The sequence below is a fragment of the Ascaphus truei genome, chromosome 6, assembly GCF_040206685.1.
Source record: "Ascaphus truei isolate aAscTru1 chromosome 6, aAscTru1.hap1, whole genome shotgun sequence".
NCBI lineage: Eukaryota > Metazoa > Chordata > Amphibia > Anura > Ascaphidae > Ascaphus > Ascaphus truei.
This window is the reverse complement of record NC_134488.1, coordinates 68,131,231-68,275,409: the sequence shown is the minus strand read 5'-3', so window position 1 is coordinate 68,275,409 and position 144,179 is coordinate 68,131,231. Positions and strand designations below refer to the sequence as shown.

The following is a 144,179-nucleotide window of genomic DNA, read 5'->3' as shown; positions in this document are numbered from 1 at the left end:
GGCAAGACACTAATGGTATTGACCATAGGAATACAGCAATTGTTGATCAATGACAGAAGAAAACATGTATTGAATAGGTTACCCATGATTGCAAAATGTTTACTTATATGTAACCAGTGAGACCATATGTCACCACTGTCACAATAATTAGCTTAATATGTTAAAGCTGCAGTGGAAACTGGCATTTTAAAAAAATGAAATATCTTTTCTCTCATTAAATATGTGCATTAGTACAATCTGCACACTGACTAGTGGTTATCTACGTTGCAGATCGATCCATTCTCCTGTAATCGATCGCTTGATCAGGCTATTTAATTCATTTTTTGCACAGCATTGTTTGAAATGTAGTCCATCAATATAATGTGACTGGCCAGTTACTAGATACAATTGGTGCAGTATAGAGAGAGAGACCGGGGATCAAGAGCTCGAGCCAATCAGAAGGGGAAGGGTCTGTCACTTTGTTAATGCTTTCTACATTATAAACATTCAAAATGTACGTTGAAAATTATTTACATGGCTTTTTTTTTTAGGTACAAGTATTTTGTCATAGCACATAAATGATTTATTATTCAATACGCACATGTAGGATATTGTTTGAACTGCACCTTTAAGACATCCCGATAGGACTAGCCAGTGACCCTGCTGAACTGAAAACTTCATGTACCCCCTATATAACCCTAACATCAACAAGTGATATTTGAGCCCCTTCAATACGTAAGCGGTGACACAATAAGGTCCAAAAGGTCAATGCTTATATTTATTATAGCTCCTACTTTTCAAGACCACGGACTCACAACTACAAAGCAATATGTGTCAGCTCCAAAGACTCCAGGCTTAAATCATATGTATAAAAAATGCATGATTTTTTTCTACGTCCCGTCTCACCGCTTCTCGGCAGCTTCTCACCACCTTCCAACTTTTTCTGGTGGGAGGATTTTGAGAGGAAATCTCTATTCTAGAGCCGCGATTAGCCTCGGGAAGCTAATCGGGGCTACTGGAAGTGCACGAGTTTGAAAACCTGGCGATAAGTGGCTTATCGCCACTCGTTTGTCGTTTTCTTTTCTCAGCAAAAAAAATTGCCAAAAAGGTCTGTTATCGACGACTTATCGGGGCTTGCAGTACTGAATCGCTGTTGGCCTTTTTGGCGATAAGGCAGCCGCGATAAGTGGCTTATCGCTGCTTAGTGCACAGGGCCCTACAGTATGTTCTATGGAACTTCCTCATATGGACGCTGCTGAAATGACTGGGAATCGTGATAGGCTTGCATTGGGAGAAAGCCGAAATGAAATCTGAGTGTCAGCAATTCAAGCATTATATGTCAAAGGAAGAAGAGCAATTGTTGCCCAGCATTTATATAACATTAAAGCATGACAAACTGGAGTCAACCTTTCCGAACATTGAAATTGCTTTACAAATTTTCCTATCAATGATGGTCAGAAACTGCGAAGACAAAATATCTTTTCCACAGCTGAAACTTATTAAGAATAGGCTGCTGCCTCAAAGAAGACTGAACGCTCTTCCCTTGATGACAAGCAAATCAAATATACTCCATAAAATCAAATTTGATTGTTATTTGTGACTTTGCTAATAAAAACCCAGAAAGAGACATGAAGATAAATAAAAAAATTTGTTTATAGTAATATTTGCAGAATTCCAATAAAAGTTTGGAATGTTGTTTGGTTAAAAACATACTGTATTAGTATTTAAATGTGACCTTTGTGGGTGAAGGTCCCTAATTTACACTTAGGCTGGGGCACCACACATTCTTAGATGGCTCTGTACAAACATTAACACACTAACACAAATACACTGACACACATGGTACACACACACTACTTCACTGATACACACACAATGCACACACCAATACACATACTATACAGACACATTGATACACACAGTACACATACCGATACACCCAGTATACATGTAACGGTGCTTCCCTCACCTGGTGAGGAGGGCTGAGTCGTCCGCCGATGGTAGTGGGGACATAGGACTAGGCTTCTGGGGTTCATACCCCACATATCTCCTTAGCAGTGCAGTGCCTCCATCTACCATAGGCTCCAGGGACTGAAGGTGATCTCCCACGGTAGAACTATTACCTCTCCCACCAGTAAGGTCACACAGCAGGCAGGAGGTACTGTATATGCAAACAGGAACGGTTTATTACTCTTCTGTACAGTACAGGAACAACGGCAGGCTTCTGCCCGATGCAGTCTCCCAGCTATCACTGGATGATGGTCCCTGGACCGTCACTACAGGTCAAGGGCACCCGCAGCCATCCTAGCTCTTCCCCACCTCCCTAGCGGATGCGGAGGTATGATCCACACTCACTCTCCCCCGGAGGGAAGAGGACTGGAGAAGGCTCATTCTCAGCCTTTCCACTGTGTGACCTGCCTTCCTCAGTGGGGGAAGGTACAACCCTTGAATTTGAGGCGGCCAGGAGGAGGGCACCAGATCTGGCTCATGATTGGTCATGCCCAGGCCTGATGTCACCGCCACCCGCTGTCACTCAAATGCAGCTCCTCGGAGGGGGAAAACCCCATAGCAACTATTGGCAACCTGATTAACCAGAGTTTACTGCCAGCCCAAGGGCAGAATAGTAGGCATCAGGTGACCTGGCTACATACACATTACCAGACTGATACACAAACACACTAATACAGTGGCGGACGCCTTTAGCCTCCTGCAGCTTTTTCCCCGCGATTTTTAAAATTATGCGGGCCGTTTTTGGCAGTTTTGGGTGCCTGTGGGCATTTTCATTGTCTAGCGCTAAGCACTTTCATTGTCTAGCGCTATTAGCACTATCTGGTGATTTCGGGCTGCGCGGAAAAGGTCCGTGAGAGACGGAAAACATCCCCGAATTTTTTCGGGGATGTTGGAGATTAAAAGGGGCCGCGACAGTACAGTTTACTGATGCACACAATGGTGCACACAGGCCCACAAATGCTCATAAACTGTATATACTGACACTGAAAGACTGTTCTTTTATTTCATGGGTGCTATGTCCTTGGCAATAAAACTGTAGTGAATCTTCTTTAGGGGACAATCAGATTCAAACAGGCCGGCAACACTTTGCGTGTTATGACAGTGCACTGCGTGTTATTACAGTGCTTTGTGTGATATTATAGTGCTTTGCATGTTATTACAGTGCTTTGCATGTTATTACAGTGCTTTGCGTGATATTATAGTGCTTTGTGTATTATTATAGTGCTATGAGTGTTATTACAGTGCTTTGCGTGCTATAGTTGTGCTTTGAATGTTATTATAGTGCATTGTGTATTATTATTTATTTATTTATTTATAAAATATTTTACCAGGAAGTAATACATTGAGAGTTACCTCTCGTTTTCAAGTATGTCCTGGGCACAGAGTAAAACAAATAATACATGGTTACATGTACAGTTACATAAATGAACAAGGTATACATTATATACAAGACATTGCGTGCACAGTTAAAGAAAATATATATTATGAGCGTATGAAACAGTTACAGACCAGATTACAGTGTGAGACGGCCTTAGATTTGAAAGAACTTAAACTGGTGGTGGATATGAGAGTCTCTGGTAGGTTGTTCCAGTTTTGGGGTGCACGGAAGGAGAAGGAGGAACGTCCAGATACTTTGTTGAGCCTTGGGACCATGAATAGTCTTTTGGAGTCTGATCTCAGGTGATAGGTGCTGCATGTGGTAGGGGTGAGGAGCTTGTTCAGGTAGCTGGGTAGCTTGCCCAGAAAGAATTTGAGGGTGAGACAGGAAAGGTGAACTTTGCGCCTAGACTCTAGTGTTGACCAATCTAGTTATTTGAGCATTTCGCAGTGATGTGTGTTGTAGTTGCATTGGAGAACAAAACGACAAATTGAATTGTAGAGGGTGTCAAGTTTGCTAAGGTGGGTTTGAGGAGCCGAGCCATATACTATGTCTCCATAGTCAATAATTGGCATTAGCATCTGCTGTGCAATACGCTTTCTGACCAGGAGACTTAGGGAGGATTTGTTCCTGTAAAGTACCCCTAGTTTGGCATAGGTCTTGGTTGTCAGGGTATCAATGTGCATCCCGAATGTTAAGTGGGAGTCAAACCATAAGCCCAGGTATTTAAAACTAGTGACAGGTGTTAGGGTGGTGGTAGCGTTGGTTCTAATCAGGAGCTCAGTCACTGGAAGCTTTACAAATTTAGTCTTGGTCCCAAATACCATTGTTACAGTCTTGTCAGTGTTTAAAAACAGTTTGTTTTGGGAAATCCAGTTTTCGAGTCTGAAAAAGTCAGACTGAAGTATGTGATGAAGGTCAGAGAGGCTATGGCTGTGTGCATATAGGATTGTGTCATCTGCATACATGTGTATTGAGGCTTCCTTACAAGCTGTGGGAAGATCATTAATGAACACTGAGAAGAGTAGGGGCCCCAGAACAGAGCCTTGCGGGACACCACAGGTGATATCCAGGGGGTTGGAGTTAGAGCCTGAGATGGACACATGTTGGGATCTTCCTGATAGGTAGGACTGAAACCAGTTTAAAGCATGTTTCCCTATTCCAGAGCTCTGGAGTTTGATAAGCAGGATAACATGATCAACTCTGTCAAAAGCCTTTACAAAATCTAGGAATACTGCACCAGTGAGTTGTCCCCGTTCCATTCCACACTGGATTTCATTGCAAACTTTTAGCAGGGTAGTTACGGTGGAGTGTTTGGGACGAAACCCAGACTGGAATTGGCTAGGGAAATTTGTCTTGGTGTAGAAATTGCTTAATTGGGAGTGGACACATTTTTCCATAACTTTGGATAGAATTGGGAGAAGTGAGATTGGCCTGTAGTTTGAGACAGTGTTTTTGTCCCCACTTTTGAAGATTGGGACAACTCTGGCAGTTTTCCAGGTCTTAGGGATATGGCCTGCAGACAGGATAGAGTTGACTATGGACGCAATTGGTTTGGCAATGGCTGGGGCACCAAGTCGTAGGAACCTAGATTGTAGTAAGTCGGGTCCACATTGGCTGCTTAGTTTTAGTTTGAGGAGCGCTTGTGTAATCTCCTCTTCAGATACTGGGCTAAATTGAAAATTGTGGGCAGTGTTGGGAGGGGGTGGGACTGTAGGGATACTCCCAGGATGAGATTCATGTTTGGGGTTTGTGCTGCGTTTTGCTAATAAGTTAGTGGCACACCCCACAAAGTAATCATTGAATGCATTTGCAATGTCAGTAGGGTTTGTCAGAGTAATATCCCCCTTAGTGATATTACTTGGTTGTTGATGGTTAGGAGGCTGGAATATATTGTTGATAACCTTCCAGAAGTTAGCTGGGTTTGATGTATTCTGGTGGAGATTGTCAGAGTAATATTGTGCTTTTGCATGCCTTGTTTGCCTTGTGCACATGTTCCGCATGCATCTGTAGTGATTGAGATCCTTGGTAGTGCCAGTTACTTTGTAGCTTTTCCACAAGGCATCCCTGAACTGGTAGAGTGCTATAAGGTCAGTTGTAACCCATGGAAGGTGGGCCCCCCGTACCCTTATTTTGCGTAGTGGAGCATGGGTATCGCAGAGTTTTAAGAACTCGGATTGGAAATAGTCGAGCGCAGAATCGGGGTCGGGAATTAAATCGAATCTGTGCCATGGGCAGTTGGTAAGGTCATCCAGAAACTGTTGTGGGTTAAAGTTTTTAAATGTTCTAGTGAGGAGAACTTTAGGGCTTGATTGGGGCGGTTTAATTTTCCTTACACAGTACACTATTGCATGGTCACTGAAAATGTCAGGAAGGATGCCAGAGGATTGGATTCTGCTGGGGTTTGAGGAGAGAATCCAGTCTAGCAAGGAATGGTTATGCGATTTTAGGTTTATCTGTGTGGGTTGGGAAATGAGTTGTGATAGGTTAAGTGACTTGAGTTGTATCTGGATTTTGTGGTTTTTAGGGTCAAGCCAATTGAAGTTGAAATTCCGTAGAACTAGAAGCTCACTCTTCTCATTTAGAGAGGAAATGGAGCCAAGAAATTGGGTGATATCAGTCAAGGATTGTAGAGGGGCTTTAGGGGGGCGGTAGATGCCAGCAAGCAAGATGGGCTTAGAAAAGGGGAGGCAGATTTTGCAAACTAGAGTTTCAAAAGAGGGTGGGCTTGGTGGGCAATTTAACAGTGTAAATTGTAAGGTGTCTGCAATATAAAATAACACCCCTCCTCCTCTCTTTGACCTATCTCTCCTAAAAATGGAGTATCCCTGAATGGCAATATGTGCATCAGGGGTTTTAGGGGATAGCCATGTTTCTGTAACAACGATGGCTTTAGGTTTATGCATAAGGCACCATGCCCTTAGTTCATCCAGTTTGGGCAGCAGGCTCCGGATGTTTATATGGGCAACAAATAGCCCTTTTTGGAATTTAAAGGTGGAATTCTCAGGGGCATGGGACAGAGCTGAAATGGGAGGACCTGGGTTAGGTTCAATATCACCTGCTAAAGAGACTAATAGTATGAGTAGAAATTTGGTTAGTTGTTTGCAAGTTGTAGATTTGTGGTGTTTGCCATTAGAGTGAGCAGTGGTTGGTGTGCTGGTTTTTAGAGTTCTCCACCAATATTCAGTAGGTAGTGCAAGGCTTTTGAGTAGTCCAGGGTGTATGGTGATGTTGGGTGTGGGCCAGGATGGAGGAGTTTGTAGTGGATAGAGGGAGTAACATCTCCATGAGGCCAGGAGAAAGAAAAAAGTTAAAATACATAGCAGGTTCATGATGCCAGAGGTAGGCAGTGCTGCAAGGAGCTGTTGTGAGCAGAGTGAGTGTGAGCAGACTAAACAGCAGGTGTGTGCCTGTTCCTTGTCAAATGTTTAGCTGTATTGCAATGCTAGAGTCAGTTCAGGGTTTCAGTGTATTGTGCAGTCAGTTTTGGGAGAGGCTGCAGTAAATAAATTGTAAAGGGGTGGGGGGTTGAAATAGGCAGGTTAGCAAGCATGGGATCATAGTGTGATCTGAATAGCTTACCGTTTGTTGTCTTGAGTGAAAGAGTTTGCAGAAAACGTGCATGGTGTGTTATTATAGTGCTTTGCGTGTTATTATAGTGCTTTGCGTGTTATTATAGTGCCCTGCATGTTATAATAGTGCATGGCGTGTTATAATAGTGCTTTGCATGTTATTATAGTGCATTGTGTATTATTATAGTGCATTGCATTTTATTATAGTGCAGTGCACGTTTTTATAGTGCATTGTGTGTTATTATAGTGCTCTGCATGTTATTATAGTGCATTGCGTGTTTTTATAGTGCATTGTGTATTATTATAGTGCATTGCATGTTATTATAGTGCACTGCGTGTTTTTATAGTGCATTGCGTGTTTTTATAGTGCTTTGAGTGTTATTATAGTGCTTTGCAATGTGCTGCAGACCCCTTTGGCACAGAAGGGGTTAAGCCTCCTTATAAATATCTAGTAACAATGATACATCTGTCAATAATGCAGATAAACGTGACAACATTCCTTTAATGGCGAATTTGTTAAAAAGAGCAGGTGTTTTTAGGGCAGTATAAAAAACGATTTGGGTTAAATCCCCATGGTAACACATGATAATTAATGAGAATTGCTCACTTAATTACAGGTCCCAGAAATTAGAACAAAACATACCTCCATTACTTTGAATAAAAGACTACCCTTGTTGTAAATGATTTGCTTACTTAATTCCTTTTCAAAGCCTCATTTGACGAAAACGGGCAGCTATTGTTAATTACAATCTGTCTGCTGTGTGTTCTTTAACGCTTTCGCGGGAGCAGAAATGTTCCTCACAAATGTCCTGACTCCTGTGTCAAAAAGACATGGATCAACCAGTCAATTATATTATAACACAGAATATATCTCACTCATTTATATTAACTTCAGGGAATGCCATGTTGTTCCATGAACTTCTTAACACACACACACACACACACACACACACACACACACACACACACACACACACACACACACACACACACACACACACACACACACACACACACACACACACATTTAAGACACATCTCCTTCCTAGGGTTGAACTCTTTGTTCTTACCTGAGGGCTAAATAATGTACTGCTGCCTCAGGCCTCATCCCCACTGCTGGCGGTTGTGCGCGCTCCAGTGTGCGCGGCGGGAACAAGATATGGCCCTCTATGGGACCTGGCCCAGTAGCTACCTGCATGCACCTGTAGAAAGTGCGATGTGCAACAGCATTTTATAAAGACAAGGATTTTTTTCTTTTCTTGTGGCGACGGCGTCACGTGGTTTCCTGTAAACCAATGTTAGCACAGATGTTTTAAAGCCAATCACAGTGAGTTCAATTTCAACCAATGGAAAAGGATGTTATGTCATGGCCGCGCCCCCTCGTCGTGTGTCCCATCGCAGAAAGTCAGTGTCTGGTGAGTCTACTGATCGAACCTTTTACGTGTACATGCGCCGCCAGACACTCCGCCACGCGTGTGCACATGCTCACTGGGGCCGTAGCCTTAATAAGGCAGTTCAAGCAGCTCCCTTGAGGCTGCTAGTGGTTGGACTGAGCTCACACCCTGAGAAGGTTGGAAGCAGAGTGCAGGTGCTGTCCTATGCATAGGTACAGGGCTGGCTGTAAGTATAGAGCTTAGCTCTACAACTTATAGTTAGGAACAAACACGTGTGTTTGTTAGCGCTTCAGAAAATAAGCTTGGTATTTTGGTTTTATTTTATGCCCTTTGACAACAAAACCGATAACAGATCTTTCCATCTCCAGCCTTTCATATTGGAGCAAAGATCCTGCAAAGTGACTGAGTTGTCATGTATATATATACTGTATGTAGCCCTCTTCAGCCCCCCACCCTCCCACCCTTGGGAGATCCACTGCATTGCTACCGTGTGGTGCTGAGGCATACCTGTAGGTTCAGGAGAGCTGAGCTGATCTGCGATGGTGGGAGATCAGGACAGGCTTAGATTCTTCTCTCATAGTCCTTCTCACAGATGCGTAGTGCCTGCAGCAGTAGTGGGCTCCAAGGAGTTCGGAGGTCAGCCACCACTATTGCACTCTTTCTCCCCCTGCCCAAGGACTGATACTCAGACAGGGGTATATTAGAACAGGATCTTTATTGTATGGCATACACTGCAGATCTTCTCACAGCGATGCAAGGTCTCAGAGGCTCCATACCTCTGGATGGTGCATTGCCCCTGGTAGTATAGGGCGTCTGTGGATGAATCAGATGTTCCCTCAGTCCAAAGACTGAGAGTGAGAATGCTCATCCCGCCATGGGTGAGACTGATAGCTCTACTGCTTCCTCTCTCTTCCAGAGCAGGAACAGGACTCACTCTAAATTTGGTAGTCCCCTAATTAGGATAGAAGGGGCAGGCTCAAGGTCTATTCCTATTCCTGATAGGCTTACACAGGCCATGAGTCACCACCTTACTCCTGTCCATCATAAAGGAGCATGGGTGGGGGCACAAACCCATAGAATTAACCCCGTACAGCCTGCCACTAGCAGGACTTACATAACAGGACGGGGAATGAAATGCAGAATGACATACCATACTCCCCTGGGTAAAATTCCCAACGCTCTCACTTGGGGCCAAATTTGTTGCACCATCCGTCAGTCAAGAAACTGCAAAATAAATAACAGGACATATATCAAGATAGTACATCACCATAGTACAACCAGAGACCCAAGTCATCCACTGTTTACAGCGATGAGAATGATTACTTTTCCAACTGGGAAAAGTATGGGGCACTACTTGTAATACCTGGGGTCATGCTTTTTTATAGGCCGTCCCTCAAATCTGTAACCCAAACAGAGTATTCTCTGGGTCCGCCAGTATCATAGCGAATCTCTACCCAATCTTTAAAGATGCAGATCCCAGTAAACCATTCTCTCATGATCTCACATATTTTGACTTCAGTTATGTGCTCTTTATAACTGGTCCGGGAATGTAGATACTCTTTAACGGCTAACCTTAACTACAGTAATCATGCCATTCATCTTCAATTTCCTGCATAATTAGCTCGGGAACATAGGGAAAATTGAACCCATGAAACAACCGGTACCTATTTCGTATGGCTCTATATACTCTGTTTAGCCTCACAATTTTCTAGCCAGCTACTTCCCCAGGTAATACCCAAAACCCAGGGTCATTAGAGTCCGCCTCCTGATATAATATAGAGGGACCCTTCCGTACGCTTACTTCTATATTTATCTCAGTCGGTTGCAACATACCTCTGCCATTTCTTCTGGATCAAATTGGCCCTTTTCCCACCAATGGTCAACTATGGATCCCCCAACCAATACAAATCGTGTACATTTTAGCAAAGGGACATACCCACAGAACATAGGATTCCACCACCTAAGGGGGTCCTGAGATAAAGATTCAGATCCTACTCTGACAGGTCTGGTACATACAGAGGAAAATGCACTGGAGGGAGTAGATACAGTAGCTGGGATGACCCAGATACCCTGGATACTTGATACAGAGACCCTGAGGATCTCCTGATAGAATGATAAGATCCTTTAACCCCAGATCTTTTGACACAACTGGATACAGGGACTTCTCTCTCAGATTCCTCAGAACTCCCACCCACACCCGACCAATTCCCCACATTTGCATCAGGAAGCTTAGTTAACACAAATGGTGTGACAGTAGGATCTATATACCTCACTTTCTGGGAACTACTGGTCGAGGATGGGGTCGTGACAGGGGCAGAATTGGCCTGGGTAAAATCCACAATGTCCTGCACAGGGGTAGCATGGGATAGAACATGGGATGCTAGGGCCGGTGGCGGGGGTACAGCAAAGTCCATGGACTGTCCTTTGGGCCAGGAGGGTGACAAGGACAGGGAGTCAGAGGCCCAGTGACCTTCTCTCAAACAATTAGCCACGTAACATGAAGCACTGATGGGAATCTAAAAAAGGTGTGTGCTGCGCTATTCTAATATTACAATATAATAATAAGTGATCACTTAAACTAATTGCTATAGTGTGTGTCATATGGCTGTCTGATCAGTGATTTCGACCACCCTGGTCAAAAAGTGAACATTGTGAAAAAAACAGTGCTGAATGGTGCCTTAAAGCTGCAGTTCAAGCTCCAGTTTTTTAATTTTTTTTAGTTTTTGTTTTTACTTCAATAGTTTCATGTGGGCAATCTCTACTTACCTAAAGAACTGCATAGCTGCCGGTCAATTCGTTCTCCGTCTATTGATCGGCGAAGTTTGGCGACATCTTTAGATCTGGGGAATGTAAATGGTTGCTATAGGAACAAACATGCTTGTTAAAATAGAATACAAGAAAATTGGTCTTTCAAAGTTGTTTTTTTTTTAAACAGAAAATGCTAAAAGTATTTTTTCTTACTACAGAACTGATTTATTAAAAAAACACACATGCAGGATATTGACTGAACTGTTGCTTTAAACTTAAACTTAGATAAATGCTAAACTAAATAATGTGTATATATAAACAATACCAAAAACAGAATATCACCGTGAATATAATGTATTGTCCGGCTTAATCCATAGCTGCTTGACTTGTTGAACTCAGCATATGTACTGTAAAGAGGAAAGAGAAAACATAACATAGTACAATAACGTTTTGGTAAGAGCAGATTATACCAAATGGTATGAGAACAATTAATTCCTCAGAGGTAGGAAAAAGATGCAGAAAGAAAAGTAAAAAAAGGTACATTTAATAATCTTTAAAAACATGTATAATTAACATAACCAGGTCCACTCCTCACGCCAGCGAAAATTTAAATCCTACTTACAGGAGAACAGTAGGAAATGCGCATTAGATATTGTCTTTCTTGGGGTAGCTGCTTCTCTTTCTCGGCAAACCCTTGGAAGTTCCATCAGCGCTTGTTCCAGACCAGCTGATAATCGCTGTTGACTCTTTGGATGCTGCGATATTACAGTAACTCAACTGTTCTCCCCTCCTACTGACATCGGTCTCGCGAATCAATTGGGTGTGAAATATAACCAGGCTATAATAGCCACTAATTGTTTATTCATCATTTCTTTTTTCTCTATTTTTCTAAAAGGTCTTTTTATTTTCAGTATTGAGCAGTCAGAGGTTTAGGATGAGCAGATTTGTAAGTTAGGCATTAATGGATTATGATAAGTATCACATGTTTCTTTTCCCGGAGTAATTTACGGGACTATTTAAGAGACGGGACGGTTCTATTTTCCATACAGCATACCCCTGAAGAAGCAGAGGTATTCGTGAAACGCGTAGGGTGGAGTCACCACATCCCTATGTCACTGTGAATTAGTGCACACAACTGTGTGTACGCTCTTGGAGGATGTCTTTGCAGGACTTTGCTGCCCATTCAGAACCTTTTTCTCACAGCTAGCCCCAGCAAGAGTGCGTGCGGGTGTGCGGGTTCCCAGGCAAGCAGCTTGGCAGCAAGACCGACGTCAAAAGGAGGGGAGAACAGCTGAGTTAATTTCACGACACCCAAATAGTCAACAACGATTAGAGCGCTTGTCAGACAACATTATTCTTTATATATATTTTGCATGTTAGATATCTCTGTTCAGTCTATTTCATGAGACGTATAATCTTTAGTCATTTATTTACATTAAGATGATCAATATAGCACCAAACAAGTGAATTCAAACAAGTTCATATATGTGATAGGATTGATTATCATGATCACTACAAGCATTATCATGCATATTCACAAAGGCAGCTCTTAAAGATTATTATCTTTCTTTTTACTGGGATTTTTTTCCCATATTTATATTTTTGAACGAATACATATCGTATAGTTATCTATTAGTAGAATAGTTTGATCATGTTTTCTAGTTGTGTTCCAGTACTCCACCAGATGGGTCGCTGTTCCGAAGTCTTGGTTGCTACCCCCTCTTGGGTTTTTTTTCTCCCAGGGGGGACGTTGGTGTCCAGGATCGTACTTTCGGCTTCTGGTGGAGACAGGTATAAATACTTTGTACCATGTATTCAGCAATCACTCTTTGACAAAGCACCAGTTGGCACGAACATGTTAGACCTTGCTTTTTCTTTGCAGTACACAGCTTGGGTGGGCCAATAAGAAGTTTTTAACCAGCATCGTTTTCAAGACCTTATTTTTTGCTACATAGATGTGCATCTTCATCTTCCAGAATCCCAGCTGGATACCTCATATGCAACAGTTATACGCTTCCTCAAAAACAGCAAGCTTGACCCTACTTGTCTCTCCAAGGGCCATTCTATACAGGTTGCCGCCGTGCGCGCGTGCATGTGCGAACACGTGTGCATGTGCCGCATGCTTTTCCCTGATATAGAGCCGGGAGCTGCAGGTACTGTGTATGTGTGTGTATGTGTGTGTATGTGTGTGTATGTGTGTGTGTGTGTGTGTGTGCACATGCACGCGCGCACGGCCGCAACCTGTATAGAACGGCCCTTCGAGAGACAAGTACTGTAGGGTCAAGCTTGCTGTTTTTGAGGAAGCGTATAACTGTTGCATATGAGGTATCCAGCTGGGATTCTGGAAGATGAAGATGCACATCTATGTAGCAAAAAATAAGGTCTTGAAAACGATGCTGGTTAAAAACTTCTTATTGGCCCACCCAAGCTGTGTACTGCGAAGAAAAAGCAAGGTCTAACATGTTCGTGCCAACTGGTGCTTTGTCAAAGAGTGATTGCTGAATACATGGTACAAAGTATTTATACCTGTCTCCACCAGAAGCCGCAAGTAGGATCCTGGACACCAACGTTCCCCCTGGGAGAGAAAAAACTCAGGAGGGGGTGGCACCCAAGACTTCGGAACAGCGACCCATCTGGTGGAGTACTGGAACACAACTAGAAAACATGATCAAACTATTCTACTAATAGATAACTATACGATATTGTGACAGGGTGAATGAACGTCACCAGCCATATACCTGGCAAACCTATGTTTAGGCTTGCAGTGCAGCAGTGACGAGGTTATGTTTCAGTTGAGAAGGGCTGCTTAATTTGTCTGAACCCAGCTGCTTAATTAAGGTGTTTTAAAACCCCCGGCTGTACACACATGCAAGCTAGCTGGTCAGGACACAGGACTGAAATGCTGAAGAGATTACTGCTATAAGGTCTGTTTTATAAAGTACGTGTGATGAACTGTCTGTGTCCTGCATGCTGAAGAGAAGATGCCTTGTTTTCTATGCTGAAGAGAAGCTATTTTGTTTTTGTCTGCTGAAGAGAAGCTATTTTGGTTTTGTATGCTGAAGAGAAGCTATTTTGTTTTGTGTGCTGTATGGTTTTTAAGGCTCAATAAAGAAGCCTTATCAAGAGAACCCTCGTGTGTGGTTTCATGTACCCTGCAACAGATATGTATTCATACAAAAATATAAATATGGGGAAAAAATCCCAGTAAAAAGCAAGATAATAATCTTTAAGAGCTGCCTTTGTGAATATGCATGATAATGCTTGTAGTGATCATGATAATCAATCCTATGACATATATGAGCTTGTTTGAACACACTTGTTTGGTGCTATATTGATCATCTTAACGTAAATAAATGACTAAAGATTATACAAGTCTCATGAAATAGACTGAACAGAGATATCTAACATGCAAAATATATATAATGAATAATGTTGTCTGACAAGCGCTCTAATTGCTGTTGACTCTTTGGGTTGTGTGAGTGAAATAAGTCCTAAATAAGATTTTTTAAAGAAAAAAAAAAGTTTAATAAATATTTTTTTATTTTAATTGTGCAATCATTGACACACACCCACACACACACACTCATCCATACAAATACACATCCACGCATATATGCATACATACATACATACTGTACATTTGAGCGCCGGTAGCGGCGCAAAATCATCTTTTCACCCATCTTCACCGCTGTCTGTCGGCTCCCCGCTCCCTGCCGTGCGCTCGCTCGGCACCATTATAGAAAGGCTGACTAACGTCAGCCAATTAAACATCTGCGCGCGCACACAAAGTAGCGCGCACCTGGCACTATATAACAGCCCTAATTATCGCCTTGTCTCCCTCCGGTCTTTTGACACTAAACTGCCCGTATTAGGCGCAACCGCATACGCGACACTGCAAGCGGCACAAATAAATTAATTTACTTGAACCTGACCAGCCATACTGCGCACGATGTGTGCGGCAGGATTTGGAGGAGATTAATCCATTAGATTTTTTACTTGACGGCCGCGTCACATGTGCCGTTTGAGCCAATGTGAGCAATCCTCAATTGTTCAACCTGGTGATGTAACGGGCAAGCCTCTCCGTCGCGCACGTCAATGGAAGGCACACATTGCTCAGGTGACAGCCGCGCGAACCTACTTCCAGGTCTGTCGCATGCGCGGTCGCGCCTACTATGACCACGGCCTTACCCACACAATTCTCCTCACTTTTAAGGCTATACACTCCTCTGCCCCTCCTTACATCTCAGCCCTAAATTCTCACTATACACCTGTCTTGCATTCTGCTCAAGGTTGTCTTCTGTCTATCCCTTTTGTATCTAAAGCCCTCTCCCACCTAAAACCTTTCTCACCAACTGCCCTACACCTCTGGAATGCCTTTCCCCTCAATATCCAACTAGCACCCACTCTACCCACCTTTAGGGCCTATCTTAAAACATACCTCTTTAATGAAACATATGGGTAGCTGCGTGGCTGATACTATACACCTCATACATTGGTCTTCACCCCTTGCAGACACACTTACCAAAAAACCCTCATACTGTCTCTGTACGTTCTTCCTTCTTACCACTTAGATTGTAAGCTCTGCAGGGCAGGGACTCCTTTTCCTAATGTTACTTTTATGTCTCAAGCGCTTATTCCCATGATGTGTTATGTTATTTTGTTATGTGTATTACTGCTCTAAAGCACTGTATACATTGATGGCGCTATATAAATTAAGATATACATACACAAAAAGTATATGTAAAATTGTGAGTATTTAAAGTGCTAGACTAAAACTACTGCACTAGTGCTAAATGATAATTAAAAGGTCAGTAGCAAAGAGATTCATCCAACTGTCTATAATAAGTAAAATCCTTGGTATGGATTAAGATGGTAATATACTACAATACAAATGTAAAAAATCACAGGAGGCTTTGGGCAAGTTTCCCAGGATCCACCAATTCCAACAACGAAAAGCTAAACGTCAAAAAAAGAAAAGCGCGCGCTCTATAGTGTAAAAACATAAAAAAACTATTTAATACAGACCGAGGATAAAATAGATACTCACAAGGATAGTGTCAATGCGCATGTTGACAATAATTCCCATAGAGTCTCTTGACAAGGTGCACGGATGCATGAAACGCGTCAGAGGTTCTTCTCAAGATCCCTGTTAGCCCATAAATTGGGGTTTGTCCAATAAAGTACTTTTTACACAGCGATCCAGCATCCGTCATCTCTTTTTCCATTTGGAATGCAGCTTTTAGTGCATTTGGTTACGCAGTGCACTGTCCTCATCCTCCCCCTTGGAAGATTGCTCTCTACGATTACTTCGGGCTGGGAGTACGCCTCATCCAGGAATCAGCAACACAAGGTCGTGAGTACTTCATTATTTCATATTAATTACGGACTTTTAAGTTTACATGTTATTGGTCTAGCTCCAGGGGTCAGTTTTGTCAGTGGATCAAGGGGTCTGGACCCCCACTCACGAGGGTATCTTAGACATCCCCAACGCACCAACTTTATAACATTCCCTCACATAGGAGCATTAAAGACCCTATGTTAATTGATGCTCACATTTATTTACTTGGATAAACCATCAAGTGATTTTTATTCCTATATAAACTTATCTTTGAAGACATTCGAACATTTATTGTATCATTATGGATGTATTTACATACTCTAGAGCCCTGATTTAGGAGGTCTGCCTCCATTTTTCCTGTCTCATGATCTAGCAAGCGTATTACTTTGGCAGACAGATTCTTTCAGCTAAATTAAAACAGAAATTTTCAGTACTCATAAAACGTTTCTCTTCTAATTGGATCAGTGTATGCAGGTCCCCTAATGTTTTCAGGGTAAAGCACCACTAGGACTGGGTAACATTAATCAATTACAATGTTACTGATTCTATTCATTCTAGTACAAAGAAGCTTTTCTATTGTGTAATCTTCTATGCTTTATCCCTGTATTGCAGAATCATTCCCATGTATTTCAGACCGTTTTTATGGCAATGCTATATATATATAAATATATAGGTATATATATATATATATATATATATATATATATATATATATATATATATATATATATATAATAGAACAGGGGGGCAAATGGCACTCACATCAGGAAACAATGGTGTGGTGTATGTCCTATAGAAATAAACAAAAGAAGCAATCATCCCTAACAAGAGAGGACAAAGGACAGCACTCAAATATATATGGCAACAAAATAACCTGTATTGAGATGGTACAGCACAAACAAGACCAACGTTTCGGTCCTTGTAGGACCTTCCTCAGGATTGTGCTAGAGAACATTGGCCAGTGGATACCTTATATACCTAAATCACACCTAGTGTCTAACTAATTAGTCCCATGATCTGTCCCGTCGTGTCTGGAATCGCATGACATCCGTCATACTGTAGGATCAGCTGTACAGAAGGGAGCATCAGGCAGTGCGCATGCACTTGCCGCTGGAGGCCACTTCGTGTGCCGGGGGATCGCGTCCTATGATTGCTTTCACTAGGTGTGATTTAGGTATATAAGGTATCCAATGGCCATTGTTCTCTAGCATCATCCTGAGGAAGGTCCTACAAGGACCGAAACGTTGGTCTTGTTTGTGCTGTACCATCTGAATACAGGTTTTTTTGTTGTCATATATATTTGAGTACTGTCCTTTGTTCTCTCTTTTTAGGGATGACTGCTTCTTTTATATATATATATATATATATATATATATATATATATATAGGCCTAAAGTAACATCCCAGTGCCTTTGCTGGTTTCGAGATACTTGCTTTACTTCAGTTCTGCTTTTTATGCTCCTATCCTGTTGCATCTTTGGAGTTGTGGTCAGTACGTCAGACAGAAGGGCTTTATTCTATACTGTCCATAGCAGCCTTTGGCGTTATTGGGGATTTCCATAAAAAACAGACTAAACTGCTACTTCAGACAATATACAGTAGAACGAACAAAAGACAAAATTACCCAATGCTACTGCACATCCAATGTGACAAAATACATAGTTAAATACTTCAATGTTAGTATTCTCATGAGTAAGGGTCATTTAGTTAAACCCTTTGGCCAAAGCGTTATAAGCCTGCAGCCATTTTACAGCATGACTAATATGCATGTCATACATTTCCACAAAAATTCTCTTTGTTTTATCCTTTTATTTTAAGAAATTGTTCTGCATTTATTGTAATTGCATTTTCTTGTAATAATATTTTTCTGTTATCTAAAGCACTATATATATATATATATATATATATATATATATATATATAGTGCAGAATAAATGAGTTCTTCAGTATTAGGTGATACCTTTTTTATTGGACTAACAATTTATGTCATAGGACAAACTTTCGAGAGTTATCCTCTCTTCTTCAGGTCAAGCAATACAATATATAAACAATCTTTAATAAGTGATGCCTTGAGATCTGAATAAACTGTTGCACACTTTGTAGAGAGTATTTACATTTTCAGACACATTTTGCTACAAGAGATTTATGTGTGTTAAGTACATAGTTTGTCTTTAATAAACAGGGACCTGAGACACTGGCAGATATATAGTTACATATTTTTGCATATTTCTTGGGTGGTGGTAGCAGATACATATGATTGCAAATGAGTAAATGGGTTAATATTAACTCATTGAAAGTACCTTACATAGGATAAAGGTGAGTTGGCTAGAGTAGCCATGTATATTAACCCTGGTTGCATTTCTAAGTCACTTGCTCACTTGTGTGCTGTTCGTGACAGATGGTATATTAGGATGGATTGAGGGGAGATATAGTTCATTTGAGGGGCCTTTGTGGAAGGTGATCAGTGGGCCAGCTTGAGAGCTGTGTATTAACCCTTGTCCTGTATGCAGGACACGTGCTCACAGGTATGCCATACATGACAAAAGCAAACTTAATTTCTATCTAAATTACAATAAAAATTAAAAAAGAAACTGAACTTTTAATAGAGATGTGGTAAAAATTATTATTATTTTAGCAACATTCCTAATAATTTCATAATCACGATATTGAGTTTCTTGTACAGTGTATGCGCATGTGTGTATGTACAGTATATATACTGTATCTTTATATTAACTCATCTTATAATTATGCACCTACACCTGTATGTAACCGTAATAGCATATGCATATGTCAGTAATTACAGTGTAATTATACATGATTATTGCAATTCCTTTTTCAGCTCCTGTAACCATATTGCAGACCTTTAATTTGTACAAAAGTTCTCAGATAACAATCTGGAGGCCTTCTCATCAGAATAATGGGGCTGTCAACAAAAGCATTATGATTAATGAGATTTCAGAACAGCACGCTTCTCAAGCATTGATTCACTCTGCTGATTTACAGTGGAGTTTAAATAAGCAAGACCTACAAACAGTGTCCCCATATCCACTGCAGTGGTGCAGAATCATTTTAATGATAGGTGGCTAGTGTGGTAGCAGAAGCATTCACCTCTTAATACTTGCCAGGTTTTTAACAAAGGGTGAGTTTAACCCTTCACTGCCAAAGGTGCCAGCAAGGCATAAAACCAATATCGATAACTCCTCCTATTGCTCCTTATAAATCCTCCTTTATCTCAATATAACTGCGTCTAATAACTCCACCTACTGCTCCATATTACCACATCCTATTGCTCCATATAACGGCTCCCTATAACTCCTCCTACCATTCCACATTGACTGCTCCCTATAGCTCCTCCTACCGCTCATATAACCTCTCCTTATAACTCCTATTTGTCAATATAACTGCTCTGTATAACTCCTCCTATTGCTCCATATAACCGCTCCCTATAACTCCTCCTATTGCTCCATATAACCGCTCCCTATAACTTCTCCTATTGCCCCATACAACTGCTCCCCATAACTCCTCCTATTACTCCCCCTATGGCTCCATATAACCGCTCCCTATAACTTCTCCTATTGCCCCATATAACTGCTCCATATAACTCCTCCTATTACTCTCCCTATGTCTCCATATAACCGCTCCACATAACACCTCCTATTACTCCCTATATCTCCTCCTATTGCCCCATATAACCACTCCCTATAACTCCTATTGCCCCATATAACTGCTCCATATAACTCCTCCTATGACTCCATATTACTCCTCCTATTGCTCCATATAACTAGTCCCTGTAACACCTCCTATTACTCCATATCACCGCTCCCTATAACTCCTACTATTACTACATATAACCCATATATATTCATTCTTTTTTGCATTCAAACACAGTAACACCACTTGTACATGACCACATAGCTTCTATACATCACTTTGCAATGAGTTGCAATACATAAAAATACATTTTAGTTTTTTTTTCATTTACAGAATTTAGTGACTATAATAGGCAAGGTCCAAAGGTAATTGCTGAGGATGCTAGCCCATGAAAAATCTAATTATTTTAGCTACTTCAAATCCCCCTATACCATATGGTTAGTGAAACCAAAGCATTTGTTTAGAAACAAATAATTCAATTTACATAATAGATTTTTTCCCATTACAAGAAATGCTGTTCAACATTACTAATAGCAAATGTGCCCATGCTACAAACTACATGCTATACTGTACATTGGTTGTTTCCGTCCACTAGCAAGCTTAGCGTGACCATGGAAAGCAATTCAGTAACCATGTATTATTTGTCTTAATTCTGTGCCCAGGACATACTTAAAAACGAGAGGTAACTCTCAATGTATTACTTCCTGGTAAAATATTTTATAAATAAATAAATAAAGAATTAGTGAAATACCTCATTAATTCTCTGCATGGGGCTGTTTCCTATATATATATACCAGCATACAGTGCTTTTGTTCTAGAAAAAAAGGTGAGAGAACTCTGACGTGGGGATGGGACCGGGGGACGGAATTATTCTTGGACATGCGCAATAATATATTCATTTATTCCCATTTCAAAATCGTTTTGAATCTATGTTATTATTTTTGTAAATGTAACAGGGTATGTCATTCTGCCTATCTTTCTCCGCCCTGTTATGCAAGTCCTGCTAGCTGCAGGCTGCAGGCTGCAAGGGGTTAACCTTATGGGTTTGTGACCACACCCATGTTCATCTATGATGGACAGGAGTAAAGTGGTGACTCATGGCCTTTGTAAGCCTATCAGGGATAGGTGTAGACCATGAGTCTGTCCTTTCTGTTCCTAATCAGGGGTATACCAAATTTAGAGTCTTTCCTGTTCCTGCTCTGGAGGAGAGAGGAAGCAGTAGAGCAATCAGACTCTCCCATGGAGGGATGAGCATGCTCACCTCCAGCCTGTGGGTTGGAGGAACATCTGATTCAGCCACCGATGCCCTATACTACCAGGGGCAAAGCAGCATCTGAGACTTGCATCACTGTAAGAAGATCTGCAGTGGATGTCCCCAATAAAGATCCTGTTCATATTATATCTCTGTCTGAGTATCAGTCCTTGGGTAGAGGGAGAAAGAGTGCAATAGTGGAGGCTGACCTCCGAACACCCTGCAGCCCACTACTGCTGGAGGCGCTAAGCACCATGTGAAGAGCTCAGAGAAGAACCTAAGCCTGTCCTGATCTCCCACCATCGCAGATCAGACTCAGCTCTCCTTACCCTAACAGGTATTTGCACCACACACTAGGTAGCATAGGCTGTGTATCTCCCACTGGAGGGGAAAGGGGGAATGGGGGGGAACAGTGCTACAGAAATAATAATTATTACATTCTAATTGTTTTATAAAGCATCTAAAAATATTTTTTCTTAGATTATCACAATAATTATATAAAATATACCATGTCGTCTATGAAAAAAAGGTATAGGAACTGCATTCCACCGCGGTCCCCATGAAAAAAAGCCCTGCCAATATACTGTATACACCAGCCGGGCAATCAACCAGCTGTGAGCATATCCCCATACTTCACAACTAACCACTTCTCATGGAACCTCATGTGTGTTTTCCACAACAACAATTCCATCGACATAGGAATTTACCCCTGTTGGCAAAGACCACCACCCCAGCTGTGACAAACCCACACTTTTATTTAATCGCAAACTTATGCCCTCATTGAGAACCCAAAATTCGGTCGGATTGGTGGGATGTTCCCTTCATTTTTCTCCCGTTCAACTACAAAGATTGTTGGGCAACACAGCCCATTGACACCACTTCTACTTTCTCCTCTCAACCAATCGCTATCTCCCATAGAGAATCAAATAATGCAATACTTAACCTTACCATTCCACTTCTCACCTAGCCCAGTCATGCACATTACACGACAGCTCCAGTGTCATCTAGTCTAACCTAATGTACACGGAGAAAAAGTGCCTTGTTAAATCAATGCCAAGAGACAAGGGTTTAAATAAATGCAACCTATTTTTGTTTTAATTTCTTCGTACTTTTTAACATAAAAAGAGTTTCCCCAAAGCCCAATAGATGTCCATACATTTTCTCCCCAATGCCCATGAAGAAATGTTTTACATGTTGGCCAGAATGGTTAGATGCCAAAGTATATCACACTTGTCTTCCTTGACCAGCTACTAGATACATATTTTCCACACACTCTTCATTGAATTATCTCCTAGCCACGGGTAAGATATGTAGCACCGGAGGCCTGAGATTTTTGTAGTCTCAAACTTGGTCTGGTTGAAGGCCTTAAAGTGCTCCCAGTTCATAAAAAATAAAGTAGGGTGGTTGGGGAGAGCTTGTAGGCCAAAGTATTTCAAACGACCGTGTGCATTTCCAATGTTGTTTGAGACAACAAAGCCTCAGGCTGGAGACAACAAATGGTTTAATAATATATACTGTAAATAAAAAAGAAAGAGTAGGAGATTTATGCCCCGGTTTTAAAGCAATTGGGAGCCTGTATTTATAAAGAAAATTTAACCACTTAGCTTCTAGATGAGGCTGCACTGCATTGCTTATTTATGTCAACTTGAAGCAGCAATTTCCACCCTTTTATCTTTTCGATAAGAAAAAGGTATTTCCCCTTGAATGTTTATTTTTAAACTATTTGCCATGGTCATTGACTCTGTATACATTAGTAGGAGATGGCAGTATGCCTGCTTTCCAGTAGACGAGGGGTTAACCCAGCTTATTAAGCAGTCCATAGGTGATTCAAATTAAGCTAGCTCACCTGCTTTAAAAACAGGAAGAGGAAATGCCTCTGGGGCAGCAGTCTCTCTCAGGCACATAGAGAAGACAGAGGAGTGTTGACAGACAGACACAGGCTGCTCAGATTGATCCTGTCTCAAGGGGGAATACAGCTCTCAGGTAAGGAGCCAACTGGTGTTGTTGAACATTGTTGGGCTGCACTAGGTTAGCTAGCCAGCCAGGTAGATAGCCTGCACTTTTGTTTAGTCAGTTCCCCGACCGGGGATAGGTTTTTGTTTACGTTTATTGCACTTAAAGGGACAGAGTACCCATTGTTTTGGTTACACTTTTGGACAAATAAATCCACCAGCATATTATTTCACCAGAAGAGTTGTGTTGTCTCCTCACTAACCACGGTCATCCTGCCACACGTGGTGTCAGAAGTCGGATTTCAAACACCCTGTAAAAAGGGCGGAGCTACAGATTGCGACTGGTGGAACCTGTCCACGCGGTAACTGTCAGTATGGAGGACGTTGTGAAGGCCTTAGTACACAGCACCGCTGTTCAGCAGGAAGCTAACAAACAGGGACTGGAAAGCACGGCTGCACAACGTGTGACAAAAAGGATACTTGCAGCCCAGCTTGACGCTATCGCAGAAACACAGAGGGAACTGATTGAATGCCTAGCCCAGATTAATATGGACTCGACCAGTGTGGCCCAGGCGCGGCCCGTCCAGGCGAACCTGTACCTGCAGAAAATGACGCCTCAAGATGACGTCGAAGGATACCTCCGGTCCTTTGAGCGAATCGCTTCCCGGGAAAGTTGGGCCCGCTCCAAATGGGCTGGGATTATCGCTCCCTTTTTACTGGGGGAGGCCCATATAGCATATTGTGACCTAGACGAAGAAGCTGCAGCAGACTATGACTGTCTGAAAAGCGAAATCCTTACAAGGATTGGAGTGACTCCTGCAGTCTGTGCGCAAAGGTTCCATACGTGGAGATACCAGGAACAGAAGTCACCCGGATCCCAGTTATGGGATTTGATTCACCTAGCGACCAAGTGGCTAAAACCAGAGGTATATAGCCCGGCCCGGATCCTTGAGATGGTGGTGTTGGACTGCTTCATTCGAGCGTTACCCCAGGACCTTCGACAGTGGGTGGGGCAGGGAGATCCCATCACTTGTGATGCCCTGGTAGGCGCAGTGGAGCATTTTCTGGCCACCCGTGAACTGTCACCCTCCCCTTGCACAAACCACAACCCACGGCCCAACACAAACGGTAGAGGCCAGCGCTGGCGCCAGGACCCGCGACCGGTCGCACGATTTGAGCGAGTGGAAGAAAACCTGGATAGGGACAGAAACTCTAAATCTCTGAAAGGGTTTCAAGAACGAAAAGGGCCAATTGTTTGTTTTGAGTGTGGGGAGGCGGGACATATTAAAGCTCACTGCACACAGTTGTCTGAACCAATGGATTGTGCGTATGGCTCTGTGAAGTCAGAATTTTGTGGAGTGGTAGGTATGACCCGCGGGGGAAAACATACCCACAACTTCCTCACCACGGTGATTTTAAATGGTAACCCAATCTCCGCCCTGGTAGACTCAGGGAGTGATATTAACTTGGTATCAGGGAAGTTGGTTAAGCCTCTCCGGTTACACCAGGGTGAGAAGTTGCGGGTATTATGTGTGCATGGGTGTACGCTTCCGTACACCACGACTCAGATAAAAGTGAAAGTCGAGGGGCAAGTCATCCAAACTACGGCAGCAATTGTACCAAAGTTACCCCATTCCCTAGTGTTAGGCTGTAATTTCCCTAGTTTTGACACCCTGATCAGAGGACAACTCACCTTAAACAATCCTACTCCGGATGAGCTTTTTCCGTTTACAGAACCTGAATTAGTCTCCGAGGTGTCTAAAACCCCTAAGTCGAAACGAGAACGTAGTAAGGGGGAAAAAGAGGTCCGCCCCCACCCCAGTTAGCACTGGTTAATACTCATAACGGAGGGAGACCAGAGGGAGAGGAGTTGTCCGAGGTAGGGCCTGTTGACGCTCAGGAGTCAGAGTTACCCGTGGATATAACCGGCCAAACTCCAGATGAGGAGGGTTTTGGAAGTCTAGAACTTTCCCTGATTAACTTTGGTAGGGAGCAGGCTAATGATCCCCAGTTGAAAAATGGGTTTAGCCAGGCGGTAGAAGTTAATGGGATCCCGGTAGAAGGAACAACCAAGGAATCCTATCCCTATTTTTGTATTAAAAATGATTTGTTATACCATGTGAGCCAAGAGGAGAGCCAAGAAATAGAAACATTGCTAGTACCCAGTTCATTAGTAAGGAAGGTCCTAGAGCTAGCACACTCTCACTTATTGGGGGGTCATCTTGGAGTAGAGAAGACACTGCAAAGAATCCTAAAAAGATTTTATTGGCCAGGGATATATAATGCAGTAAATAGATTCTGTACATCTTGTTCCGAGTGTCAGTTGACAGCCCCCCCGGCCAAGTTTGAGGGCCCCTTTGATCCCTATGCCTATTATTGAGATCCCATTTGAGAGGATCGCTATGAATATAGTGGGTCCCTTGGAGAAATCTACCAAGGGTCATCAATACATCCTAGTGATCCTAGACTATGCCACTCGCTATCCAGAGGCGCTGCCTTTACGTAATACTTCCTCCAAAGCCATAGCTAAGGAATTGTTACAGGTATTCTCCCAACTCGGGATACCGAAGGAAATTTTGACAGATCAGGGTACCCCGTTTACATCTAAACTTATGCGAGAGTTATGTGTAGAGCTAAAAACACAGTCTCAAAGAACCTCTGTTTACCATCCGCAAACGGAGGGACTGGTAGAACGATTTAATTAAACTCTGAAGATGATGTTGAGAAAGGTGGTTGCTAATGATGGGAAGAACTGGGACACCTTGTTGCCTTATCTCTTGTTTGCTATCCGAGAAGTACCACAGGCCTCTACAGGGTTTTCCCTATTTGAACTCCTGTATGGGAGACGCCCAAGAGGGATTCTGGATAGCCTCAAAGAAGAGTGGGAGCAACAAGCTGTTCCAGGGAAAAATGTCGTCCAATTTGTGGAAGATTTAAAAGAACGCATTGCTCATATTACTCCCATAGTCAGACAACATTTAGAAGAGGCACAGAGGGCCCAACAGAACCTTTACAACAGACAGGCTACGGTTCGCAGCTTCTGACCAGGGGACCGAGTAATGGTGCTTGTTCCCACGGCCGAAAGCAAGCTGTTATCACATTGGCAAGGGCCATATGAAGTTCTAGAACAGGTCGGCCCGGTGAATTATAAAATTCGACAGCCAGATCGGAGGAAGGTACAGCAAATCTATCACATAAATCTATTAAAATCCTGGAAGGATAGAGAGGTATGTCTGACGGTAGTAGCTAACAAATCCAGGAAAGGGGAGGATCCACTCGTTCGAATATCGGCAGAACTCACTCCTGAACAATACAGAGAAGCTGTAGACTTGGATTAAAGGAACAGGGATGTATTTTCCAGCGTACCAGGGAAAACTAGGGTGATTTCCCATGATATCGTCACCAAGCCGGGAATAGCCATTAAGATAAGACCTTATAGGATCCCAGAAGCCAGAAAAGGGGCTATTCAGTCAGAGGTGAAGAAGATGCTTGAATTAGGGGTAATTGAGGAGTCCCATAGTCAATGGCCCAGCCCTATTGTCTTGGTACCTAAGCCGGATGGGTCAATACGGTTCTGTAATGACTTTAGAAAAGTCAATGAAGTCTCGAAGTTTGATGCCTATCCTATGCCGCGGGTAGACGAGTTAATTGAGAGGTTGGCGAGGGCCCGTTTTCTAACCACTTTAGATCTTACAAAGGGTTATTGGCAAATCCCCATAACAAGTTCAGCAAAAGAGAAAACAGCCTTCTCCACACCTGATGGCCTCTTCCAGTATACCGTCTTACCCTTTGATCTTTATGGGGCACCTGCAACTTTCCAAAGGTTGATGAATAAATTGTTACACCCACACTCGAACTACGCCTCAGCGTACTTAGACGATGTGGTAATTCATAGTCCAGATTAGGACTCACATCTACAAAAGGTTGAGGCAGTGTTGAGAACCTTTCGGGAGGCGGGTCTTACAGCCAACCCAGCTAAATGTTCAGTCGGCCTAGCAGAAGCAAAATATCTCGGCTATGTTGTGGGAAGGGGGACAGTGAAACCTCAGCTCAATAAAGTTGAAGCCATTGAGAATTGGCCCCGTCCCCTTAAAAAAAAAACAGGTTAGGACATTTCTAGGCATTGTAGGTTACTACAGGCGATTTATACCCTATTTTGCAACCCGGGCTGCACAGCTTTCAGATTTAGTAAAAGCAAGGACACCTGATGTTGTAAAATGGAGCAGTGGTGCGGAGACCGCATTTTTAGACCTACGTACAGCGCTCTGTAGTCATCCAGTCTTGGTAGCCCTGGATATTACGAAGGATTTTTTTCTGCAAACGGACGCCTCTGAAGTAGGTCTCGGAGCAGTACTGTCCCAGTTTGTAGGAGAAAAGGAACACCCGGTCCTCTCTCTAAGTTGCAAATTGTGTCCCCGCGAACAAAGATATGCCACAGTAGAAAAAGAGTGTTTGGCCGTAAAGTGGGCAACAGACACGTTGAAGTATTACCTTTTAGGCAGGTCTTTTACGCTCGTTACAGATCATGCACCCCTACAGTGGATGCATAGAAACAAAGAAAAGAACTCGAGAGTTACCGTTGGTTTCTATCGTTGCAACCTTTCAACTTCACAGTCCAACATCTGCCAGGCATACTGCACGGTAATGCTGATGCACTCTCTAGGGTGCACAGTCTCGGTGCATGGGCCGCTCCACTCTGTAACGTTACGCTGGGAAGGGGGATATGTGACAGGGTCATTGACTCTGTATACATTAGTAGGAGATGGCAGTATGCCTGCTTTCCAGTAGACGAGGGGTTAACCCAGCTTATTAAGCAGTCCATAGGTGATTCAAATTAAGCTAGCTCACCTGCTTTAAAACAGGAAGAGGAAATGCCTCTGGGGCAGCAGTCTCTCTCAGGCACAGAGAGAAGACAGAGGAGTGTTGACAGACAGACACAGGCTGCTCAGATTGATCCTGTCCCAAGGGGGAATAAAGCTCCCAGGTAATGAGCCAACTGGTGTTGTTGAACATTGTTGGACTGGACTAGGTTAGCTAGCCAGCCAGGTAGGTAGCCTGCACTTTTGTTTAGTCAGTTCCCCGACCGGGGATAGGTTTTTGTTTACGTTTATTGCACTTAAAGGGACAGAGTTCCCATTGTTTTGGTAACGCTTTTGGACAAATAAATCCACCAGCATATTATTTCACAGAAGAGTCGTGTTGTCTCCTCACTAACCGCGGTCATCCTGCCACAAGAGCTGTTAAGAATTACACCCTATTGAGGGTGAGAATGGGCTTCACACATGCATGAGATTTGCGTGAGACCCCGCAGAGTTTTGACATACAGGGCCAGGATTGTGACACATGAGAGCGAAGTTATGATGGTGGTGGCTTGGTTTAGGGCTCTGCCTCAGGGTCTTCTGTTATATGATTTATCTCATGCTGCGTGAGAAAGCAGAATGAGGTTAATGAGTGAGACTTAAGACAATTGCATAAATCTTGATGGGCTACTGTAATGTCTATGGTTAGCAAAGTGTTAACAGCATGTGTCATAATAATATCATGAGATATTATGGGGCTTATGTACTAAGCTCCGATAAGTCACTTATCGCCACCTTATCACCAAAAAATCCTACTGCTATTCAGTAAGCTGCAATAACTCGGCGATAAGAGAGCTTTTCGGCAAAAAATTTTGCCGGGAAAAAAAAATCGCCACACACGTCACTTATCACCACTTATCGCCAGCTTTTCAAACTCGTGGTATTCTAGTAGCCACGATTAGCTTATCAAGGCTTATCGCTGATCTAGAATTGAGATCTCGTCTCAAAATCGCCTCGCCAGGAAAAGATGGCAAGAGGGTGGTGAGAAGCTGCCGATAAGGCGCGAGATGGGACTTAGAAAAAAAATGCATTTTTCCTTAATTGGATTGATGCCGGGAGTCTCCGGAGCTGATATCCATTAATATCTGCACCGGAGACCATGGGCATCAATCCCATGCAATAAAAATGCATTTACAGTCAACTTCATTACCTTAGCGGCTAACCGCTAAAAAGGATGTGACGTCCCTTTAAGGGATAATGTCACATCCTTTTGAACTAAGGTAACCTATCAAATTTTACAGCAACCATTGGGATTGTTTTTTTCTATTGATTATTAAAATAATTAATTCTTTCTTGTGTTGGCTCCTGCTTTCAAGTGATGTGTTGGATAGTGGTTTTATAATTAATTGATTTATTGGCTACTGGTTGAAATTAATTAATTTTTTAGTTGGTTACTGTTTGTATTTATTTAATTGGTTGACTAGTGTTTTTATTGCTTGAATTGTGTTGTTTAGGTGCTTGTGTTTGATTATTGTTGAATTTTGGCCTTCATACTTTTAGATTAGGGTTACCATTGAGTGTTACAGTGGCTTATCATGCCCATATTATATGGGTAAGATGTATCACTATGCCAAGCAATGAGTACAGGGTGGGTATAGTGGGTCCGGGGTGAGTGGTCAGGCCTCCAGGGTGACTAGTGGGGGAGGGTGGGTTAACCACTTAATTACTATAGCGGTTATCAACCGCTGCGGTGATTAAGGGGTTAGAGGCCATTAGATTGTATTTTTGTATGTATTCTTGCTGGCATCGGAGAACATGGCCCTGCAGTATGCTGACGAGTACGCCTAACTAATAATAATGGGCAAATGAGCTATTATCCATATCTGGATAATGGTTATTATGCCCATTACTGTACTATATGTTAAGGGAAAAATGGATACCTGGCGCTCAAAATGACACTGTGTCCATAGGAAACAAAAAACAGTCTATTAAGATTCCCCCAAAGAGTCCAAATCATGAAGATGATGTTGGAAGATATCCTTCACTGCTGCAACTTCCCAATCTACCTAGAAATGATAAAAAGGCACACCATTGCGCAGTACTCCTGGTCTTAAAAGCTTCCCTTAACACAATAAAGATGCCAATGTAGACAATGCCTACTTACAAGAATAACTCTTTCTGAACACAGTTGAGACAATCTGTGCTCGATTCCCTTCCGCATCCACTGGTACCACGAATCCCCCGAGTACTTCCTCAATCCCTTAAAGCTCCGTGGTTTAAGGATCTCCCATATCACATGGAACCCAGAGAGAGAGAGTGGACAATAGCAAAGATTGCACAAATGTAATTGAAAAACTGCTACAACAAGCCTAAAATACACTTACATGCACTCACATATAGGCATGTGGTTTAAAGCACCATGAAGATGCCGTCCGCAACTTGTATGGGAGGTCCCTTGACTTCTCCGTTTGAGATACGCACTGTCACTGCTTCTCTCCAGCCGGTCTGACACGCCTGTGTTTCCCATTCGTTAGGCTGCGTTCCGGTACACAGCCAGCTAGCGTCACACACTAAGCGCCTCCTGAGTCTCTAGGAGTCCCTTGCCGACGGCAAATCCAAGCTCCTCCCACCCTAACGTGTTTCGTGACGTAAGGACGTCACTTTCTCAAAGGAATGTGGAGCTACTTCCGATCTCACAATTTATACCCCCAAGGAGATTATTAACCCCTTATCTTATCCTTGAGAAAGTCACTCTGAGTAACGAAACGCGTTGGAATGTGGTGACGCCATCAAGCAGCGACGCAGTAGGGACTTGGGGAAGGGAGAAGAGAGGATTGAGAGAGAGAGAAAAGAGGGTGAAGGGAGATAATGGAAGAATTTGGGTAGGAAGGAGAGAGAGAGAATGGAAGGATGTGGGAGGAAGGAGATAGCATGGGGAGAAAGAATGGGGGAGAGATAATGCAGGGAGGAAGAGGGGAGAGAGAATGGAGGGAGGGGGAGAAAGAATGGAAGGAGGAGGGGAGAGAGAGATGAGTAGAGTGCGTGTGAGAGAAAGAGGGAGTGCGAGAAATGGGGAAGAGACAGAGAAAGTGGGGGGGGGGGGCAGTTTGGAATGTAATTTGCTTTATCAATAATTATTTAATGGATCCAGTTTTTTATTTTTTAATTTTAAAATCTGCTCAGCCTATATACTGTAAACGTTTTTAATATGGAAGATTAAAATGAAGCTTTCCCCAGAGACCGGTGCATTCTAAAGGTAACCATTATAACATCAGATACATTAGAGATAGAGATGAATTACATTGTAATTTTTAACACTACAGTATCTTTATTTGTGTATCCCCTTAAAAGAGCAGAACATGCTCAGGGTGCAGGATATTAACATTATATGAGTTAAACTCATATACAGTGCTGCTTTAAAGGCATTTTGATCACTTTCAAGGACATTTTTCTGGGAAACTGCACCTTAAATCGAGATTATAGATACCGATCTCTTCCTAAAATGTGACATTATTTTGCCAGGTACATGCACAGTAAAGAAAGTTAATCTTTCCCCAATTAGTGAGAATTCTGACACTAAGAGGATTAGTCATTATCCTAAGATAGTGCCGATTGGGTCAATCCTCACGGAAACTCCCATTGAAGTCAATAGTGTTTTCTGGGCCTCGTTCGGCACTATCCCAGTTTAATAAATAACCCCTAAGCAAGATATTCAACCGATCCCTTCCACACGCTCCCAGCATCCACCCATTTCTAATGTCCAGGCTTTCCCACTCTCACAATTTTTTTTTCTTTTTGCAGCGTCTCAAAATTCAACAACTTTATAGTAAAGTGCTATTTTTGGGCCTGTAGCCCCCAAAGCGCCCTCATTTCTCTCCTTGGAAGTTGACTTCTCTGTCCCATCAAAAGTCGCACTCCCGGGACTTACTAACTTAGTGGGCAACATCTGTCTTAGTGTCAGGAATCGGCGTTCTCCGCGCTCCCCACACAGAGCACTCTCTTCTCACAGGGAGCCCCTGGACACACAACTCAACCCTACCTTACCGGTTTCCGCGGCTCCCCGCCCCTGCCGCCGTCACGGGATCACTCCCCTCGGCGATTCCTCTGCTCAGCACCGGGCGCCCACGGCCTCCCGCGCACACACCTGCACTCTGCTCTGGCACGGTCCACGCGCGTACACGCGTTACGGAGCGCGCTCATTCTGCACACTCTTCTTCCTTTCCCCCGGACCTCAGGCTCCGCCCCCGCACGGGCATACTCAGGTTACCAACAAGATTCACCTGGCTTGTTATGCCTGCACCAATCTGCAGTGTCTCCCTGTAGCTCTTCCTGTCCCGCCTCCGTTCCTACTACCCCCTCTGGCTCTCGATCTCGGCACTCCTTGGACAACGCTCACTCTGGTAACCCCTTGAACACGGCTTGGACTACAACCTATCTCCGCTCTCCACTCCCTGACCTCGGCAAAGCATTCTTCTCTCTATCTCTACAACTGGTACCGGCAAGTATTGTCTACCTTACTACACCTGGCCTGGCAACACTTTATACCACACTCCAGACACGCTCCCTTTGCTGCGGGTGCGTGTATTACCCCCTTCAGCTCAGGGGACGGGTCTGGTCTGCGGGCAGCACCGGCGTAACACTTAGTCTCTGCAGAAGTCTCTTGGTCGAAGCATTCTCTTCTTATAGATTTAATTAAGTGGGACTAGTCTCCCTCTTATTAACACGTCTTACTTACATTTGCAGCAACACAGTGTTTCTTTCCCACAGTCTCCGGTCAACAAAAGGATTACACTGAAATTCCTTCTCTGATACCTTTCTACAGGTACCTTGTTATTCCCCTCTCTGATACTTCTTCCCTCCCTCCCATCCTCATGTATTCTTCACCTCTGTTCAACACCCCCCCCCTGTCCTTTTTTTTCTGCATTTCTGGATATAAATAGTCTGGTTGCCATAATTCTTATGCATACAGCGTCAGATGTTAATGCCCTCCCATGATTGACAGGTAATCAGTAGACATTTGTACCAAAAAAAACTACACAGAGGATGAATAACTCTGTAATTTTATTTCTCTGTGATCCCGCTGTGTGGGATGCTTGGAAATTAGCAATCAGTAAGGTCAACGCAAAGCTAGTAAAGTGAGCTTCTAAAGAGTTTAACATACCCATCAGTGTGTGTGGATGGGGACAATGCTACTGCAAAAGATTGCTATAGTATAATAATTTCACACACTCATGAAAATTACGCTTGTGTATTATTCTTTCTGCTTGTGTCGAATGCAAGAAGCCGTTAATCAGTTTTTTTTTGTTGCACTTGTATTTGGGCATAGAGGTTTATGTCAACCCAGAAGGATTTTGCAACAGAGGGAAAAGAAAATATATGACAGTCAGAGGTAGAAATTCATACATTTCATTATACCATGTGCTTCAATAACTTTTTCCTTATGCCTCCTATTGCTCCATGTAACCGCTCCCTATAACTCCTCCTATTGCTCCGTATAACCGCTCCCTATAACTCCTCCTATTGCTCCGTATAACCGCTCCCTATAACGCCTCCTATTGCTCCATATAAACGCACCATATAACTCCTCCTATTGCTCCATATAACCTCTCCCTATAACCCCTCCTATTGTTCCATATAACCGCTCCCTACAACTTCTCCTATTGCTTCACATAACCGCTCCCTATAACTCCTCCTATTGCTCTGTATAACCTCTCCCTATATATTATCCTATTGCCCCAATAACCGTTCCATATAACGCATCCTATTGCTCCATATAAGTTAACTTCTCCCTTTGCTTGTATATAGAATCATATATTCCTGGATTTGACTGACATACTATATAATTGGGTTTACATTATCTTTGATTCTATTTTATTATATGCCTCGCCCTGTATTGTGGTTGTTTTTACTTATGCTATAATACTGTATATTTTTATGTCCCTTTTATATTGATATTTAATAAAATGTATATATATTCTAAGACATTTTCACCATCCTTTAGTTCCCACATGATGAAGATTTCTGCCTTTTCCCCAAAATCTCAGTTTGTTTGTTCTTCTATATATTATAGGATAGGCTGTTTTGTTTATTTGTTTGCTGCCTTAAAGCTCTGTATTGTTTGAAGCTATGGGCTGAATAAAATCTATTCCCCCCCCCCCCTTACATGTCTCCCTGGTTATACCTCTGCCCTCATTTCCTACATATGGTGTCACAAGTTGTGATGAGAGGTGGCCTGAGAATTTATAAAGGGCCCTGGACACTGTCTGGGAAAATTTGTTGTACTTTTGTTTGCCTATAGTTCCTGCAACAGCTTGAGCAACAAAACCAAGAACAAAAGAACCAAGTGCAGAAGTGACCAGATTTAAAGAGCTACTGTATGATTGGCGGCAGCAAGAGCAGGACCAGCTGAATGCCAAATATTGCTGCCAGCTAATGCAATTGCAAGAAAAGCATGGTGGATGCCATGAAACTGCTGAAGTTTCAAAGAACGAGACCACAGTATTCCTGATGGGATGGATTCGTCTAAAGCAAAAAGGTGGGAAAAGAAAAGTGGTTCTCAGCTTACCTTGGGAAAGCGCTCTGTGAAGCGTGAAACGTTGGTAGGGCTCTCCATTGCCCTGTTTTTCCATGACCAATAAATAATCTTTTTATGGGATACGCACCCTCCTTTCTACTTTTTTGATACCTACAGTAGTGCTCTTCCAGTTTTTCTCCTTCTCTAGAAGAAAAAAGTAGAACACAGCCAAACAGGAGCAAGGAGAGGATCCAATAATGCGAACAATTATTTGATGGAGTAAGCAAAACTCACACAATAGACACAAAGAAAAAACGGAGAGTGCGCACTAAGTAAAGGCAATATAAATTTATATCATAAAATATTCCACAAATGTGGATAACAACAGTTACAATAATCAAACAATATAAAACAAAATTTAAATTTACAATCTAGCTAAAAGGCTGCTGAGGTATAGCCGGGAGATCCGGAGATTGAAACCAGGAGTGGATGAAAAACTGGTCCGGACCGATGCTCCGTTGGTCGTGTTCTCCAGCATTCACCGGTTCACCTCTCAGCTCGTGGATGCTCCGCAGCAGCCCCTCGTGACCTCAGGTAACAGGCAAAGAATATAAAGTATTACAATTCATTCATTGTCTCACCAATTTCGTCATAGATGTAATTGATAGCCCATGTAAATTGCATTATATTGGGAAGACTATTAGACCCTTAAAAATACGAATTGGGGAGCATATTAATGGGATTAAGAATGCAAAACGTTTGCTTGACAATGGAAAAAAAAATTCATAATATAGCCCAACATTTTTTGGACCATCATGGAGGTAGACATGAAGATCTACGCTTCGGGGGGATGCAACAACAAAGATAGAAAACGCACAGTGAATAAGTATAATATATATTGAAAAACGTCTGGTAGGGGACCACATGATATTACAACAGTATAGAGTTCAAGTGACAAGGCTTACAATGTAACATAAAACAAGATGGTGAGGACAGGGAGAAACGGATGCTGCTGGAGTAGATGCTGGGTCCGGACCACTCTCTCTGTCAGCTGTGCCCGAAGTCTCTCTTTGGCGGTATGATCCTCCACCAATAGCGTTCAACAACCCCACGTGACCTCTATGCATTTCGCACGTCACCTCCTGAGGAAGCATGCAGTGCGAAACGTGTTGAGGTCACGTGGGATTGTTGCATGCTATTGGTGGAAGATCATACCAGGAAAAAGAGACTTTGGGCACAGCAGACAGAGTGGTCCAGGCCGAGCATCTACTCCAGCAGCATCAATTTCTCCCGGTCACGGTCCTCACCATCTTGTTTTATATTACATTATAAGTCTTTTCACTGTACTATATACTGTTGTAATATCTTGTACTTCCCTACTGGACTTTTTTCAATATAAATATTATACTTATTCAATGTGCGTTTTCTGTCTTGGTTTTTGCCTCACACTGTGAGCTCCCTTAGGGTAGCTCACTCCACAGGAGATAATTGGAGTACTCCTATTGAAGGCTGCACGTGAATTCAAGTTGTGTTATTTACATGGGACAGCACCAGCATGGATTTCCTATTCTACTCTATCTATGCTTCAGGGGTCTAGAAGTAATCCCTCGGGATCCAAGAAGAGAGGGTAGAGATTTGAGGCTTCTCAAAAGACAACAATACTGGATATACACATTGCACAGTAAAGCACCTTTAGGCCTCAATGAGCTAATAGAGCTCAATCCTTTTCTCAAGTGACAATTTCATGTATATAATATTTGGTCTGTAACTATGGTCAAACATTGAGGTACCATTACCATTCAGGATAGCATTATTTAGACCCATGGATGTTGTCTCTTGAGTCATTATTTAATTCTATGTCACTTGCAAGTCCCTTGGCTATATATCTGTTATAATATATCATACGGTTTCTGGATAGGGAATTTATGAATTCATTCAATGTTATTCTATCAATTGATAAATTTACCAATAATATGCTACTATTGATTTATTCACCAAGATACTCATTTGTTTATAACTCTAGCCCTAAGTTCCATCATTACGAGTTAATGTATTTATCCATTAGTATATCCAGGACGTTATGGTATGGTATGCTCATCCAAATACTTTAGATTTTTGGGTTATTAATGAATGGTCCGCTGGATGTCCAGTTTCAATATATTTCTATTTGGGTTAGGTATTATTTTTAGCTTAGTAGCATGTACTAAGTATATTCATTATTTATCATTTTTTCATTTGAGCATTATTAAAATAATTATCATGTTTTATCATGTATCAATTTTTTGAGGCACTGTTATGTATGTTGATTCATATTTTATATATATTTCTTGTATGTTCATATCATGTATGTCTAGTGTATTGTTAAATAGTTTATGTATTGTGATTTGATGTTTGCATTTGGAAGGTATCTGTCTATATTTGATCTAAATCAATAGGAAGGGACTAGATAGTATATATATATATGACAGACCCATGATCTATAGACCCACCCCCTGATGAAGTGTATTTGATGCGAAACGCGTAGAGGTTTTAGAGGTCATCACGTTACCACGTTAGACGCTCTGAAGACAGACACCAGGCGTTTCCCTGTGCCCATGAGGATGCTGCAAGGAGCTCTGCAGCGGTTCATCCATGCATATTAGGACTTGGGTCAGGTCCCTCAGTGTTTGGTATTTATACCCTATTTTTCCATCGTTATTGAGGGATTCGCGCCATACCATTCTGTCCGAGATGTGGGATGGGAGTTTTTACATGATGTTGTCTCATCATATGTGATCATGTAAGTTTTGAATTTGTTTATAAAATTTATTTATGAAAATTAAAAGCCTCAGCAGATCTATTAAACACGTGAGCATGATGAAAAATATAAAAACAAGTTAGTTTGTAAAATCATAATCTTCAGTCCTTGATGACCCACTGCTGGATGAAGGCCTCCCCAATGATCTTCCATGTACGCTTACTTGTTTCCTCGACTCATGCATGTCACACCATGTGCAGTGCCTGACACCATCTGATCTTCTTTCTCCTATTGAAATTTGAAAGGTTCCAATACATTGATCCTTGCTGGCCATGGTAGGCATCATTTTGACTTCTTGTAGTTACTATATATTGCCTTTATTTAGATCCTTGTAGCGTTGACACATTTATTGGACTTTGTCAGGTACGCCACACTTGTGAGCATGTGACTTATGTATGTGAAAAGGGTTAATACTTCTAGCTATCCTGCTGACTGATTTACCTCTCCACAGGGCTCTTAAAATGAACAATATTTCTCCAAAAACCTTCACACTACACCTCATTTACACTGCCCCCACCAAGAATAATTTAAGGTCTTACCTCTGGAGTCCTTGGTCCCGTTTAAAAGGGAAACAAATGTAATTACCACAAAAACCCACTGTAACAAAATGTGTCAGAAAATGCGGTTAATCTTTTCTTAAAGGTTCTTGGTTCAATAAGAGTCCAAAGGCAGTAAGTACTACAGTAGTTATAATATATGGAAAGTGGCACAGTTCTTAATTACTGAAAAAAAGAATGTTACTAAGACATACAGTATAATAATGCAGACCATTTCAGAAAATAAGGGGATAAAAAATAGAAAATCTACTGTAAATACGTTACCAAATAACAAAATCAGTTTATTGGCATCAAATACCACTCTACTCATTATGTTCAATTCCAATTTCATGCATACAATTTCCATGCATGGTTTTTATCCTCAAACTTTGCCTCTGTCACAAAGATTAGCTCCGCCTTTTGTGGGTGTGGCTTTAACTCCCAGTTTATGACTAGAGAAGTGCAACATTTTTTGGGAATTTTTTTTTTTTTTTTAACACTGAAAATCTATTTGCGGATTCTGCAATTCGCTGACGGATTTTAACAATTACTGAATCCGCATATTGGATTCTTAAAATCCATCAACGGATTGCGTAAAGCGTGGATGAATTGTTAAAATCCACCAACGGATGGTATCCAATGGTGGTTTTGGATCAATCTGCATGGATTGAAATTGGAACAATCCTTTGCGGATTTTACACAGCAGAACGGATTTTGTATGTCCAATTCAGAAAAATTGGGGAAATAGATTTGGACTGGTTCGCCCATCTCTGAAATTTATGACTGGGAATGGAGAATAGTTTTTTTTAAACTAAAAAATAGCTGAGTATAAAAATAACCCATAACTCTCTTCCCATAATTCCTAGAATAATGTGACCCACATCATTGTATTCGGATGATCAAAATAAACTTTAGACGTGTATTTCGATATGGATAATTTTAATCTTTTAGGGCAACATATGTATTTAACAGATCCATCATAACTAGTGATATACTGGGTACCAGGAAATTACCCGGTACCCGGCCAAATTTAAAGTACCCGTAAAGTACCCGTAACCGTCCCTGGGCGCAGGGACCCAGTGCTGGGTAATTACCGTTCTGCTCTGCTCCCTCGGTCATCCTCTTAGAGATCGGCAGGAGCAGAGCAGCAGAAGACTTACCTGCAGCTGGCAGGTGAGGAGAACCGTGATGGAGAGTGAGGAGGACCACGGCGACATCCTGGTGGTGGTAGAAACAGCAGAATACATCTTTCAGGTGGTGGCAGCAGAGCAAGCTCTCAAATGTTACTGAGTTGAACCAGTTCTGTAAGGAGGAATGGGCCAAAATTCCTCAAAACCAATGTGAGAAACTGACCAGCAGTTACAGGAAACACTTCGTTGAAGCCATTCCTGTTCAAGGGGGTGCCACCAGGTACTGAATCTAAAGGTTCACATACTTTTTCACACATGGATATTGAATGTTGGATCATTTTTGGATAAATAAATGTTGAAAAAGTATTATGTTTTTGTGTCATTTGTTTGATCAGGTTATCTTTATGTATTATTAGGATTTACATTAAGATCTAATAACGTTTTAGGTTTGAAACATGTGAAAATCCTAAGAGGTTTACAAACTTTTTCTCGCCACTGTACATCTTCTTGAACACCAGTTGCCACCTTCCCACCTGGTGAGTTAAGGATATATATGGCTCAGTGAGTAAAAACACTAACTGGCACTGAGTTTGAAGCAGGGGAACCTGGTTCAATTCCCGGTGTCAGCTTCTTGTGACTTTGGGCAAGTCACTTTATCTCCCTGTGCCTCAGGCACCAAAAAATATAGATTGTAAGCTCCACGGGGCAGGGACCTGTGCCTGCAAAATGTCTCTGTAAACTGCAATATAAAACTAGCAGCGCTATACAAGAACATGCTATTATATATATTGCTATGTATTAGATATATATATATCTAATACATAGCAATATATATATATATATTACACAATACCTAGAAGATCATTGAGGAGGTCTTCAACCAGCAGTGAATCAACAAGGGCAGCTTTTGAAAATGATGAATATATATATAACATTGGAACAGCTTCTTCTACTTGTCTTATAGGAATATTGGAAAGATTCAATAATCGATCTATAAAATTGGCATCATATTTTTTCGGGAACAAAGCCCCTACATGGACAATCCTAAAAAAAAGCCTTACACTATTGGCATGAAATATGAGATTATTATTGCTTAATAAACAAACTGAACACTTCTTCTAACCCCTTCACTGCAAATGGGTCTTTGCAACTTATTGCTAACCATAGAGGACGCCTTTACATCTACACAGTCATCTTGGATGTCTAAAAAATCCACATTGACACGAGATTACCATTGCTGGACAGAACGGTCCTGCTGGTGTGCAGAGGCAGAGTGATCAGTCAGTGCTCTGCTCTCTGAAGTCATGCTTTGCAAAGCATTGTGGGGCTGTCACGGGAGACTCCTGTGGCGGGTAGAATCTCGGTGGCCGGAACAGCAGGAAGCGAAGTAGGGGTCACAAGTAGGGGTCCGAGGCAGGCGGCAGGTAGCGAAGTCAGGTAACAAGCAGAGGTCCGAGGCAGGCGGCAGGTAGCGAAGTCAGGTAACAAGCAGAGGTCGGCAACGAGGAGACTGGAACAGGACAGGGGAGCAAGGACAGGTCTGGGGGCAGGGACTGAGAACAGGAACAAACAGGGACAAGCCAGATTACAAGCAAGGGCTTTTACTGTGAACAGACTTCTATAATACAGGTACAGGTACAGAAACAAATCAGGAATCAGAAGCATGTGCATAAGGAGTCTGACATCAAGCAAAGGCAAAAACAACAGACAGGAAGCAAGCTATAAAGGACAGAGACAGGAGCAACAAGAAGACAGACAGACAGAGGAACCCAGAGCCAACAGAAGGCAGCTGCACACCCAGTGGACAAGGAAGCTATGGCTAGGCAGGAGGTCTAGGCGACCCTGACAGGGGCACGACTTCAGAGTGGTAACTGAAAACTGTGCCTCTGGGTGTGCATGCACATTCATGGTCTGTTCTCTCCCGCATTGGTAGCTTTTTTGGAAGCAAAGCTGTAAATCAACTGTTTGCTCTGCAGTGCAGTGGCACCTCACAATGCTTTGCCTTAAACAAAGGGGTCAGAGGCATTCATTAGTAGGAGTCAGGGCCTAAACATATTAAGCCTACCAATGGCAGTGGACCGTAATTCGCTTTGGTGATGCATGTGGCTGTATATTTATATTGATATGCCTCTCTTGGCATCAATGTAACAAAGTACTCTGTACACCATATGAGTGAATAATGATGCAGCAACAGGTAGAATTCACCAAGAAGTTACCTGACACTCTTAATATAATGGTGTTTAATGTTTATCACATACTTGCATTGTTTACTGTCTCTCCCTCCTTTTTCTACATACAGTAAGAATAAAACTATAAGGTGGCATAAAAACCTGCCTGGTTGAAATGTAAGGAATGTGCTTAACGAGCCTCTTAAAGCTCCCCATCTGCTTGGTTTACTTAATTGAAACATTGAAAGGTGACCTTATTAGGCTCTGCACAGTGACTCTAACCTTTTTCTTACCCCGATGCGGTACTGAAGTTATTTTGGGATGTGGAAAAATGTCTGCTCTAAAGGAAATGCACATTTTTGTTCTGCTTAATCATTACATGCATACTGTATACTGTCATGAGCTGTAGGATGAATTGTAAAATATTCACTGCTTTTATTCTTTTGAGTGACTTCATTTCCTTTTCTTTTAGAGGAACTACACCACTGGGACACTGTTAGGACCCAACTAAAGATTGATGACTGACAGCTCTGTCCCCACAATGTTCCTATGCACGCCAAACTCCTCTTGGAATAAACATACTCTTTCAACATTTTTACAGGGGTATTTTTATGCCAAAGAAAAAAATCTAGCTCAACCTCTGGCTAATACTAATTATGTTTGCAGCATTATTTACAGCTCCGGTGTTAATTCCCACAAAGCCCTTAAAATGCACCCATTGGTAGAACTTAGATTGTAAGCTCTTTGTGCAAGATATTCCCTCTCATCCCTTTTGCAGCCTTAAAACCATTTCACTGCCAGAGGGGCATGCAGCAAAAGGGGGCATGCTCACCCCTCCCACACCATTCCCATACATTGAAAAACTCTGATGATCTCTTCTTTGTTTTTGTCCCTAGAAGAGAACCCTGCAGCCCACAAGGGGTTAAGTAGCCAATTGAAGCCCCTTCTCTCCCTGTTATTAGATCAAACCAGATGCTCCAGACACATTCTTTTAGCATTTCTATAGCACCGTATAATTAAACATTAAACCACTGATTAAGTAAAGTGTTGTGCATAAAATTGCCCGGAATTGGACACTTAATTATAATAGGTAGATATAGAAACTGACCTTTTCTGCTGCTCCATCTGTTACATTGTACAGTGTGGAAGGGGGGAGATTTGGGGTTTGGAGGCAACTTTCTTGTAACCGCCTCTCTGCAAGAACAGCCTGCATGGTTATTTTTCAGCCTGGTTTTTAGCTGCAGCTGGAATGTCCCGTCTAATGTCCAATGTAATAATGTCAGCTTTTTGTCAATTCTGTGTACTGTTAACCCTTTAGTTAGCTTCAGGATGACCCAGAGGGTTTTTAAGCCACACGCTTCACTCCTTTCCTCCCCTAATGGATCTCGGTCGACTCCCCCCACCCTGTTGGTGCGCAAACCAATATTTGAATAAACTTGTGGAGAGGGGGAGCCGACCCAGACAACTCCTTGAGGCCCTTCGGCCCGTATGTGGGCGACGGTCCCATTCTGGGGCCTCTGTCCTGTCTTGTTCCCCTTAATGATGTTCCTGATGCAGCATTAGCCCTTGCATGCCAGAGGCCCTTATCATGTTCCGGGTATTATTTATAAAATATTTTACCAGGAAGTAATACATTGAGAGTTACCTCTCGTTTTCAAGTATGTAGCCCCCTTTCCCTGTGTCTAGGCTCACAGGATGCCCGATCCTCCGCTGCAGGGAGCCAGGGGTGTACCTGATTCATCCCAGTGACAGCACCTCCACCTGTGAGGGATCCTGGCAGTGCCGGATAACCCCTTCATAGGACCCAATGCAATAAATACACACGTAGTATATATAACAGTTTACCGAATATGTACCTTGTAACTACAGTACTATTACAGGCCTCGCACGGCCATACTAGCACTGTACTCCACTGTACTTGGGTACAGGGGCACCAGTATCTCAGTGTCCAGCCCACAATTGTCACTCCCACCCCAAGTGTGTGACAGCGCTGCCCACAGTATGTATGGCTGTTGGTGCACTTTGTTGGGATGCGATACCTGCCAGGTGCTCCAGCACCCGGGTACCGCTGGCTGTAGAAGGGATCAGTCAGGTCCCACGTAGTCGTCGTCCGCGATGGCATCCGCCTCTGCGTGGTGTGGACTCCCCCTGGAGTGTCCCACCATGAACATACTGTCTGTATCTCGCGGCGGTGGTCTGGTCCCAGACCACAGGCTGCAAGTACTGAGTGGCGTCTTGCTGTGTCTCTGACACTATACAATTTCAGGGGCAATGTCCTTATCTGACGGGCTTGTCCCTGTAGCACCCACAAGCTAATTGGGTACTTGGGGCCTAAGGGGGACAAACTAGGCCTAGTCTAGGGAAGCACAGCTCCCTGGACACTACCTGCTCTGTTCTGCTCCCCCTTACGACTGAGTGCGCGGTCCCAGCGCGCCAAATTTATCTCTTTGGGAGCAGGGGATATCCACAGCCCTATTGGCTGTTGTGCATCATCTGACTAGCCGCTCCTGTGCACTATGGGGCTTATAGTTCCCCAGCGGAGCTTATGGGTAATGGCCGCCGCTCTCTGGTGCTTTGCACATGCGTACGCATACTCCTAATGACCGCCGCAACCTATAAACGGTGGGCGCATGTGCGAGATGTCATCGCCGCCCCCCCCCCCTCTACGGGTGCCCCGCGGACATCCGGCGACCCGCTCGCCAAAAATCAACCTCCCTAACTGCCCACCACTCTCCCCAGCTGCAGCAGAGGTGAGCCAAAGGGAGCCCAGACGGGGACCTGCCCACATTTATAACATGGGCCTTTGCTGGGTTTTTTTTTTTAAGTGGCAAATTGGTAGACTCTACCTCCATTGCCACAGAGGTGAAGCACCTTCCTCTTCTATTTACAGCGTTCGGCGACCTGGTTGTGTCATACATGCTCCTGTAGTGATCCCAGGATGTGGAAGTGCAGGCGTCCCAGTGGCACTCCGGTGCCGTTGGACCCCCGGCACTTGAAAGATGAATGAGATGGACAGACTTTTCATGTCTTTAGCCTGCTGTCCCTTTCTACATCACTGTCATGCGGTCTCCTTCTCCCATTCAGAGTCCCTTCTCTTGGTCACAGCTTCTGGAGCCTGTGCCCCTTTCCCCTCTTACATTAATAGGTATAGCCCTCACTTCCAGGCATCCTCACCCCATTCCATCACAGGGGTTACATCCTAACGGGCTGCAGACTATAGCAGAGTGTTGCCAACTCATGAAAACAAATGACCACAGAGAGTCTGTAGATGGCAACAGAATCTTATCTAGGGGAACGAGAGCAGGAGAAATCTAAATTCAGTTCGGATCCTGCAGTGGTTATGAACTGACTTTTTCCCTTCATCAACCTCTTGATAAATAGAAGCCCTAGTTTTCAGAGCAGAAAAGTATCCTTCAAAACAAAGCTAGGTGAAGTATTATAGATCACATGCAATATTACCTGTATTTTGAGACATGCTGAAACCCTTTGTTCCATTTAAGCCCACTTGATAAAGTAGCTATGATTCAAAGATGTACGTTTTAGTGCTGGTATAAAAGTGATATTTATAAATAATATTACATAAGTAGAGGACACAGTGCAACTCAATTGCACAAGAACAGTACACTTGACAATGGTCAGTCTAAACTGACCCCTCTCCCAAACCCAGGCATACCAAACAATTCCACTGACACTTTTATATGTGGTTTAATGACCACAGCATTTATCTCTATTTTACATACTATTACCACACCCGATTGCATCCCTTAAAACATGTCCAGTGAATCATTGTTTCCTACTTAGCAAAGCTAAACTGCTAACCCTCTGGCAGCATGTGGGTTAAACCAGATATCTTGATCTGTATCTCCTTAATGTTGCAATTTTTGTTTAAATTACTTTTATTTTCTGTTTGGCAGTATTTTCACACCAGGTGTTCCAAAAGAAAAAGACAAGTGTTAATGTACATTTCAGCTGTCCTGTAATTCTCCAAAACTATATTGTGTAATATCCTGGCATTTAAATAAACTCTCATTAGCTTGTTTATTATTTTTTTTTTAAATGATACTCTAAAAATAACTGTGTCACAACTGCCAGTTAATGTTACAGATTTTGTCATGTGTTTAGGTTTAAGATCTAAAGAGACCATCCCTTTTAGGACAGAAGTGAATTAATGACAGCAGCATGTTTAATAGGTGAAATCGAGCTGATTGACACCTTTTTATTTAAGAAAGCCAAGTTTAAGTATTTTAAATCCTTCTTTTTAATTTTTTATCATTTTAACGCTTCAGGGTTTTACAATCTTTACCTATTATCCTCGGTGATAACAGAGTTTCTCAGTCCTAGACACCACAGGTAATGTGGTCCGTTTTCTTTTGTTCTTTATTTGCCACGCACATATGATGAAGCCATCATTAGTCCAACGGGTAAACATGCAGAAAGCAGCTGATATGCTTGAATCCAGTGTACTGTACCTGACAAAAAGCAATAAGTAATTCTTTTTCACAGGATCGAAATGAGTAAAACGGTTATGTAACCCTCTTTCTCTAGGCCCCAGACTGATATCTGTTGCTGAGGTGGGGGCCCTAGTCCTTTATGTCTATGTGGTATGCCACACGTGGCTTGACCACGGGAAACAAACACAATGCGGGTCTGATATTACAGATTTTATATATACTTTAAGACAGATACTAGAGAATCTTGTGATCCATAACAATGGATAATCATAGTCGTATACAGTAACAGCACATCAACATAACACTGCACTTAAACGCTGCACGGGTGTATCTCAGTGTCAGTGATGATATGGCCACCCAATCCTGGGTGTCTAGGCTTACAGTACGTGATGGTGCCGGGACACCGTTGGAGCTCTAAAATGCAACAAAGTATAGCAGGCCTGTACTTCACAAAATACTTCTGTACCACTTTAACTGCAACTGTTAAGGGTCCCCTGCGACGGTGATCGCTACACCATGCGGCTTCTAGCAATGATCTGCTGAGCCTCTCTGCACGATGCCCTGCTCTCCCTCCAGTCAATGCCCGCTCTCTTTAAGCGGGACACAGACTGGCCCCCGGGTCACCCTCGATCACTCCTGAACTCATTCAGGCTCATGCAGATCTGCTGTAGCAGCTATCACCTTGCCGCTCCTGCCAGGGATTCCTAAAACCTCCTCTGTCAATCCCACCTCTTCAATCTCCAATCTCATTCGCTGTCCATCACGCATCACATTTGCATCACAAGTCCTGCCCCAGAAGAGGCAGTGGAGTGTCAGCTGCCTGCACTTACAAGGGGGTTACAGTTAGTTTACAGGTGATTGTACCACTGTGTTTCAAAGGGAGAGGTTTTTTTGGACCTTCTTCAATGGATTATCCCCATAAATCCCTTCACTTCCAGACAACCTGTATATATATAATTATTTAAAAAAATGTATTACTGTATTTGTACTCTTGAAACTCCTCTTTTGACTCCTGTTTTTAGTATATTACAGTCCTACTCAATATGCTGTGAAGTCATCTTCATATAGTGGAGGAAGAGTTTAGCTCAATTTATATGAAAATTAAATCTTCTCCAGCACAGAACAGCAGTTTTACAGCATATTGAAGAAAATCCTGACATATATAGGGGAAGGTCAGCATTGCCGTGGTACTCAGCTCCCCCTCACCCCCCCTTCTTCTTTCTTCCTTTCTTGTTGCCATAATTCCCCCTGCTTTGTTGGATCTCTATCCCTAATGCCTGGGTGTTGGGGGTGGGGGGGGGGGGAATTCATATGTCTGCGTTCCCCCTACTCCCGGTACATTCAGATTGTTTCTGCTTGTTGGGGTGCAAGCTAGAGAGTGAGTATTTTGTGGATTGGTGCTCCGTTTCCTGTTTCACAACACTTAGCACCTTCCTGAAGAAGTTGGTATGTCAGAGGGTGCAGTTGGAAGGAGTCTTGCACAATCTGGGCATCTGGTTATGCTCTAGATGGTCTGGAGAATTCTTAGAGGTAGCGGTTGAATTTGGGGTTCCATTGACGGCTGCAAAGACAGAAGGGCCGACTACAATGTTACATTTCTTGGGTATAGAATTAGACTCGATGGCAATGGAATATAAACTTCTTCTGGAGAAACTGGATATGTTGAAATCATTCCTGTCTAACTTTATTTCACTAAAGGTGACTCTACGGCAGTTCCAATCTTTGTTGGGTAATCTAGTTTTTGTGGCTCATGTGATGCCGATGGGGGGGTGTTTTCACATAGGCTAACCATGGTTGCGGTGAGGCGACCTCTTCATTTCATGCAGGTGACTGCAGGAGTCTGTATGGATTTGGGGATATGGAAAGATTTCCTGGGTTCCTATAATGTGAAGGGCTTGGATTTCAGATAATAGAAAGCTACATGGTTTCGGTACAATCATTGGATTTAATCCATGCTATTCGGAGGGACCTTGCACAGTTACAGGTTCTATTTAATGAATAGTGGTTGTCCATGCAGATTTTGAGTTTCTGACCTGGGACTGAATTTATTCAATGGGACGCAACAGGAGCGATTGAAGAAGGTGATTAGGAAGATGGAAATCCTAGGCCTAATTTAAGGGTTTAAATAGCCCCAGTTGAGGCAGCAATGTTAGTATATTTTGTGGGACAATAATAAGAAAAAGTAGCATACCAACTGATACTTGAAACTTATGATAAATGTATCAACATAAAAATGTGTCCAATCCTAAAAAGTGACCAGCGTTTGCAATAAATACTATGTAAATAAGTAGCTACATAAATAAAGAGCTACTTAAGAACTCCAGTGATTAAAAGTGATAAAAATAAATGTAAAAACAGATGAATCCAGAACAGAATCCTTCCTGTTGGCACAAAGTTTAGCAATCACTCTTGGTCTGCTGCTCTTCAGAAATGGTGGCTCCACATCATGAGTCTACAATAGTCAAAACAAAAGAGAAAAGTGCATGGCCCCTCAAAGTAGTATATATTAATGTGTGGCATAGAAAACAGGTACAAAAGATTAACAATTAAATAGCCAATGATCCTGCTGTTGCTGCTTGTTAAAAAAACAAGAAAAATAACTCATCTTTAGGAGCTATTAAAAAAAATGTAAAGGTTTAGGATTTGGAAACCAGGCTTCATGCAAATATCAAGTAGGCTTTAAATTACTTTTAGCGGGGCTGCTTAAACCTTTCACGGATTAGATTGTAAGCTTTTTGGAACAGGGTCTCCTTTTCCTAATATTTACATTTATGTCTAACACTTATTACCATTATGTCTTCTATTATTTTGTCACGTGTATTACTGCTGTGAAGCGCTATGTGCATGCATGGCGCTATACAAATAAAGACATACAAAGCAATGCAGGAAGGGCAAAGAAACTTTTGTTACTACACAGATTTGAGCAGGCAGCAAAATATATGAGAGCAGCTAAGAGGCCACATCATCCTGTTATAGTAGCTCTGCTCTCCCTAGCCTGGCCTGCAGTGATTGATGGTGTGGAAGATGCCTGAACAGGCAAAGACAAACAATGATACCCTACAGCTCATTTATCATCTGCCTGTGCGTGTGTCTGTAGTGCTTCATATACTAAAGTCATGGGTGAGAGATGTTCAAGGTGCGTTCATCCATAGGTTAAAGCCGATATAAAGGCAGGATACTGTGCCACCCGCCATATAGCCATAGAGTCCATTTTTTATTAAGTAAATATGCTTCTCTTATCTAATTATGTGTTTTAAGGTTTTTACGGTGCTGTGTCCCTAAGTACTATAAACAAAGATTCTCTGATACTTGTGAATTCATGGCCAATAAGAATCACTTGTGCCAAACCACTTTGTGTCTATCCTAGGCAACTATAAATTCCCTATTTGTATTAGCGCCTGTCACCTCTCCTGGGATGCTGTTCCATGCATCAACTACCCTTTCAGCAGACATGCACTTTCTCATGTTTCCTCAGCGCCAGCCACCCTCCAGCTGAGGAGCGTTTCTCTTTCTCTGCACAATGTTCCCCTCCTGTACCTTATTGATACATTGCCTTGATGTATGTGAAAGTTTCTAGCATATCATGTCTCTCTCCTTCCCTTCAGATTCCTGACTCCTTCTCTTTCAGAAATCTTTCCATTCTCTTACTCTGTCTTTCTCTCCTCCTTCCTTCCTTTCCCTCTCTCACACTACTGTCTCTCTCAATACACATATAAGTATATGTGAAGTATATCTATGTGTATGAAGGTGATAATCAGTAAATAACTGTAGACCCTGTACATTCCCATAGGAACATGATTTAGAAGTTGCCTGTCAGGTCTAGTATCATCCTCTCCTCCTACCTCTATCTTTTACCACTACCAATTCTGCACACACCTCTCTCCCTCTGGCCCACATTCTTCACCCCTTTGTTCTTCAGCCTCCCTCTGTCTGCAGCTCCTTGGCTAAAGCTACTGTAGTTCTTGATGTATTGCTATTCAACCCCAACAAATCAATACGATGCTGGAAGAGTTTCAGTTTGTCAGCTTCCGTTAGCATTCTAAACTAAGAACTGTCAGTGCTTGGGATTAGCGTGGAAATTGTACAGTTCACAGCACTAATCTAAGCAGAGATGTGCAGCTGCAACACTTTGTGTACAGTATAAACATTTTAACACATTGGTGAAACATCACTTTGTTTTCATTGTTAACATAAGCAAACTCTTGCACATTCTTAGATATTTACAAAAACTCGCTGTCTAAACCCAGTGGTTTTCATCCTTTTTTCGGTTAAGCAACCCTCAAATTATATCATGAAACTCTGGGGAACCCCAACCCAGTGCCGTTTTAACGCATGGGCACGCTGGGCAGTTGCCCGGGGGCCCCACGAGCATAGGGGCCCCCTGCTAATCTATGCACAGACCAGAATTTAACACTAATTTTCCGATCACCCGTCTCAACATTCAAATCTCCCGCTAACTGGGTAGAAGGAGACAAATTACGACGTGTAGCGGAGAGTTGGCAGGGCCCAGTGCACGGCTTTGCCCGGGGGCCTATAATGCTGTTCTCTTCCCCTCTTACACTCTCCTCCCTCTCTTCGTTGAAAGCGCGCTGCACAATCAAAATGCCGTGCTTCTATGAGGCTGTCCTTAAAGCGTGCCACAGCGGGCGTGATGCAGAGCGCCACGCTCGCGATGCGCGAGAAAATAAATTAATTTGTTTCTGTCACGCGATGGCCGGGTCACGTGAACGGTTCGTCCAATGAGGGCGAACCAGCTCTGTGACATCACGGCCATGCCCCCTACATGACTCCCCGTCGCGTCTACCCCTAGGCCACAAATCTCTCCTGCTACAGGCGTGTGTGATGCCGCGCGAACCCTCGCGTGCACACTAACCATGGACGCGGCCTTACACTCACCTTTCTCTTCCCCTCTTACACTCCCCCTTTACTCCTCCACCTCTCCCCTTCCCTTTGCTGCACATTCAATCTGCCCCATCCTCTCTCACTCAATGCCCCCTGCTCTCACTTAATAGCACTCCCTCAATCACCCTCCCTCTCACATCCTCCCCATAACTCCCCCACCCCCCCGCCCTTAACAATCTTACCTTGGGGCGAGGAGGCCTCAAGTGCTGCACAGGCAATAACTGGGCCCGACTTCCGGCACCAACCAGCAGGGGGTAGGATTGCAGTGAATCTGGAGCTGCAGCTGGGGAGCCACTGTGCCTGGTACAGTAGTCCCAGCTCTCTTCCCTCTCGGACACGGAAGCCTTTAGGGATGCCCCCGGGGAAAATCACTAGTGTAAATGAACACATCACAACTGCATTTTAATTACTTGACCCCTGCTCTTCAAAATAATAATAATAATATGTTATTCTAGTCTTAAACAAACACTACTTTCTTAATCTCTAGCTTCTGAAGTTACACTTCAATGGGCTCTGGTGAGAGCTTCATTTTAACATACGTTTATTTCAACCTTATCTCACCTGAACTAAGCATCAGATTAAAAATAAAATAAAACCAGCATTGAAAAGGGCAATAGGAGATCTCTTAAAGTAGGTAAAAAAAAAACTAAAATGCAAAATAAATGGTGATCACTGCACACTGCTGCTTCAAGAGGGAAATATTGGCAGATTAAGATCAGCCTTACAAGGGCACACAGGGGAAACAGAATGTAGAGGCACTTTATATAAGGCTTATAATAGGGTTTGTACTCATTATACTGTACATACATACATATGTAGCCCTTTACCCCCCTAAACAAGATGGCTACTGGTGCTGCCTTTACCTGGTGGCTCACAGGGAGCCGGAGCCTCCGCCACGGAGAGCCTGAGGTGCAATAATAACGAGATCAGTGCAGCGCCTCCACCTGAGAGGGATCCCAGCGTAGTAGGAGGAGCCCCTCGCAGGACCAATTAACAATACTAACGCACACAGAGTAAAATAACAATACCTTTACTTGGCAACATAAATCTTAACGGCTCTATAAAGATTACTAATGGTACAACTACCCTTCAGCCCCGCACAGCCGTGACCCATCACCGTGTAGCCCACACCGTGTCCCAAGAGTCCCACTCCCAACCCCCAATGTGTGAGATCGCGTGGCCCACTATGGAAAGTGTAGTAATGCTTGGCGCATTTGCTGAAAAAGGTACCTGCCGGGTGCTCCAGCATCCGGGCGCGCTGACGGGAGGACAGTTGGGGATCCGCCGATCCAGCGATGTCATCAGAGATGAGTCCGCCTCCGCGTGGGGTGGTATCCCACTGGAGTGTCCCACCATGATGATAGTCTCTGTCTCTTTCAGTGGGGTCCGATCCCAGACCACAATTATCAGGGATGGCTTGCTTAGCAGCTGTTTCCCCAACTACTCAATAGCTAATGGGGCAGGGTCCCTACCTTAGGGCCTGTCCCTATAGCAGCCACAAACTACACTTGTAAGTGGGGGCCTAGATGGGGCCTAGATGAGGCCTAGATGGGGCCTAGGGGGAAATCTGGCCTAGTGCAGAGGGTTACAGACCCCTGCACACATACCTCCTCCCCTGTCTGTGTCCCAGCTCCGACTGCCTCCTCTTCCGGAGTGCGCCAAAGGTATCTCTTTCTCAAGCAGGGGATCTGGCCGAGCTATTGGCTCCCTGGTGTCAGGTGGTACTCCAACCCCTAAGCACTATGGGGCTTGTAGTCCCCGCGGAGCCTCTCTTTATGGACTGCCTCATGCGCTGCCTACACTGCACCTGCGTAACCCTGCAATGGCCGCCGCAGCTCTACTGTGCACGCGCGACCCTCGCGATGTGCGTGCACTACCAACATGGCGGTGCCCAGCAGAGGTAGCTGCCAGCGAACCCGTCGCCACCCACAACATCCCCCCACAGCAGCGGAGGTAAACAAAGGGGAAACGGGGAATCGGGGAGCTAGAGGGGGGACCTGGCTACACATACTATCCTACAGATGTAGCAGGTCTTATTACACCTGCTGGTGTGTGCCACTGGGTGCAATAGTGCATAAACCCCATCCCTTTTCTGCACACGGCTAATACTTTACAACGGCGGCTTCTCCCACTGGTACATTGTGTGTGTCCCGCTGCAATGCGCCAGCCGGAACAATACTGGCTGTTACATCTGTACATGCTTACACTCAGATAAATGCATGATACATACAGTTACTGTACACTGACAAAGAACAGGGAGAGCCTCCCTGCCGCAGCTTGGAACATGGTGGAGGCCGCTGCTTTGTGTGTGTGCGGGGCCATTTACCCCCCTCTCCCTCTGTGGGGCCCGCCCTCGCGTCACGTGACGACGCTTACACTTCCTGCACGCTCTCCCCCGGCCTAACTTCCGTAATCACAGTTTAAATGTTGTGGTGGTTAATTTGACTTTAACCAACACAACATTTAAACTGTGATAACGGAAGTTGGGCCGGGGGAGAGCACTGGGCCTGGTGCAGTCACATTGCCGGCACCACCATCAAGCTGGCCCTTCTGCAGCCTCACACACTCACACACTCACACTCACACACACACGGCCATAACAGATTCAGCCAGGCTCCAGAGCAGAGATTTACTTCTCATTTCCAGGACACTTGGCCAGTCAGTGGATTTCCCCTCAAACCCAGTAGGCCAGTCCTAGCCTGGGCAAATTGATACATAGGCTTCATTATAACAACAGAGGAGATGTTAGTCAGGGACAGTCCACTGCAGTTCAACAGCATTCACTTCATTACCAATAGGAAATTGTCTCAACTTTTAACAAGAAAAGCCTTATGTAAGAATACACAGGGCGCAGAGAGAAAAAGCGCCTTTGATAACTGCAATTCTTCTGCACAGGGCTTTTAACAGCTCACTACAAAGTCTCTGACTGTAGGATTTCTGACTATCGCCGGCAGGCTCTTAATCAGATGGAGAAGCTTTTAAGTAGAGGAGCCACAAGAGAAGAAGCAGGGAGTGTGTGCCTGAGCTTCAACACAAAATGACTGCTTTGAAAACGAGCATGCGGCAATATACAGCAGCACTAAGTATCACAACGTACTTCAGCAACAAGCATCTTATCTGTGGGCGTCAACGATCCAAAAAAAGCATGATGCACACCTTGCGTCACAAACAGAGAAAGCAGAACATACTAAAGTATGTATGTAGCATGTCTGACCCCTACAGTGAACAGCAATGCAGCAAGAAATCTCAAATAACAAAACATAAAAACTGTTTTACAAATATAATCTGGCTTTATAAAAGATTTCTATGAAACCGTGTAGTGATGTTATTAATTTGCTAGCATCATTATAGTAGAAATTACAGCCCATGACAAGTAAATGGCTTTAAACCTGTGTTTATGTACTGTGCGTTCTAATTTTGAAATACATACAGTACCTGTCCAGTAATTTCAGCTGCCTGTCACTTAGGCCCACCTATTGATATAGGAAATCCCTATTGTGTGTATAGATTCTCTTGTTGGTTATAACAATGCGTTAGACGGCAAAGGGAGCACTGTACAGAATGAACACTTCAGTCATGGGCTACGGCTTATTGAATATCCGGCTTTATAGTGTTAAATATATATTCTGGGTGAACCCAAATGGTTCATTCGACAGGCGAGGTATTCAAGAATATTCTGAACATGTTAAAAACGTAGAAAGAGCTGTGATCTAGGAATCAGATTGCCATTACTGGAGTCAGTGCTCATTTGCATGTCATTACCCAGAATCCTTTGCTGCAGTGGTATGCTGTGCAATTATAGGGTAAGGCAAGTTTGTGGGCCTGTGCCAGACATGTGAATGTGCTCATACGTGTTTATCACTGCTGTATGAAGTCAGGAAGGAATTGTTTACCCTTCAGATGGCTAATTGGTTTTCTTTTGTTTGTCATTTCTGCATCAATAAAACTGAAAATATAGAATGAACATAGCACAATTTACAATTTAGCAAAGGTTGAACTTGATGGACATATGTCAACCTGACCTACGATATCACCCACAGTATCATGTGTGGTCTGTACTGAAAACTTTTGCGAGACTGAAGTGTGGGGCATTTTCTTGTGCTTTTGGGGTTTTAACCTCCTTGTTGCTGTAAACCGATGTCCCCTCTTTCTCTCTCCCCCCATCCCTTTTCTCTGCTCCATCCCTTTTTTCTCTCTCCTCCATCCCCTCTTTCTCTCTCCCCTTGTCCCCTCTTTCTCCGCCATCCCCTCTTTCCCTCTCCCCACGTCCCCTCTTTCTCTCTCTCCCTGTCCTCTCTTTCTGTCTCCCCCATCCCTTTTCTCTCTCCCCGTCCCTTTTTTCTCTCTCCCGTCCCCTTTCTCCCCCCATCCCCTCTTTCCCCCATCCCCTCTGTCTGCCCCACTTTCCCTCCCGGCCAAACAGACAGACCTGATGTACACGGTACATCATAAGAGCAGCAAAAGGGTTAAATAACATTTATATAAAAAACAATATTGGTGGCAGTAGATGCATGGAACAGCCTCACAGCAGAGGTGGAGCCGGCTAGTTAGTATAGTAATGAAAATCAAAAATGGGACCAGCACCAAGGCAGAGCTATTTTTGTATGGGGAGTTCACAAGAACTGATTTTTTTATTTAGTCATCAACAAGAATCTCAGTATGAAACTTGTTTAAGGAATTGAGCACTATTTTCCTGTCATGTTTCCTCATATACTGGCAGCTGGATTACGTATTTGCAGTTTCGATGTAAATTATATACAGTATTCGTTGCTTAGGGTTCTGCTGCTTATTTAACCTACAAAAACCCCACTGCACAAGGGTATCGTAAATATGGACATTAAGCAGGCTCTGTATTTTGAGCAGGGTTGACTTAGGGTTGACTTAGGACCTTATTCACTAAAGGGTGCTAAGCTTTAGTACGCACTAACTTCCATAATGGGAGTTAAGGCGTGATGCAGCATAGCACCCTTTTATGGATCTGGGCCTGCAGTCCAAAGGGTCCATAATGACATATGTAATTACATTAGTCCAGTTGCAAGCTGAAAGATTACTGTAATTATGGCTGCTGCAGAAACTTGTGCACAGGACACAGATCCCAGCAGTGCAGTTCCCCGGGGTCACTTTGGCCTTCTGTAGGATGACAGCCTCGCAGGCAGGGGCAGGAGAACAAAATGTGTGCATACAGTATGTATTTACGGTTCTATTCTTGCATCCCGCGTCCTGCTGCGTGCCACAGAACAACCGTAACAAAGCTGTCATTTATTTCCCAATCCTCCTTTATCCTGCGTTTATAGGCAGGCTGTCGTGTCTGCACGGTAAAAGCTGGATAATCCATTGGTGGCGTTACCTGTGTAGCACTAGCCTCTTGCATGCAGGATATAACCCCTCGAGTGCCAGAGGCACAATGCGTTGCCTTTACGAACCCCGATTGATGCTTCGCTGCACCTTTTGGAGTTTTTAAAAAGCGCATAGGGTTTACTCTGTGTATGCGCTATACAAGACATTGAGGTAGATGGTTAGATAATTAGTTAGATATTGTAGGTAGAAAGATCCCTCTCACTCTCAAGGGTTAAAGGGATTTAGCAACAGGCACCTCCTTGTACGTGTCCCTTTATTTTCAGCTTCCTTTTCATTGCATCTTTGTTTTGGGAACTGACATGGTTTCCTTTCAGATTAGGTGCCTAACAAAAAGTAGCATTACTATGCCTGATTCTAAACATCTGGTCAATACTTTTGGGGCCTGGTTTTAGAAAGGATTGCAAAAATTGTTATATTTTTGTTATATGTTTTCATGTTTTATGTATAATTGTTTTGTGTATTATTGCGGTTTGGTTGTATTGTATGTATTGCTATGTGTGTGGCAGTTTCCGTGCTTATTGACATGGCACTACGCTGATTGGTTGGCTTCCTACTAATTACCTGGTGTGAGCCTGATTGGCTTGAAGGTATTATCCTTATGGTATTTTAAACCTGACCTTGGGATCTTCTAGACCAAACCCCTGATGAAGCGTCATTTAGGCGCAAAACACGTTGTGGTGTGGTCATCACGCAGCTACACAATATCGTGATGGCGGATACCCGGAAGCTGCCATCCCTCCACCTCCACGAGGACGCCAACTCTAAGCTAAGTTCCTCGCATACAACAACTGCAAGCAGGACTGAATCCCTTTTTTGATCTGGGACTGTTGTGAGGTCCTGGTTTTTCCAGGATCCAACCCTCTGTGGACGTGTTATATCGATGAGTGCATGACTGGATCTATATGATCCCCTTTTAAATGTAAATGATCATTGTTCTTATTTTATTGAATTGGAATTGATTTTATTTTTGTTTTTCCTCTTGCGCCCTTTTAAAAAAAAAATATGTTCCAATTGACCCCACAGATTACGGGAGAATAGGAGCTGCAGAGGGACGACTATTCTTGTTTAGAAGATACAAAGATTCATGGGACAGCGCGCACTGTACTTTCTCTTGCGTTTAACAGTCTCTCTACTGCGAATATTTTATTTTGGGTGTTGAGTTTGAGAAAATGGTGGCTTTTGAAAGCTAGAGACTGACTGCAATCAGGAGCAGAGTGATGAAACCTCTCTATTACAGACACAATGGAGCAGTGTTGCAGAGAAAGACCTCTTTGCTCAGCACTGGCTGCAGCACAGCCTATTTATAGTATGGGATTTTGCTGTCCTTTATGTACAAAGACACTATTATATGGGAAGAACTGCCCCAAGCATAAAAGTGTATCCATTAGGAGAAACAAGTCCTTACCCAAAGAGCTTACAATCTAAGTGGTATGTTAGGAGACCTGCAGAAAAACTAGGAGAAGGTGTAAGTGCCTTGGTTTGTATTGACCAAGAGGGTGAGGAAATGCTCTTGAATAGGGCAGTGAAGTCTGTATTGGAAGCTATTAAAACGCTTAATTAACTTCTCGAGTACCAGAAGGTCGGGTCAGTTTAGTCCTAAATGTCACTGACCCATTAATTCCCTAAACATGTCACTGACATTAAGTCACTTTGGTGCAATTTGAGGCCGACCCTTTCACCCAAGAAACACATCACTGTCATTAGTTCAATTTAGTTCAACATAAGACTGTCTCATTAACCCATTAATCATCCCTGTCATTAGGTCACTTTAGGGCTATGTCCCTTTCACCTATTAAACACTAGGCTACTTTGGTTTTACATAGAACTGACGATTTAAAGAGGCAATCCAAGCTAGTGATTTTTTATTTTTTTTTGCAACCGTTTTTATTTTTTAACACAGAATTGAAGTGGGGAGTTTCGGGAGCTGAACCCCATGAATTTCAGCTCTGGGGACCCCCTGCTTCCCAAGATACTTATCTCCAATGGGCAGCCATTTCGCCCAGCTAGCAGGGTTCATGTCATAGTGGCGTTTCAAATGTCCAGCACCATGCGGGCGAATAGGAAGCCGTGACGTCATCAGGTTTGGCTTCCTATTGGCCGGTTTGCCTGGGGAACTTTAAACTTTACCGAGACACTCACACCCTCTTTGGAGGTCTGTATCTCAGAAAGAAGGGGATCCCCATAGCATAAATTAATGGGGTTAAGCTGCGGAAACCACCCTGCTTCAAACCTACGTTAAAAATAATAATGAGGAAAAAAATGCATGAATTGCTCTTTTAACCCATTAACACAACTATATACAGTGCATTTGGGGGAGATTAATGTATACTTGGCAGTGGGAGTAAATGCGCTTTGCAAAGGAAACATGCTTAAAAACAGGCCAGGTGTAGACCTCCCTGTTCCTAAGACTCTAGGAGGCACTGTATAGTGAAAGCTTTAACAGATACAATTTCTGCACATGGTTATTCCCCTCGCTTCTCTTTCACACATAAAACTAAACTGGACTAAAACTTTGCACAGACTATGCCAGTTTCCCTATGCATTGGCTATCTTCCCTGTGCCAGAACATACTGTGGAGAGATACGGGCTCCGTCTTTTGCCAACGAGACCATCTGGTCATATTCTCGCGCACGTCAACACCTCAGGAAATACCAGTGGCAGCGGTGAGAAAATGATACCTGCGGGTTCCAGACAATCCGTGTGAAACCATCAGGAACGCATCTCGTTTCTCTACAAACAGTGTCACCGCGATCAAATTAGTTTGATGAAGTCAAATGTCAGGGAGGATTGGAAGCCGCGTGCATTAATAAATCATTCTGCACGCGCTGCTCTTCTGTCTGTGCCTAGCCTGCTGATGACCATCATTAGATTATACCTACAGCAGCCATTTCCATGCAGAATTTAAACCTCAGAGCAATGTGTTGCAGACCTCTCTGGCAGAGAAGGGGTTACTAAGAAGAGCCATATTCAACATAGGCTGGTAATGTAACGGCAATGGGTGAGGTTGCCGCCAATGTGAATTTCTGTTCACAGCTGAGCTAGACCTGCCAGAAAGTTTACATACAGTACAGATGCAGTGCCATCTAGGACCAAAATTATCAAGTGGCAGTGTAATGTTTAATGGCTTCATTCTTGGTTATTGATCCCATTCAAAAAGTTCTGACAAGTGTGTATTTTTAAGCATTGTAAATAACCACAGCAAGGCCCATATTTACTAAGCCCGGCTATTCCTTGGAACACTTTCTGGTCATTAAAGACCAGGGCCGCAAAGAGATTTCCACGGGTCCCACGACTAGATTTACATCCATGCCCCCCACCTCTACAGTATTTCCCCCCTCTTCCCATGTATTTCTCTCCCCTCCATCTCACTCTCTCTTCCTCAATCACCCTCACTCACCTAGCATGCATTTCTCTCCCCTGCGTCTCACTCTTACTCCCTTTTTTCCTAACTCTTTCCCTCTCCCCCTTTCTCCTCTCGCTCCCACTTTCCGTCAAGTGCCCTACTCTCACTCAATTTCCACTGCCCAATACATATTAAAAAGCCCCTGTGAGGGGGTTTACAAACCCCTCACTTGCAAACCAGCAGTACTAACAAAGGTTTGTCAGGCATGTTGCATAACTGCTGGAAACTCCCCTTGCTCAAAGGCCAGGCAGCTAATTTAGGGCAGGGGGCTAGCACCTGCAGCCAATCTCAGGAGCTATATAGTCAGGCGTCTGAGAACAAGCAGAGGCTCATTCTGGTCTCAGCCAAGAAGGAGACAGGAGCTCAGGAGGCAAGTGGTTATATTGCTGTATAGAAACCCTTGTATGTATAGCTTTCTGTTAAGAAGTGTGTCCTCAGCTTATTGAGAGGTATTAAGGGACTGGACAATAAAATACTTGACACCGTGCTGGCATAAGGAGTAGGACTAATTATTAAACAGACTAGGTAAAGTTTGTTACATCCCCCCACTCCTGCAATACATATTAAAAAGCCCCCCACTTCCCCAATACATAATAAAAAGCCCTTCCATTTCCCCAATACATATAAAAACAACTCCCTCAATATACATTAAAAAGCCCATCCACTTTCCCAATACATGTTAAAAAGTCCTCCACCAATTCATGTTAAAAAGACCCTCACCCCCAATACATTTTAAAAAGCCTCACCCACCGTCACAATACATTTAAACCCCCTACTCACCCCCAATATATTTTAAAAAGCCCCCTCACTCCCCCAATACATTTAAAAAAAAAAAACTCCCCCAATACATTTTAAAAGCACCCCCATACATTTTAAAAAGCCCCCTCACTCCCCCAATACATTTTAAAAAGCCCCCCACTCCCACAGTAAATTTTAAAAAGACCACCCACCAATACATATTAAAAAGACCCCCAACCCCTAATACATATAAACAAGACCCCAATACATATATTTTGTAAAAGACTTACCTTGTGGATAGTCTGCGTGGGGTCCGTTCGGCCAGCATTGCAAGATGGGCCCGACCTCTGGCCAGGCCCGGCTTCCGGTCCTCTCGCGTCCGGTTCCCGGCTCTCCCCAGCTGCCTGCAGGCTTCTATCCCTCTGTCCCATGCTGAGCTGGTGCGCGCCGGGCCCCCCTACATGACGTAGCGCACCGGATGCTGGACCAAGCCTGTTGCCGGCGCGCTGATATCACAGAGGCCCGTTGGCGTGGGACAGTGATAAAGGCCTGCAGGCCTCTGAGAGAGGCCTGGCCAGAGGTCGAGCCCAACGTGCGCCGCCAGCTGCCCCCAGCCAGCGGCCAAGGACACCTGTACCTTCTGTCCCCCCCTGTCGGCAGCCCTGTTGAAGACACCTAACAGCTCATTGACGTGAATGGGCAATGAGGTGTCCTCCAGCAGAATGGGACATTTGGTCACGATTGTCTCGTTGAGACCAAGTCCCCACCGGAGTTTGGCTGACGATGGACCCTCCGCCGCAGTCGCTCGTGGACACTAAGCCACTGGTCACTTCTACGATAACGTAAGTTTTCTGGTAGAGGGTTAACTTTAGGAGTTGTACTGGTTAGGGTAGGGTGTTAACTTCAGGTTTTTTTGCGGTTAGATTTTAAGGGTTTTATTAGTAACAGGTTTTAGCGTAATGGGTTAGAGTTTTTAGGTTTTAGGGTAAGGGCTAAGGTTAGGGACTAACCAAATGTCGTAGACCATTTTCCAACGTCTGAAGGTGTCTTATGACAGAAGACTACTTGGTACACATGGGCCTCAGTGCCAGAGTAGCTGTGGCTTAATATTTCCATATGAGAACACAGCACGTCTTCTTTGTTACTAGTCTAAGTCCCGTCAATGCCCAGAGTCGGACCCTTTTTCCGTCACTGTCATGTCTCTACCTTCTGTACCCTCTACTCCTTCTCACACTGACTGCCCCTTTCTCCGTCAGTGTCTTTGCTCAATTTGTCCTGAAAGTCAAGAAGAATTGACAGCTGTGTAAGTTATATAATAAGAGATAAACTCAGACAGCAGGCAGAAATGTGCATTACGAGTCTTGTAGCTATATATATGCTACCTGGTAATGTCAGATGTGCATTCTGCATTGCATCTATTGTGAGGGGACAGTCTGTTAGAAAACAGTTTTTCTAAGTGATTACTACAGTCCTCTGACCATAGAGGTCAAATTTCTGAGCAGAGGTCAGAGCCTCATTATACAAATTACTCATCTCCATATGAATATGTTTTCTTTATACTATTAAAGACTCATAAGGGAATCTGACAATATTCTCTGTGAGAGATATATTGTTTACGGAATCAATAGCCATTTGCTGAAATTAAAGCAATGCTAATATCTCATTGCAAAGTGACTTGAATGAAATTGGACAGCATTTGTTGTTTAGTGGTAAGGAATAGTCGAGCTGTAATGTCACTGTCTTTGAAGTGGGTGAACTTGGATCCAATAACATTGTCACTAGTTCACTATCTGTTGCCCTACCAGATTGCAAACTCTGGGAAAGTCAATATGTATAAGGGGGGAAATATTTCACTGGAGCTGCCCTATGAAATCTGCTTTGCCTGGAAATGCTGCAAAACAAGGATTTCAAGCTTCAGCAAGTGTATATTTTACTTATTTGCGCTGTATATTCTTTGTGCATCTTGTCTCCATTCCACTGATCCTCTCCCCGGGTGAAAGGATGAACAGGCAAAGGATTATGTCTTGTTTGAGGCTGGTATTTGTGCCCTCCAGCTGGGGTGACCTTAGCTAATCCAGTACAGTGCTGCACTGCTCCCAACTCAAGAACAGTCGGTGGGCAATGCAGAACCCCCTACCCCATCTGTTTCTTTCCTTAGCCCATCTGGATAAAGTCTTTAAAGACAGGTGTGTGCTATCGGTAGCAGTCTGCTAACCAACCATTAAAGGTGTAGTTTCACTTAGCAAAATATATTGGAGAGGACATTAAAGCACTTAATCATGTAAGTCCTTCTCTGCCATTAAACTGTCTTTAGTAATTGAAGGTATATTCATTTTATTTATATATGTAGGAATGTAAATATGCGTGTAAAAAAATAAATATATATATATATATATATATATGTGTGTAACGGGTATTCCCCCCCCACCCAATCGCATATAGTGTATGTGTGCGGGGAACCTAATGTTACCTGGTGTGGTGCGTTATACCTGTCAGGCTCACAGGAGGCCTGAGCCTCCGCTAGTGAGAGCCTGGGGTGAATCTCTGGAACGTTCTCGTCGGTCAGCGCCTCCACCTATGTAGGATTCTAGAGGAATGTAGAATGGGCTTAGCATAGGAACCCACCCAGAAACCACATACACCAGGGTTATGGCTAAAAGGTTTACTGAACGAGCAAATAACACAATAACATCACATCACATCATATTGTATAGCAACACAACACAGATTATCATACTTTCACAATGCAACATCATCATTATGCACAACGATATATATGCCACCCTCTGCCACTAGCTGGCAGCTATAACCTTGCCCCTAACTGGACTATAACCTCCTTACACAGTATCCCCAAAGTCCTTGTACCCAAAGTCCCAAGAGTCCCACAACCCCACCCACGTGTGGAACAGCGCTGCCCACTAAGATGAAGTGTATAGGTGGTGCACTTGGTGACTTGGATAATACCTGCCCGGTGCTCCTGCTACCGGGTGCGCTGATGACCTTTGCTTGGAATCCCTTGCTTCAGGAGATGATCTAAGATGCCTGCACCTCAACGGTGGGTGGCTCCCGCATGGAGTGATCCACCTTTATAATGCTAACGCAGAGGATGTATTACCTTCACCGCACTTGCCAGGATAGTCACGGTTCCTGGCTGGACCCTCACTTGTCTAGGTTCTACAGGACCCTGTCCCTAGTCTAAGGGGAGTCCCTGTAGTAACCACAAGCTGAGGTGAGTAGGGCCTAGCTGAGGACTAAGGGGAGACTACTGGCCTAGTGCAGGAGACTACTTTCCTCCCTGCACGAACACACCCTCCCCTCTCTGTGTCCCAGCTCCTAACCGACAATCCCTGTCTGCACACAACATTGTTGCAACTTTGCAGCATGAGAAGCTGCCAGCTCTATTGGCTGTCTGGCTGCCTGTGACCAGGGTGAAAGTGAAGTCCCCAGAGGCTGCTGGGAATTGTAGTTCTTGGCACAGCTCTTTCCTATGGGGACCACGTGCGCAATCTTTACTGCGTGTGTCTGAAGCTGTAATGGCCGCCGCTACTCTTAACTGAGCATGCGCAACTTCCAATAGCTCCTGCACACATGTAATGGCCACCTCTATGCTTGCCAACCTCTATGCATTGCACTGCACAGGCGTGAACTCCCGCGCCAACCTCAACATGGCCGCCGTGACTTCTCTGCTTACGCGCAAGCCTCCGCACATGCGCGAACACATTAAACATGGCGGCGTCCTGCCGCAGCTGCCCCCGGGAACGCGCTCACCCCCGCAGCAGCACACACGCAAGGGGGAAAGAAACCTGCAGACAGGGGGACCAGAGGGACCCTGGCAACATACGATATATGTGTATATATATATATATATATATATATATATTGACAAATCACCAAAAAATCTACTCGCCACACAAAAAAATCTACTCGCCACCTAGTACCAAACGTGTGCTGCTTGGGCCAATATTTACTCACCCAGGGGTTAAATCCACTCGCCCGGGGCGAGCAAATGTATAGGTTTGTCGAACACTATATATATATATATATATATATGTGTGTGTATAAAAATATAGTTACCAATGTTATTGTAGCCGCTTATAACGCAGAATATGAGAATTTTTCCATGGGAATTAATGGCAGTGATAACGTAGAATATTCTATAATAAAAGTACTGGTCTCCCGTGACAGTTAACACCTTTACCTCCCGGGATCAATTTCTCTAGGCAGGACAGGGTAGTGGAATAAAATGAGGGTTATTCTGGAAAAACCAGCAGGCACACAAAGTAACACAAAAACAGGGAAAATACACATTCACTGGGGTCTGGGGGGAGACACCAGCCTCAACTAGGTGCAGGGCATCTGCTTCTGGAAGGCTTACCCTGTCCGCTCCACGTCCAGGAACCCCACGGTACGATCTACGGGATAGATACCTGGCTTTCCCCGCTGGCCGGATGTTCGTTCAATTGTAGAACTTGGCCACGTCTGTAGAACTTGTCCTCAGTTTGGCTAGGCTTCTCCACCACCTCAATGCCGAGTGCTTTGCTATTGCGAGCAAAGCACCTTTGAAAAGGCCGCTGCTGCTTCACCGGACCAAGCCTAGGAATAGTCTGGTACTCTTTTCAGGCAGTCCCCTTACATAAACCTTGTGTCCTATGTCTAACATAGAACAGGGACTGGCGGCTAATCAGAGTGCGGATCGTAATGCAACAACCACTCACAAGAGGGAGGCTCGGCTTGTTGCACCCATCAGAAGAGGGGATGTACCAAGAGGCTCAGGTAGCTGGCGACAGGGAAATTTGAAGTGGCCAATGGGAATCATGCCTACGAGCAATGGCTTCCCCCTGCCAGCCCCATACCTCCCACCGGGTAGGCTCCACAGTGTCTGAGAGAAAAAAAGAATCTCCCCCGCGGGGAGCCTTGTCTCTGGACCTGGTTCTCCGCCCTTCCCCGCTCATCCAGATGACCCAACACCACACTACTCCCATCCTCCCCTTTGATTCCCCATCTCTATGCAGGCATCCCGGCTAATCGACTTGCTGCCTCCATAGAGATGAATACACATTTTCAGCATATCACATTTCTACAACTTGGGTTCGGGAACTTGGGTGGTAAAACTTGTCCTTGCAGTCAAGTTTTAAAACCAAGTTCTGAGACCTTACTTGCTGGGCAATATGTCATAGGGGTTCATAACTTTATTAAAATGCATCCGCGTACCCGCAAATCAGGCACGATTCACGGGTAAAACTAGGGGACAACCGGTAACTTTGTCTAGAAACATTTTACACACATTATAACCCTTTTTGACCCCCCCCCCCCGTATCCATGGGTTAAGATTAGGGAGTTTTAGGGTAAGAGCTAAGGTTAGGGACTTTCCTTGGTGGTGAGGCAGCCGCTGGCTGAGCGTCCCTGCAGAGAGATGACATGTAGCTAAACACCGGTGGTCACTTTATCGCAGGAAATGACCACAACCAAATGTCGTAGACCATTTTCCAGGATCTGAAGGTGCATTATGATAGAAAACTACTTAGTACATATGGGCCTCAGTGCCAGAGTTGCTGTGGCTTTATTTTTCCATATGAGAACACAGCACGTCTTCTTTGTTAGTAGTCTAAGCCCGTCAATGCCCAGAGTCAGACCCTTTTTCTGTCACTGTCATGTCTCTACCTTCTGTACCCTTTACTCCCACTTAGAACATTTTAAAAATAATATTACTGAAACTGAAAGACATAATAAAATGTGCCACGAACTTTTAAATTCGGAATCATCATATAGCACCTTTTCTTTTTTTTTGACATGCAGTTTCTTCAGCACGGCGCCTTCCCAGAAGAAGTCAAGACTTAACATAAACTTCTGGATTGAAGCGAGAAAGAGGTGGCCCAACCAAATTCATAAAAAGTATGTTTTGTAGGTGTTCCATATTAAGGGACCTATTCTATAAGCCTTTATAACACACTTATCTAGGCCTTTCCGCCAAAATGCCTACTGCTATTCTGTAAGCCTTGATAAGTGGGCAATAAAGGCATGAATCGCCACATTATTCAGCCGTCAAAAATAAATCACCGGGTGACCGGCGATAAGCCCCTTATCGGCAGATTCTGAAACTCGTGCAATTCTAGTAGCCTCGATTTAGTTTCTCCCCAAATCCTCACGCCAGGAATTTTGGCATGAAGCTGGGGAGAACCTACTGAGAAGGCGGCAAGAGAGGACTTAGAAAAAAAAATGCTTTTTTTCACATCGGATTGATACCCGGGGTCTCTTGAGCTGATACACATTAATATTCCCGGCATGAATCCCATGCAATAAAAATGCATTTACAGGCAACTTCATTACCTCAGCGGCTGACCGCTAAGGCAATGAAGAGGTTAACTACCAGTGCCATGTTTATTGTGGATATTGGGGGTGGGTGAAGGTGGTATTTGGCCCTTGGTGCGTGTTTAGGCCTTGCAGGTGTAGTTAACCCCTTCATTACCTTAGCGGTTAATACCGCTAAATTAATGAAGGGGTTAACCCCTCCCGTTACCACCCGGTAGGCATCCTTGTCAGAATACTCTAGGTATGTCCTCTGTTGCCAGCAAGAATACATGAAAAAATACAATCTAATGGCCCCTAACCCCTTAATAACCCATATAGTAGTTAAGGTTTTAACCCCCGTCCCCCACTACTCACCCGGGCACCCGGTAGGTCTAACCACCCACCCCGAGCCCACTATACCCACCACTACCCATTGATTAGCATAGTGGTACATAATACCCATATAATATGGACATGATAAGCCACTATAGCAGTCAATGGTCACCCTAATAAAAAAGCATGAAGGCCAAAAAAACACAGTAATAAAAGATATACACAAGCATCTAAACACCCCAATTCAAGAAATAAAGCACTAGCCAACTAATCAATAAAATAAATAAAAGCACTAGCCAACTAATCAATTAAAGAAATAAAAGCACTACCCAACAAAACAATTAATTAATTTAAACCAGTAGCCAACAAAATCACTTTAAGGTACTGTACATCCTTTAAATTAATTTAACCTATCACATGGTACATTAAACAATGGGATTGTCTTCAATTCCATTGGCTGTAATACCATGTGATTTAGCCATGTGGTTTTAAGGATGTTACGTACCTCCCTTATAGATGACGTCACATCCTTAAACAAAATTAAAAAGAGGCGGGCACATGAAACAGCGTCCAATCGGATTGGAGCACTACCATCTGACCCTATTAAAGGCCTGTTCCGTCTCATTTTAGCTCAAGAAGTCGTTGTGGCAACTTCCGTTGCTGGATTTACAATGGGGTTCTTTGGATTACAATAAAAGATTAAAGAAAAGAAGAAAAAAATTACAGATGAAGATAGAAGATGGTAAAAGAAAGAACATTTTTTTCCCCCCTGATGCTGTTCTTCAAGGAGGATGGAGATGGATTGCCGGTGATGATGTCGCGGGTCGAGAGCTTCCTGAAATGCTGGGATTCGTAGGGTGAAGACTTCTAAAGGTAAGATAAATATTATAAATATAAATAGGGAGAAGTAGTGGCTCCGTGAGTAAAGACACTGACTGGCACTGAGTGTGAAGCAGGAGAACCTGGTCCAATTCCTGGTGTCGGCTCATTGTGACCTTGGGCAAGTCACTCTATCTCCCTGTGCCTCAGGCACCAAAAATATACATTGTAAGCTCTACGGGGCAGGGACCTGTGTCTGAAAAATGTCTCATGAACATGCTATTATTATTATTATTATTATTATTATTATTATTATTATTAAATGTATGTCATTGTCTTTAATCAGGTTTTTTCATTGTATTTTTTTTTTCTGTTTTTGATTGCCCATTGACTGCTAATGTATTAATCTGTGCCCCTTTAGGGTACAGATAAATACAGTGCAAGCCAATGCATTTTTTGGCAAATGCTTGTTTTCAATTGATTGTTATTTTTTCTATTTCTGTTTACTGTTTTGATTAAATTATTTGGAAATTGGATGGCTTGTTTTTAGCACTGGTTAGCGTTTTAAATTAATTCATTGTTTTGCTAGCTAATGGTTTAAATTAATTAATTGATTTGTTGGCTAGTGGTTTTATTTCATTCATTGATTGGTTCGATAGGTATTTATTTATTTCTATTCTTATGTTTCGGAATAACATAATTGGAATTCTTTTTCTGTTTTAATGATAGATTAATGTAATTGATGTGTAGTTGATGATTTTTAGTTCTTTAATTGTTGGGGTGTTTAGGTGCTTGTGTATTTCTTTTATTCTTGTGTATTATTGGCCTTAATTATTTGTATTAGGTTGACCATTGAGTGCTATTGTGGCTTATCATGGCCATATTATGTGGGTATGAATTGATATACAAAACCCCAGGAAGCTCTTTTAGGGAACCCCTGAGCCCCCACAAAATATATATATATATATATATGTATGTAAGTGTCAAAAAGGAGTGCTATTGAGCGTGGCATATGTATACAACAGACGACAGAGAAGCCCAATGCTACATCCAACATGACAGAAATACACGGTCAAATACTTCTATATAATAAGAAAGATACCCGGGCGCTATCTCTATCCATAGTGGGTCTATAAATGGTTATGAAGAACAAAAAAAAAAGGGGGTATAATACAGCCTTTCAGTAATTCGTGATTGTCTGGTGATGTCCTCGTATGACTCAAAACCCCAACAGGATCTATCCAGGACCCTTAATGATAGTAGAACACAGGGAGAGATGGGGGAGCACAGTGTGAGGGAAGGTAGTTTAAAAGTGTATTTTATTCCGCTGAAAGTCAAATGTGGTGTAGAACACCTCTATTTGGCCTTCAGTCTATGAAGTAAATTTCTAGGGTGTTGAACGTATATAAAATAAATGTATAAGTGAAAGGATAACTCACACGGCCTTGTGTGAGTTCTATCACATCAAGGTTTCTTTAACTGCTTGGTCTTCCTTTGGGATGCAGATCCTTCTTCTTGTCTTCGCTCCTCGCTGTCTTTCAGATGTTCTCCGTTGGATGCGTGGCTCGTTCGAATGTTCTCCGTTGGATGCGTGGCTCGTTCACAATCGTTTTTCTCGTAGAAATGAAAAATGCAGTTAGATATGCACACGTAAAAGCTAGCTGCAATGCAGGGGGAGACTGTGAGATAATCTGTTACTCCACGTTAAATATACTAATGATATCTCACTCACACGGCCTAATGTGAGTGTTTTCCTGTAGCAGTGTCTTGTTGTCCCTTTAGTCAGGGATTGCAGATGGGAACAGGAGATGTAACTTAAGGGTCACCTGATAGTGAAGGGAGGGATTCGGAAAAATATATAAAGTCAAATACTCACACGGGCCAGTGTGAGTACACACTTGTAAATGTTTCTTTTGGGCTTCTGAATCCTGTGGTGGAGACCTTCTGTGTGCTGATGTGGGGGGTAAATATAGAGACTATGGGATAATGATGGTCTATAAGAATTGTACTTTAATGGAGAAAAACACAGTAAAAACAAAAACAATAAAATAACATGGAATGTAAAAACTAAAAGCAAAGAAGCAACTAATTGCTTCTAAAAGAACAGCAAGGGGAGTCAAATAAGTGGTAAGTGGTGAGAAGTCCCTGGTCTCCGCGTCCGGATTTGGGGGATACCACGTCACCTCTGTCTCCTCTGTAATGGCTGCAAACTGTCCTAGATGCAGAGCAATGCGTTTCACCCTATACAGGGCTTCCTCAGGCTCAAAGTGTGCTCAATCGCTGAGTGCTGGCCGTTATATGTGTCCTCCGACCAATCACTCAGTCCTTCTGGTGATTGAAAGTTCATCTTCGCGCGACAGAGCGCCGCCATCGTGATGGATGCGCACGCATCCTGTGGGGAATTCCTTCTGCCTCACTCGTGATGTGTTTAAGTGACGTCCTCGGCTCATATTACCTCAGGTAATTCGCGCATGCGCATTGCGCTGATATCCTAGCTGCAGACTCGTCACTCTGTTCCCCTGGTATTGGAAAATGTGACGGAGCGTCGCCATCTTAGTAGTTGCGCGTGCAACATGTGGTAATGAAGCTGTTTTAATATAAATTTTAATATTAGAGTAGATGAGCAGGGGATCTCCGGAGCAGAACCATGTTGATTTGAGGTCCGGTGACCCCCTGCTTCCCAAGATACAGGCCCCGTTATGGGGTGCCGGTATCTCATATGCATTTAAATTTCCAATATCACGTGACTGTGGGAATAAAATGCATAGGAGATACCGACACCCCATAACGGGGCCTGTATCTCGGGAAGCAGGGGGTCCCCGAACCTCAAATTAACGCGGTTCTGCTGCGGAGACGCCCTGCTCATCTACACTAGTATTCAAATTTATATTAAAATCATGTGATCGCTGGTGAGATATGCGCAGGGAGAGGCGACTCTCTCTTTGCAGCTCTCTATGCAGCTGGAAAAAATCGCCCGGTTAGCCCTTTTGAGAGAGGCGATCATCACGCCGCCGGCTACTCGCCCGGTTTGGGAATTTTGATTTCACGGGTAATCAAGGCTTTCTGAATACCGTGATAGCAACGCTCAAAAAACTGGCGGCGTACCCGGCGATTTCTTTTCTGAAGGCTTATAGAATAGGCCCCTAAGACTTGCACATTGTGGCGGCATTGACAAATTCATTCCACTGAAGCTCCTCTCACACTCTGCAGTGCAAACTGGTATTGAATGAAGTGCTTCAATTATTTTTTTTTAAGATCCTTGCGTATCTTAATTCCTTTACTGTCCTTTAATTCACTGAAACCTGTCTGTGTATGTCGTCCATACAATCCAACATTCTCTGCCAATTCTTTTATTTCATTGTCCCCGTCTGTACAATTCGAATTCTGTGACCCATTTTCAATGCAAAGGTATCGGGATTGCCTGATTAGTGTTTCACATTATTCTTTGCATGCTCATGCCGGTTGTAAATAGCCTGGATTTCATATTGTTAATCAAACTTTTTAAAAATCGATTCCTGTAGACGGTGGGAACTTTACCAACAGGAAGTAAAACATTATTTTCCCAACTGCTTCTTTTGCTTTGATGCAGAACGTGCCTGGTTTTTCGGTCTGACATTCTATAACCATTAACGTTCTATTTGTTTCTGAGTGAGCCTTATGCAAAGTACATTTTCGACTTTGTAATTCCCAAGATAGTTCAGAAAGCTCAAATAAAACATCGTACAACAGACCTACAGCTGCAGCGGCTGTTATTCAAACAAATCACGGCGCCGATTTCGTGTGCTCTTCTGTACTCCACGCAGCATGAACGCGGCAATCGCCCCAGGCACCCGCGCTTATCGCGATTGCTTTGTTGAATTTCATGGATTCTGTTTCTTTGTGTGCAATGAAATGAATGAATTGCAATGTGTACAGTACTGTGCTACTATGTCAATTTCAGGTGTTTAAAAACCAGAACACTAAAAGGCCATTTTCTGCACTCGCCGCAATCGCGTCTTAAGGCGGAAAGGTTGAAAGACATCCCGCGTCATGACATCGGTATTCCGATGTACACAACGCGTGAAGTGTTTGAATAACGGCCGCTGCAGCTATACATTTTCAATGAATGCAGAAGATTCTAAAAAACCTTCTCTAAACCTTAATATTTGGTTCTTTCCGTGCATACTTTAGAAGTATCAAAACTCGCCAGGGGGCAAAATGCGACCGGATTTGTCGAGCAATGTATGTATGTATGTATGTATGTACTGTATGTATGTATGTGTGTGAGGCCTTTATATATACATGGTTAAGGAAACACATCTTTTATTAAAAGGAATGATAGCCTTCATTACAATTTTTTTTTTGTTTCATTACAATTATTTTGTCCCACTCTGCAATTGGTCTGTTTGTGGTGTACCTTTTTAAGTCCTTTTAATGAACAGTAAATTACCTCTTTAATTATACTGTATGTATTGTATATCATTTTATATGTACCCATGTGTACATTACATACTATCAAATGTATCTACTTTATATCATTACAGATGGATAATGTATACATATTTGAAATATTAGATAGTTTGTGTGTATATATAGTATATAATTATATGGTATATAAACACTGCTTATCTATTCATTCTTCCTTACTAAACACTTTGTTGTGCTTTTTCGATTCAGATTTATTTGAAAAGCAATTAATCATATCTTAAACTACAAAACAAGCATTGAAAGGATTAGACCTCATGTTGCATGCCTGAGTCCTTTCAATTTCTTGCAAACTCAATATACATTGGTAAGTAGGACTGGAGGCTTTAAAAGCCAGATCCTTTTATTGCCTCCCTGCCTAGTGAACCAGGAGATGCGATTGCAGCTAATGGTAATTTGAACACGTTTGCTCATAACCAAATTGAAATATGAAAATGCCTGACAAACATACACAACTGATGTATTCAGGATCAGTCAGCTGTAAACCTCAAACAGATAGAAGAAGCGATTTTGCCAGAACGTTTATTGCTTCCCGAGAGCTCTGCATTTCAGACGGTGATTGCACTGTGCTGGCGAGACTCGATACCACTATATTTTTATTTACCAGCCTACCTTTTCGTTTCTGAAACTTGGACAAGAACAGCTTTTGTCCTGTAACATAAACTTTTGTAAGTAGGGGCACTCCGAGCTATGCCTCGTTATATAAAGCTGTCGTCCCTGTTTTTTGTTTTTGTACATACATGTAAGCCCTCATATCCACAGACTGTGTGTGTTATGGTGGGGCCTGAGTCTATCCTCCCTTAGTACAAACGATTTCTTCAAAGTAAAGGTCTCCTCTATGACCGAGATGCAAAGAAGAGCTCTACTCACAAGTTCATAATGAAGTTCTCCATTTAATGTGACAGCCAAGAGCAGTGGAAAGACAATGTTTCAGGTTCCATATGGACCTTTCATCAGGTCCCCCTTAGTACACCATAATCGGATTAACAAGACAAATAAAAACAGATGAGATTTGTGTATATATTAACCAGTGTTTTATGACCCATGAGCAACCATTACCCAAGGGTCCTCACCCTTAAATTCCAACTGTCAACTCAACACTATATGAGGAAACCGGTACTTCCGGTAAAACGCGTTGAGTGGCACCTGATCTATTGGTGTAGGAAGCAGAACGCCACATTACCTACACACCTGCTCAAGACCCTGCCGGGAGATTACATCCGGGAGTGCGGGACGGGAGCGAGCAACATGAGCGTAGCAGAGGAAGGCAGAGAGAAAGCCGATATGCCCTGACGGGCCGTGCTCCTTTGATTACTTTTAATGCGATTGTACATCTGACACCATAAAGGTGACCAGACCCTATGGATTAAACATACCCCAGAGACGGACTACACAAAGACACCGTATTGCCATTATTTTGGCTCATGTTTATAAAGAATGAGGAATATGTGAGTACACACTTCACAGGACTTCAAGATTCACAGATAACAATATTGTGTTTGAACGTATTGCACTATATTGTGTATGTTTTTCTATTTTGCATTCACCTGCGCTCCCCAACTATCCGGACAACTATTCATTTGGGATTGAGAAAAACAATCCATCAAGGGTTTGAGCTGCAAAGTATTTTTTAATTAGTATCACTGAATTTCAATATCACAGTTTTCGCTTTCTAATTTGTAAGTTAAGTCACTATCCTAATTTGGATTTATATTCACCTTAGCAATATCACTGGATATTATTAGATCTAAGCGCCTTCTGGATAACACTTTTATTGCTTCACAAGTATCAGGATCTGCCTTTTCTGTTGACCGGTTCTCCTCACAATCGACTTATCTCCTTTCCTGTCTTTCACTTCTCCCTCCTTGGCTAGCAGTCTCCTACAAGCCTCTTCTTTCACCTCTGTGAGTGTCAGGCTGTCTCTTTTAAGCAACTCGGTGTCACCTGGGCTTTCTCTCTGTGTGCCTCTCAGTGTCACAACCTATCTCTGTGTCTGTCTCAGAATGGAAGTTGGACTCTCTCTGTGTTGCCAGGTAGATTATAGACAGTGTCTCTTATTCCTTATCACACCATGTGATAGGTGTAGCAGATTAGTTCTGTATTGTCCACGTGTGTGTGTATGTATGTATATATGTGTATATATAGCGTGTGTGTGTGTGTGTGTGTGTGTGTGTGTAACAGGGGCTACATGCAATGTATATATTTAACTGAACTGGGTAGGGGGGGGGGGGGAGGTTAACCACGTTCCTCTGACCTCTGGGAATCCCCTGGTTCCTGAGATATGAGTGTTTTTGTGTCACAACATATATGGCCACGAGGTCATCAACAGAACATCTCATCTACCGATGGCGTTGCCACTTTCTATTGACAGCCGGGGTGATTCGGACCACGTGATCATACAGCTAAACCCCGTTATAGCGCGGTCCTCGGGGTCCACCCAAGACCACCGTGTTAGTAACGGGGTCGCGAAAAAACAAAATGGGCGCCGCCCAAATTTTTTTTTTAAATAGCCGCCGTGATCTGGGACTCCGCGCTGCCGAAGGGGGAGAGCTGAGATAACTCTCCCAGAGCCCAGCGTCGCAATGGCAGGCCCCCGGACCCCCCCCCCCCCCCACTCCCAGCAGCACTTACCCTTACCCAGCATCTGCAGCAGTTGATCTGTGCAGAGAAGCTGCGAGGGGGAGGAGAGCTCACGGGATGTCAGCTGTTTCTGAGTTCCCGGCCAGGGATCAGCTCCCTTCAATTCTCCCCCACAGCAGCAGAGATACAGGCAGGGAGAAGGGGGAGGCTCCCTGAGCCCAGTGTCGCACCAAACCACAGCACCCCACAGCAGCACTTACCCAGCATCTGCAACATTTGATCTGTGCAGAGAAGCTGCGAGGGGGAGGAGAGCTTTGCTGGGATGTCAGTTATTTCGGAGTTCCTCGGCCAGGGATCAGCTCCCTTCAATCCTCCCCCACAGCAACAGAGATACATTCAGGGAGAGGGGGGGGGGCTCTCCCTGAGCCCAGCGTCGCAGCGGCAGGCCCAAAACAGTGTGCTGTGCAGTGTGCAGTGAGAGTGTGTGTGCAGTGAGAGTGTGTGTGCAGTGAGAGTGTGTGTGCAGTGAGAGTGTGTGTGCAGTGAGAGTGTGTGTGCAGTGAGAGTGTGTGTGCAGTGTGTGCAGTGTGTGCAGTGTGTGCAGTGTGTGCAGTGTGTGCAGTGTGTGCAGTGTGTGCAGTGTGTGCAGTGTGTGCAGTGTGTGCAGTGTGTGCAGTGTGTGCAGTGTGTGCAGTGTGCAAAAAAAAATTTTTATTTTTTTTTTAAACGGGAGCCACGTGAAACCCGTGTTATAACGGGTCGCGCTATAACGGGGTTTAGCTGTATTGTGTTCACTGGGCAAGGATTCTTGCCTGTTAAACAAAACTAGTTGTTTGTCAGAGGTTGGGGCACCACAGGTAGTCTCAGAGGAACCCCCTCATTTAGCCCCCCCCCCCCAAGAAAAACAAATCATGCATACTTTAAGATTCTTCTTTAAGATTATTTTACGTTTTCCTGGATATCAGACACGGTACCACAATACAGGTACCTCAAGGTTGCCAACAATTCTGGTCCCAGGATGTCTCCCAGCCTAATGGGCTTCTCCTCTTTTTTGTACAGGTGTAGGAAAGGGATTAGGCAAAGCCGGTGACAGGGGAAAGACATTCACAGTGAGAAGAGACATAGAGGACATTGCATAGGTACAGTCACAGCGAGAAAAGGCTTAAGGGACAGTGACAGAAGGACTGTGACATTGAAAAGGTACAGTCTCAGTCTGATGGAACATATGGGTCAGAGGCAGGATGACTGTAATATTTTAACGTTATAGTCACAGCGAGGAGCATATGGGGCAGAGAATATGCAGCGTAGTGGTAAGGTGATTGCAGCTTAGCTCTTCATGAAATTCTAACAGATATTTAGCTCCTGGAATATACAGTACTTTATGTCTGATCTTATATAAAGTTAGTCCCACTCCTGGTACAGATGCAGATCTATATGGAGTAGCTTTGGGAAAGTGTATAGAGTAACCGCTCTGATTGGCATGTCTGGGGGTGCAATGGGATGTACAGCAAGTTTCAAGGCAATCTTGTATCAAAAGCAGTGCACAGTGCTGAAAGTGTAGTTTAGTGGCATGAACACTGACTTTGAAGTGGGTGAATAAGATTCAAATCCTGATATCAGCTTCTTTTGTAACATTGGGCAAATTACTTTATCTCACTGTGCCTCTGGCACAACAACGTGAGCCAATTACCTACCCCTATGATGTATTTGTGCACCCAAAGTTCACCTTTATTATAAGGAAACTCTGATACTGGCTTTAGCCAGCTTTTAATTGCAGAAAAGCATATGCTTCATTCATTTAACCCCTTCTGGGCATTTTCACATATCTCACAAAGTTTAGTCCACAGGACATTAATAAATTACATATATTCCGTGTAGGTACCTGTGACAGGGTGAATGAACGTCACCAGCCATACTGTATACCTGGCAAACCTATGTTTAGGCTTACAGTGCAGCAGTGACAAGGTTAAGTTTCAGTTGAGAAGGGCTGCTTAATTAGTTTGACCCCAGCTGCATAATCAAGGTGTTTTAAAATCCCCAGGCTGTACACACATACAAGCTAGCTGGTCAGGAGACAGGACTGAAATACTGAAGAGATTACTGCTATAAGGTCTGTTTTTCAAAGTACGTGTGATGAACTGTCTATGTCCTGCATGCTGAAGAGAAGCTGCCTTGTTTTCTATGCTGAAGAGAAGCTATTTTGTTTTTGTGTGCTGTATAATTTTAAGGCTCAATAAAGAAGCCTTATCAAGAGAACCCGCGTGTGTGGTTGCATGTACCCTGCAACAGTACCTGTTAAACAGAGTCAACCTTGATGAGGTTGGCCGGCTTGAATCATGTTTTGATCAAAAGATGCAGCCAAAGGACTCCTTTATTACACAGACATGGGTTCTAAATGTAAACATGTCACTAGTGTAATTTCAGACCTGTCTTTGCTTTGGTACATAGGATCCGACAGCCCATTCCTTTCTTTACTGTAACATATCAATACATTGTTAGCATTTTCCATTCATATGGCTGTTTATGTTTCTGCATGAATTCCCACATCCTTTCTGATTAATACAGTCCATTGATCCTATGTCTAATCTGTCGAAGCTCTAATTAGCAAAGTGGGTTACACAATTATTTAATGTAGTGGTGCACATTTACATTTTCAAGACGAGAGAGAGAGAGAGACTCGGAAGGAACAGGTCCCAAATCAGAGTGGGCCCAGGACTGTGGGGTCTGCTTGTCTTTCATGATCTCGTGCATCTGCTCCTTTAACCCATCATTAGGTCACTTTGGCCCTAAGTGGGACTGTTAAACATGTTACTGTCATTACATTACTTTGGTCCTAAGTGGCACTTTAACCCAGGGGTGCGCAAAGTTTTTAACCTGCGACACCCCCCCACCCTTCCATGCCTGCTTACCTCGCCGCCCCCCTCCTCCTCGGCTCCAGTGTCAAATGACGGGGGTCATGTGACGTCACGTTGCCATGGCAACATGACCATGTGACCATGCAGTGTCGTTTGATGTTGGTTACCATGGCGACGCGTCACCGAAGATCAGGTAGAGGACGCTGCAGAGGCCTTGCGGGGTCCCATTGGCATTTAATTTAAATGCCTTGGGGAGAGCTCTGTAGCTGCCGCCTCACACCCCCCCTTGGAAATTCTCCCACCCCCCCACTTTAACCCAGTAAACATGTTACTGTCATTAGGTCACTTTGGTCCTACGTTTGACCAACCCTTTGAGTACTGGCACATTGTGATCATGTAATCACTTCTCGGGATCCTAATATTACTGTTCTCTTCCATTTGTCGTCTGGTGAGATTGCATTTAGTGCTCCACATCATCTCCCCTAGACAATGGGCAAAATAAGCATGGGGCATTCAAGGGGTTAATCCAGGGTTGCGCAAAGTGGAGGGCGTGCCCCCCAGGAGGGGTGGGAGAATTTCCAGGTGGGGCGCGGCGGCTACAGAGGTCCCGCACTCTCCCCCAAGGCATTTAAATTAAATGCCGGGGAACCGCGCAAGGCCTCTGCAGCTTCTCCTATAGAGGCGTCGACATGGTAACCCAACAGCAGATTACGCCACAGGGTCACTTGACGTGACGTCGTGTTGGCATGGCAACATGACGTATCATGACCCCGTGACGTCATTTGACACCGGGGCCGAGCAGAAGGGAGGGTGCGAGTCTGGAGGTGAGCAGACAGGTTGCGCAGGATCCAAACTTTGCACACCCCTGGGTTAATCTACTAAACATGTTACTGTCATTAGCTCACTTTGGTCCTATGTGAGACTGACCCGTTGACCTATTAAACATGAGTCTTACCTGGGACTGACCTTTTCACTCCCGTCCTTTGGATTACCTCTCCGAACATGCAAAATAATTTAATCAAAGGAAACTTGTGCAGAGAGTTGTACCCGATGTTGTGTTGTATCCAGCCTGAAATGCCATAAATATACTCAATAATAAATAATAATCTTGCATGCATTTATGATGTAATTTATTACTGTGGAGATATGAGGGAGGCTGCAGCGTGTAGAGATTTATTACAAACCCTGGGGCTACTGCTTCCTCTGTATTCTGTGTAGGCCACGGAGCAGCTGGTGAAAGGGAAGCAGGGTACGGTTAACCCAGGGGTGGCCAACTCTAGTCCTCGACAGCTACCAACAGGTCATGTTTTCAGGATATCCCTGCATCAGCACAGGTGGCTCAACTGTGCTAGAGCAAGGAGATCCTGAAAACCTGACCTGTTGGTGGCCCTTGAGGATTGAAGTTGGCCACCCCTGGGTTAACCCCTACTGTGCCAAAGGGCAGGAGAAGCAGTATGCCTCAGGCCCCTCTGGCCATGAAGGAGTTAAATCGTAAAAAGGCACACTGTTTTTCACATCCCCTCCTTTCTGGACGAAGCTCCTTTGAAGCTTCTCTCAGTCTCTCCGCACAGGGCCATGTTTCTCCAGCTCCTCTCTGTAATTTCCTATCATTATCCATCATTTCTCTCCTTGAAGTATTTTTTTTCTTTTGACTGTTTTTTTTTTTTCTTTTTATTATTCTTCCTTCTCTTAAGTTAAATTATGTTTTCAAACACTGCACGTTTTCGACTAAATGGGACAGGATCTGACAGCCGAGCTCTCGCCCTCTCAGATGAAAGACATGGTGTTGGCAGAGTGGATGCATTAAGGCCCATATGTATTAAGCAGTCTTCTGCTGCAGGGCACCTTTATGGAGCTGGAAGACACCTTATTGCTCATTGACTTGAATAGGCTGTAAGGTGCCTCCTGTGCCGGAAGGTGTCTTATTGCAGAGAACTGTTTAGTAAATGTGGCCCTAAAAATTTGCTGGCAAATCCCCTCTGCGGTGATATAAAGCAGCGTACTGAGTAAAACTCCATGGTTCTTCTCACTAAGGGTCAACAGAGAGATGCAGGCACACAGACTTAAACAAACACATTTTAATGTGCAAAGAAACCAACATTTCGGCAGAATTATACTGCAGTTGGTTTCTTGGCACAATAACATTTGTTTGTTTAAGTCCATGTGCCTGCATCTCTCTGTTGACCCATTGCTGTTTCTGGGATTCTTGGACTCCCTCTGTGGTACAGAGCACTGGCAGCTAAGTATCTCTCTTTACTACTTTACTGAGTACCTGCATCTCCCGTTGAACCTGTATAAGCTCTTCTCACTAAGGGGCAGATTCATAAAGCACCAATACGGGTTAGCGCAGGTGAACCAGCGTAAACTTTTATGGAAGTCAACAGGAGTTAATGCCAGATCGGGCACTGTCCCATACCAGCACTTGATGAATTTGTGCCTAAGAGCGAGATTTATAAAGGTACTCTAAATCAAATCTCCTATCATGTAATGTTACCTAAAACAGGAACGGACGTTACGTTCTCTGAGTTAACATTGTATCCTCAATCCCAATTCTAAGCCTGATTATAATCATTTGCATAGACTTAGTGCCACGTTACTGTAGCATAAGTCACGTTACCATCCAATAACGTGACATTATCTCAGTCTTGGCATTAGCCCTACATACAATATTTATAAAGGTTACGCTTAACTGCAGCGTCACATCCGTCCAGACACTGCAGAAGTCCTATTCCATTGTCCGGATAGGAGTAACGCCAAGTTTAGGTATTACAAATAATGTAATGTGAAGCCTCTGAACAGACATTCGTCGATATATATGCTTTTATGATAACGTCTCGTTTGCATATCATGCCATTATCACAAACGTCCATTATAATTACTGCCCTGCTCTTTAGGGGAGAAAACATGGCTTGGGCTTTATGGCTCTGAGCCTTTATCCTATGTGGTTGTTTATCTGCATTGTAACATACTGAGATAACTCACTGTATGTGATTGTCAAGTACGGCACACCTGTGAGCACGTGACCTGTGTACGGTTCAAGGGTTAATATACAGTTCTCTAACTGGCCCACTTTTCACCTTCTGCAAAGGTTCCTCAAATTAACTATATTTCCCCTCAATCCGTCCCCATATACCATCTGTCATGTACAGCACACTAGTGAGCACGTGACTTAGATATGCAACCAAGGTTAATACACACGACTACTCTAGCCAACTCCCCATTCTCCTCCGCAAGGTACTATCAATGAGTAAATATTTACCCCTTACTCGATTGCAATCATATCTATCCGCTTTCACGACAGAAGAAATATGCAGATAATATATGTAATTATATATATCTGTCAGGGTCTAAGGTCCTGTTTTATTAATGAAAAACTATGCACTTAACACAAAAAAATCTGCTGCAGCAAAATGTGTCTGAAAATGTAAGTTATTCTCTACAAAGCATGCAACAGTTCATTCAGAGCGCAAAGCATCACTTATAAAAGATTGTTTTAATATATATATAAAAATACAGTGCATTAGATTTTAGAAAAAAATATTTCAAGAACACACAGTTACAATAAATGCAGAAGAGTTTCTTAAAATAAAAGGATAAAACATATGTAAAAATTCCTATACTTGACCATACTGTATGTCATAGGCTATACCCAGAGAAGTCCCTGCCATAGGAAAGATGGGAACTCGTGTGTCTGATCCCAAAACGTGTTACATTCTGATTTTCTATTCAAACATGCCAACCTTTTTGCCCAGATCTTCTGCACTGAGACACACATAAAACCCACCCCTGTCGTAAATCAGCTCGTGCTGACATTTTTATGATTTGAAATAAAACTCCTCTAGAAAGACATTTAAAGTCTGAATAAATATATAACATACCCAACTTAATTTACCTAATACTTAGACAGGCACGAGTCATATCAGTAGATTCAGGTGAGTTTGCTGAATGTAACAATACGTATTTTGACCAGCGTGCTGCTAAATTTCAGTGACAAATGGATGTCTGTCCCTGGTCAACTTCTAAACCTCAAGTGTTTGGCCTCATTGTATTCGTCTCCTTGCATCAATTACAACTATCTAAACATTATTCTTTAGAATAGAGGTTATCATCGGATGTCCTCATTTTAATTAATTCACCCTTTGGTGGAATACTGTCTTAGCCACACACCCTGAACCCTGCAGAACCCTCCAGAGAATGCCTTTGAAAGTAGAATGTTAATTTTAATATCAGGAGAGCCATAATCTTATCCCATCTCTGGCAAAACAAATGCCCTTATCCCTCAATTCTATCAGTCCCATACAACACATATTCAACTTTTAATGGGTCATCAGTGATACTCTCAGTTAAGCCCTCTTTGTAGATCAGCACAGACACAGGAAGGGTCATGACCTGTCATAAACATTATTTCTTGTATGTTTTTAAGTCTAACTGTTACCACATTAACCCCTAAAGCACCATATTGATTAACATGCTTAAAACTCCCCACCATTTTTATTACAGTGATTCAGAAGTATTAAGTGGTACTTCCATGCTAATCCCTTGCCTCTTTATTTAATATACCATAGCATTGCTGAACGTGTAAAATAGTTTACCACAATACTTGCATGCCTGCTGTGTACAGTTCACATTATGGCCATAAAGTCTTTGTCGATTATCCCATTTTACATATACTCAAGCGCTTAGTTGCTGCTCAGGCTTGCAAAGCATCACCTTGCACACTATAAGGGATCTGTCTGAACATCCAGGAAGTGACATCATCTGGTCCGAAGCTACCACTGCCATCCTGCTTCCTGGAAAATCCTGCCCTTACTCCTCTGACAGGAAATCAGCCTCTCTATGGCTCTCATTGCCAGCAGCTGCCTCTGGCCTTAAATAGCAGGCAGTTGCTACTAGTCTGCTCGTGCAAAGTACAGGTTACCTTGTCCTGTCTGAGCTCTCCCTTGCCTTTGTTTTGTCTGCATCCTGTCTTGACCTTGGAACCAAATCTGACTGCCCCTTACCTGCCACCTGCCTTGACCTCGGAACCGGACCTGACTACCCTTTGCCTGCCACCTGCCTAGACCTCGGAACCGGACCTGATTACCCCTGCATCCCAGGCCTCTGATCCCAGGCCAAGGTCGGTGTATTACTCCCTACCTCTGCTCTGCGGGTCCGTATCCTGTTTTGCAGTCAGCAACGTTACACTTACTTGGTTATTCCACACTGGAATGCGCTTCACTTTATCATTGTCTGCCACTGCTAACCCACTCCTACCCAACCCCAAGGACATATCTCCCTCCCTACAACAAACGGGCAATTATCTCTAAGAAAAGCTGGTGTCGGAGTGCATAGAGATACTTAGTATCATAATGCCATGCCCCATGTTTATTATGTCCTGTAAGAACATGTCTAAACAGTATGAGATACATAGTATGTTTTATCTAATATTATCCATTTTATTTGCAGTGTTAACATGGAATTTCAACATTACAGTCTTTAATCACTCTGTAAATACAAGGCGACTGAATCTGGTATACGTGCATTTTCTGGAAAGTCAAGGAACAAAGGGAGGGTGTGTGAAACATTTGGGTGCCTAGAGACGCAGCTACTATGTTATGGGGCGTGGCACTCCAGGGGCCCCATGACTTAGTGAAAATGTGTGAGAATGGGGAGCTCTATGTGAATAAGCAAATGTAAACAATTATTAAAATAGTGTAATAAAGGAACACATGTTTTAAACCATAAAATGGTGTGGTGTTCTCTTTAAAACAATTTCTTCATTAACAGCTAACCGGATTCTTCCTCCAGGATTTCATAGATGGAAAAAGAGAAAATCCAATAGTGTAGATTGTACAGGTATATTTCTATGACATGTAGATCTTCAATGGTCACACTTTCATTTTCAGAAAATTCAAAGGACAATGTACAAAAGTCTTTGGGGTGATCCTCAGCAGGTCCTTGTGTAGTCCTGTGTGCTTTTGTGTCTCTCTCCCTCTCCTTGTGGCTCAGGGGAACGCTGACACACTCACCCAGCGTTCACTTCCTGGTTGTGACATCATGAGGTCTCTCGAGATGTGGGGTTGTAGAGACAGGAACAGTTGTGCGGACCTCCGTTCACCTCCCTCTCCTCTGTGCTGTGGTACTGGCTTAAAACTCTACACGTTTCGCCTTGCGGCTTCGTTAGGAGGTCGCACAGCTGCCACCCCTGAAGAATAGTAGTAGCTACGCCATAATACTACTGCTCGTTTTTGTATCGGAGATTGCATTCAGGATCACAGAGCGCAATCTATCAGGAAGTGGAACGAAAGATGTGGAATCCTCGTCTTCTGTTTCTTCATCAGTGACGGAGCGATCACGGGATCGCGAGCATTGGAGGGGCCGTGGCAAACAAAAGGTTAAGGGTCAAATCAAGACATGCGAATGTATCTAAAATTGGTTTGCATATTTTGTACAGAAAGAGTTAGAGAGATAGAGAGTATTTTTTGTAGAATACCCATTGAGGTATACCTCCCAAAATACTCCTCTGTGCAACAAATGAAGAGATACCTGTAACTACAACTGAGAGAACTGCGAGAAAAAAGCTCATTTAAACAATTTGGATATATATTGCATATCCAAATGAGCTTATTTTGCAGGTCTCTAAATGTTGTATAGATGAGTGGCTTGGGAGGTATTATAAGTCAACTCTAATTAATACGACTCCCATAAGCCCTAAAGTGAACTGCTTGTGAACGCTATCTCAGCTTTTATTATTTTTTTCGGGACTGAAAAGGGAAAATTTGGTTTCATTTGCATCCTATGGTAAAAGCTTAGCACATCTCTAAAACAGGCCCTTATACCATCAAGTTAATGCTAAGAGTTGATTTCATTTGATGTCCTTTTGTATCAACGTCTGACATAGTTTAACATTATCTTTGCTCTTCGTGTGTTAGTGAACGATTTATGGAATGGCACTTAGATGGTTCAAGGGATTGGTTATAAAAGCAGTTAGGTGAGAAGTTATAGGGAGCGATTATAGGAGCAGTTATAGGGAGCGATTATAGGAGCAGTTAGGGAGGAAACATAGGGAGCGGTTACAGGGAGCGGTTATTGGAGCAGTTAAGGAAAGCAATATAGGGAGCGGGTATAGGAGTAAAGGGAGGTGTTATACGGAGCGTTTATAGGAACAGTTAGGGGAGGATTTATAGGGAGCAGTTATAGGAGCAGTTAAGGGAAGAGGTATAGGGAGTGGTTATAGCAGCAGTTAGGGGAATAGTTCTAGGGAGCAGTTAGGGGAGAAGTTATATGGAGTGGTTATAGGAGCAGTTATAGTAGGACCTATAAGAAGCGAATGTAGGAGCAGATACTGTAAGTAAAGAGTTAGAGAAGTTCAAAAACAAAAGATAGGCTTAAAACATAGCATAAAATTCTTTATATTCTGAATAAAACAGGACAACATAAAAAATCGCACTCACAAGCATAAAATATTCACCTGCTATTTGGAGTTTTTAACTCCCACTGAGAGAAGCTGGTCGTCCTTTTTTTGTCTTCCTGTGGATCTCTGTTCACTCTGAGTACCCAGTCCATCAGTTTATGATTTTGCCCCCCCAGTTCCCGCCCCCACCCCCCAGGAGCCTTCTGCGATGTATCACACTGGAGATAGTCCATGGAGCAATGTCCCCGGTGATCTATAGGTTCCAAAAAACAGAATTAGTTCAATGAAGGGGAACCAAGGAACAGAGCTGATGCATGCTCTATCTCTCAGCCTGCAAAGTTTGGTTTATCCTACGCATTTCACCACTGCCTATGACTTTGTCAAGGGATACAGAGAAGGCGTTATAGAAGTGAGCCTCTGGAAGACTAGTTATGTCATGGAACAAGAATCACATCTTTGTTTCACCCCCCTTTCCTTTGCAGCTTCTGCTTGTCAGGTTCTCATTTCCAGCTGCATGTAATTTGCTCTGTACGCACACACAGTGCCTGTGTGTTAGACACAGTGTTGCAATCCCTGTCTCTGCATTATGCCAGTGAGTTGCTACAGCAACCTCAGCCTTTCTATCAGAATGGGCTAGTCTGCTTTCTCCCCCTCTGCCTTGTTCACAGATGGTCTGTGCCCAGGCTATCCTGTTACCCAGAATTCCCTCCTTTTACATTCTACACTTGCTGAGTGAGTACCTTCTGTAATTTTGCTCTACTGGCAAGGCCTCATCCTTTTCACCTGCCCTTACTACAAAGCACCCACAGAGATACATTTCTTTAACACAAACATCTCATCCACAAGTGCCTGTCTATATTGCTGCTTTCTTAAATAAAGTGAAGAAAATATACAGGACTTGTTGGGGTTTGGAAAGAGGGCTGAGTTGAACCTATCTGGGCTATTCATACCACACATGACTCTGGCCTCAGAATAAGTTAACAGTGTTGCATTGTTTTAAACAATAAAAATAAATAAGCAGCCGCTGGTGTTTTCGGTTACAAAAGCTAAATGTTCCTACAGCATAAATCACATTACAGGAACAAAGTTTCATGTCTAAGCCCCACTGCCTAAAACTTTTTATCACAGACACTGAGCTGCATATAGCTGATTACATCAATTACTTTTCTGAACATGATTGTGATCCCGCCGCTGCTTCAGTGGATCAGCAAATAGAAAGTAGTCTCCGAGCAAATGGCATTTTTATAACCTTGGCAAAATGATACTGCTGCTGATGAGAATCAGCCACCTAGAGAGTGAGATATAGGAAATATGATACATAACTAACAAGAAGAAGAATCTGCTAAATTGAAAGCCATAATGTTTGCTGTTAGAACTAAATATTAAGTGGGTATTCACTGCCTATGACACTCCTGAGGATGCCTACTTAGCTTGATACGGATATCGTATTAAGAAAATCTGATTACATTTTTGTCATTGAAACTAGAAAATGAATGTGCTTTATTGGGGGGAAAAATGCATTGCCAAGAGGATGCATACAGAATGGATTTTTTGTGCGACGTCAGTGTGAATGTTTATTACGGGGGGTGGGGGGAATGTGAGACTACCCTTGAATATGGTTTTCTGCTGAATCCATTCTTATAAAATGTACAGATTCCAGGAGGGTTGCAGCTTCCTAATTATGTTGTAGGAATTAGAGTGTGTTAAGATGTCCCTTGCATTACAGGGAGAGCTGGGATATTCCAGCATTGGCAGCCTGTATGCTATAGTATCGGAAACCAGGATTCTGTTGTTTGATTCTGCTCGGAGTACAGTAAGAGGAATGTACAATGAAGACTGGGCATTGAGTACAAGGAAAGTGTGATAGGGGAGCTTTGATAAAGGAAGGAGACAGTGAGGTTGACCATAGAGAGATAGTGACAGGAAAGATACACAATGCTGTAACACTTTATCTGCCAGACATTATACCTTTTGCATCTCCTAGTGCTCACCTGGTTTTGACATGTCCAAATCAAATATCTCGAAAGTCAAGGCTTATTTTTGGATTGACGTTGCGTGTAAAAACACCTCACTGCCTCTTTTCAACATGCTATGAAATTATGTTCCCTAAAATAATGGAGCAGAAATCTTCCCAAGCAAGGGGAAAGGGGTATATCACAGCATGTTACACAAAAAGGCCAAGCATCTCCCTCTTCTAAAGAGTTGGCAACATGATAAAGTACTGTACTTTTCAATATTTGTGTTGCTTTTTTCTCAGGCTGCAAACACATTTCAGTCGCACTGTGAAGATGAAAGAAAGCCGAGCTCCATGGTACTTTAAGTAATCAAGCTGCAGGCGAAAAGGTGGCGTTCAGTACAGCTGACAAACACAGGAAATAAATAACAAGGGTACTAAAAAAAAAAGTTACATTAGGCAAATAAACATCTCAAGAAGAATTACATCTGACATTCAAGGGAAAGCAAACAAACCCTAAGTCAGGGAGCACAAACCTGCGGGAGACTTAAATAACTGGAAGTCGTTAGGAAGTGGTTGAGAGGAGCTATTTAAGGGAGGCTTTTTCTTTCCAACATAAGGTAAAGAACAGCGATTTTGCCTTTTAAACAAGGAAGCACTTAAAGCTCATTTCCAGTAATGAGCGGATTTTAAACTAACAATTATTTTGACTCAAAACGCCTCTTTATTGGGATGCTGGAAGGGTCCGGCTCACAGGGATAAAGTGGCTTTTATGGCTCTGGTAGATTGTTCAAAGCTGCCTATTTTTGTGATTGTCTCGGGGAGCCATTAAAATGATCAATACAGTAAAAAAAAAATGTGGTTACGCGCAGAGTTCAGGCTTACTGCGAGATGTCAGCTATTCAACTTAATTTCCTTGATGTCCCTCCACTGCCCAGGATCAAGGGCCCTTTATTCAGTATGCTGTGATGCGGTCTTCCTCTTGCCAGGGAGATTTTATCCCCAGTGACATGAATGGAGATAGAATGTTCCTCAATAAGGAGAAGAACGCTTCACAACATATTGAGGGGGGGCCACATCTTCTTAGGCCGCGCCTACCTATAGTGACGGCGGTGCGTGACGTCACCGTCGCCGCAAGCAAAAGTTGTATTTCGCTTTGCGGCGGCGTCGCGGACGACCAGGCTCCTGATTGGTTAGGGGCTGTCACATGAGGTGGCAGCCCCTGAAAAATCAAATAATTACGACTACCAAAAATCGCGTCGCTTTGTCGCCGTCGCGCTTACTATAAGCGCACACGGCAGCAACAATGCATTTGTTTTCGGGCGACGTCGCGTCTCCGGCACTATAAGCGCGGCCTTAAGTAGTTTATTTCAGGTTTGAATCAAAACGAGCTAATAGGGGCCTGCATATTAAACAGATGAACAAAGACCTATGGTATATACAGTTAGCCGTTCAATTAATCTATTGTCTTTTTCAATGTGCTTCAAAGCTGTTTTTCCCTTGTTGGGAAGATTAAAGCTCCATTCAATATTTATGGCATCAAAGATACTTTGCAAAGAGCAACAGAAAAACAAACCTCATTGCAGCAGCATTTGTAGTTTGATTTAATACCTCACATTTTCATTAATAACGCATACACAGATTATTTATTAACACGAATTCACATACAGTGGCGAGAAAAAGTTTGTGAACCTCATAGAATTTTCACATTTCACATATTTCAAGCATAAAATATTATTAGATCTTATTCGAAGTCCTAATAATAGATAAAGATAACCTGATCACACGAATGACATAAAAACATGATACGTTTTCAACATTTATTTATCTATAAATGATTCAACATTCAATATCCATGTGTGAAAAAGTATGTGAACCTTTAGATTCAGCCCCTGGTGGTACCCCCAGCAGCAATGACTGTAACTAAGCGTTTCCTGTAACTGCGGGTCACTCTCTCACATCGCTTTTGAGGAATTTTGGCCCATTCCACCTTACAGAACTGCTTCAACTCCGTGACATTTGAGGGCTTCCTTGCATGGACATCTCGCTTCAGGTCCTGCCACAACATTTTGATTGGGGTTTAGGGTCAGACTTTGAGTAGGCCACACTAAAACGCGGACTTTCTTCTTCTGCTTCCATTCTGTTGTAGATCTGCTTGTGTTTGTGACAATGCTCATCTCCGATCAGGAAGCGGAACTGCAGGGCTGAGGTAGGGATGCCAACTAGGGACAGAGTCCTGTTAGAGTATCCGTGGTCGGTAAGCAGGCAAAGGGTCGGGGCAGACGGCAGTGGTGCAGAATACAGTTGACAGGCTAAAGGTCAGGGCAGCCAGAAGGCAGCGAGGTCGGGGTCACGGTCCGGGGTCAGCAATAGGAATTCCAAATGAACAGGGAAGCCACAAGGATAGGCAAGCACAGCAACAAGCTAGCCTCTGGAATGGGGAAGCCACAGGGACGGGCAAGCCACAGCAACAGGCTAGCCTCAGGGATAGGCAAGCCACAGGGACTGGCAAGCCACACGGAAGGCTCAGGAACTAGAGCCCAGGGTGGCCAGGAACACAGTGAAAAGTATACAAGCTCAGGCAGGGACTGGAAGTCCAGTGCTGTCCAGCTTGAAGTCAGCCAGTGGGCTGCTTTTTAAGCCCTTTAATAGGTGCAGCCAAAATAGCATGCTGCCAGTAATCAAAATGTCCACAGCAGCCAAGTAAGGGCGGGTTCCAGCCAAAGCCTGGATTGGAACCCTTACAGTATCCAGCCCTTCAGGAGAGACCTCTGGTCGATCAGAACCTGGCTCACTCAGTGATCTTGGTGACTTTGAATTGTTTCGGAAACATCTTGGACAGGTGGAAGACTTGAGGTAACCCTGTTTATTGAGTACCCTCTCTGGGGCAGAAAGCAGCGGTACTGCTAGTCTTGATACGCAGAATGCATCATAAGACAACTCAGGCACAGATACCTTTTGTCGAGGTCCAGTTAGACATAGCAACTTATCTGTGACAGTTGAGGTGATGAAGTAGCTTTCTGCCGTGGGACTGGCCATCAGCAGGAGACCAGCACCCCCGGGCAGGTGGGCTTGGAAATGCATCAATACAGAAACCAGGAAATCCGTGGGTAGTAAACTTGACTTTGACGTGGGAGCCGTGGAATCTGCCATAGATACGTCAGGCTCTGGAAGAGGAACAATGTGCAGGAAACATCCCCCAGAATCCGCAGAGGAAGCACCAATCGCTGAAGGGCAATCAGAAATAAGTACACCCGCCCCCATAGGGAGAGCAAAGGAAAAAGGAATGGGTACATCAAGTTCTGCAGGGATGTCCAAGAGGGGTGCATTTGTCTTTGAAGGGGACGCCATGAAATCAGGAAAGGACATATCAGGTGCTGCACAGGGATCAGCAAGCAGTAAATCCATCTTAAAAGTGGGGGCCCTCGAATCAGTAAGGACATCAGGTACTGCAGGAAAATCAGTGAGAGGTAAACCTGACCTTGAAGCAGAAGTCTTTGAGTCAGTAAGGGGTACCTCAAACACTGCGGAAGAATCAGAGAGACTTAAACTTGCCTTTGGAGTGAGAGTCCCAGACTCATGAAAGGTTACATAAGGTACTGTAGAGAAACCGGTGAGGGGAAAGCTAGCCTTTGGTGTAGGAATCTTAGAATCAGTAATAAGTACCTCAGACGCTGCTGAAAAATCAGTGATACTTAAACTTGTCCTTGGAATGGGAGTCCCAGAGTCCTCAATGGTTATAACAGGCACTGCAGAGCAGTCAGTGAAATAAATGCTTGTCTCTGAAATGATTGTCTGAGAATCTGCAGTGGTTGCACTAGGTACTGCAATGGGATCAGAGAGATATACGCTTGTCTCGGAAGTGGGTGTCTGAGGATTAGCAGTAGTTACACTATGGATGGATGAAAGTTACAAATGGGTCAGAGAAAGGTACGCTGCTTGTATCTGAAGTGGGTGTCTGAGAATCAACAGTAGGTTGCATGCAGGCCCCCATTTCTGGGCAGTTCTCCAGGAATTTGTAGGTTTGGGAACAAAGGCTAGTGTCCAGGGGGGGGGGGGAGGTTGTGCACAAAGGGCTGTTGCTGGGATTGCACACGGACCAAAAGCGGAGCTGTTTTGTTCACCGCCAAATCGGTGCCAACTCGCCCTCATGGAAATCCAGCTCAGATGATAATGTCTGGCAATGGTGGCTGTAGGCGCTCCTCTGATTGGTCGATCCATATCTTCCACTCGCTTTGACGTCACGATCGACAAACAGCCAGAACTCTAGCCATGCCCCTTGCCTGTGATTAGCTCGTTCACCCTTCCTGTCGCGCTCTGATTGCCAGAGCGTTGTTCTTACACGAATGTATTTATTTTTAAAAATGTTTTACCAGGATGTAATACATTGAGAGTTACCTCTCGTTTTCAAGTATGTCCTGGGCACAGAGTTATAAAAATACATGGTTACATTAAAATAACAGAGGTTATACAGTCAATTCACAGACATTTCATGTACAGATAGAGTTGGATAATCGGGTACAGGGGATAAAGGGCTTGTGATTTTCCGATTGAAATAGAACAACTTTAACATCATCAAACAGCAGCGAATGGCAGCAAATGGCTCACACCCTTTGGCTGCGCCAAAGGCTGTCCGCCTTTGGGGCAACGCAGATGTACACTGAGGTGGTTGATTTTCAATGCAGCTGTGAACAAAAAGCTCTTTGTGTCCGCTTGGCTCATTAACATTCCAGTGGGTGGGATTAATGTTCCACAATGTACAAGCAAATGTTAACCCTTAGCACACAGGTCCTGTGCAGAGGGGAGCAGCTCTTGGAGGGCCCCATCAGGCTGTCCGCCTTTGGAGCAACACAGATGTGCACTGGGGTGGTTGATTTTCAGTGCAGCTGAATTCGATGAATTAAAAGGGGAGCAGTGAAACTACATGTGCAAGGTCACGTCAGAAGTCAGTGGTTAGTCTTGATGAAGCAGAGACTAGCTGACAATACGGGAAGGCAGCAATCAGAAGCATTTTGATCTGCTGAGACAATCAGATTTGCGGGAGACATCTTGGGTAAGCTGGCTATTGTGACGTCAAGTATCTAGTGAGATAGGAGTCCCCTGTTAACCCTTTAGTTTCTGTGTTCAGTGTTTTATAGTGTTTTTCTGTATTTTAACTGTGTATCTATGCTTGTGATGCTCCTTGTGGGCACTTGCAACAATAAACCCCCTGTTTATTTAACTCCGTACTCTGCCTTGTGCTGTGATTCCTGTGAAAGTCATCTGGTCTCCCATGACAGACACAAATATTCTTATCATGAAAGACATGGGGGCCTATGCACTAAGCATTCATAAACAAAATTGCCAAGCCATTTAAATCGCCGTTTTTGTGAGTGCTGCTATCACAGTATTCAGAAAACCTCGATTACCTGTGACAGCAAAATTCACAAAACAGGCGAGTAGTCAACGGCGTGAAGATTCCTTTCTGCTGCAGAGGGAGCTGCTCAGAGAGAGCTTCCTCTCCCTGCGCAAATCTCGCCTGAAATGTATGTTTTTTTTAAATTTAAATGTAATTACTTGTGTAGAACCACATTGATTTCAGGTCCAGGGGCCCCCTGCTTCCCGATATACAGGCCCTGTTATGCGGTGCCGGTATCTCCTATGCATTCGATTCCCACGGTCACATGGCACGGGACATTTAAATGCATAGGAGATACCGGCACCCCATAACGGGACCTGTATCTCGGGAAGCAGTTATATACTGTATGTGTAACCCCCCACTCTGGGATTACTATGGGCATTTATGGAGTTAAGGCCCCTAAAGGGTTAACTGCTGGGGGGGGGGGGGGTTCATCCTGTCAATTAGTATAGGACACCAAGTAAACCTTTTAGCTCCACCGACCTTTTAGAAGGTGCCTATCCTGTCACCTGGTATAGGATGATATTGACAAATTCCTAAGCCTCCCTCTGTAGGCATGGTGACCCATGATGTCACTAGCAGGTCTGCCGTCAGGGGGGTACAGCAGGGACAGGTGTCCCAGGCCCGGTGTCTGCGGGGGGCCAAACCGGTGCTGCAAGTTAGGCCCGACATCTGGCCAGGCTCGGCTGCCGGCCCTCTCGCGGCTGGGCTCTGGCTCTCCCTCAGCTGCAGGCCTCTGTCTCTTCCATGCCGAGCATCCAACGCCGGCGCACGACGGGCCTCCCTGACGGTAGTGCGCTGGAAGTAAGCTTGGCCCAGCTTCCGGTGCACGGCAGCAGAGGGAGGCCTGACGCGCGTATCAGCGTTGGAAGCACTTGGGACAGAGTGGAAGAGGCCTATAGCTGAGGGAGAGCCGGGGCTCGGCCGCGAGAGGACAGGCAGCTGGGCCTGGCCAGAGGACATGCAGACACCGGGCACGGCCTGACCATCAACAAGATACTGCAAGTCTGTTCTTTTTTTAACTTTTTTATACTTAAGTTTTTTAAGTTTTTCCAGTAAATGTCTTGTGGTCAATGATGTGGTTTTCATGACCAACTTTTTCCCTGCATTAGCGCACGGCTCGCGCATGCGCAGTCATACGTTTTTGGTTACATGCGCCCTCCACTGGCTCTGCAACACGCGACGGAAGTCTATGTACCCATAGACATTTACTCTTGACACACACACATGCGCAGTGAGCACACCCTACATGGCAGGAGTGCTGCAGTGATCTTGTTAACATCTGACAGTCTGGTTTCTATGGGAGGGTCCTGTATTCAGCATGTAAGTGATTATTGTATTAAATCATGTGTTGCACCTGTTTGTCTTGGTTGAATAGGGTATTTATATGTGTTATACTGCACTCTGTTTTTTCATCACCTTGAGAAAGGTCCCGTGTGGAGGACCGAAACGTTGGTTACTATGTCTCACTAAATACAAAACTTTTTTGACAACTTTGTGGAGTGCTGCCTCTGATATTCGCTCATACGGTATCGTATCACTTATTTGATTTATATAGGATTTGCACCCACCTTTATCTATCTGACGGAGTGCCTTGTTCTCATCCATTCACTATATATATATATATATATATATATATATATATATATATATATATATATATATATATATATAAAACAATACATATAAACCCCACCCAAAAACAATAAAAAAAGCCTCAATGCATATAAAAAAAAACGCATGTATATTATATAATATATTATATAATATATTATATCTGTACCATGTCAGCCGAGCTTAATTATCAAAAACGAAAAGATGATACCGTTCTGTGGCTAACTAAATCCTTTTATTTGTGTGCGCTGATGTCTTCTTCCGGCGATGGTACATTGAATAAAGCAAGCAAGGGATTCATTTAAACAGTGCATATAGGAATGTTATCTGTGACAGAAACCTAACACCACCCCCCTCCTGTGTAGTATGCGATTTATGACTTGAGGTGTTAAATAGTCCCTGAATGTTAGGTACAGTACAGGGCAGAGACCAGCATGCCCGCAGAGGCCTGGGGAGGGGCCTGGGGAGGGCAGAGACCAGCATGCCCGCAGAGGCCATGGGCGGTGCCGAGGGAAGGGGAGGACCCTGCAGTAGAGAAGGGAGGGGGGCAGCAGCCAGGAAAATGGAGGGCCCAGCTTGCCTGCAGGAAAGAAGAGAGGGGGGTGGAAGCCAGGAAAGGGGAGGGCCCGGCTTGTGTGCACAGAGTGGAAACTGTAGTGTTGCCGACATGGAGGCTGGGCCCCTTGACTGGGCGGGCCCGGGACAGCAAATCATCTGTCCCTCCCCTGTCGGCGTCCCTGATTGAGTGAGGGGGGAAGAGTGAGAGGAGAGAGGGGGTGAGTGAGGAAAAGAGGGAGTAAGAGTGAGATACAGAAGAGAGAAATACATGTGAGATGGGGGGGGCAGGGATTGAGTGAGAAGAAATAGAAGAACCTTTACTGTACGGAGATATTCTTATCACTCTAATGTGTTTGTATTTACTTAACATACCCTAGCGCACTAAGAGTACAACTATCCAACGCACCTCGCAAGGCGCAACCCTCCAATGTACCACAGAAGTCCCTCAGTCACTTTACCCCTTAGTGTCCCCAAGGAACTCACCCTTATAGGCGTGATAAGCGCCTGTGTTGTACCGGTATGTTGGTGCACTTTACAGACTGTACCTGTCGGGCGCTCCAGCACCCGGTCCACAACTTTTCAAAAAGGATCCACCAATCCACGATCTCCTCCGCGACGTGCGTCAGGGGTGATCCCACCCGAGTTATGTCTCTCTCTCTCTCTCTCGTTGATGAGGCCTGGTCCCAGTCCTCTCCTCAGGGATTGCAGGGTCCGCTGTGTCCCTAACTATCTTGCCGTGCTAAGGGGATCCGTTCCCTATTCTAGGGCTGTCCCTGGAGCAACCACAAACTTATAGAATGACTTAGGGCCTATCTGGGGCCTAGGGGGTATGCTGGAATAGTGCAGAGGCTACTTGCCTCTATGCACGGACCCTCTGTCCCCTATCCTTGCCTGGCACACACTGACTAGCGTGGTCTCAGTTACTCATATCCCTATCCTGTCTGCAGGGATATCTCCAGCCCTATTGGCTCCTTGACGCCAGATGATCACTCCTAGGGTACCTGGGACTTGTGGTCCCTGCCAATAGCCTTTCCTGATTAGCTGCTCTTCGCGCGCTTCTCACTGCGCATGCACGACTATTTGAAGAGCCCGTCGCAACTTTTTTTGGCCCCCGCACATGCGCGATCCTCCCTGAACAATGGCGGCGCCCTGTGCTACTACGACTGGGAGCCACCGGCAACGCGGCCACCCCCGCAGCTCTCCTACCCTCAGCGGAGGTAAGGGGGAAACCGGAGACATGGGGAAACCGGAGGTCGAAGAGGGGGGACTCCGGAGACCTGGTTACAGTACTATAATTGTTCCTGGTGCCTTTCATTCTACCTCAACGCTTACTACACCAGCCTGTACGGATGTCCAATCCCTGAGAAGGTAAAAGAGACACTGAGCACCACCTCTTTATGATTCGGGCAAGGAGGGGTTACATATATATATATATATATATATATATATATATATATATATATATATTATACACACACGTCTATGGACCACGGTTCAGTTTGGCAAAAACTCTGTATAAGGATTGTGAGCAGCGTTGATTGCTGCTTTACAACAATCACCTTTCCTGTACAATAACTCGTATATTATGCTATTAAGAATGCATGTCCTTGGATCTGCTGATAGAATATAAAAAGTAGATCATCTCATTTTCGTTGGTAGAAAAAAAACCTGCAGTTTTGCCTTAAATGCATTCAGTAGACGGTCTTTGTACTGCGTCTTATAGACTGCGGGTAAAAATGCACTTTTCATGAACTCCAGTGGGAAAAAAAAGAGGGATAAAGTTAGATAGTAAAAATGTAATCAATATGTCTTTTGTCTCCTTTATGACTAGCTGCCACCGTTGTGCCTGGCAAATTGTCTGTTCTCAATACTGCAATGTCTGCTCGGGATGTATGAAGACCAATTACATACACTATTAGCTGTTTTGTGAATCAAAAGGTGTTATTTCCTACTTGGGTGGATTATAGTGAAAGCTCCATAAAAAGGTAGCTGCATTTGTTAATTTATCTAACCCCCTTTGGGCTGCGATGAGTTGTAAGGAGAGGTTAGGGAAGCCGTTCGGGGAGCGGTAATAGGGAGCGGATATAGGAACAGTTAGGGGAGGAGTTATAGGGAGCAGTTAGGGGAGGAGTTATAGGGAGCAGTTAGGGGAGGAGTTATAGGAAGTGATTTATAGGAGGAGTTATAATGAGCGGTAATAGAAGCAGTTAGGGGAGGAGTTATAAGGGCAGTTATAGGAACAGGTAGGGGAGGACCAGGCCTATCGCTAGGGCACATGCCACCCATAGGCAAGTACTTCTAAGGATACCCCCCCTCCCTAGAGAAACATTTCCCCCCCAAAAAAAATAATTTCCCCGAAAATGTTTCCCCTATGTAGTAAGCAGGGGGTCTCCAGAGCTGAAACCCATTAATATCAGCTCTGTGGACCCTTTGTTCCTAATATACTTACCTCCTTAAGGGGTGCCGGTATCTCCTCCTCAGGTTTAGCTGGGCCAATAGGAAGCCCTCCAATAGGAGATATTTACCCCTTAAGAAGGTAAGTATCTCAGGAAGCAGGGGGTCTCTGGAGCTGAAATGAACGGGTTCAGCTCCGGAGACCCCCTGCTTCAATCCTAAATGTATTAAAAATAAAGTAAAGCAGCAGTGCTGCTCTCTCTCTCGCCGCCCCCTGAGAACTCTAGGCAGTGCCTTACCTGCTTACCGTCTCGGGAGGAGTTATAGGGACCGGTTAGAGAAGCAGTTAGGGGAGGAGTTATAGGGAGTGGATATAGGAACAGTTAGGGGAGGAGTTATAGGGAACTGTTACAGTAGCATTTAGGGGAGGAGTGAAGTTATAGGGAGTGGTTATAGGATCAGTTAGAGGGAGTTTTAGGGAGTGTTTATAGGAGCAGTTAGGGGAGGAGTTATAGGGAGCGGTTATAGAAGTAGTTGGGGGAGGAGTTGGGGGAGGGGTTATAGGAGGTTATAGGAGTTAGGGGAGGAGTTGTAGGAGCAGTTAGGGGAGGAGTTCTAGGGAGCGGTTATAAGAGCAGTTAGGGGAGGAGATATAGGAGCAGTTAGGGGAGGAGATATAGGAGCAGTTAAGGGAGGAGTTATAGGAACAGTTATAGGGGAGGAGTTATATGAACAGTTATAGGGGAGGAGTTATAGGAACAGTTATAGGGGAGGAGTTATAGGAGCAGTTACGGAAAGAATTATAGGGAGTGATTATAGGAGCAGTTAGGAGAGAAGTTACAAGGAGCAATTATTGGAGCAGTTAGAAGAGGAGTTTACACCATACCGTGCTGGTATAAATGGGGTTTAACAGATGAGGGAAATGCTCATTATTAAAGAGGGATAATTGCTATTTCATTCCCCTTAGCAGAAATGTTGCATTTTCTATGAAAATCCCACTATTCAACAACTGCATTCAGTGAAATGTCCTGCATGTTTCTGAAAATCTTGTAGTTTTTCTTAACACCAGCATCGTCAGCCCGTGCTGGAGATGATTTTAGCCCCATTCATTTGGACAGCGTTGATCTCTTCTCCAGCCCTGGGATGCGCCTTCACAGCTTACTGAATAAGTGTCCAAGACTGTGACTTCCTTATACTGGAGAAAAGTTCAGATCCATTGAAATGACCCGGGGCTAACATCTCCTCCAGCACAGGAAAGCGGCTTCATAGCAAATAGGATGAGTAAATCCTCCCCACCCATCAGCCTTGAAAGCTACATCACTCACATAAATAACAATTCAGTCGGCAGCAAGTCTGGCTCTATCTCTCAAACGTATGTGTTTGTTTCAGGGAAAGTAGGCTATTTGTGTTTTCCGGTACAACAGAGCTCATAATTTTTTCACACCTCTAGGAGCAGGTGACAGCTTGTTTCAAAAGCCTAATTCATTCTCTCCCATGCTACACAAAGCTGCATGGTAATGTATGCACAAATAACGCATTGAAATAAGGTTATTTCCTGCATAGTCATTTCCAGAAAGCACCCATCTATAGGAAAGATTTAAAGATTGGATATAAAATATATATATATTGCCAATAAAACGGTGGGGAGTTGTGCAGTTTTAGTCCAGAATGACTATCTAATTCTGTCTTGAATAAAAGAAAACCCCCGTTCTATAATTGTGCTTGGATTTGATGTAGTCATTTTTGCTACTTATCTCTGCTAAAAACAATACACTACTAAATACAGCCACTCATTACAAGATGTTTAACGGCCTTTTTTGGCTTCCCTAATTGGGTCGTATAATAGGAAAAGTCATTACTCAGATTTAATAGGGTGTCATTTCGTTTGCGAGGTCAGCTATGTTCTGCTTCGAGCACAATGCATAAGGTTATAACAGAGGTATCACAAGTTCATAACATTAGGAAAGTAGAATAGTATTTTAGAAGAGCAGACCCTCCAACAGTGCACCGAGGAAAATAGGTACACCTTAGTTCAGGGGTGGGCAACTCCAGACCTAAAGGGCCACCAACAGGTCAGGTTTTAAGAATATTATTGCTTTAGCACAGGTGGCTTAGTCGCAATGACTGAGCCACTAGTTGTGCCACCTGTGCTGAAGCAGGGATATCCCTAATACCTGGCTTGTTGATGGCCCTTGAGGACTGGAGTTGGCCACCCCTGCCTTTGTTCCTCTATCAGTTTGGAATACAGGAACTTACAAACACCTGCTATAAAGACATCCTAACACAGGCAATGTGTTTTATGCAATGTTATTTCATGACTAGAACACCAATATTTCTGGATTTATTTGTATATACTGTACTAATATATATACATAAAATACAAGTAGGGATAACAGGCACACTAACCATTTTTCAAATCGGTCATCGACCTTCATGCTGCTGTAATGAAGGATCTGAGCTTCAACCAATGGGAGAGGGTGGAGCGCTCCACAGTTCTTACACACAAGGGCATAGGTACAATAGGTACACTCGATTTTAATAGGTACGGAACATAAAATATAGTTACAGTACCAGCTAAATAGGTACAGTTGGAGGGTATGGAAGAACCCAGAACAACCATCTACATGTGTCTGAAGATACCTTTAATTCCCTTGCCTTTCCTTGACCTTAATATACTGTAAGGTTATACTTACTGGCCCAAGCGCCTTTAAATAAAAGTAGTGGTAGTCCTGATTCGTAAATAAATTCGCCTGACTGGTCAATAAAAAAAAAGTAGTGGTATTGCAGGTTGGTAAATAAATAAATAGTGGTTGGTAGTGGTACTCCTGTGTCTCAAAACAGACCGGTGAGGTTTCAAAATCTCTGTACACACTATGAAAACTCTTAACGGCGCTTTCCGTCTTAGGACCGATGTGAATTAATGATGACATGTTTTTATACACAGTATTAACCTTTTAAGCGTGTTACCGGACACCCAGTACTTCCCAGTCACGGAGCTATGTGAAGCGTTTTTTCCCCGGACACAGGTAATGGAAGAGTAGGGGGCTCTGTCAGACTGGTCAGCCTGATCACCCCCTAGAAAAGGACCATTTGCCCATTAGATACCTGATATGTCATAAGGGCCCCAGGTGTACCAGTTACTTCATAAGTGCACTGTAAGGGCTGATGGGACAAGGTCAGAGACAGGACAAGAGTAAGACTCGTTAGAAGGAGGTGACTGTACGGGTTAAATAGAGAGGTGCACTTTACTTCACCTTTTGGTTTTGGTTGTAAATGTTTTCACATTTTTGTTGAGCGAAAACTCGTTGACTGGTTTTGGATTACAGGCAAAATTTTTAATTTGATGGGAAAATAAATCATAATTTAATGTAAGCTGGAGCTTCCTCTGTAAGCATTTATGCCATTTGCAAACTAGCCAACATAATGATAATACATACTGTAATAATGTGGTTTATGTCAGTTTCCAAATCTTGCAAATACAGGGCAAGGTCAGCGACAGGACAAGAGGAAGACTCGTTAGAAGGAGGTGACTATTTCAAAAGACCATTCAAATGATCAAGTATTTTATGTTGGAGACAGAATGTGATGATAGTTTGTCTTAGATCACCTATAGTATCGAACAGATAACCTGTAACCCAAGAAACAGGAAAAATAAGTAATGGGTTTGGACACAAATAAACGTTGGTGACACTGAGCGGGACATATCACAGGAAGAAATAACCATCGTTGGACAGGGATGTTTTTTGACTGGATTCCAAGGAATATCAAAAGAACCAAGACAACGACCAAAAGTAAGATGGATGAAAACAGAAAGTGTGATGAAGCAACATGGAGAAGAGAGGCTTACAACTGCAGTTTTTGGGAACCCCTGAGCCCCCACAAAAAATATATATGTATAAGTGTCAAAAAGGAGTGCTATTGAGCGTGGCATATGTATACAACAGATGACAGAGAAGCCCAATGCTACACACACATATATATATATATATATATATACAGTGTTCGACAAATCACACAAAAATCTACTCGCCCAACCAAAAAATCTACTCGCCACCTAGTCCCGCCCCCAACCCCGCTTTAAAATAAAATATATAAATAAAATACATTTAATAAATTCCTAGTCAGAACAACATTCGTTTTTGACATAAATGTATTTATTGTATTACATTATACTACAATTAGTCCTTGTTACTGTACGTGTGTGTGTGTGTGTAAATGTCAGATCTAGAAATAAAAGCCAGATAGTTTCCTGAACCCCTTAACCAGTGTCTGGACGTCCCCGCTTCACAATATCTAAAGCAGCAATCCCGCCTGGGATCTTACCTGATCCGCAGTCCCTCAGTGTCCAGGTACCTCATTCCCGCAATGTTATAAGTTGGAGGGGAGGTGTTTTCTACCTGTCTTCTGGGTTAGGGGGGATTCCGATGTCTTCCGTGTGATCCGAGTTAGATCTGGAAGAAAGCAGTATAGGTTATTTTGGTGTAGTATAGGACAGTTAAGATATATAGGGTAAATAAGATATCCAGATACAGAGAGGGGGGAGGGAGAGACAGAGAAGGACAGAGAGCGGGGAGAGAGAGACCAGAGAGGGGGGAGACCAGAGAGGGGGGAGAGAGAGACCAGAGAGGGGGGAGACCAGAGAGAGGGGAGAGAGAGACCAGAGAGAGGGGAGAGAGAGAGGGGAGAGAGAGACCAGAGAGGGGGGAGACCAGAGAGAGGGAAGAGAGAGACCAGAGAGGGGGAGAGAGAGACCAGAGAGGGAGAGACCAGAGAGAGGGGAGAGGGAGACCAGAGAGGGGTGAGACCAGAGAGGGGGGAGACCAGAGAGGGGGGAGAGAGAGACCAGAGAGGGGGGCGAGAGAGACCAGGGCGAGAGAGACCAGAGAGAGGGGAGAGAGAGACCAGAGAGGGGGGAGACCAGAGAGAGGGGAGAGAGAGACCAGAGAGGGGGGAGACCAGAGAGAGGGGAGAGAGAGACCAGAGAGAGGGGAGACAAGAGAGACCAGAAAGGGGGGAGACCAGAGAGGGGGGAGACCAGAGAGGGGAGAGAGAGACCAGAGAGAGGGGGGAGACCAGAGAGAGGGGAGAGACCAGAGAGAGAGGAGAGAGAGACCAGGGAGAGAGAGACCAGATAGGGGGGAGACCAGAGAGGGGGGAGAGAGAGACCAGAGAGGGGGCAGACCAGAGAGGGGGGAGAGAGAGAGACCAGAGAGGGGGGAGACCAGAGAGAGGGGAGAGAGAGACCAGAGAGAGGGGAGAGAGAGACCAGAGAGGGGGGAGACCAGAGAGAGGGAAGAGAGAGACCAGAGAGGGGGAGAGAGAGACCAGAGAGGGAGAGACCAGAGAGAGGGGAGAGGGAGACCAGAGAGGGGTGAGACCAGAGAGGGGGGAGACCAGAGAGGGGGGGGAGAGAGACCAGAGAGGGGGGAGAGAGAGACCAGAGAGGGGGGCGAGAGAGACCAGGGCGAGAGAGACCAGAGAGAGGGGAGAGAGAGACCAGAGAGGGGGGAGACCAGAGAGAGGGGAGAGAGAGACCAGAGAGGGGGGAGACCAGAGAGAGGGGAGAGAGAGACCAGAGAGAGGGGAGACAAGAGAGACCAGAAAGGGGGGAGACCAGAGAGGGGGGAGACCAGAGAGGGGAGAGAGAGACCAGAGAGAGGGGGGAGACCAGAGAGAGGGGAGAGACCAGAGAGAGAGGAGAGAGAGACCAGGGAGAGAGAGACCAGATAGGGGGGAGACCAGAGAGGGGGGAGAGAGAGACCAGAGAGGGGGCAGACCAGAGAGGGGGGAGAGAGAGAGACCAGAGAGGGGGGAGACCAGAGAGAGGGGAGAGAGAGACCAGAAAGGGGGGAGACCAGAGAGAGGGGAGAGAGAGACCAGAGAGGGGGGAGACCAGAGAGAGGGGAGAGAGAGACCAGAGAGGGGGGAGAGAGAGACCAGAGAGAGGAGAGAGGGGAGAGGGGAGACCAGAGAGAGGGGAGACCAGACAGATGGTACTTACTGTGTCCTCCATGGAAAAAGAATGGCTGCTCGTTAGGGGCGGGCTCATATAGAGCCTGGCCGCGTGCCCACACAGCCTGGGAGAGCGCGCCAATCAGCTGACAGGTAGGGGGAGTTTTTTTTTTGTTTTTTTTCAGCGCGAGCAGGGAAAATTCAGAGCGAGCAGGAAAATTTAAAAAAACAAACACGTGTGCTGCTTGGGCCAATATTTCTCGCCCGGAGGTTAAATCCTCTCGCCCCGGGCTGTCGAAAACACTGTGTATATATATATATATATATATATATATATATATATATATATATATATATATATATACTAGCTGATATACCCGGCGTTGCCCGGGATTGAATGGTCCCGCTCCCCCTCTCTGTCCACTCACCCCCTATCTCTGCTCCCCATTGCCCTCTCTCTGTGGGTGGGTGAGTTAGTGACTGGGTGAGTTAGTGACTGGGCGGGTGAGTTAGTCAGTTAGTGATTGGGTGGGTGAGTTTGTGAGCGGGCGGGTTAGTGAGGGCGGGTAAGTGAGTTAGTGAGCGGGGTCTCAGCTAGTGACTTGGTGGGTGTGTGAGTGAGTTAGTGACTGGGTGGGTGAGTTAGTGACTGGGTGGGTGGGTGGGTGAGTTAGTGACTGGGTGAGTTAGTGAGTGGGTGAGTTAGTGACTGGGTGGGTGAGTGAGTTAGTGACTGGATGGGTGAGTGAGTTAGTGACTGGGTGGGTAAGTGAGTTAGTGAGTTGTGAGTGAGTGACTGGGTGGGTGAGTGAGTTAGTGACTGGGTGGGTGGGTGAGTTAGTGACTGGGTGGGTGAGTTAGTGACTGGGTGGGTGGATGAGTTAGTGACTAGGTGGGTGAGTTAGTGTCTGGGTGGGTCAGTTAGTGACTTGAGTTAGTGACTGGGTGGGTGAGTTAATGACTGGGTGGGTGAGTGACTGGGTGGGTGAGTTAGTGACTGGGTGGGTGAGTGAGTTAGTGACTGGGTGGCTGAGTTAGTGACTGGGTGAGTTATTGACTGTGTGAATGAGTGAGTTAGTGACTGGGTGAGTGAGTGAGTTAGTGACTGGATGGGTGGGTGAGTTAGTGGTTGAGTGAGTTAGTGACTGGGTTGGTGACTGGGTGGGTGAGTAGTGAGTGAGTGGGTGGGTGAGTTAGTGACTAGGTTGGTGGGTGGGTGAGTTAGTGAGTGGGTGAGTTAGTAACCTGGTGGGTGGGCGAGTGAGTTAGTAACTGGGTGGGTGGGTGAGTTAGTGGTTGAGTGAGTTAGTGACTGGGTGGGTGAGTTAGTGACTGGGTTGGTGACTGGGTGGGTGAGTAGTGAGTGGGTGAGTTAGTGACTGGGTGGTTGGTTGAGTGAGTTAGTGACTGGGTGGGTGAGTGCGTTAGTGAATGGGTGGGTGAGTTAGTGACTGGGTGGTAGAGTTAGTGACTGGGTGGTAGAGTTAGTGACTGGGTGGTAGAGTTAGTGACTGGGTGGGAGTTAGTGACTGGGTGGGAGTTAGTGACTGGGTGGGAGTTAGTGACTGGGTGGGTGAGTGCATTAGTGACTGGGTGGGTGAGTGGGTGAGGAGTGAGTGACTGGGTGACATTTCCCCCCCTCCCCCCTCATACCGGAGGCGGCGGCGGCATGAAGCTAGAGGGCAGGCCGGCATCCCCCCCGCACCTCCCATACCTCACGTGGCAGCGGCATGCAAATAGTTAGCGTCCCGGCATCCCCCACACCTCAGGCGGCATGAAGATAGCGGTTAGGCATCCCCCCCACCTCACGCGGAGAGGAACCTTTGGGGAGGGCGACAGGGAGGTACGCGGAGGGGGAGTGAGGACAGTCAGCCCCGCTGCGGCCGCCACTGCTCTGCTCCCCCGCCGGCATGTTAAGGGCGCGCCGAGGTGTGTTTCAGGCGGGAGAGGGTGGTGCGGCTGTGGCGCCCCTGAGGTCTGTGAGGTGCAGGGAGCAGTGGCGGCGCCCAGTGGCAGGGAGGCAGCCATCGTGATCTGGGATAGCGCAACTCCGCGGCAGTGACACCCCCCCCCCCCTCTACTTCCGGCCGCCGCCACCTTAGGCACTTGGCGCCGCAAGGGAGGAAGGGGGTCCTTCAGGCCGCCGCCATCTTGGGCACTGCCCAGGCCTGCCTGGCCACTGGCTGTTCCCCTGCCGGGGAGGGGGGTGATTTGGAGCGCCGGGGAGGGGGGAGAGGTGGGAGATATAGAGGGGGGGGGTCTCGCACGGCCGCTGACACTGGAGGGGAGGGGTGGGGGGCACCTCTTTATTTTACATAAGAGGCACTGTGTATGTGTATATACATACTATCGTTTACAAGTAACTTGGAGAAGAGGTCAGCCGCTCGTCCTCCCACTTCAAGTAGCAGTCATGGGGCGGGGCGGCGGGTCGCAGCGCTTGCGTCCGCCCGTATTACTTTCAAGAGTGTTTTGCAGCACTGAAGGGGTAATATATATATATTTTAATGTGTATTTCTGTCATGTTGGATGTAGCATTGGGCTTCTCTGTCGTCTGTTGCCACTGCAGTACCTGGAAGGTCATTGAGAAGGCCTTCATCGAGCGGTGGATCACAATGTCCTGGAATCCAAAGACAATAAAAATTGATATCTGAAGTAAAGAACTACCTTTCTATAACTACTGTATTTGCCCGAATATAGTGCTATGGTTTTTTCCTAAAAATGTCCTTCTGAAAACTGTACTCGTATTATATGCGCAGCCTAACACCTTTTATTTTTCATGTAGAACACCTTCAAAACTTTAGGGTCGTATTATGTGCGAGGCCGTACTGTATTCGGGCCAATACGGTAGTTTAATGTAATAAAAAAAAGAGGTAGAAAAAGCATTTACCTCTCCCAGTTAGTATATTACAGCCCTATTATTTATAATTAGACACACATGATCATACATAGTTACATACATATATGTACCAAACCAGGCACTGTAGGGGTTAATGTAAGTGCTTGCACCCGGTGACAGAATTAATCCACAGTCACACTGCACTGTTTGACTAGATGTCTGTTACATTGTTCCTCCATCACAGAATGGGGTTACATGGGTCACCCTTTAAGCGCTCCCACTTTAATTACAGCCCATTTAGCGTGTAATTGCGACTCTGCCCGCTACTCTGCACTTCACATTTGACCCAGAAAATTACACCCCTGGCTTTATTCAGCTGCTCTGCTCTTGTGTGTAATTATTTGCTAGGAGGGAAGGTTTTTTGGGTGTCTTAACTGCAGCATCCATGTATTTTCACTGGGAGTTTAAAGCGGCAGTAAAACTTCATATGTAGATTTCAGATACCAGCAGGTAGTGGCCCCATTGTCAGCCGTCTTAAACTGGGACCCCTCTCGTCTGTACTAAGTGCGCCAAGGAAGATGACGAGGGGTTGAGTCATTTAAAAAAAAATCCCATGTAACAGAGTAAGGATCCCACACAGTGATATATATTAAATGAGTTCTTGCTAAGAAAAAGTTGTTCTAGTTATCATCCCTCTCTCTGTCTCTCTCTTCAGTCCTTTATCTTTGCCATTTTTCCTATCTTCCCGTATGTATACGTCACTCTGGTCAGACGGAACCTCCCCTTGTAGCGCCTCGATGACAGCAGTGTAGTTAATGGTGGTTGAATGTAAGTTTAAAAATCCCGACCTGCAACAATAAATACAATACGACACAGGGCACGAATCTGCTTCTTTTAGGAGCTGCTGCAGAGGAAAGATTGCAGCCGCAATTCCAATGTTGCACTGATCAAGACTGAGTTCAAGCGGCGGCTTAAAACGGCAGCCATATTTACGAAGCCAGCAATGAAAGAAAAATGGTATCCCATAACTAGAAGCTTTACAGTGCAGGGAGATTTCCCCGGGGGTATGTTATCAGGAAGGAAATGAAGACCCTATTTTTGTACTCACTGTGGATCTAGCCCCTTGAGCCTTGTGATGTCAGGGACCGCTCTTTGTATAGCACATCTGCCTAGTTACACCCGCAAACATTTTGTTTTTCCTACAGTCATAAATCAAACTGCAATGCACTGTAAAGCTTTGTTTACTAGTGATAAAGCAGATACCCTGAGCATCTGTTGCTGGGTTCTGCAAAGATCCTTAGAGATACGACTTTATGGATGGCACGTCTTTTTGCTGCTCTGCGAGAATATGCCAGGTTGCCAATTTACAAATAAATTATAGCGGCTACAGTCCGCCTGTGGAAGACCCTGTGTGTATACACAATGAGCCTGTGTGTGTGTGAACATCACTGCAGCTTCACAGACAGTCCCATGAAGGACCAAACCGAACTAATGCCCGTCATATGTTAAAGCAGTAATCCCACCAGAAGCCTATATACTGTACGTGTAACACCTACAATATTAGTATTCTGCCCCCTGAGCATAGCATGCTCTTTAAACTTTTGTTTTTTTAAGTGTTAAAATCGTTATTTTATCAATCTCTAGGAGATTGGTTCCCTATCTTATTTGAGCACGGGCCAGGGCACCACTGGAGGATTTTTAAAATCTTGGGGCACCCCTGCTCATGAGACTACATGAAACCCTTCTCGCTCACACGGACCATACACCCTCCTCATACACCCCCACCCCACTACATTCACCCCCTTCTTACAGACACACACTTCATACTGACCCTTATTCTCAACACATTCCACTTTCAACCTCCTTGTCACACTTCATACAGTAGTGCTACATTTATCACCACCACCCCCTCCCCCCTTTTAATATAGCACACTCATCACTTTTCTCTATGACATGCTCTGCATTCACGGCAGGGAGGCTGTGATCTACCTAGCCTCTCTCCTCTGTGCCGGACTGAGAGAGGAGAGCCAGGAGAGGCGGATCACAGCCTCTCAGTCTCCAGACATTGTGAGACACGTCAGCTGAGTGGCAGGCAGAGAGTTTCAGTGGTTTCACCCTGGCGTGCCACAAACATCTGCCAAGGGTGCCGCGGCCTCCGAGGGCAGCGCTGCATCCTGGTTGAGAAACACTGCTCTAAGATCTGAGATTGCCATGGTAACTTTTAGACTGTGCTAGGCTGTGGATAGAGCTTTTAACCTTCCGAACACTTAAGGTCTTATTCCTTATTCACAGAAGCGGCCGATCAGGTTGTTTTCGGCCGAAATTGTCTATTGACTTCAGTGATGAATGTCGGCTGAACATGACCTAACCAGACGCTTTGGCTGACACAGAAAAATCCCCGTAATATTTCAAGCACTTATCTCCTGAATGAATCAGTTTAAAAAAAAAAAAAGTCAATTGGCACAAACTGCTGCTTTAACTGTTCGAGTGCTGGTAGACTGGCGGAACCTGAGGGCCAATGGTCTGGCTAAACCCTCCCATGTGATCGCTTGGTGTAGCAATCACAACTAGCAGGGCCCCCCACGACCTGAACAAAAGTTGAGGACACTCCATTTCTGTTCTGATCTTGTGAACGTGGGCTGCCCCTAGAAAACATGCATTTCTAGCAGGATGCACCCCATGTATCATAGGACACTTAGAGTGGCGACCCTAAAGATGTGCAGGGTAAGACTTGAAGCACTCAAAAGGGTTTAAAAGGACAGTCCTGTAAGTAGGACCAACCTGAACTAATAATCATATGTTGAAAGGGTCAGTCCCATGTAGGACTAAACTGAACTAATGACAGTTCAAAGGGTCATGTTGGTTTATAAAGAAGTAAAGTAGGGCCATAACTGTGGTGCTTCCCTTCTTCCCCTGCCCCTAGTGTGAAAGTTTGGTGGGTTTGTTTTTTTTGGTACATTGTGGGACGAAAAGGAAGGGGTTCAGGAAAAGGCTACTGTAGTTAACGAGTGGACAGAGGTAATCTTCCACTTACATCTTCCTGAGACTGGTTATCTTACCCAGGATCGAATGGCTCTGTTGCGTCAGTAAGTTTTGTTCTTGGGTTGTGGGTTGACTTCGTAGTTTATTTTTTTGTTGTCATATCTGTTCTACTTATGTTTAATATGACATGTGTAACAGTTTTATAAAAACAAGGAGGGGAGGGGGGAAGAAAGAGAAATGTAAATGGTACTGAGTCTGTGGAAATGAAGTCCTTGAATATTTAAAAATATTATTTAATATTCAAGGATTCAATTGCCACAGGCTTAGTACCACAACATTGGAGTAAAGCAGATGTGGTGCCTAATATTTAAAAAGGGAGCTAGTTCACAACCGGGGAATTACAGACCTATATGCCTAACATCAATAGTGGAGAAGCTACTTGAAGGTTTAGTATGGGATAATATTCTGGAATACCTAATGGATAACAAAATTAGTAGTAATAGTGAGCACGGATTTATGAAGGATAGGTTATGCCAAACTAACCTTATACATTTGTTTAAGGAGGGAAGTAGGAATTTAGACCAGGGTAATGTAGTTAATGTGGTTGTAAGAGATGTGTGCAGAGGTACATTTAATGGAGACCGATTAGGGTGAAATTAAATCCTGGCTTTATTGCGCCTGTTCCTTTAACAAGGCAACACATTCAAAATAAACAAAATAAAGGCCTACTCCGCTTTGGAGAATATCTAAACCTTTACTCCAGCCCTCTCTAACTGGGTGGGTAGCTAAGCTGATTACCACCCCAAACATATAGATGTAACCAGGTCCCCTCTGGTCCCCCGGGTCCTCCGTGCTTTCCCCCCCTCTTCTTACCCTCCCGTGGCTGTGGGGATAGTTGCATGTGAGAGGAGGCTGATAGGGAGGCGAGTGCATCGCCGGAGACCCTTGGTGAGCACAGTACAGGGCGCCGCAATGTTAGTGAAGCTCGCGCATGCGCGGCTGAGCACCCGGCGGCCATTAGAAGTATTGCACATGCGCAGTGAAGCGCGAGTGGTGGTCCATAGCTAAGGGCTCTGCGGGACTACAATTCCCAGCAACCTCAGGGGCTGCTGCAACACATGACCAATAGGGCACCCAGGATCTCCTAGAAGGAGATAGATACATTTGGCTCCCTCGGGAACCCATGCCAGTCGGAGCTGGGACAAGGAAAGGGTAGGTTGGATGTGCAGGTGTCTATGGCACCTGCACTAGGCCAGATACCCCTGTTATGCCCCATCTAGGCCCGATTCCCCCCAGCTTGTGGTTGCTGCAGGGACAGGCCCATAGATAGGGACACTGCCCCTGTAGCATAATAGCTATATTTGTGGAGTGCCATGGGATTGTGATGGCATTTTATTTTTCTAGCTGTGCAGGTTTTGTGAAGTGTTGCCAGACTTGGGCTTGGGGTCTCAGGATTAGTTAATGCCTTGGCAAGACAAGAAGGCTGTCAGAGACATCTCTGATGGGAGTTGAACTGTGGTCCTTCCTGCCCTTTTCCAGCATTTCTTCCTTCGCTGCCACCAGGAGTGCTGATTTTGACTGTCTGAGTCTGCAGACAACTCACTAGAGATCACAATTAGATAATCACCTGCACCTGTTCCATGCCTCCAGCTAGACCTATATAAACCTCCCCTTCCTGTTCCTCCTTGCTTGTTTATACCCAGGATTGGGTAGTTACTGTACTACACCACTGACACTGATTCACACTCACACAGTGTTATTGGGGGTTGTGTAGAAGCCTGTATACTGTGTGTAGTGATCCTCACCTGAGGATCACAAGGTACCAGAGTCAGTAAGGTATAAGTAAACTGGTTGTATACCCCATACTGTGTTTGTATTCTTCATGCTGTCTGGCCCAGTAAGTAATTAATAGGGACTCTGGCTCCAGCCTCAACTGTAATCATGTCTGAGAGCTAAAAGTAGAGGGGGTTATAAAGTTAATAAAGTTTTGATATTTTTGCTCCTGTAACCCCCCCTTTGGGATCACTATGGCTTTAAGGGGTTGACTGTGTGGGCCCGCATTGAGTAATTCTTAAGTCCAGCATTTAAATGAAGCAACATTTTTAATAACAAACAGCTGTATTGCAGAGCACCGTTTTTTCTTGCTTGTATAACATGACAACTCCCCTGGCCTCACTGCTGGGTATCCTCCTATCTACATTCCCTTATTAACAACACTGTTCAATATAAGGGGACTTCTATAAATTATACTGTCTTATACAATGTACTTATCTCCACAGGTCAGACCCAGACACTATGATCAAAAGAACATCCGCCCTCAGCAAGTGGGAAAAACTATTTTTTTTTAAATATATATATATATTCCATATAAGCTACATTTGCTTGAATCTGCATCATATTAGAAATCAATCAGTAGTCTGGAAGAAGTATTGATTTCAGTAGGTTTTTCCGCCAGGGTTCGCCTTTTTCCATCCTGTGATGAAATCATGTAATAGTTTGCTGTCTGAAGATATAGTACACCTGTTAAAGCTGTCCGCCATAGTGATTTTCGAAAAACTACTATATAAAGCCCTGATCACCACCGTGATGACATATCTGCTGCATTTGTACGAGTGCCTACTCAGAGCTTCACAAAGCAGTACTCCGTATTCTGTGATATTTTGTCACAGAGATTTTCACTGTCAAGATTTCAGGCCTAAATTTACAAAGTTATAAAAATGACCTTAATATTATCATCTATTAAGTAAGCAAATATATATTGAGCATATTCGAGTTAAGTAGCACAAAAGGGGCCATGGCATTTCCAAGCTACGTGTGCTTCTAAAAACTGTGGTTTTTAAGACGAGTATTGCAAAGGTTACAACACTGAGGGTATAAGAATGCCTCAATTGTGATTTAAGTAAAGAACCTCAGTTCTTCTTCCCATATTAGGCGGCTAGGTTAATCACACCTTATTTTGCCAAAAAAATTCCACTCCACTGGAGCATGTTTCAGAAGAGCTTTGATTTGAATGAGGATTGATATGGTTCCTGAAAGCAGTGCATCAGCAAAATGAAACATTTATAACCAAGTGCCGGGCTGAATGTTAAAGCTCTAAAAGTCGCCAGTGAAGCTGATTGAACTCAGCAGAAGCCCAGGGGAAAGTTTGGAAATGCTTCACAGTGATGAGTGTTGTATCTCGTGTGCATGATTTGCAGTGGATAGTACCCTTGTAATCGGCCAGTTGCATTTCTTAGGGGCCTCTGAATGGACAAGTGTTTGTGAATCAAGTGTTTTCCTTACCCTTATCCCATCCTGTTCTTATCAGAGAACCAAAGTTAAGGGTGGCCCTGTCTGTGCAAGCACTTGTTGATCACAGAGTTACATCACACACAAGGGAGCAGCTAGAAGAACCCTTCCAAGTCTCACTATAATAAATACTTTTTAAATACTTATAGGTGTCAGATGTATCAATTAAACAGTTGAGACCCCTTAAACATGTCACTGGAGACTTTCTTCTCACTGGGGTGGCTATTCATAGCAGAGATGTGCTGCGGTCTGACACTGGTTATTGCCCAATGATCAGGGCAACGGGGGTGCTGCAACAGTGCGAAGAAAGCACACGGGGAGGTAGAGCCACCGCTGGCCTCAGCAAGGAGGATCGTTGCCAGGGTTTGGGACATGTGGAGCTGTTCGTGTCATTCCCAGTAGCATGGAAGGGATACTTTACAAATGGACCAATTATTTAAACGGCTGGCAGCTACAATGGTTTCTTTAGTGCGGTGGGATATTGTCATATTATGATTCAAGGGACGACACCGGAAAGGGCTTTAAAGGAACTATCCAAATGGCAGCAAGTTCAATCCATTGATAATACTCGGATGGATCTGGCTAATATGGGGGAGCAGTACTTCTATCTGAAAATGAGGACAGCGGCAGGGAGACAATAGTGGCTTGTTGCGCTGGGATCCGCCAAGGCCTCTATTACAGACATCCGAAAGAAGAAAGAAAAAGACTTTAGTGACAACACAGAAGCCTTGAAAACAAGGATGTCTTAATTAAGACTACTGCAACATCTTGGTTCAACAAGTGAATAAAACGAAAGAGCCTTCTATGATTAACACATCAGATTCTCAGAACAAAATTGACATGGGAGCTCTTCTGAAATCCACATGCAATACCTTCCTGAAAACCCTGGGGGAGTGTATGCAGATTGCAAATAACACCTTTACATCTGACCTAATCCATGCCACACCTCCGGGATCACCCCTTCTCTCCATTCTCAGACACGGCAAGGCACGTCGTTCTGTCTTATTTGGTCATATTTGTGCACAAAGGAAGATGGAACTAAACAACAACCTTGAAAATGGCTCTTTAAAGGAAGAGGTGAATCATCGTGACCAATCTTTTATTGAACATGTCCGCAGGCTCAGTATAGAAATCTCTGAGACTGTCCCTGCGGCTTCTTCGCATAATGAGCAGAGCACGGATTTGGAGGGCACTAAAGGTGCGTCTGACACCAAGTCACGGGATACAGACAGCATTACTGTCAGTGATGGGGCACACACGCCTGCAGTAACAAGAACATTGCAGCCAGATAAAGGAGGAGGTGGTGAAGGGGGAGGAGCTGAAGTAAGGGTCCAAACATTCTTTAGTACAATGAGTCACAGATTCAGCGATATTACTGTAGCCAGGTCCCCCTTCGTTCTCTCTTACCTTCTGCTGCGGCTGCGACCGGCAGGGGAGGCTGGGGACAGTGCGGAGAGGGCTGCGGTAGCGTGGAGCAGTCAGGATGGCGAGTGGGTTGCCGGAGGTCTGCAGCGGCTCCCTTTGCAGGGTGCCACCATATTGCGATTGGCCGCACATGGGGAACTACAACCGCCAGCAGCCCCAGGGGCCGCGTAACAGTCAATAGGGCTGTGAGGATCTCCTGCTCTGCAGTGGATACATTTGGCGTGCTCAGACCTCGTGCTTCAGTCGGAGCTGTGACACTGAAGGATAAGGGTGCATGTGCAGGGTGTCTCTGGCCCCCGTACTAGGCCAGAGACCCCCTATTAGGCCCCAGCTAGGCACGACTCCCCTGTAAGCTTGTGGCTGCTACAAGGACTCTGGCCCATTAGCTGATTAGTGTCAGTCACACAGGTGAAGATGCCGCGCAGCATCAGCGGCCTGTGGCCTGGGACCAGATCATCACCGCATTTAGAGACAATTAAGATGGGACCCTCCAGCTGGACACCACCCCACATGGAGGCGGACTCATCGCTGACAGCGACGGCGTGGGACCGGATGGACCCCTGTCTTCCATTGGCGCTATCGGATGTTGGGGCACCCGGCAGGTATCACACTATCTACAAGTACACCAACTATAACACTGTGGGCAGCGCTGTCACACACTTCCGGGTGGGTTGGCTACTGTGAACACCAGGGTGGTTAGGTGCCCAGGGCACCTCTGTACATTGAGGGACACTCTCACCGGGATGTGGACTAAGTAGATGGACAGTGTGATAAGGTGTGTGGGTTATGGCCGTGCGAGGCCTACGTTATACATGTTGTGGTATAATCATATATGTTCAGTAAAACCTGTTATCTATACAAGTGTGTGCCTTTCTTGTATTGGGTCCTGTGACGGGGTTATCCAGCATTGTTAGGATCCCTCACAGGTGGAGGTGCTGTCACCAAACGAACCAGGTACACCCCAGGCTCCCTGTAACGGAGGATCAGGCCTCCTGTGAGCCTACAGGTAATAGCGCACCCACACTCAATAGCCGCCACATCTCCCATAGGATGGGGGAATCAGCGCTACATTACATTTGAAGATAAAGATGGGATACCAACCGCATTCTTTCTGGACTTTTGTTATGCAGTTGTTCCTGGTCTAGCTTGGATCAACTGTGTTTCCACCTGTTAAGATGGACTTTGTTGGGAACATTAAGAAAATAAATCAGAAATACATAACCAGTAAGGACGAGTTCACCACACTTCAAAAGATAGTTCTTCATGAAGTTAATTCAAACGTGGCATAAGTTAGAAACTCAGCGACTGAAGCTCTCTCATGGCTGAAAAGGGGGTTAAAGTTTTTACATGAATTTGTGGCTGAGGTGAAGATGACAGAAAACAATATAAAAACCGCACTAAGTAACGCCTATGGAAGAATTTTGTGTCAATATCATGGCTGGGTGGTACAGAGTGTGTTTGCGTTTGTCTGAAGGGCATGCTCCATCATACATGTAACCATGTATTGCTATAACTGTGTGCCCAGAGCATACTTGAAAACGAGAGGTAACTTCCTGTTCATTTTTTAAAATAAATAAATAAAAAGAATGAAGGGTGTGTGGCCGCTCACTGTTAAAGAAGTGGATGAGAAGAAGATGCCATACAGAGGGACCTTAACATTTACCTACCGTATCGGTCATGAAAAATAAACTAAACATACTGGACACTTTGTATGAAGACCATGGTCTGGAGTCAGACGAAGCGGTATCACAGGAGAGAGATGCGACGCATACATTCACTTATTTGGGATGTAAATGTATCTGTTCAATTGATTCCTTGGACCAACAAACATTTGATCTAAGCAGTGTGCATGAACAGTAACTTCAGGTATGTATATTTGTATTGGTAAAGCGCCAACAATATTCTACAAAATAAACGGGTACTACATCCCTTTATGGAGACAATTCTAAAACATGTCTTAAAGAAATGAAGTTCTGATGGGATGCTACACTGGACGGTACTAACCTCTCATCAGTGCTGGAGGTGTCTGTGATGCCGTTCTTTTGTGTGTTAGGCCTATCCAGCAATGAATGGAATAAATATGAGCCTGAGATTTCCTTTCAGGCCGCAATACTTGCAGAGCTTCTGCGGGAGAAAACTTGTCATCAAGTCGGATCAATCAGCACCTGCTCATATACAAAATGTTACCATTAATCTTCTGCCCCCATGCACATGATGTACAGTAACAGCATTTATAAATTGTATTTAATTTGTTTTAAAGTAATGAAAACTATCTATAAAGTGATGCAAGGTGGGGGTAAAGTGCATTAGATCTTACAGGATGAGCACAACTCCTCCTTCAGTCTTGAAATCCTAAGCACTAACATATATTTATTTGAGAACTGTTTTCATTGTGTGAAAAACAAAAGCTCAGGCTGCTTATTTTTTGAATGTTACCATGCAACCTCTTTCAGTTTCTACAACGAATATAATAAATGCATTAATACAGCTTTTGAAATGGGGAAAAAACAAAACACAGCTCCCTTAAAGCTGCAGAACAAGCTGCATTGCGTAGCGGTGCCGGTATCCCTGTACAGTTTAAATGTCCCAGTCCCGAGGGCCAATAGGAAGCCGCACAGGATGACGTCATGGCTTCTTATTGGCCTGCGGGACATTTGAAGCCGCCATTATGTTAGGCACACAGTTGCGCAACAATTTTTGTTATTAGGTTTTAAGTAGAGAGGGGTTAGGGTAGTAAACATCATGGGGAAAATAAGATGGGGGGGAAAAGAGAAATGGAAGAGGGGGGATAAGGATATTCACCATAAGCATTACAGATTATATATACAATACAGAGCACAATGGTCAAACTTTCAGCATACATAGGGGCCTACAGATATGCACTAAACTCCGATGTCACTTATCGCCACCTTATCGCCAAAAAAGCCTACTGCGGTAAGAGAGCATTTTGTCAACTTTTTTTGCCGGAAAAAAAAAATCACCAAATGCACGGCGATAAGCCACTTATCACCAGCTTTTCAAACTTGTGGTATTCTAGTAGCCCCTCTAGAATTGAGATTTCCTCTCCAAATCGTCTCGCCAGAAAAAGTTGCCAAGGGGGTGGTCAGAAGCTGCCGATAAGCGGCGAGACGGGACTTAGAAAACAAAATGCATTTTTCCTGCATCGGATTGATGCCGGGAGTCTCCGGAGCTGATACCCTTAATATCAGCACCGGAGACCCCCGGCATCAATCCCATGCAATAAAAATTTATTTACAGACAACTTAATTACCTTAGCGGCTAACCGCTAAGGCAATGAAGGGGTTAATGGACAACAGCATCTTTATTGGGGGCAGAGGGGGTGAGTGAAGGGGGTACTTGGCTGTTCACTCACCCCCTCTGTCCCCAATAAACATTATAATCACAAATACACAACCCACCCCCTGTGCCCCTACATAAAATATAATATTTTTTTTTATACACAGGATTCATACCACCGGGTGTCAGTGGGCCTTCAGGTGGTGCCTGTGGGTGTCCGGAAGCCCCAACAGGGTCCCCTTGTGGTCCCTGTGGGTGTCTGGGGGTCCTCGGGGGTCCCCACAGGTGTCCGTGGGCCTCCAGGTGGTCCCCGCAGGTGTCCCTTTTGGGCACAGATGAATACATTATCAATCAGTGGGCAAATGAAAAACATAAAATAAACAATATACAATCCAAAAACCTGAAGAAAAAAAATACATTTATATACATTCAATATTTAACTTACTTTTAGACGCGTTGGCCCTCCGAATTCTGGCTTATCAGGAAGCTTTCATACCGCGACATCATCCACCTTGATTATCCGGACCAGGTAACCAAATTCTTCTTTCTTTCATCTTGATTATTTCTTTCTTTTCTTTATCTTCTTTCTTCATCTGTTAATCCAAAAAACCCCATGGTAAATCCACAACACAATGTTGACTCGTCGGCTTCTTGAGGTCAAATGAGGCGTCGTCCCTGAATATGGCCTATGACGTTACATTTTTGGGTCATTTGGTAGAGCTCCAATCTGATTCGACGCTGTATCATGTGCCCGCCTCGTTTTTTTTTTTGTGAAGGTTGTGACATCATCTTCAAGGGAGGTACGTCACATCATTCAAACCACATGGTCATATCACATGGTATTAGAGCCAATGGGATTGAAGACAATCCAATTGGTTGCTGTACCATGTGATAGGTTACCTTAGTTCAAAAGGATGTGATGTCACTTTAAGGGATGATTTCAATCCTGAGTTAAAATAAATAAATAATGGTTTTATGTGGGGGTACAGGGGGTGTGTTGTGTATTGTTGGTTACATATTGTAAGGTTTATTGGGGGCAGAGGGGGTGAACTAAGGGCCAAGTACCTGCTTCAATCACCCCCTCTGCCCTCAATAAAGCTACTATTGTGCCTTAACACCTTCATTGCCTTAGCGGTTATACGCTAAGGTAACGAAGCTGCTTTAATATTATTTTTATTATTAGTGTTCCTGAGTAGGGCGTCTCCGGAGCAGAAGCGTGTTGATTTGAGGTCCACAGACCCCCTGCTTCCCAAGATACAGTTCCCGTTATGGGGTGCCAGTATCTCCTATGCATTGAAATATCCTGTATCACCGTGGGAATCAAATGCATAGGAGATACCGGCACCCCATAACGGGACCTGTATCTCGGGAAGCAGGGGGTCTCACATACACTAGTAATAAAATGAAAATGTAAAAAAAAAAACAGGCGAGACTTGCGCAGAGAGAGGTGGCTCTCTCTGCAGCTGAAAGAACTCGCTGGGTGAGTCCTTTTCAGAGGGGCGATCATCTCGTCGCCAGGTACTCGTCATTTTTGCAAATGTTGCTATCACTGGTGTAGCAAATGTCCCCCCCCCCCTCTGGGAGAACATGTAGGCTACTGCTGATGTAGTTGTGATTACCTGTGAGGGAACAGGAGAGATGAGTTGCTGCGGGTTCAGCAGAGCTGAAGGCAGTCCCACCATGACAAGCTTTACCCCCAATACCTCTGTCCCACAGATTGCCGCTGAGCCAGAAGTATAAATGAGGATGATCTTTATTGAAGCAGTCACTGCCGGTGTCATTGCAGCGTATGCTTCAGTTGATAGGATAGATCCCTGGCTTCTGGATAGTACTGGCCTGCGGGTAATATTGATGCCTGGCTAGAGTAGCTTATTGCCCTCAGCCCATGAGGCTGAGCATATGTCTCCCTCCCAGCCGGGAGGAGACGTCTCCAACACTCTCCCACCCCATGAAGGGACAGGCTGTAAAAACAACTGAAGGTATCACACCTAAGGGGGCTGGACTTCAATCTATAATTTAGGCACTTCCTTCCTGAAGCTCAAAGAGGGAGGTCCCAGTATCTGTGCCACCATTGGCTATCACAGATCCCTGTGTCTTCTCCACTCCAGTCACTCAGGAAGTCAGCATGAGGAGGGGGAAACCCCCATAGGATAGCCTGTCACTGTCTACATCTTATTAAAACTTACTTACGTGACAGGGAAGGTAAAGAGATGCTGGACCAGCCATGGCTATACTGGTATTTGGGGCTTTATGCATACCGTGATAGCAACGCTGTAAAAAATGGCGATTTAAGAACCATGCCAATTTTTTCTATCAGAGCTTAGTGCATAGACCCCATAGTTTGTTCTTTTATGGAAGTAGTTACGGTGCCATCTGGAGCCAAACATCCAAAAGTGGAGGACGTATAATAAGAAACTGCATGTCATGCTGTAGCTATGCGGACATGAAAAGCAAGTTTATTTTTTACAGGATTCAATGAGGAAAACTATTTTACAATAAGAGTAAATCTTTCTAGGTACGTCAATGACGTTCATTAGTTGTTTTAAAAAATATATACCTTTTTTGCTGACCACATGGTACTTGAACAATTTATTTGGCTTATTTGAACTATTGTAATCATCCTGAAATTAGACATTTGACTATTTTCAGTTTATTTGAAAATGAGGAAAGGGAGAGGTGATGGAGGCAGTATTCCTCGTACAAGACCATACCATACACACAAGTGAGCTCATATTTCAAGGGAGGACCTACATCGAGCCAAACCCTTCCCATATTTCAGTTTTCCATGTCTACAAACTGTGTGGCAGTCCTCTCTGGTAAGGAAAGGGTTAAAGTGATAATTATCTGCTTCCGGTGAAATAGGAATAATGGGTTTTGTGAAATTTGCACTTATTCAATTCTTAGGCCTAGATACATCAAACTCTGTTAGAACGTAATTAAAATCGTAAAAAAGAATAAAAAATAAAAAAATACCAGGCCTTAGTGTCACAATTTTGTAACAGAATACGGGAAATGAACGCAACTGTTAATCATGCATTAAGCCCGGCATTGAAATCACATTACTAATATTTCCAGCACAGGCTTCTGTCAAATGTATTATTACAAAACCCTATGGTAGAAATAACATTAACAACTTTGATGCCTGTGGCTACCAAAGTACACCACGGACATGAAACAGCGTTAATAAAAACTTCACTGCCTACCCCCCTTGGCTACTTTAATTGACTAATGGCTATTGGCCATTAGTCTAGAGGAGGGTTAGGTTTGTTGGGTTGGGTGGGAGATGGGGGTAGTTGCCCCGGGGAGGGCTGCTATGCCCCCAGGGTGGTGGTGGTAGGAGTTAATCCATTGTTTGCCTTAGCAGTTAGTAAAGCATTGCATAGTACATCCTAGCCAATGAGGTAGCCAAAGGGGCTGGGTAGGGTAGTGTAATGTTAATATTAACCACTTTGTAGCCCTTGGTGGTCAGCTAGTCATGGAATCCCATGACCAGCTGACCACTTAGGCTACTAAGGGGTTCATATGCACTGTAATGTGTTTTCTTTTTATCACCTACAGTATTCCATGTTGGTTTAGGATATCTTGCCTGTGTATATAATGGCCATTATAAAGTGTACATAGGCAAGATAGCGGCAACGCCATCCTGGCGTATGTGATAAACAAAATGCAGCATTATCGCGGTTCTGATAAATATTGGGACTTGATTAATGGCATCAACATGACAAAAACAGCGGTATTTAGTCCTTTTTATCGGTTAATGTAAAAAATGTGTTATCTAATGCGGTGCAACATTGATGTATTTTTTTTATATACCAGGAAAATAACGCCTTTTTTTTGCCGATAATACCGCTTTCCACAGGCTGGGGCATCTAGACCTCAGTGTCCTACTGTACACTTTTATGTTTTTGACGACAAAAGCCCCTTTCTGGCAGCCAAGGCGTTAAAACCAATCCAAAAGGATTTTAAAAAATACAGTGGAAAGGCTAATGAACGCTCTGTACACACCTTTATTTAATACGGGGAGAGATACCTATGCCCAAAAAGGAGCACACCTGAGATACCAGAGAAATCTGCTCATTTAGATATACAAAATGTATTCAAATGACTTAATGTAGCAGATTTCCCAGGTATCTCCGGTGTGTTCCTTTTTGTTTACAGGTGTCTCTCCACGTGTTGTATAAAGGAGTGTTTGGGGGGGTGTATATATAGTAAGTCATTGGTACTCTAGTAAAAGAGAAAATACACTGGAAACAATGATGAACCTGGAGAACATACTACATCCATTTGATTAAGACCCTGACTTCCCAGTTTAATCATTATACAAAGGAACATTGGAGCAGTACTAGCCCATCACTGCAAATACATTTCTGTGTTATTTCCAACTGTGTGGGTTCCAACATCGTCCCCAGTATACAAGGTATATCTAGAACAGGAGCAGCCAACTAAAGTCCTCAACTGCCCCCAACAGGTCCGCTACTAAGGATATCCCTGCTTCAGCACAGGTGGCGCAGTCGTTGACTGTTGGTGGCCCTTCAGGACTGGAGTTGGCCAGTCCTGATCTAGAAGAGCGCACAAAGCTTCGAGAGACATCCTACGCCGTGCCATGAATTCGTAAGGTAATCATCCGTGTGCATTAAGGCACCTGTGCGGTTATTACTCATATCAAAGAGAGTGCCCTTATCTTACCACTCTCATGCAATTTACTGTAATAACACGGCACTTAAATAATGGAATGAGATGGACAGAGAGAGAAACCATTTCCACAGGGAATGTCTTCCTCAGTAATGGTAGTGAGATGGTACCAAGCGTACGGAAGTGTCTCTACTTTTTTATTTATTTATTGACACAAAGTACAACTGGTTTTTTTTATTCACAAATGTAAAGTTCCAGTAACTTTTTACTGAAAAAGGAATTTATTTTACAAAGAATTTCATTCTTTCTCTCTCTCTCTCTCTTTGTCTCTCATATATATATATATATATATATATATATATATATATATATATATATATATATATATATATATATATATATATATATATATATATGTGTGTGTGTGTGTGTGTAGCCCCCTGTAAACAGCACAGGCTATACCTATCTTCCTTCTACTGTGATAAGCCCTGTTAAGATCAGGCGCCAGTAATCATCATGGGTTTTCCCCCTTCATAGCCCTATCCTGAGTGGTAGATGCAGGCCTGGACTCTGCTGCAGGCGTGAGCAAGAGGGGAGGTTCTGCTGACACCATGAGGGGAGGGGCTAGCTCTATATTTAGCAGCCAACTCCGGTGAGTGGTTGGTCTTGTTCTTCTTTGCTTGCTGGTTCTTTGTTTGAGAGAGTAGTTTAGGAAGAGTTCGAGTGAACAGTATATCGAGAGTCTAGAGTTGCTGGTTATTATGTCGTGAGCCACGAATCCTGCAGAACGGTCCGAGGAGTATCAGGAGGCTGCGGGCTCCCCGGCGCAGCGTGCCGGAAGAGAGCGAGATGAACTGAAACGATCAGCGTCTATAGGTAGAGCTGATAGAATTATAGACTGGTTGACCAATGCCCTCACCCCGCTGCCAGGGGTGATGGGGGGAGAATTCAAGACCCACCTTGAGGCTAACCTCAGGGGTGGGCCACGGGGTATTGAAGCCCTAGCTCAGACCATCCTATCGGAAGAGTGACTTGGAGGGAAGGAGAGGAGGAAGTATTTGGGCGGAGGTGAGCTGTGTATACCCCGTCCTGGCGATTGTGTTGCGGCTGCTGGAAGCCTTATCATTGGGATATTGTTGCTCTGTCAAATAAAGAGACTATTCTTCACCCGTAAAGACTGTGTGTGACTTGGAGAGTATAACCCTGGGACACGAGGGGTTCTTCTATACCAGTCCTGTCCCATTACCCTGGGAGTATAGAAGTTGGAGGCGCTGCACCACTAAGAGATCATGGAGGCTATCACCCCAGAAGCCCGGTCCTGGCTCCCCCACAACACCGCGGGAAGCTCAGGCCCTTCTGTTCCTAACAGGTATGTACCACACCTCATGTAATCTGCCCTTATGTACCCTAGACATCACCGTAGAGTCGGGAGGGGTGGGGGGAAGCAGGGTTACATATATATATATATATATATATATATATATCGATGCCCACACCACATTGCAGTCTCTTTTAGACCCGATTAAGGCAGGGAACGTAGTATTTCTCTATACAGGGTTTATTTACAAGCCTAAATTATATGCCAACAGGCCCACCATCCCTTTAAGTCAAAACAAATCATAAAATAAACGCCTACTCCTCTTAGGATGTTCCTTTAATATGTGCATTAATACAATCCACACAATGATAAGTAATTAGCTAAGTTGCCGAAACAATACGTTCTCCTGTGATCGATCGGCGAAGATTTGGCTCGGGGTTCACCAAATGGCTGTTAGCAGCAGAAGAGGACCAAAGATGCAAAGATCTGTTTGGAAGATCATGTGACCAGCCAGTCACTAGATACAATTGGTGCACTGCTAGAGAGGGGGCAGGGCTCAAAAATGGTGTGCCGGAGCCTGTTTTAGAGTAAGGGGATGTAACTTTGTAAATAGTTGATATACTGTAGAAACAAAAAATGCTTGTTACATTTTAATACATTAAAAATTTAATTTCAGAGTTGTTTTTAAAAAATTCTACAAGTATTTTCTCATAGAAAAATGATTTTACAAAACAGATTTATTAAAAAAAAAACACATGCAGGATATTGCTTGTTCTGCAGCTTCAAAGTCACTTAATCTCTTGATGTTACTTTCTTTAATGGGTTTCTTTGTTCCATTTCACTGGCAGTGTACGCAGAGCTTTACATAGAATTGTCCGGGCACATTGTGTCCATGCCCTGTAGAGTTTACAATCTAATTTTCAAAAAAGAATTGCTGTGTTTTACTTAAATTATCTTTTACACTTTTAATAAATAAAAACATTTGTGTTCTGAGGTTTAGAAGTGGGTCAGATCAAGAATAAAAATAAGTGTACTAAGTACATTAAAAACAGATGGGGGTCTGGCCTTGCCATTACTAAAAAAATATTATGCTGCAGCACATTTAAGCCATTTACCAGCATGTCTTAGACCCACAATTAGACACACAATTCCAGCAAGCTCTAACACCAGAACCCACCACATCATATATATATTTGTGTCAAAAGGAGTGCTACTGCACACACTCACAGCACACTGCACACACTCACAGCACACTGCACGCACTGCGGGGCTAGGGGGGGGGATCGGTGTGGGGCTGAGGGATTGGTGCGGGGATCGGTGTGGGGCTGGGGGATTGGTGCGGGGCTGGGGGAGGGGAAATCTGTGCGGGGATCGGTGCGGGGCTAGGGGGGGGAATCGGTGCGGGGCTGCTGGCGGAGATCGGTGCGGGGCTGGCATGGGGATTGGTGGGAGACGTGTAGGACTGCCAGCACCTCACTCCACCTCTTCCCCCCCCTCCTCCCACCTCCCGATCGGGTGCACGGCTGCAATTTTTTTTTTAATTAGCGCGACCCCGGTTATAGCGTGGTTGGATCGAGTGGCCCCGAGGACCGCGCTATAACGGGGTTGAGCTGTACATAGTTAAATACTTCAATGTTAGTATTCTTATAAGTAAGGGTCATTTAGTTAAACCCTTTGGCAAAACGTTATAAGCCTGCACCCACTTCACAACATGACCAGTATGCAGGTCCTAACACTACCTATGAAAATTATAATTTACCTCTGCAGTGGAGGGAGAATGGCCTTAATAGACCTAAAGAGGTGTATAACCACCCAGTTATTAAGTTTACTTTGAATGTTCGGGATACATGGGAGAAAAAAAAGGGGGTTAATGGGACAACCCTCGCTCATGACTCCATTGTGGAGGAATGAGGAATTCCCCCCCCCAGGATGTATACCAGGAAGGAATAATATTTGGATTGCAAGGGGTATAATCAGGATTAAAGATGCTATGTTTTTGGGAAACAATATACATTTGAAGAAATACAAAAAATATATAATATTCCATCATCAGAATATTTCAGAAACATACAAATTAGGCATTTTATTATCTCAAAATGTTTTCCACCCGGCATTACGCACCCAACTGTATTTAAAGAGATGTGCACAATGCAAACACATCAGAAAGGGATGATTTCAAATATATATATGCTGTTCTAAGTTCTATGGATAAGAATGAAAAGCACTCGTATATGATTCTCTTGGAGATAGACATAGGAAAATACATTTCTGGGGAGGAGTGGACAGAGATATGGGAGGCTGCAGCGAGCTCGTCTGTTTGTACTATAATAAAGGAAAACAGATACAAGATTATGATGAGGTGGTATTTAACACCGGACTGATTAGCCCATATTTATAAATGAGCAAGTGCTCCGTGCTGGAGAAATTGTGGATGCAGAGGAACAATATATCATATTTTCTGGACATGTTCAAAAGCTGTCCCTTTCTGGAGGAAAATTAAGAGAGAGATCACCATGGCACTTGGAGTTGATGTGCCAATGGATCCTGTGGTAATGATTTTGAGGAAACCTGTACCAGATCTATCATATGCCATGAACAAATTAATTGCACATCTTTTGACAGCAGCAAGGTGTACAATAGCACTTCAATGGAAACAGATAATAATGATGTAGCCAGGTCCCCTCTGCCCCGCGACACCCCCCCCCCCCCTCGTTACCTCCGCTGCCAGGGGTCACTCGACACATCTGCCGGCACTTATGGAGGGTGGGGGCCGAACAGGGAGCACTCCGGTGCTCCGGAGGTCCCCGGCGGCTCCCGTGCAGGGCGCCGCCACCTTGCGCGAGTTCGCGCATGCGCAGTACCAACGGGAATGCGGCGGCCAGCAGAGACATTGCGCATGCGCAGTGAGAGACGAGCGCGAACCATAGGCTACCAGGGAGGCTCTTGGAAGGGACTACAAGTCCCATGAGCCACAGCAGCGACCCACGTGATGCCAGGGAGCCAATAGGGCTGTAGTATCTCCCTGCAGATAGTGATTGATACATTTCGCGCGCTGAGCCCACGTTAGTCAGTCAGGACCAGGAAGAGCCAGGGTAAGGAGGTGAGTGCAGGGGTCTGTGACCCACTGCATTAGGCCAGCAGCCCCCTAGGCTCCAGTTAGGTCCTGAGCCCCTCACAGCTTGTGGTGCTACAGGGACAGGCCCTAGGTTAGGGACCCTGCCACATTAGTATCAGTGATAGTTAGGGACCCAGCGGACGCTGCGCTCCCCGAGAAGAGTCTTGGGCTCAAGCCTATGCCCCAAAGAGACAAAGACTATCTCCAGGGAGGGATCGCCCCTGGCGGACCCTCGTGTAAGGAAGGACCGGATCGCAGACGGGATCACCAAGTGGCGGATCCTTTTCGAAGTTGATTGCTGGCCCGAGTGCAGGAGCACTCGGCCGGTAACCTTCATAAGTGCACCAACGTATCACAATATATATATTTTTACACATAGTGGCAGCGCTGACCACGGGACAAAGGGATTAGACTGTGGACACGGTGTGGGGATACACGGTGGTGGGTGCAAGGTACACTCCTAGTGGAGTGAATAACATTCGGTACATGGTGTGGAGTTACCCCCTAGGGGGAGTAGTATTATAACAATCACAGTTGTTATTATTGATACTGATGTCAAGTGTTACAGTTATTCTGCATTTACAGTAAAGTGGTTATATACATCTCCGTGTATGTGCTTTTTGCGTATGTGGAAATGTGTAGGCAAACTTCTACATTTCTAGAACCCTATACAGGTGGAGGCGCTGCAAACCAGAACGTTCCAAAGATTCACCCCAGGCTCTCACTAGCGGAGGCTCAGGCCTCCTGTGAGCCTGACAGGTATAACGCACCACACCTGGTAACATTAGGTTCCCCGCACATACACTCTATATGCGATTGGGCGGGGGAATACCCGTTACAATAATAATAATATGTTCTTGTATAGCACTGCTAGTTTTACGTAGCGCTTTACAGAGACATTGTTCAGGCACAGGTCCCTGCCCCGTGGAGCTTACAATCTATGTTTTTGGTGCCTGAGGTACAGGGAGATAAAGTGACTTGCCCAAGGTCACAAGGAGTCGACACCGGGAATTGAACCAGGCTCTCCTTCTTCAAAATCTCGGTGCCAGTCAGTGACTGATCCACTCCTTCTCCCTTCTTTCCAGATAAATGTACCATCCTATTAGATCTTTCAGGAAAAAGTTAAACATGTTCTAGAAATTGAAAAACTCACTGCATTTATGAACAACTCTAGGGAAAGATTTGAAAAGGTCTGGAGTCCCTGGATAAGAGCCTTTCCAGAGGACATACTGATGCAGCGGCCGTTGTTCGAACACTTCACGCATCAGGTACATCGGAATCCCGATTTGAAACCGCGGGATGAATTCCAGCCTCCCCGCACTAAGATGTGAGCGCGGCGAGAGCAGAAAAACTAATTTTAGTGTTCTGGCTATTAAAAACATGAAATTGACACAGTAGCACAGTAGCACAGTACTGTACACATTACAATTCATCCATTTTATTGCAAACGAAGAAACAGAATCCATGAAATTCAAACAAAACATCCGCGATAAGCGCGGGTGCCTGGGGCGATTGGCCGCGTTCATGCTGCTTGGGGAACAGCAGAGAACTCAAAATCGGCGCCGAGATGTGTTCGAATAACGGCCACTGCATCAGTAGCAGTAATACAAGATTTACAAATCTAAACACATTCAGGCAGAAAAATTGTTAGGATTAGTAACACTAGTGCTTCTTGCTGTCTCTCCCCCCCCCAATATTTTTTATTAGTACGGTTAAATATTATTTCGACTGTTAGTATTAATATTATTATTTTTGTATTGTATTGTTGATTTTATTATGTTGGTTTTATTGTTCCCCTTCCGCCTTTTCCTTCTTTTGTTCTATACCCCCCTTACCCTGAATATGAGTGAAAAACAAATAAAAAATGTTTGGAATTAAAGAAGTGGGTCAGATAAAGACATTTTGGAAACATTTGAATGATTTAATCTCCCCACACAGAGAAAATAGTTTGAAATGGGTCTATAATCAAAGCAGTTTCAGTGCAAGACTGTGGTATTTTCACCCTGCATCTGCGCACCAATTCTGGCCTCTCTGCCCCAGCATGCACTTTGAGGATGTCAATAGCAGGAGTTGGGGAGGAGGTACACGGTGCACAGATTATAATGAGATGTATCACATGCTGCATCTCTGCCCCAGCTTGCTCCTTGGGGGAGTGTCAGTAGGAGGAGTAGGGGTGGATCAAAAAGCTGCGGCGCCAGCAACTGTGTCTTCCGCGGTTGCGTTGCAGGGGGTCCGTCGTTTTGGATTGAGTCCCCGCAACGTGCCGGGGCAGCCACGGTCCCGTTACTGCAGTTTACCCCGGTGCCAGAAAAAATTAGTTTGTTACATCTGTAGACCATGCACCATTTTAGGTGAGGTCTTACTAATGATCTATAAAGTGGCATCACTACTTCTCGTTGTGCTTCTGCTGCGAATACAGTACCTCTCCCTATACATCCTAACTTCAAGCTGGCTCTACGCTATATATTATCCATGTGATTCAGGCAGCCAGAGCAGACAGCTGCACTTAAACCCTCCTCTGATGCCCCTGTCTAACTGATGAGAAGATTTCCTGTTTGAAAGCTGTGGTCCTTTGCTGAGCGCAGATGCTGACCTGGCTCACTTACCACCCTGGCAAACAAGACTCCTTTTTAATTAGCTTCTGCTGCGCTCTCTGTGAGCGACCCCTTTGATGATGAAGAGCTTGGCAACACATTGCAGAGCACGATGCCTGCAGGTTTCTACATCACTGAATGTATTTTACAGGGAGGAGGTTAGGGAAAGGACCAAAGGCTTTTTAATGCAACACTAGTGAAATTCGAATAGCAAAAGGTACACCAGATTTATCAATGGAAGAGGTAATTTAGCTGACCCTGAGACACCCATGTAAATGACAATGATCTGTATGTATCAAAGCAAAAGGGGTGCAATATTGGAGCAAAAATTGCACCAGATACATAAAAGATAAAATCCCATTAAAGCTTTTGTTTTTTAATACATCCTCAAGTTTTGCTCCAGAATGGCACCGTTTCTGCCTTAATACTATTCCCCCCTTTTATCTTCGATTAGAGTTCTCTTTTTAAATGTTTAATTGATAGCAAAATAAATAATAAACCATGAAATACTTAGTCTCAATTCACACATTGTTCTTCACACTACTGTCTCTGAATTAAGAGACCAGCTGCACTTGTCAGTGTGAATTCTCTGGTCCTCAAACTGTATCAGTTTGTGAATTCTTCAGGCCAGTTTTATTCTGTTATGTGTAGGACTGCATAACCTGCAACTTTAATGCTCCCAGTGCCGAATCCACAAAGCTCCATTAAGTGACTTAACGTGATGTTAATCTACAGTAAATTAACGTCACGTTTAGCCTCATCACAGATCTTTAAAGGTTAATAACGTTAAGTCATGTTTTCTCCCATGAAGGGCATAGCGTTAACTCTAGCGGCCTTTAGTGATAATTATATGCAAAAGAGGAGTTCCCCCTAATAGCGCATATCCATTAAGCGCATCAAGCGCTATGTACATTAATGGCGCTATATAAATAAAGACATACAATACAATACAATTAAGCTCCATCAAGGTAACACAAGGACTTATCGTTATGTTAGTTGGGTCATACTTACTGGTGTTACTCACATCCAGACCATGAAATAGGGCTTTTACAGGCTATGGCTGGGTGTAACCATACAGTTAGGTTTGATTTAACTAACATAGCGTTATTTCCCTCTCCCTTTTCTAACTTTACTGTAGTTAAACACTTATTTCAGGGTCTGAATAGGAGGAAGTCTAAGATATATTTAAGGTCCAGTTATTGGAAGCTAACACAATGTTCCGCTACAATAAGGTGATGCTGTACTTGTGAGATATACAACGGCTGGCGATTTTGCATATATTTAGCTTTGTGAATAGGCATTAGCCTCATGCAACATAACATCCATTACTGCTTTAGGAAGCGGGACGTTATGAGTCCTGACTTAATGGAGCTTTGTGAATTTGGTCTTATTGCAAAGGGACGGGCAAAGCTTTGCAAAAGGATAAAGAGTTGCCTTCTGCATCCACAGTGAGTAACAGGCAGACTTTTAGGCTTGCAAAACCAATCATACTTTAACATGCGAGTCCCATGGTATCAGATATGCACCTTTTCACTCACTTGCTGGAGCTGAGGAGCTCCCACTTATGTGGTACATGAATCTAGAGCCTCAACCTTATAAGTTAGTTCAGCACCAGCATCAGTATCAACCCTTCCCAGATGTCAAAACCTTTACTGGAGGAATATGTCATGGGCATCAGAGTATCAGTACTAAATAAACACAGTCACTTATGTAAAGAGTACATGTGCTGTGACTATGAATGATCTGCTGTTGAGTTTTTTTACCCCATCCTTTTTTCTTTTCTTTTTTTCATGGATGGAAACCAGTGGGTAACGGAGTCAAAATTAATGCAGTTCAGCTTCATGGACCCCCTGCATCCCATCATATATAAAAAAAGGGGGGAGGGTCATTATCGGGGGAGAGAGGGGAGGAACTACAGCTGTTAACTACCCATGTATCTGTGCATCTTCTCTACTGCAGTTACTTCAATGGATGTAAACCTAACATTATTTAGATGCTATAGTGTATTTGTGCCCCCACTAATTTTCACAACATAGCTGTTCCCTGCATCCACCACCACATGCAGGACTTTTTCATGTCCTCTTTAAGACCTATCCCCCTCAGCATCATAGAAACTCCCTGGCCTGTTATCATGACTTAGAAAGTATCCTCCCTTCATCCTATGAAAGAAAGATTTGGCTTCACTTGACTATAAAAGTAGTTTTTTGTCTTCATCTTATTTTGTTATTAACATTTATGTAGGAGTGGCTGTGTATTCCAAAATGCAGCATAGGGAGAGGTGGTAAAACACAGCAACTTAAGATGAATATTGACAAGCGAGTGCATATTGATACAAAAGGGAAGCGGTTGTCTGTTCCTAACAGCTTACAACTAAACCATGTAATTAATATTATTTGATATTACATCCTCTAAGCTTAACCCTGTGTGCGGTACACCTTGGGGCTATGAAACCCTCCAGCGGTGGGAAATTAGCAGTGAAAATTCCGAGCCGCAGACACGCCAGAATGTCAAAGTAATGTTAACTAAGTACATTTAACACCGCGTTTATGTACATTTAGCTTATCGATAAGCTGTGCTCAATAAACACTGTGTTAATTATATGGGTGGCTTCATTTCTCCCCTACGGCGGCTCACTTATGAGTAATAATCAAAGATCAGCTTGTTAACTGGGCAACATTAGTTAATTCTCTAACACAATACTGAATTGATTTGCCGTCAGAAAGTGTTTTCTTGCCGAGAGGCAATACAAGGCTTACATGAATCAGGAACAACTAGAGATATCCCAAAAGGAATTCTACTTTCATTTGTTGAAGCATCAATTCACGTTTGAACTATTCATCCCATGGAAATGAACATGCCTTAACATAAATACAAATAATTTATTTGGGGTATATGGTGATGCGGTAAGAATGCAGCTGCGCGTTCTTCACCGCTGGAAGAGATGGAAGTTTGCAAGGATCCAACACCAGAAACTCCTGCTCTATCCTAAAAACAATGTAGTATAGCAGCAGCCAGAGCACAGTCAATGACTAGTAGTCAAAATAACCCCAGGCAGACTCCAAAATTCGTTGATAGCTATTAAATGCAGACATCCACAAAAAGCCGGAGCTACATGAACGCACCACCTACGCGTTTCATGCCGAAGCACCTTGACAAAGTGGGGCTATTTTGACTACTAGTCATTGGCTGTGCTCTGGCTCTGCTTTACTACATTGGATCATCTCTACCTGAGTTGGGTTTCGCAGTGGAAGCGGCGGCCATCTAGTTGATGTCATCTGAGAGGGCCAACCTCGTGAGAGCCTCAGGCAGGCACAAGTTCGGCGGCAATGACGTCACATCCAGCGGCACGAGAAGTGCATCACTCTGTGGCACAACAAACAGGCTCCTCGACAGGCAAGGCCACAGCAGACTCCTGTTGGGCAGAAGATGATGTCGCCTCACCAAGCTGAAGGTAGTTGATGTCATCGGGCTCCACAGTGGACAGGTCTTTGACAGTGCCAACATCTTCCTTGAGCATGGGGCTTCTCTGGGGCTCCAATAGCACCACGGCCTTCAGGACGGACATCGCTGACTCGGGACTCGGCCACGGAACACAGGTAAGCCTAGACGTTTTCTCCACAAGTGTAGAGCAGCTGTGTTCTTCATCAGAATAGGATGGCAAGGACACCTCCTCTGGGCCACGATGTTGGGGCGCCACGCGTCCTCCGTTAGTAATTGGCACAGAGCAGACCGGCTCCGGCACCACCAGAGGAGATGCACCTAACACCCCCGGGGCAATCGACTCACCCTCCAGGCACACCAACACCGGTTACGTTCCTGGAACCATCAGGATTTGGACCACTGGAGTCATCTCGGCCACCGGAACGTTGGGGCTTGGTCGCACAGGTATCCAGGCACACGGGCCTACAGGTGGACCTGTGAGGCACAGATTGCCATGGGCGGCATCCCATGACAGTAGGGCCTGATCGTAGGCTGACAGCAGCAGTAGTTTAGGACAGACCGCAGGGGCCGCACCAGATGGTGTGGAGGCCCGGTCTATTGATTGAAAAGCAGCTAACGGTGGTACAGGGCTGGCAGGCCTCATTTACAGTGTCCTGCAGTGAGGGCACCATGCAATAGGGTTTGCATTGCCCCAGGAAGCAGACAGTCCAGGCAGACACACCGCAAGTGGTGTCGCGCATAGATGGTGATGACCAAATAGCCTCCTGACAGAGAGTAGTTGGTCAGTTCTAGCTCTGACATGGTTCTTGAATTGAGGTAGAATGGCAGATTAGGTAGAGTATAAGCAGCCAAACCAGACAACTCTTCTCCCTCTCACAACTCCCCAGAACTAAAGTACAGAAGGTGTGGTTCCTCCCATAGCCGAAACAAAGTCCTGGATTGGTACTTGGCGGTTACACCTCCACTAGGTGGAACACAGAGCAGGGGGAGGGCGGACAAAGGAATGACCAAGCTCCAGCTGAGTCAGTCACAACGATTGGCGTTGTCAGTGTTTGCCGCCGAAAGGATGCAACTTTCTTTGCAAAACTTGCAGCTAGATTTTGCAAAACCCATGCGGTCCCTTGGTTTTCTCTATTTTAGAGTGCCCAGCAAAGTCCAATGGAATAAAGGTACACATGGTCCCTGGCGACGCATCAGGGGCTCGTTCCTCACACTTCACATGGTAAAGCAGCACAGTCCATATCCATTAAGGTGCTCAGGGTCCCCCAGCCTACAACTGAAAGGGGCCCGTCACTTTTTTGAACAAGATGCGGGGTTCACGCTCCCTGAATGCTTTCCCACAGGGTGTGCCCCACAACACGATTCCCAGGTACCCATGGTCCCCAGCAACAACTGAAAAGATTCCTGGCCCCAGTAATTTCTTTTGTTAGCAGCTTGAAGGGTACACGCTCCCCGAATTTCCCATCGGGGTGCGCCCAAACCACTGGTCTGATTTGGTTGAAGGGTACATGCTCCCTGGTAACATACTCTCCGGGTGCGCCCGAACTCGCACAGTTCATCGTGCACAGGTACACAAGGTCCCCAGCCTACAACTGAAAGGGCCCGTCCCTGTCTTTAACTTAATGAAGGGTATTCACGCTCCCTGGTAACATACCCTCAGGGTACGCCCCAACACACTGTGGGTACGCCCCAACACAGTCTGTCCATCGGTCGCATCAACACATTCGGCCCTGTGTCGCATCAGGGAGAGGCTCCCCCCTTCCTTAATGTGGATGGGTGCCCAGGGTCCCTGGTGGAGCATCAGGGGCCTGGTCCCAGCCTATTTTACTGCTGCTGGCAGCAAAGTCTCTAAAAGCTTGCACTGGCTGTATCTCAGCAGCGGCTCCATTTGTAGCACTGTCCCCCCCCCCCCTCTAGGAGATTTTGCCTAGGTTACAGGTACGTGTGGTGCTGGTTACATGTGAGGGTCCAAGAGAGATGAGCTTCCGCGATGTTGTGGGGAACAGGACAGGCTTTAGGTGATCCTCATGTTCTTTTCATTTGGTGACAGTGCCTCCAGTCATACCAAGCTACAGCAGATCTGCAGGCAGTCCCTACCATGACAGTTATTTTCTCCTATACTTCTGTCCAATAGACTGCGACTTTGCCAGAGGTATATAAAGGTGGTCTTTATTTGATGCAGCCACTGCAGATGATATAACAGCATTGCATATAGCGAAAAATGGGGTTCTGGCCCTTGGATGGTGTTAGCCTGCAGATAATGTTGAGGCCTTGTGCTATGCACAGATCTTGGTGCTATGCACAGATCTCCCTTCCCCGGGTGGGAAGGCACTGAATCTATAATTTGGAAGGCATCCATCCTAATGCAAAAGGGGTGGGCACAGGTTCTGCACCATGATTGGCCGCAACACAGATCCAATGTCACCACCCCTCCTGCCACTCAGGGAGGCTGCGTGAGGGGGGTAAACCCCACAGGATAGCCTGTGCTACTAGGGCTTATGTGACAGGAGGGCAGAAAGATACAGTAGTCTGGACCAGCCATGGCTATACAGGCATTTTTGTTCCTATAGCAACCATATACAAAGTCACATCCCCTTCCTCTTCTGTAACAGCATCACCTTTTTGAGCCATGCCCTCTCTAGCAGTGAACCAATTGAATCTGGTGCCTGCCTGGTCACATGATCTTCTTCACAGAACTTTGGCTGTCAATGCAGCAGAAGATTACCCAAGATGCATTTAGTGAACCCCCAGCCGATTTTCTGCGATCAACTACAGGAGAACGGCTCAATTAGCAACTTAGCTAAACACTTGTCAGTGTGTAGAATGTATTGATGCACATATTGAATTCATTTTTTTTTAAACGACAGCTTGAACTGCAGCTTTAAATATAATTTTATTAAATATAATGTTACGTCTCTGCGTTGACTCCGTCTCTCCGTCTTTATTGGATATGCGATGTTAGGGTAAATGCCTCCTTTGCATCTCATCACTAATGGCCGTTACAGTTAATACAATGTTGTTTACGGGAGAGAACATGACTTAAGGTTGTGTTATTGTCCTTTGCAGATCTATTCTGTCACTTAATGGAGCTTTCTGGATCTGGGCCAAAGTGTCCAGTGCAAGGTCAGAAGTAGAGTGGACACTGGCATTCAAACTAGCTTAACCCACTTCAAAGACAGTGATGTTACCACTTAGCTGCTCCTTCAGTCAACAAGGTCCTTGAGTTATGTAGAAGTTTTACCCTCAGGTGGGCTTTGCATTAAAGCATGGTCAATATCAAGGAGTTTTAAACAGGCGGGGCTGCTTAAGAAGGCAACATGACTATTTAAATCATATCAGGGATTGCACCTTAAATGCATTATGGAAATCTGGAAGCGAACACAAGCAAGTGTGACAGCAAGCCAATAGCTGGTGAGAGACAAGTAGTTTAAAATAGCATTGCATCTTGCAAAAAACTACTAGAATAACCATCAAAAATGTTAGTTGAAAGGCTGGACGTCTGTTTCCCTCAAGGCGGTGGAGACTCCAGCTTGGATGCATCTGCAGTGATGTTTTATTGATCACATACCAGCCTTAAGGCACTTTACCTAATGCCCCTGGAAAAATCCTGCTTTCCCTCATTACCATTGGAAGCGATTGATCGGTGACTGCCAAAGAAGCTTGGCATGCTTTGTTCTGATGTGTCTATGTCAAAGGTTGGCAAAGGAAGCATCTTGGATAGGGTAGTAAGTGAAACTGCTGGTCGTGGCTGTGTGAAGGAGAGGACGCGGCTGGCACTGCAGTGTTCGTGCCAGACTTCATGTTGTGACACATCCCCATGTCACGTAAAGGACATGCAGGTGTTATACTGGAGGGCAGTGGCTGTCCTGACATATGCCTACAAGTTTTGGCAACACACAGTCAGTATCTGGAGTCACAAAATGCTTGAAAAGTTTAATGAACTCTGCTTAACACACCCAGCACAGAAGGGGCTAACATGACAAGACCCTTACATTGGAAGCATCCGCAAGCAGGCGCTGCAAAGTGTGTTGGTCCGTATACTGTATGTCCTGGCCTGTGTTAGTGCAGAATTAAGTTGCTATCTATCAACCCAAACTGTATTATTTTCACGGCTCATGGCTATTATAAATATCATTACACTAATAATTGCTATTTACCCACACTAGTTTTCAATTTAAAAAATATACATTATTCTGTTTTAATTTAGATTGTATAAATTGTTACTGCTCTGAAGCGCTATGTACATGCATGGCGCTATATAAATAAGGATATACATACATAAATCAGGTGTTCAACATGAGACAATGCGGCAAAATTCATTTCAAACAACGAAATATGCATCATAAATATGAAGCATTCTTATATACAACGCGCGTTTTGTGAAGGTTTTTTAGCACTAAACCTATGACGCACAACATTAATATGACCTTAGAACTGATTGAGCCACCTGTGCTGAAGCAGGGATATCCTGAAAACCTGACCAGGCCGTAGCTCTTGAGGACTGGTTGGCTACCCCTGCCTTAGAAGTACATGGGCCCCATTGCCTGGCAGTGAGAGCCTTTGGGTAATTTACTTTATTATACCCGAACTTGTCACCACTCTTCATAGAGAGCACCCTGACATATCCACTTTCACTTCTCATTCCTCCTCTGGCTGATTTCCTGCCGGTCTTACAGTCAGATCTCACTGAGATGCCCTTTAATTATATTGCAGAAAAGCCTTTTCTTGCTCTTATCCTCTCTGTAAACTCTCTTATAGCCAGTAAATTTACTTTTTTTCTTGTTGTGTTACTCCAAAAATAGATTGCAAGCTCTTTGCCACAGCAATATTCCTTGTAGCAGTTCTTACAGCAGCAAGGCTTAGGATTTTTGGGATAGAACAAGATAGCTTCCATATAACACCTTTAGTTTTGGTTGACATTGTTAAATCTGCATTCCCAAAAAAAAAAAAAAAAAAGGAGGCAGATATTTTTTACAACACTTGCAGCACAGGACTTGCTTTCCTGTGGTTGAAAACCCTTTTAAAAGTAGATTTCATTGAACCCCATGACAGACAAAACAGACCTGGGAATTAAAAATGGCTGCCATGTCACTATCCCCCTGAACCAAAAAACAAAAGGAATGTCGCTCTGACTCCCCTTAGGCCTCGGCCAAGCTTCCTGCTGGCGTGCTGAGGCGCGCTGAGGCTCAGGGAAAGCGGGTGCTTTCCCTGGCCTTGCGGGTGCTTTCTCTGCGCGCCGTCAGGGGGCAAGCCGGGGGCGGGCCAGTGACGTCACAGAGCTGGTTCGCCCTCATTGGGCGAACCGCTCACGTGACCGGCCCTGCGCTCCGGCAAGCGGGGAAATTTTAAATTTCTCTAAGACCTACGCTTCCGCGCGCTTGCGGAAGCTTAGGCGAGCCCCTACTGAAGCCGCTCTAATTGCGGCTGTAGGGGCTCAGTGCTGAGCGGGAGCGCGCCTCAGCGTGCCTCTGCCAGCAAGCAACAACCATGGACGAGGCCTTATTCATTGGCAGACAGCCCACATTTTCAAAACAGAGCAGCATTTCCCCGTTAACAACTAAAACCTTTTAATCTGGGGGAGGGAGGAGAGTAACTGGAGAGATATAATGTACATTCCTCCATCTCAAACACTTGGAAATTGGGGAAGTTAAAAGTAAAAAAAAAAAACTTGCTGACCACTTGTATAATTTTTTTTTCCCCGTCTGTCAGAATGAATCAACGTCAAACGCATTAATGGGGAGCACAGAAAGTGTTTAAAAGCTGCATTTACCACTTGGCTGACTCCATTACAGACTTTAATATCCAGGTGTCATACAATCCCCCTGTAAATGTCTGTCTTAATGAAATTCCTGGATTAGTCGGGGCACTCGGGTGCTTGTTCCAGCCTCCTCTCTTGGACTCCTGGGTGTGTTACAAACTGCACTGCTCAATTATGGCTCCTTTTACTCTCTCGTGTTCACCCATTAACCCCTAACGAGCAACGCATTGCAGGCCGTTCCGGCAAGGGAGGGGTTAATATAAAGCCCCCTTGTCTTAGCCCTAAATAAATGGTTTATTAGCTGCTATGCCCTTTTCACTCAGACCGCAGTCCTGCTGTGTGAAGACAATTTGGGGGCACTGATGCCAAGGTTTCCTTATTTAGTATGCTGGCAACGCTGTTTTTCCCCGTGCAAGAGAAGATTTTAGCCCCAATTTGATCTCTTCTCCAGCACAGGGAAGTGGCTTCATAGCAGGTTATGTAAGGGATGTGGCAATTAACGTGGTATCACGTGTGGTTCATTAATGATGAGAGCGTTCACTGGCTCGAAATCCTGACTTCCGGCATTCGACATTTGATTCGAATTCCGAGTCGAGAGAATCCGGCGTCCGATTCCACGTCCCCGTCAAAATTCTGAATACATTTTCAGAGTGAAATTCGGGGCAAAACGCCAGAAGGTCTCATCCCCAGATTAGCAAAACCAAAATAAAATCCCAAAAATGTATGTTATAACCAAAACCCCAGGGAAGGTGCCCACCCTTCATACGTAGAGCGACTAGAAGTGATTGTAGTATTAACGTGCGTGTTTTCTCACAGGACTGCATGAAGACCAGAAGCCACAGTCAATGTAACAGTTTTCCCTTGGCTCGGGAAAGTTCAAGTCTCACTTGTTTGAGTGTAGCTTAAACCTTCCCCAGCACTGGGAAGAAGGCATCACATCAGAGTTGAAAGGCGTTTTCATCCGGGGTCTTTCAGAATGTATGGTCCTTTATACAGCATTCTGTGAATTGTGAAGCCATCGCTGGGAAATGTTTAAATCACTGGAATGGGGCTGAAGTCTTCCCAAGCAGTGGGAAACAGCTTCACAGCATATTGAATAGGGTCAGTGAAATGTGCATCTTTCCCTGCGGCAGCTTGGGATTGGGTAAGGAGGAGGGAGACGACCTGATACGTGTGAGAGACCACACACGTGTATACAGTAACTGTGTCCTGTATTTTTTTACCCCCCTCTGCACTGAAGGGGTTAATGGCTTCCCAAATGCAGGACAACCTACCTACACGATAAACTGCCTCAGTGAGGGACTAATTAATGGCTCGTGCCTAAATGAGGTTAGAATGTTGTAATTAGCTGCAGTCATTTCAAATTAGTTCTTATTATTGTATTATTATTATTGCGCGGGCCCCAATTCTCTCGGCTCACACTTGGTTTTATTCATTCAAGCAGAGAAATATAAAAGAATGCACTGGATATTTACTTGCACTTCTTCAGGTTCCTTGAAGTAATAAACTTTCAGAACAGAATATATTAGAATAAATGTCTTATAACATATCTGAACTGAGTGAAAAGGCTGCACTGCATAAAAGGGAAATTCTCCCGACTGGCTGCCGTTTTGAATCCTTCCTTGATTACATTTTTTTTCTTCCTTTTTTGGGAGGGGAGAGGGGTTGGGCGGGAGCACTGCGTTATAACAGGGGTTCTCAACTTTAGTCCTCAAGACCCCTCCCAACAGGTCAGGTTTTGAGGATATCCCAGCTTCAGCACAGATGGCTCAATTAGTGGCTCGGTCGAAGATGGAGCCTCTGATTGAGCCTCCTGTGCTGAAGCAGAGATTGATTGAGCCACCTGTGCTGCAGCAGGGATATCTTGAAAGCCTGACCTGTTGGGGGGTCTTGAGAACTGGAGTTGAGAACCTCTGTGTTATGTGATTGCACAGTTACTACTCTCAGCAAGGAATCTGATAATTATCATTTTGATAGCGTCTAAGATTTTACTTTAATTCAATCAAAAATGTTGACTAAACCCATGCATCACTGCAAAGCTGTGGAACAATATGTGTGTGAGTATTACATATACAGTATAACAGTGAATAATTTGAGTCGCCTATGATTTGCAGATTACATTGTTATTTTGCCATGTAGGCAATGCATGCAGAGGTGAAGAGAGGAGACTTGCTTTGGAAAAATAATGTAGGCTTTTATTCAGCCAAAGTTCCAGCAACATAAAGTACAGATTTTTCCTAGTCCAAAGTTCAGCATCATAAAGTATAGGTTTTTCTTAGGCCAAATTCCAGCTTTCCCAGCGTATAATAGTCAATATACTGAACATCTATATATTTACTGGGTCTCCCTCTGTATCTGGGACATGTGCATATGGCCTGCATTCCCTGGTGTCCCTAGGAATCAATGACACACACGTGGTCTGAACGCACACGAGGGAGAGAGACAAACACTTTCCCTTTCATTGCTACACTCAAGTGGGCTCGTTAGTAGTCCTGCGTTCCTTCAGGCAGGGATTAACCATTACCTGGCCGACACATGCCACAAGTCCAGAAGACCTCCAGCAACAAATTTGAGAACTCGCCAAAGCAAGTAAGAATGTGGGCCTCCATATTAATCTCAGCAAGACCAAAGTGATGTTCAACAAATTTGTCAAGTCTGCAAAGATTGAAATAAATGGAATGGAACTAGAAGAAGTCAAAGACTGTCTACTTTGGCCAGCAAATAACAATGGATGGGAACCTTTAGAATGAAATCAATAGGAGAATGAAGATCGGATGGAGCACATTTGGAAGAAACAAGACACAATTTCAAGGGAACCTTCCACCGTGGGCAGGTCACACAGCCAAGAGTCTGACTATTGGGCCTTCTCTGGTCCTCTTCCTTCCGGGAGAGAGTGAGTGTGTAGTGCTAGAGGGACAGGGAAGAGCTGGACCTGCTGTGGGTGCCCTTGGCCTGTAGTGAAGGTCCAGGGACCATCCTTCAGTGGTAGCTGAGAGTGACTGTTTTGGGTAGAACCTGCCGTGTACTGTGCTGCCCAGAGAGAGAGAGAGACAATAAACAGTTCCTGTTTGCATATACCTCCGGCCTGGTGTGTGATCTTACTTGGGGGAGAGGTAATAATTTCTACCGTGGGAGCTCATCTTCAGTTCCCTGGAGCCTACGGCAGATGGAGGCGCTGCACTGCTAATGAATACGTAGGGTATTAACCCCAGAAGCCTAGTCCTGTGTCCCCACTACCATCGGTGGACGACTCAGCCCTCCTGTTACCAGCAGGTATCATGCACCACACGATCCGTAATGGCCAAATCTCCTACCGAGTGGGGGATGTGGTGGATGCTGGGGTTAGAGCTTGCAGGGATTGTGTGTTCATTAATTATCAACTGGCAACAGTTGTTTGGAGGTTGGTGGCCCCTCCTCCTTTAAGCTCACGCCTCCCCACTTTTTAAGTAGCAGGTTTTTCCATGTACATGTGTAGGGCTTGTCTATTGAGACCTTTCTCCCTCCACTGTAGAGGTAAATGAGGATACTCACAGGTAGTGTTGGGACCTGCAAAGTGGTCATGCTGTGACATGGCTGCAGGTTTATAATGCTTTGGCCAAAGGGTTTAACTACTGTAAATGACCCTTACTTATGAAAATACTAAGATTTAAGTATTTTACTATGTATTTTCTCTCACATTGGAAGTAACATTGGGTATTTTTGTATTTTGTTGTATAGGTGCTAGAAGCACCTAACGCCAGGTAGCATAAAATGATTTGGCCTTGTCAAAAGCCTTCACAATATAGGAAGCCAAAGTGAATACCCTGGACTAGGCCAAATAATTTAGCAATGACCTGTGTATTAACCACTTGGAAGCCATAATGGTCATGAAGACATGCCTCATGCATGCCTTCATGGCCACTAAGGTAACTAAGGACGTAATACAAACACCCCAACTTGTATAGTTACCATTGTATGTCACAGATGTATTTTTTTATGATTGGGCATTGGCCCTTTATTGGATTTATCTCTGGGTGACCCCGAGGATGTGGAGGATTTCATTCATGCCTGCTGGGGTAAGTAATATTTTTGTAGGGTCTACATTGAGATCCCCGGGGAGGTTGTACTGCTATGACATACAGTGGGTATAAGGCTAATTAGGGTCTTTGTATTAACCCCTTGGTTTGCTTACAGGCCATGAAGGCATGCATAATGCACGCCTTCATGGCCACTATGGCTTCACAGGTTAATTTTTGTATTTTTTATTGGGAAGGAAGATGCCTGGTATATATTGCATTGCAATATATACCTGCCATCTTCCTTAACCCATGGCTTGCAAGCCAGCGTTACAGTCAGATAGCACCAGGATAGCGTCTAACCCGATATTAATTATTAATTGGCTAACGCCACTGTGACAACAGGCCCTACATATATTCTGTATTATATCACTTTGGCACACAAAAAGTTAATGTGAGTTACAAAGTTACATTTTAAAAATACAAGGTATTATTTTATTGGGGTCAAGCTAGCAATGAGCCTGGCCCGGTTTTCTATGTTTGTCTAGAAGTGGGGTTATCTAAGGGGGACCTGATCTGGCATTGTGAGGTGATTAAGCCATAACCCAACACAACCATTTATATACACAGTGTACATAGAAATATCGTAAAATTCTCCTCAGATGTGCAAGGTGACAGAAAGTTCATTTTGCAATTTTCTTCCAAGTTTACAAAATAGAAGATATTTTGAATCTAATATGGTTCACAGGGGTACAGAATATAAATGACGTACTAAATCTGGAATCACACCACACATGACGAGGGATCTGTGGACATATCTTAGATATCTGTTTTCTCATAACAAAGTAGAAGTTACGTTGGCGAAAGTGGTGTTCACACGTGTATTTTATTCGTACCAATTCAACAGTGAAGATGGCATTCATTCAGGTATTATAGAAAAAAAATAAAGGGCATTTTTCATACTGTGGCATTTTTTAATTAAAAAGAAAAAACATTGAGGTGTGAGGTAGTGGCCTCCTGGAAGAAAGTATCTCCCCCCTCCAAAGGAATGATAAAAAAAAAGAATAAACGAGGTGATGCTTATGGAAAAACTAACTGCGCTCCTTAAGCAAAACACAACAGCTTTCTTTAGAATCTGGGAATTATGGATAACTTTATAGAACGAGTCTAAATCGCTAAGGTATAGCCCAGAAGATAGAACGCCGGGAAAAGGAAGCTTGTGACACTCAACACTCATTGCTTAGTAAGAGTCTGCCCAAGGTAGACACTCAGTGACCAGGGTAGACACCCCCCCCCCTCCCCCTCTTTCTCTCCCTCTTCCTATTTCCCTGGCCTCTCCTTTTTCGGAAGGCCACCACCTTTTGGCAACAGGTTTTGCCACTCTTCTCCTCCAAAAAATACAAAAATGTTTCTGTATTGGGCTGTGTATATTGACCCATGTATGTATATTCTATATCTGCCTAATACATTTTTTGGAAAAAAAAAAGAAAAAATATTTTCTCTCCCCAAGTTTTCAAAATGTAATTAGAGAGCTTTGGGAGAGGGGGGAGGAGAGGGAGGTTAATGACACGCCCCACAAGGTGGACTAATTGAGTTCTCAATGCAAGAGGTTTTAGAGTAAAAACCATGAATTTGGGATATGACATTTGAATTCAACATAGAGGGTGTGTTAGGCCAATTATCAACTTAAATTCTCTTATTTTAAACTCCAAGCCCTCTTTGGAAAAATCTGATATTGTTATGTGGTAACGTATTTTAGATTTTCTTGTTTTACCCTGTTATTTTATGAACTGTCTGCATATATTGTACTGTATATTGTACTGTATGGTTCTTGCAACAATCTTTTTTCTGTAACAAAGCCCTGTACTACTTTTGTATATTTGCACTTTCTTGAAGAGACTAACTGCATTTTTGGACACATTTTGCTACAATAGATTTTTATGTATTGTTAGGAGACAAATTTGTCACGACTCAGATCAAGGGAGTTGAAGTAAAAAGATGATTTTATTGATAGCAGAATTCTGGGTGTCAGCCGTCTCTCTCTGGATGTCAGCAGATTGAAGTGTTTGGCATGACCCTACCTCACGTTTGACTTTTGTGTTATCACGGTATTCTGACAGAGTTATCGCAAGTCACAAACCGGTAGGTAGAAAAATGCCAATACCACTTGGGATAGCTGTGTCCTTTTTCATAGTTCGTCCCATGCGATTTGTCTGCGGTCTGTAAGAACTGCACAGAAAGAGCTGCATCTTCTTGGAGAGCTCTTACAGGCGATCACACTGTTTTTATTTGATTTTAATAACCCAGTGTTGAAGCAGGGCATCTCCGGAGCTGAACCACATTCATTTCAGCCTGGGGGACCTCCTGATTCCTGGGTTACAGGCCCCGGTATGGGGTGTCGGTATCTCCCTGCATTGTTTAAATCTCTTGCGCCATGTAAACTTTGCGAGGATACCAGCACCCCATCTAGGGTTGCCAGGTGTCCGGTTTTGAACTGGACAGCCTGATATTTTGCCCCTGCGTCCGGTATAAAATGAAAGGTAATACCGGATATGTATGTGTCCGGTATTACCTCTCTCAAATGTAGGGCGGCTGCGGGGGAGTCGGTGGCTGGTCAGAGCACTTGCCGCCGGCCCTGGCTCTCTCCCAGCTGCAGGTTTTTCCCTCACTGTCTGTCATAGGCCATGGTATCTGATGCTGATGCGCGCCGAGTCTCTGACATCCGCGCACGCCAGAAGTCATCTGGGCTCAGATTCCGGTGCGTGCCGACATGAGATGGAGGCCCGGCGCGCGTCAGCATCAGACACCTTGGTGTGGGACAGAGTG

General features: G+C 44.3%; 3 long non-coding RNA genes and 1 pseudogene across 3 annotated transcripts; 1 reads left to right on the top strand and 3 right to left on the bottom strand.

The window, feature by feature from the left end:
- Nucleotides 1–35,017: 35,017 nt before the first annotated feature.
- On the bottom strand, nucleotides 35,018–43,798 carry LOC142496482 (uncharacterized). Its single transcript, XR_012802006.1, has 4 exons — nucleotides 43,075–43,798; nucleotides 42,327–42,412; nucleotides 40,283–40,603; nucleotides 35,018–35,176 (listed from the first exon to the last, which is right to left on the bottom strand). It is a non-coding gene; the product is annotated as an uncharacterized LOC142496482 (long non-coding RNA).
- A 4,101-nt stretch (nucleotides 43,799–47,899) lies between these two features.
- LOC142496481 (uncharacterized) lies at nucleotides 47,900–78,466 on the bottom strand. The gene is made up of 3 exons (XR_012802005.1): nucleotides 78,365–78,466; nucleotides 50,754–50,942; nucleotides 47,900–48,121 (listed from the first exon to the last, which is right to left on the bottom strand). It is a non-coding gene; the product is annotated as an uncharacterized LOC142496481 (long non-coding RNA).
- Nucleotides 78,467–84,967: 6,501 nt separating this feature from the next.
- LOC142497226 (uncharacterized) lies at nucleotides 84,968–87,479 on the bottom strand. The gene is made up of 3 exons (XR_012802203.1): nucleotides 86,794–87,479; nucleotides 85,966–86,090; nucleotides 84,968–85,055 (listed from the first exon to the last, which is right to left on the bottom strand). It is a non-coding gene; the product is annotated as an uncharacterized LOC142497226 (long non-coding RNA).
- Nucleotides 87,480–112,582: 25,103 nt separating this feature from the next.
- Nucleotides 112,583–130,989, top strand: LOC142498110 (putative protein PLEKHA9; annotated as a pseudogene).
- Nucleotides 130,990–144,179: the final 13,190 nt, after the last annotated feature.